Source organism: Bufo gargarizans, chromosome 10 (assembly GCF_014858855.1).
Source record: "Bufo gargarizans isolate SCDJY-AF-19 chromosome 10, ASM1485885v1, whole genome shotgun sequence".
Lineage (NCBI taxonomy): Eukaryota > Metazoa > Chordata > Amphibia > Anura > Bufonidae > Bufo > Bufo gargarizans.
In genome coordinates this window covers 41,060,990-41,182,885 of record NC_058089.1, presented here as the reverse complement: position 1 = coordinate 41,182,885, position 121,896 = coordinate 41,060,990, and the positions used below count along the sequence as shown (strand labels likewise).

Here is a 121,896-nt window from a genome sequence, read left to right as displayed (position 1 = left end):
TACATGGAGCAACCAGAGGGCTTTGTAGACCCACAAAAGCCAGAACAGGTGTGTAAACTTAAGAAGGGGGATCTACGAGCTCAAACAAGCAGCCAGAGCATTGAACATGAAGATTAATGAGGCGCTTTTGAGAGAATCCTTTCATAGAAGCAAGGCCGATCCCTGCCTATACACCAAGAAAATAAATGGTAGGTGGATTTTTGTACTCATTTATGTAGATGATCTGTTAGTATGTTATGAGCAAGAAGGGGATTGCTCCAGACTGCTGGAGGTCTTAAACATGGACTTTGAAACAAAAGATCTAGGGGATGTCAAACACTTCCTAGGCATGCAGATAGAAAGAGAAGAAGATGGTAGTTTTCTTATTAACCAGAGTCACAAAATACAGGAAGTAAATGAAACTTTTGGGCTCAATGATGCCAAACCAGTCAACTCACCTATGGAGACAAATTATCTTAAAGAATTAAACAACTCAATTAACCCCTTGCAAAATGACTCACAATTCATAAGGGCAATGGGGAAGTTACTATACATTGCTACAGTGGCAAGGCCTGACATAGCCATAGCAGTGGGATTCTTATGCAGCAAAGTATCCCAGCCAACCCAGATGGACTGGAACGCAGCAAAAAGGATCATACGCTATTTGAAGGGAACAATAGACTTTAAACTGAAACTTTCATCAACAGGGAAAAGTGGTCTGACTGGATATGTGGATGCAGACTGGGCAGGTGACCCCAGTGATCGGAAATCCACCAGTGGACACCTGTTTCTATTCAAAGACGGGCTGAGCAGCTGGACCACTAGAAAACAGTCCACAGTGACACGGTCATCCACCGAAGCAGAATATGTGGCCACATCACAAGCAGGGCAAGAGGTAATCTGGTTGAGACAATTGCTGGAAGATCTAGATCAGAACCAAACAGAGTCCACGCCAATCTATGAGGACAATCAAGGATGTATAGCACTCGCACAGACAGAGCGGATAAACCTGAGAACCAAACACATAGACGTGAGCTATCACTTCTTAAGAGACTTGCAAGAGCAATGACAGATGGATCTACGATACTGTCCCACTGAGGAAATGTTAGCAGACATCCTTTCTAAGCCTTTGCCTGCAAAGAGACATATGGATCTAACAAGAAGAATCGGTTTGTCTAATTAGGCACTTCACAATGAGAAGGGATGTTGGAGACTGAACATTGTTTCATGCTGTGTTATATATTGCTTGGTTTATTTCACTGTATGCCTATGTATTTGAAGTATTGAGTTTGACCACCAGATGTCACTATACACAAATACTCTATCATAGTGTTCTATGTGTTGACTATCTGTTATAGCATTTTTCCTGCTCTCTATGGTTGTTGTTCTTTTTATGTCTCCTGTGCTAACGTGAGCACCATGCTCTCTGCTGTAAGTCTCTTCAAGACGATTGAACCCTAGTAAACTACAGCCATCCATATATGTCTGATTTTTCTCTGCATCGTCCGCACCAGTCAACATGTATGACATCACTATGCCGGCAAGCATGATGCCATTACGTCACTGTGTAATTTTTTATTTATTTTTACTGGATTAACCCTTGAAAGCCCTCAATGTTAATCTCAGATTCTGCAATCAGCGACCAGCGTGACATCTGAGGGGTTCAATGACTGGGGGACGGCTCGATCGCCGTTCCCTGTCATTGTGCCCTCCGCACACAAAGAAATGCACTTTGTGACAATTTGACTAAGCTGCCAAATCAAGTTTTTGATAACCTTGCTCAATACTATTCACAACACAGAAGTGAACCTGGCCTAACCATGTACTATTGATCACTGTTATCAGGCCTGTTCCCCACACCTCGTGTATAGCACCGTAATCCTTTAATGTGTGTGACTGCCATTAGCTCACTTAGTTACTATGTACAACTGAGCCTATAATCCTGCAAACATGACGCTGACACCATTTCAGTCTACTCCACCTTGGGAGGGATCACATCCACATTATTTGTTTCCATGTGAGTTGGATTTCTTATTCTCTTAAAGAGAACATATGACATTTCTACACAACCACATATAAATAAGTTCTCACCTATGGTTAGATAATTTGTTAAGGCATTCATTGTTGTGCCGTACTTGGGAGGAAATAGGATGGCAGTGTGCATGCCAAAATGTCACCTGTACGGCATACATATTAGGACATCGTCAGACATCATCCACAACTCCATCCTCCGTCAGGCAAAACTCCATCAGCCCTCAGACATCAGACAAAACTCCGTCCTCCGTCAGGCAAAACTCCATCAGACATCAGACAAAACTCCGTCTTCCGTCAGACAAAACTCCATCAGACCTCAGACATCAGACAAAACTCCGTCCTCCATCAGGCAAAACTCCATCAGACCTCAGACATCAGACACAACTCCGTCCTCCGTCACCCAAAACTCCATCAGACCTCAGACATCAGACAAAACTCCGTCCTCCGTCACCCAAAACTCCATCAGACCTCAGACATCAGACAAAACTCCGTCCTCCGTCACCCAAAACTCCATCAGACCTCAGACATCAGACAAAACTCCGTCCTCCGTCAGGCAAAACTCCATCAGACATCAGACAAAACTCCGTCCTCCGTCAGACAAAACTCCATCAGCCCTCAGACATCAGACAAAACTCCGTTCTCCGTCACCCAAAACTCCATCAGACCTCAGACATCAGACAAAACTCCGTCCTCCGTCAGGCAAAACTCCATCAGACCTCAGACATCAGACAAAACTCCGTCCTCCGTCACCCAAAACTCCATCAGACCTCAGACATCAGACAAAACTCCGTCCTCCATCAGGCAAAACTCCATCAGACCTCAGACATCAGACAAAACTCCGTCCTCCGTCACCCAAAACTCCATCAGACCTCAGACATCAGACAAAACTCCGTCCTCCATCAGGCAAAACTCCATCAGACCTCAGACATCAGACAAAACTCCGTCCTCCGTCAGGCAAAACTCCATCAGACCTCAGACATCAGACAAAACTCCGTCCTCCGTCACCCAAAACTCCATCAGACCTCAGACATCAGACAAAACTCCGTCCTCCATCAGGCAAAACTCCATCAGACCTCAGACATCAGACAAAACTCCGTCCTCCGTCACCCAAAACTCCATCAGACCTCAGACATCAGACAAAACTCCGTCCTCCATCAGGCAAAACTCCATCAGACCTCAGACATCAGACAAAACTCCGTCCTCCGTCAGGCAAAACTCCATCAGACCTCAGACATCAGACAAAACTCCGTCCTCCGTCACCCAAAACTCCATCAGACCTCAGACATCAGACAAAACTCCGTCCTCCGTCAGGCAAAACTCCATCAGACCTCAGACATCAGACAAAACTCCGTCCTCCGTCACCCAAAACTCCATCAGACCTCAGACATCAGACAAAACTCCGTCCTCCGTCAGGCAAAACTCCATCAGACCTCAGACATCAGACATCAGACAAAACTCCGTCCTCCGTCAGGCAAAACTCCATCAGACCTCAGACATCAGTTAAAACTTCGTCCTCCGTCAGGCAAAACTCCATCAGACCTCAGACATCAGACAAAACTCCGTCCTCCATCAGGCATCAGCCAAAACTCCGTCCTCCCTAACTCAAAATACGCCCTACTACACACACTATTCACCTGACGGAGCTGCTAGCTGCTGGAGAGGCAAAGGACCTGTGATGACGTCATGACCATGTGACGAGTCACGTGTGTGGGAGGGGTCAGACGTACACAGCAGCTGGTAGAGTGTACAGAACAGTAGCCATCAAATAGAGCTCTGTACTAGAGATGTGTGTGTAACCTGCATGTAGCAGAGCTGTGTACTGTGTTACAGAGATGTATGTGTAACCTGCAGGTAGCAGATCTGTATGTGTAACCTGCAGGTAGCAGAGCTGTGTACTGTGTAGCAGATCTGTATGTGTAACCTGCAGGTAGCAGAGCTGTGTACTGTGTAGTAGATCTGTATGTGTAACCTGCATGTAGCAGAGCTGTGTACTGTGTTACAGAGATGTATGTGTAACCTGCAGGTAGCAGAGCTGTGTACTGTGTTACAGAGATGTATGTGTAACCTGCATGTAGCAGAGTGGTGTACTGTGTTATAGAGATGTATGTGTAACCTGCAGGTAGCAGATCTGTATGTATAACCTGCAGGTAGCAGAGCTGTGTACTGTGTAGCAGATCTGTATGTGTAACCTGCAGGTAGCAGAGCTGTGTACTGTGTAGTAGATCTGTATGTGTAACCTGCATGTAGCAGAGCTGTGTACTGTGTTACAGAGATGTATGTGTAACCTGCAGGTAGCAGAGCTGTGTACTGTGTAGCAGATCTGTATGTGTAACCTGCAGGTAGCAGAGCTGTGTACTGTGTAGCAGATCTGTATGTGTAACCTGCATGTAGCAGAGCTGTGTACTGTGTAGCAGAGCTGTATGTGTAACCTGCATGTAGCAGAGCTGTGTACTGTGTAGCAGTGCTGTATGTGTAACCTGCATGTAGCAGTGCTGTGTACTGTGTAGCAGTGCTGTATGTGTAACCTGCATGTAGCAGTGCTGTGTACTGTGTAGCAGAGCTGTATGTGTAACCTGCATGTAGCAGAGCTGTGTACTGTGTTACAGAGATGTATGTGTAACCTGCAGGTAGCAGAGCTGTGTACTGTGTAGCAGATCTGTATGTGTAACCTGCATGTAGCAGACCTGTGTACTGTGAAGCAGAGCTGTATGTGTAACCTGCATGTAGCAGAGCTGTGTACTGTGTAGCAGTGCTGTATGTGTAATCTGCATGTAGCAGAGCTGTGTACTGTGTAGCAGAGCTGTATGTGTAACCTGCATGTAGCAGAGCTGTGTACTGTGTAGCAGAGCTGTATGTGTAACCTGCATGTAGCAGTGCTGTGTACTGTGTAGCAGAGCTGTATTTGTAACCTGAATGTAGCAGAGCTGTGTACTGTGTAGCAGAGCTGTATGTGTAATCTGCATGTATCAGAGCTGTGTCCTGTGTAGCGGAGCTGTATGTGTAACCTGCATGTAGCAGGCTGTGTACTGTGTTACAGGGATGTATGTGCAACCTGCATGTAGCAGTGCTGTGTACTGTGTTACAGAGATGTGTGTGTAACCGCATGTAGCAGAGCTTTTTACTGTGTAACAGAGATGTGTGTGTAACCTGGGAACTATAAAAAAGTGTAAAATAAAACAAAAAAATTCAGATCACCCCCCTTTTCCCAAAATGAAAATAAAAAAAAAATAAAAAAATACACATCATGGGTGTCGCAATGTGTAAAAACACCCATTGTATAAAAATATATTCCCCATACGGCAAACGGCAAAACAGAAGAAAAAAAAGAGTCCAAATGTCCGATTCGCCGTTTTTGGTCGCTTCATTTGCTACAAAAATGTAAATAAAAAGCGATCAAAAAGTCTTAAACACCCCAGAATGGTATCAGTGAAAAGTTCAGATTGCCCCGCAAAAAATGAGCCCCCACCCAGCGCCGTACACATAATTACAAAAAAGTTATAGAGCTCAAAATATGACGACAAAAAAAAAAAAATCTGATTCTGTAAATCTCCTGTCACTCCAAGTTACTCAGAATTGGTAACCCTAATTAATAAATACATGCAACATGAATGCATATATGCCGCTTCACACAGATCACAAGTGTTAGGCCTCTTGCACATGAACGTTGTTGGTCCATTCCGTGCATTGGGGACAGCAATTTGCAGTCCCCAATGCACGGGCAACGTGCGTGCAGCAGCCGGGACAGATCCAGACCCATTCAACTTGAATAGGTCCGTGAATATGTTCTACTTTTTTGCTGTGCGGAGGCACGGCCAGAAACACCACGGAAGCACTCTGTAGTGCTTCTGTGGGGATCCGATCCGTGTTTCTGTTCCGTTCAAGTGAATGGGTCGACATCACGGATGCGGGATGCACACGGCTGGTGCCCTGTGTATTGCGGAACCGCCGTATGTGGTCCACAATACAACTACAGGCACACAGCGACCATGTGCAAGAGGCCTTACAAAGATGGGATTTAAGGTGCACATCCTCTTGTGCTTCCCATATTCCACAGATTTATATCACACAGCTACTTACAGTTGTGCTGATAAGTTTACATACCCTTGCAGAATTTATGATTTCTTAAAGGGGTATTCTCATCTTCCCTTTTTCATACTTACCTTCCTTGAGCGTGACGTTCACTTCCTGTATTCTTCTCCCGGCCGGGCCGCGCTTGCGCAGAAGACTGAAGATTCTCTCCCGGCCGGGCCGCGCAATGTCCTGAACGCGCACAGCGCCGCGCATGTGCCATGGTGACTTATTCCTGGCCTGTATAGTACAGAGTCGGCGTGCGCATTCGCGGCTCTGTACTATACTGGCCAGGAAGAAGTCATCATGGCGCATGCGCAGCGGCATGCGCGTTCAGGACATTGCGCGGCCCAGCCGGGAGAGAATTTTCCGTCTTCTGCGCAAGCGTGGCCCGGCTGGATTCGACAGGAGAGGTGGCCGTAACCAGGGGAGACCAAAGACAACGATCAGGTAAGAGGGGACTTATTTTCTAAAAAAGGATGGGAATTGGGTAATAAAATGTATTTAGAAAAATGGTCACTGTCAAATCATTAACAGATTTAACAGTGATCATTAAGATGAGAATACCCCTTTAACCATTGTTCAGAGAATATGATTGATACCACAGACACTTCTCTCTCGCTCATGGTTAGTGGTCGGCTGAAGCCATTTATGTCAAACAACGGTGTTTACTCTTTATAAATCATAATCACAACACAAACTCCCCAAATGACCCTGATCAGAAGTTTACACGCCCCAGTTATTAATACCATGTATTGCCCCCTTTAACATCAATGACAGCTTGAAGTCTTTTGTGGTAGTTGTGGATGAGGCTCTTTATTTTCTCAGATGGTAAAACTGCCCATTCTTCCTGTTGAAAAAAAAAAGCAATTCCACCACAGTTTTACGTGATTTTTATTTACGACATTCGATGTGCGATAAAACTGACTGGTTACTTTTATTCTACAGGTCAGATCGAATCCGGCAATACCTTATATGTATAGTTTTTCTTGCGTTTTAATAGTGATAAAAAAAAAAATATATCCGATTTTTTTTGTCGCCATATTTTGAGCCCCATAACTTTTTTGTAATTATGTGTACAGAGCTGGATGGGGGCTCATTTTTTGCGGGGCAATCTAAACTTTTTACTGATACCATTCTGGGGTGTTTAAGACTTTTTGATCACTTTTTATTTACATTTTTGTAGCAAATGAAGTGACCAAAAACGGCGAATCGGACATTTGGACTCTTTTTTTTTTTCTGTTTTGCTGTTTGCCGTATGGGGAATATATTTTTATACAATGGGCGTTTTTACACATTGCGAAACCCATGATGTTTCCTTTTTTTTAATTTTGGGAAAAGGGGGGTGATCTGAATATTTATGTTTTTTTTTACACTTTTTTATAGTTCCCAGGTTACACACACATCTCTGTAACACAGTACACAGCTCTGCTACATGCGGTTAGACAAACTGCTCTATATACACAGTACACAGCTCTGCTACCTGCAGGTTGCACATACATCCCTGTAACACAGTACACAGCTCTGCTACATGCAGGTTACACATACAGCACCGCTACACAGCACACAGCTCTGCTACATGCAGATTACACATACAGCTCTGCTACACAGTACACAGCTCTGCTACATTCAGGTTACACATACAGCTCTGCTACACAGTACACAGCACTGCTACATGCAGGTTACACACACATCTCTGTAACACAGTACACAGCTCTGCTACATGCTGTTACACACACTGCTCTATATACACAGTACACAGCTCTGCTACCTGCAGGTTGCACATACATCCCTGTAACACAGTACACAGCCTGCTACATGCAGGTTACACATACATCTCTGTAACACAGTACACAGCTCTGCTACATGCAGGTTACACATACATCTCTGTAACACAAGACACAGCTCTGCTACATGCAGGTTACACATACAGCTCTGCTACACAGTACACAGCACTTCTACATGCAGGTTACACACACATCTCTGTAACACAGTACACAGCTCTGCTACATGCTGTTACACACACTGCTCTATATACACAGTACACAGCTCTGCTACATGCAGGCTACACACACATCTCTGTAACACAGTACACATCTCTGCTACACAGTACACAACACTGCTACCTGCAGGTTGCACATACATCCCTGTAACACAGTACACAGCTCTGCTACATGCAGGTTACACATACAGATCTGCTACACAGTACACAGCTCTGCTACCTGCAGGTTGCACATACATCTCTATAACACAGTACACAGCTCTGCTACATGCAGGTTACACATACAGCTCTGCTACACAGTACACAGCTCTGCTACATGCAGGTTACACATACAGCTCTGCTACACAGTTCACAGCTCTGCTACATGCAGGTTACGCATACAGCTCTGCTACACAGTACACAGCTCTGCTACATGCAGGTTACACATACAGATCTGCTACACAGTACACAGCTCTGCTACCTGCAGGTTACACGTACATCTCTGTAACACAGTACACAGCTCTGCTACATGCAGGTTACACATACATCTCTGTAACACAGTACACAGCTCTGCTACCTGCAGGTTACACATACAGATCTGCTACCTGCAGTTTACACATACATCTCTGTAACACAGTACACAGCTCTGCTACATGCAGGTTACACATACATCTCTGTAACACAGTACACAGCTCTGCTACATGCAGGTTACACACACATCTCTAGTACAGAGCTCTATTTGATGGCTACTGTTCTGTACACTCTACCAGCTGCTGTGCACATCTGACCCCTCCCACACACGTGACTCGTCACATGGTCATGACGTCATCACAGGTCCTTTGCCTCTCCAGCAGCTAGCAGCTCCGTCAGGTGAAGAGTGTGTGTAGTAGGGCGTATTTTGAGTTAGGGAGGACGGAGTTTTGGCTGATGTCTGAGGTCTGATGGAGTTTTGCCTGACGGAGGACGGAGTTTTGTCTGATGTCTGAGGTCTGATGGAGTTTTGCCTGACGGAGGACGGAGTTTTGTCTGATGTCTGAGGTCTGATGGAGTTTTGTCTGATGGAGGACGGAGTTTTGTCTGATGTCTGAGGTCTGATGGAGTTTTGGGTGACGGAGGACGGAGTTTTGTCTGATGTCTGAGGTCTGATGGAGTTTTGTCTGACGGAGGACGGAGTTTTGTCTGATGTCTGATGGAGTTTTGCCTGACGGAGGACGGAGTTTTGTCTGATGTCTGAGGGCTGATGGAGTTTTGCCTGACGGAGGATGGAGTTGTGGATGATGTCTGACGATGTCCTAATATGTATGCCGTACGCTTTATTCTTCTGGCCCACATTTGGGCTTCTGCGCATCAATTAAAGAAGAATTTCTTAAATTTTATTCCCTGTCACCTATGCAGAGCAGGGGTTTATTCACGTCTAAAATTGTATAATGTCAACCCAAGAATGTAACAGAAAAATTTGTGAAATTTATTAAGCTGTCAACTAGGTAGAGGAGGGGTATATTACACCCATAAATTGGTGAATTTCACCAAAAAATGTAACAGACAAATTATTATTTTGTTTACCTGTCTACTCGGTATAGCAAGTGGTACATCACACCCAAAAATTGGTTAATTTCACCAGAAAATGTAACTGACAATTTTGTTTTTAAACCTGTCTACTAGGAATAGCAGTGGTACTTCACACCCAAAAATTGGTGAATTTCTACAGAAAATGTAACTGACTATTTTTTATTTTTTTTAACCTGTCTACTAGGTATAGCAGTGGTATTTCACACCCAAAAATTGGTGAATTTCAACTGAAAGTGTAACTGACAAGTTTTTTTTTTTTTAACATGTCTACTAGGTATAGCAGTGGTACTTCACACCCAAAAATTAGTGAATTTCCCCAAAAATGTAACTGATAAAGTAGTGAAATGACATAAAATAAAATAACGTACAAATAAAAAAAAAATTGATTTATGAGGTGGAGTTCCATATGGAGTAGAAGTTTAAGGAAGCAGTGAACGTAGCGGTGTAGGTGGAAGCGGTGGTGGAGGAGGACGAGGTAGCCAACTCAGGATTTTGGTTTTAATAGAATTTTTTAAAATTAGGGTACACTCCAAAAGAGTCTGAAATATCAAAAATACAAAAATGAGCAATTGCGCTGCAGTATAACAATGGCTGGTTAGTGCCAGTATACATGTCTATTCTGCACAAGGTATGGACAAGTCCTGTGGGATCCATGCCTGGTTTATTTTAATGAACGTGAGCTTGTCCACATTGGCTGTACTAAACACACGTTCAGATAATACTCTGGCCGCAGGGCAGGCCAGCACCTCCAAGGCGTAAAGGGCAAGATCAGGCCATGTGCCCAATTTGGAGACCAGAAGTTGAAGGGGGCAGACCCAACATTCAGTATGTATAGGTGTGTGCACACATAATGCTCCACCATGTTGGTGAAATGCTGCCTCCCGCTAAGACGTTCTATATCAGCTGGTGGTGCTGGTTGTTGTGGCGTGCTGACAAAGCTTTTCCACATTTCTGCCATGCTAACCCTGCCTTCTGAGGTGCTCGCAGTGCCCTAGCTGCGTTGGCGAACTCTTCCTCGTCCTCTGCCTTCGCCTTGTGCTTCCACTGTGCCCTCGCTGTCAGGTGGGAATGCCACCAGGAGCGCGTCTACCAGCGTGTGCTTGTACTCGTGCATCTTACGATCACGCTCCAGTGACGGAATTAAGGACGGTACGTTGTCCTTGTAACGGGGATCCAGTAGCGTGCCCACCCAGTAATCAGCACAAGTTAGAATGTGGGCAACTCGGCGGTCATGGCGGAGACACTGCAGCATGTAATTGCTCATGTGTGCCAGGATGCCCAGAGGCAACAAAAAGCTGTCCTCTGTGGGAGGTGTATCGTCTGTGTCCTCTGTATCCCCCCAGCCACGCACCAGTGATGGTCATGAGCTGGTCTGGGTGTCACCCTGCTGTAAACATGGTTCCTCCTCCTCCATCTCCTCCTCATTATCCTCCACCTCGTCATCCTCCAGAACTGTGCCCTGGCTGGACAATTGTGTACCTGGCATTTGTGGGTGCAGGAACCCACCCTCGGAGCCACTTGGGAATGACTGGCCGGAAACCCTACAAAATGATCCCTCTTCCTCCTCCTCCTCCTCCTACTCCTGTGCCACATCCTCTTTCATCATCGCCAGCAGCGTCTTTTCAAGGAGGCATACAAGTGGATTAGTTACGCTGAGCACGGCGATATCGGCACTGGCCATGTTGGTGGAGTACTCGAAACAGCGCAACAAGGAACACAGTCTAGCCAGCATGTGCAAGGTGGAGTTCTACCTTGTGGGCACGTCGCATATGAGGCGGTCAGCGGGAAGGCCGAAGTTACGCTCCAGCACTGACAGGCGAGCAGCAGCAGGATGAAAACGCCGAAAGAGCACACAGACAGCCCGCACTTTATGCAGCAGCTCTAAAATATCGGGGTAATTTTTAAGGAACCTCTGCACCACCAAATTCAGCACATGCAAGCAAGGGATGTGCGTCAAACTGGCTAGTCCCAGAGCTGCTACGAGATTTCGCCCATTATCGCACACCAGGCCGGACTTAAGGCTCACTGGCACCAACCACTCATCAGTCTGTTGTTCAAGGCACGTCCACAGCTCCTGCACGGTGTGGGGTTTGTCCCCCAAACAGATACATTTTAAAACTGCCTGCTGTCGTTTACCCCTGGCTGTGCTGAAGTTGGTGGTGAAAGTGTTACGCTGACCGGATGAGGAGCTGGTAGAGAATGTGGAAGCAGTGTAGGAGGAGGAAGCAACAGGAGGCAAACTGAAGCGCCCTGCAATCCTCGGTGGTGGAAGGACATGCGCCAAACTGCTATCCGCCTCAGGCCCAGCCGCCACTGCATTTAACCAGTGTGCTGTTATGGAGATATAACGTCCCTGACCGTGCTTACTTGTCCACGTATCCATAGTAATGTGCACCTTGCCACAGATGGCGTTGCGCAGTGCACACCTGATTTTGTCCCCTACTTGGTTGTGCAGGGAAGGGAGGCTCGACTAGAAAAGTAGTGGCGGCTGGGCACGACGTACTGTGGGACAGCCACCACCATAAGGCCTTTAAAACTATCTGTCTCCACCAGACGGAATGACAGCATTTCAAAGGCCAGTAACTTATAAATACTGGCATTCAGGGCTAGTGATCGCCAGTGGGTAGGTCCAGTGGGTAGGTGGGTACTTCCTCTTCCTCTCCAGAGTTTGGGAGATGGAGAGCTGAACGCTTCAGTAGGAAGTTGTGGAGATGCTTGGTGAAACAGGTGGGTGTGTTGCTGGAAGATCCTCTGTTTGCGGGGTGGTAGGTGGCACTGTCACTCCAGAGGTGGAGAAGCATGAGACCTTTCTTGGTTTTTGAGGTGTCTACTCCACTGCAGCTCGTGTTTTGCTTAGATGCCTGGTCATGCAGGTCGTGCTGAGGATGGCCACTTAGTTTTTGCACCCTGCTCCCTCTTTTGCTGTGCTGGTGGCTCTGTGCGACCGCCGCCTCTTCCTCCTAACTACATAGGTCACTCATATAACCTTGATTCCATGTGGGGTCGAGGACCTCATTGTCCTCCACATCATCTTCCACCCAGTCTTCACCCCTGCCCTCCTTGTCAGTCTGCACACTTTTGAAAGCCCCAGCAGTTGGCACCTGTGTTTCATCATCATCCAAGACGTGCTGCGATGGTCCTCCCATGTACTCATCTTGAAACATAAGTGGTTGCGCATCGGTGCACTCAATCTCTTCCACTTCTGGGACAGGGATAGGTGGATGACCCTGGGAAACCCTGCTAACAGAGTCATCAAAAAGCAGAAGAGACTGCTGCATGACTTGGGACTTAGACTGCTTGGCTGATTTGCAAGGGGGTGAGGTGAAAGACTGATGTACATCGGCTGCAGGTGCCAACTGTGGTCTTTCAGTATGTGACTGGGAGGGAGACAATGTGAAGGAACTGGAGCCACTCTCAGCAACCCAATCTACTATCACCTGTACTTGTTCAGGCTTCACCATTCGTAGAGCCGCATTAGGCCCGACCAAATACCCCTGCAGGTTCTGTCGCCTACTCGCACCTTGGGAAGGGGTTTCACTTGTGCATGTAGCTGGCACAGATCGACCACGTCCTCTCCCTGCAACAGAAGCTCCACCAGCAGCACCACGACCTGGGCAACGTCCCTTATTTGACGCTCTCCTCATATTTCTCGAACTTAGGATCTTGCCCTAAATGGGTGTTTAATTAAGAGTAGAATAGAACGACAGTATGTACACGCCCTGAACCAGACTAGGCCTCAATTAAATTTGTTTGCCAAAAATGGCTGTATTTCAAATACCTGAATAAAACCACTGTATTTAAAGGGTGTATCTCACATGCCCTGAACCAGACTAGGCCTCAATTAAATCTGTTTGCCAAAAATGGCTATATTTCAAATACCTGAATAAAACCACTGTATTTAACCGCCTCCGGACCGCCTAATGCAGATCCGCGGTCCGGAGGCACAAAAAATATGTATTTTAATCAGGGTAATTTTTATGCGTCTTAAAGGGAAACTCTCTCAAAAATTTGCCCTGCTGGAGCCTAGAAAAATGTTACAGGTCCCAAAAATTTGGCATTCACCTGACAGAAAAGAACAAGTGATTATGTGGCTGGAGGTACATTAGGTGGTCACTGCATAACAATTTTACTGTAGGCCAATACAGGCCCCAAAAATTAGGCATTCACCTGACAGAAAAGAACAAGTGATTATGTGGCTGGAGGTATATTAGACTGTCACTGGATAACTATTTTACTGTAGGCCAGTACAGGCCCCAAAAATTAGGCATTCACTTGACAGAAAAGAACAAGTGATTATGTGGCTGAAGGTATATTAGACCGTCACTGGATAACTATTTTACTGTAGGCCAGTACAGGCCCAAAAAATTAGACATTCACCTGACAGAAAAGAACAAGTGATTATGTGGCTGGAGGTACATTAGATCACTGGATAACAATTTTACTGTAGGCCACTGGAATAGAGGCCCCAAAAATTAGGCATTCACCTGACAGAAAAGGCCTTTAATGCCGCTGTATATACATAAGGCAAGGACTATTCTTTGTTCTGAGTGGTGGCGGATATGTGTGGGCTGGCATGAGGAAATTCAATTACATGTGGTCGTCACAGATGTTGAATTCCTCTGAGATCCATGCCTCGTTCATTTTTAGAAATGTGAGGTAGTCCACACTGTCGTGAGCTAGGCGAGTGCACTTATCGGTCACGATCCCCCATGCTGCACTGAACATACTTTCGGACAGGACACTCGACGAGGGGCAAGACAAAATTTCCATGGCAAATTGTGCCAGCTCTGGCCACAGGTCAAGCCTTCACACCCAGTAGTCCATCGGTTCCTCGCTTCTCAGAGTGTCCACATCGGCCATTATCCGATGTAGTCTGACAGTCTAGGCATTCCCTGAGGCTTGATAAGGAGGGCAGCTGTCGATGGGTTGGCTGCAAGAATGATCTCATATCCGAAGTGAACAACACATCTTCAAACCGCCCTCTTCTTGCAGGCACTGTAGAATTGGTACCTGCACCTGTTTTGCTGTGGGTGGAAATTCCTCTGCCAGCGCCCGCAACAGCAGAATGCAGCATCTCTCGCAGCTAGGCATGTAAATGCTGCATTCTTGCCACCCAGTACTGGTCCTTGCCCTTTATGCTTTTTATACGGGGGTCTCTCTTCAAACACTGGAGCATGAAGGCCCCCATTTGCACTAAATTGGAAGCGGTGGAGCACCCTTGCTGCTGCTCATCGCCCAGCAGAATGTCATCCTCGAGCTACGAACAACACCAGGGTTCCCCAAAAAGTTTAAACCCCCCTCAAAGCCTGCTCTTTTTGCTCCTCCTCCCCCCAGCCACCATCCTCCTCTGAATCCTCTTCAGAATCCTGCTGACTTGTCCCCGGGAATTCATTCAGCATTGTGACTTCCTCATCTTCCAGCTCCTGCTCCTCGACGGCTTGATCAATGTCATGCTCCAGAAAGAAGGTGAAGGTACGATGCCACTAATGGTGCCCTGGCTGCGACTAACCAGTTTGGTGATCTCATCAAATGGCCGCAGAAGTCTGCATGCATCGCGCATAAGCATCCACTGGCGCGGTGAAAAGAAACTAAGCTCCCCAGAACCTGTCCTGCCACAGAGTTCGTACAGGTAGTCGTTAACGGCATGTTTCTGCTGGAGCCTATCAAGCATATACAAGGTGGAGTTCCAGCACGTCGGGCTGTCACAAATCAGATGTCTGACGGGGAGGTGGTGTCACCATTGAACGTCAGGAAGGCGAGCCATGGCCGTGTAAGATCTTATAAAATGGCTAGAGATTTTCCTGGCCTGCCGCAAGATGTCCTGGAGCCCGGGGTATTTGGCAATGAGTCGCTGCACAACGAAGTTCAGGACGTGTGCAATGCATGGCACGTGTGTTATTTTCCCCTGTTTCAGCACCCTCAGTACCGTTGTCGCACACCACTTTACCAACTGTCAAATTGAGCAGGGTTAGCCACTGATCGGCCTTTGACCGTAGAACTGAAAGAAGTGCAGGGCCGGTGTGGCTCTTGGCTTCCAGGCACAACAGCCGCAGCACACCATGGCAACGTCTAACCTGGCATGTCGAATAGTTTCTGGGGAGCTTTGGGGGTGCAGCGGAAGAGTCGCTAGCAGTGGAAAAGGAGGAGTCAGCCGAGGAGGAGATGGAGGAGATGGAGGATGGAATAGAAGGAGAAGAAGAGGCAGGTCTGCATGCAATCTGAGGCAGTAACACCAAATCCACACTGGTGCCATGGGTTACATGCTTGACGGCCGCCAGAATGTTCACCCAGTGGGCAGTAAAAGTTATGTACCTTCACTGTGTCATGGAACCATGAACCAGACGTACAACAAGAGATAAGTGGAAATAAGAAGGCTTTATTGAAAATCAAGCTGTAAGCAAAAGTCCAAACGGATGGCTAAACCGAAGCAGGGTCTTGCGTAGACAGAGGTCAGGAACCAGAAGGGTAGTCAGACGAAGCCAGGATCAGGAACCAGCAGGGTAGTCAGACGAAGCCAGGATCAGGAACCAACGGGGTAGTCAGACGAGGCCAGGATCAGGAACCAGAAGCAGCAGCAGTCTTAGAAGCATGTGAACACAGGAGGACCAAGCAAGGAACTGAAGCCACAGACCTCCTATATATATGAGCTAGGCATCCAGCTCCTCCCAGTGGGAAGGAGAAGCCGCAGGGTGGGAGGCTACAAGAAACCCAGAAACCAAGATGGCCGCCAGCACATGTCAAACGAAGGAGAACAGTAAGAAGGTAAGACCATGACAGTACCTCCCCCTCAAGGGCCCCTCCTCCGCGGAGTAAGGAACGGTTTCTGAGGGAAGCCTGCGTGGAAGGCTCGGAGCAAAGCAGGAGCATGGACATCTGCGGAGGGAACCCAGGAACGCTCCTCTGGACCATAACCACGCCAATGGACCAAAAACTGCAACCGACCGCTGACCAGGCGTGAGTCCAGGATATTGCTCACCTCATATTCCTCACGATTGCCCACTTGGACCGGACGGGGCCGAGGAACCGAGGAAGTGAAACGATTACACACCAATGGCTTCAACAGGGAGACATGAAACACGTTGGAGATCCGCATGCCAGGAGGAAGCGCAAGGGCATAGGCTACCGGGTTTACCCTGCGAAGCACTCGGAAGGGACCAACAAAGCGAGGCGCCAGCTTGGGAGTGGGCACTCGAAGGTTGAGGTTGCGGGTGGACAACCATACACGGTCTCCGACCTGGTAGGAAGGAGCGGGCGCTCGTCTGCGATCAGCCTGGAGTCTCTGGCGCTGAGCAGAGACCTCAAGGGACCTCTGGATCTGTACCCAAGAAGCACGTAGGACGGAAAGGTGATCCTCCACAGCCGGAATATCCTGGGGAGAGAATACCTCCGGCAACACGGCAGGTTGGAACCCATAATTGGCCATGAAGGGAGACGTCCCAGAGGAAGAGTTCACCGCCGTGTTCCTGGCAAACTCAGCCCAAGGCAGGAGGTCAACCCAATTGTCTTGGTGATCGGAGACATAGCAACGAAGGAATTGCTCCAAGGCCTGATTGGATCGTTCTGCGGCCCCGTTGGACTGAGGGTGGTAGGCCGAGGAGAAAGAGAGATGAATCCCCAACTGGGAGCAAAAGGCGCGCCAGAACCTGGACACAAACTGACTCCCCCGATCCGACACAATCTCCTTGGGCAAACCGTGCAACCGGAAGACCTCCCTGGCGAAAATCGTGGCCAACTCTTGTGCAGAGGGTAACTTCTTGAGAGGAACACAGTGGCACTTTTTGGAAAACCGATCCACAATCATGAGAATGACCGTATGGCCTCGGGATGCAGGGAGGTCCACAATGAAATCCATCCCCAGGTGTGACCATGGGCGCTCCCCGGTGGCTATGGGTTGCAAAAGGCCCAACGGAAGGTGCCGAGGGGACTTACTCTGGGCACAAACGGAGCATGCCGCTACATATGCGGCGATGTCGGAACGTAGAGAAGGCCACCAGAACAGACGTGAAACAGCCCAGGACAGCTGATTCTTTCCAGGATGCCCCGCGGCCTTGGAGTTATGGTAGGTTCGCAACAACCGAGTGCGCAACTCCTCAGGCACAAAACACCTGCCGTTGGGTCTCCCAGAGGGAGCACCAGATTGAGCCGCCAAAATCTGCTCACCCAGGGGAGAGGTCAGGCTGGTGCGAATGGCGGCCAGGATCTGATTCGGAGGTATGACCGAAGTCGGAATCGACTCCTCCCCGGACAGCTCGGAGTACTGCCGTGATAAGGCATCCGCTCTGATGTTCTTGGAACCGGGTAGGTAGGAGACCACGTAATTAAAACGTGACAAGAACAGAGCCCATCTGGCCTGACGTGGTGTCAATCTCTTGGCCTCAGAAAGGTAGGTCAGATTCTTGTGGTCCGTCAGGATGAGAACCGGAACCACCGAACCCTCGAGCAAGTGCCTCCATTCTTTAAGGGCCTGCACGATGGCCAATAACTCCCTGTCACCAATCTGATAGTTGCACTCCGCGGAAGACAGTTTCCGGGAGTAAAACCCACAAGGAAGCAGAGGACCCTCTGGTGTTCTACGCTGAGACAGAAGGGCGCCTACTCCCGTCTCAGACGCGTCCACCTCGAGGACAAAGGGCAACCCAGGGTTGGGATGCAACAGAATCGGAGCCGACACAAAGGCGGACTTTAGAGCCTCAAAAGCTCGGATGGCCTCGAGCGGCCAGACCTGGAAATTACTGCCCTTCCTGGTCAGATCCGTGAAAGGCTTGGCTAGCATGGAAAAGTCCCTGATGAACTTCCGATAATAATTGGCGAAGCCCAAAAAGCGCTGCAGGGCACGGAGACCACTGGGCTGGGGCCACTGTAAGACAGCCGAAACCTTCTCAGGATCCATGGAGAACCCCTCAGCGGAAATGATGTAACCTAAGAAGGTTACCTGGGATCGGTGAAATTCGCATTTCTCAAGCTTACCGAACAGCCTGTTCTCTCGTAACCATTGCAACACTCGTCTGACATCCATAATGTGGGCCTCCATGGATTCAGAATATACCAAGATGTCATCCAAATAGACCACCACACACTGCTGCAACAGGTCACGGAAAACATCGTTGATGAATTCCTGGAAGACTGCGGGCGCATTGCACAACCCAAAGGGCATAACCAAGGATTCATAATGACCGGTCCTGGTGTTAAACGCGGTCTTCCACTCATCGCCCGCCTTGATCCTTACCAGGTTATATGCCGCCCTCAGGTCGAGTTTGGTAAAGACCGTGGCCCCTTTGAGGCGATCGAACAGCTCGGAAATCAAGGGTATCGGGTAAGCGTTCTTGATCGTGATGCGATTGAGACCCCTGTAATCGATGCAAGGCCTCAACTCACCGCCCTTCTTTTTCACAAAGAAAAATCCAGCCCCTGCCGGGGACGAGGATTTGCGAATGTGTCCGCGTGAAAGCGCCTCCCTCACGTACTCCTCCATGGCCTCATTCTCCGCTACCGACAGTGGATAGACTTTGCCACGAGGAGGAACGGCACCAGATTGTAACTCTATGGCACAATCGTATGGGCGGTGCGGAGGTAGGGCAACCGCGCGCACCTTATCGAATACATCCCGGTACTCTTCGTATTCAGGAGGCAACAGAGAGTCCGAGGAAGTACACAGCAACTTGACAGGCCCATGGATGCAACTAGCCCCACACTGCGGTGACCACGAGAGGATCTCGGCCGATCTCCAATCGAAAGTCGGATTATGCTTCTGGAGCCAGGGGTACCCCAAGACCACAGAGTAGTGTGGAGACGAAATCACCTGGAGACAGACCGACTCTCTGTGAACGGCACCAATGGCTATCCCCACTGGAAGGGTCTCATGAGTCACGTGTGGCGGCAGAAGGGGTCTGCCGTCTATCGCCTCAAGAGCCAGTGGGGAACCTCGAGGCTGCAGAGGAATGGAATTGGCGGCAGCGAACACACTATCAATGAACAAACCACCAGCACCAGAGTCCACCAACGCCTGGGTCGTCACCGAGCCCCCGACCCAGGAGAGGACAACAGTGATCAGTGGTTTGTCAACACGGGAAACCGGGGACGAGAAGACGCCACCCAAGATCTGCCCCCGACAGGATCTCAGGTGCGAGCGTTTCCCGGACGGTTCGGACATGCCAACCGAAAATGCCCACCGAGACCACAGTACATGCATCGGCCCTCGCGTCTCCAGGGTACCCTCTCCCCCTCGGACAGGCGAGCAAACCCCAGCTGCATGGGTTCACCCCCAGACAAGTCATCCCCAGGAGGCGTGGGAGGAGAGGGAGGCACGGGTGGGACAGCAAACGTAGGCGCCGATCTGTTAGAAGACCTCCGCAGGCTCTCCTTAAAGGAAGGTCTCTCCCTGAGTCTGGTGTCAATCAAAATCAGGAAAGAAATAAGAGACTCGAGCTCCACTGGTAGGTCCTTAGCTGCAACCTCATCCTTCAAGGCATCCGAGAGACCATGAGAGAAAGCAGCGACCAGAGCCTCATTATTCCAGCCCACCTCTGCTGCCAGGGTACGAAACTCAATGGCGTATTCAGCTACGGATCGTGAACCCTGTCTGATGGACATAAGGAGCTTCGCAGCAGAGGCAGCACGAGCCGGCACATCGAATACCTTCCGAAGAGAAGCAACAAAACCGGAAAACTCGGCAACCACCGGATTGTTGTTCTCCCATAAAGGGCTGGCCCAGGCCAAGGCCTTGTCCGAGAGCAGCGAGATCAAGAAGCCCACCTTTGATCTCTCAGTAGGAAAGGCATGTGGCAGCAACTCGAAATAAATGCCCACCTGGTTAAGGAAACCTCGGCACTGAGTTGGCTCTCCCCCAAAGCGCTGTGGAAGGGGGGCAGAACCGGTCATACCCCGAGACACCGCAGGCGCAGCAACAGGTGTCGGGGTAGACTCTGGCGCAACAACCGGAGCGGCAGTAGGAGCGGGCCCAGGAGCGACAACCGACCCATCGGCAACGGAAGCGAAATGAGCCGTGCGTTCAAGCAGGGTTTGCAACGCCACAGCGAACCGACCCAACAGGTGATCCTGCTGATCAAGTCTGGCAACCAGCGTAGGTAGCGAGGATGGCCCTGTACCGTCAGAATTCATGGCTTGGTCCTAATGTCATGGAACCATGAACCAGACGTACAACAAGAGATAAGTGGAAATAAGAAGGCTTTATTGAAAATCAAAATGTAAGCAAAAGTCCAAACGGATGGCTAAACCGAAGCAGGGTCTTGCGTAGACAGAGGTCAGGAACCAGAAGGGTAGTCAGACGAAGCCTGGATCAGGAACCAGCAGGGTAGTCAGACGAAGCCAGGATCAGGAACCAACGGGGTAGTCAGACGAGGCCAGGATCAGGAACCAGAAGCAGCAGCAGTCTTAGAAGCATGTGAACACAGGAGGACCAAGCAAGGAACTGAAGCCACAGACCTCCTATATATATGAGCTAGGCATCCAGCTCCTCCCAGTGGGAAGGAGAAGCCGCAGGGTGGGAGGCTACAAGAAACCCAGAAACCAAGATGGCCGCCAGCACATGTCAAACGAAGGAGAACAGTAAGAAGGTAAGACCATGACACACTGCCCATGTTTGCTAGACCACTTGTCTGTGGTCAGATAAATCTGTGCCAGAGACATATTCACTTGCCATTGAATGTGGCCATATAGCTCTGGAATGCTCTTCTGGGAAAAATATTTCCTTCTGGGGACTTCACTGCGTTGTGCCAATGGCCTCAAATTTTCTAAAGGCCTCTGAATCCACCAGTTTATATGGCAGTAGGTGGCGGGCTAGTAGTTTCGACAAGCCATCGGTCAGTCATTGTGCAAGAGGGTTATCCGGCATCATCAACTTTTTATGTTTGAACATTTGGGCCACAGAAGCCTGCCTTTTGCCAGATGAACGCGATAACGACATGGTGGAAGGTGGAGTGGATGAGAAATGGGAGGAGAGAGGAGAAGGAGAAGAGGCAGGACATGGAGTTCCGGGAGTATGGCTTTGTGGGTTCTGACGGTGTTCCTCCCACTGGGCTAGATGATGGCAGGCCTGGTGCCTTCTTAAAGCAGTCGTCCCTAGGTGGGTGTTGGGCTTACCGCGACTTATGCGTTGACAGCACAGGCTGCAGATGGCAACACTATTGTCAGCAGCTGACACGTTAAAAAAAGCCCACACTGCGGAGCCATGTGCCGGCGTCCTGGGAGCGCAAGATGTCACCGTGGATGGCTCGCTCCAGATACATTTGCAGTCTGCTTTTTGCCTCCTGTGCACTGCGAGTTCTGCCTGCTTCTCCTCCTTATCCTCCCTATCTGCTGCTCCATCTCTCCCTCTGAACTCCCCTCCCCTTCCTCTCTTGTGGACACCCACATAACGTCCATCAACACGTCATCATGGTCACTTTCACAACCACTGACATTAGAGATTCAGCGAGGACCACCCTCCTTGAGCTGATCTGGGTACTGTCGTCAGACCGCTGGGTGGCAGCCGTTGCTAGCTCCTCTTCCTCATCCGAAGCCAAGAATGGCTGCGCATCGGTAAGGTCTGGGAATGGATGGTAAAATAATTCCTCTGACTCGAGTGAAAGGGCTATGGTGGTGGTGGTGTCTTTGGGGGTGCACAAAGAAGAGAGTAAGGAGGGTGCAGATACAGAGGATGAGGAGGGTGCAGAAGCGGAAGGCTGAGTGAGCCACTCAACCAAGTCTGGTGCGTCCTTTTACGTAATCGCACGCTTTTCCAACTTCCCACTTAGGCTACAGCCTGGTGCACCTGCCTGACCCCTACCACCCCTGCGGAATGGCCTGCCTCTTCCTCTGCCTATCATTTTCAAAATGACACTGTGCCAAAGTCCCTAAAGAAGAGTAGTATTTGTGGAAGCAGGTATATTGCAGGCCTCAATCAGTATTTGGTGGAAGCTGGTATATCAAACCCCTTAATCAGTATTTGTGGAAGCAGGTGTACTGCAGGCCTCAATCAGTATTTGGTGGAAGCTGGTATATCAAACCCCTTAATCAGTATTTGTGGAAGCAGGTGTATCGCAGGCCTCAATCAGTATTTGGTGGAAGCTGGTATATCAAACCCCTTAATCAGTATTCTGTGCAAGCAGGTGTATCACAGGCCTCAATCAATATTTGGTGGAAGCAGGTATATCAGTCCCCTTAATCAGTATTTTGTGGAAGCAGGTATATAGAACCCATTTAATCAATATTTGGTGGATGCAGGTATATTGCAACCCTCAATCATTATTTTGTGGAAGACTTTCTATCAAAACACTTAATCAGTATTTTGTGGAAGCTGGTATATCGCATCCCTCAATCAGTATTTTGTGGAAACAGGTATATAAAATCCCTTAATCACTATTTTGTGGAAGCTGGTATATCGCAGGCCTCAATCAATATTTTCTGGAAGCATGTATTTCAATCCCTTAATCAGTATTTGGTGGAAGCAGGTATATAGAACCCATTTAATCAATATTTGGTGGATGCAGGTATATCGCAACCCTCAATCAGTATTGTCACGGACGGTGTACAGGAAACAAGGCAAAACAACATGCATAAATGACTCGCTGGATCCAGAAGCTAAGGAACAAAAGGGGGACCCCTGTAGTAGACCTGGGACTTTCCCTGGCTGCTCAGCCTATGCATAGATCCGAATGGTGGAGGTATGCATATCCACGTACCTTGACTATATAACCCCTGAGCACCCTGCAATAGTGAGGGGACACGACCACCGCCTCCCTACACCAGACACGGAGGGAGTCAGGGTCACCTGGGATCCAGCAAACAGAAAATAACAGATAACAGTATAACACTTAACTTTGTAGAGGAGAGGAGAACCAGATGGGCATGCACACATACTCCAGGAAGAAATATAAGCCGCCCAGAAAAGCCTTCTGGGGAAGAATTTAAAGGGAAGCAATTAGTCCAACACATAACAGCTGAGAGAGGCTAATGAGAGGAGGAGCTGAATACCACAACACAGAAACTCAAGGAGGAGGTTCTGAAAGGCCTCTGTCAGAGCTTCTCAGCTGTCTGGTTGTGACTGTACCCCTCCCTCTACGAGTGGACTCCGGACACTCAGAACCCACCTTCTCAGGATGGGACCTATGGAAAGCCCTGATGAGACGAGAGGCTTTAATGTCCGTCACTGAGACCCACATCCTCTCCTCAGGACCATACCCCTCCCAGTGAACAAGGTACTGAAGAGAACCGCGGACAAGACGAGAATCCACAATCCTAGAGACCTGAAATTCAAGATTCCCATCAACCATAATCGGAGGAGGAGGCAAAGGCGAGGGTACAATGGGTTGAACATAAGGTTTCAATAAGGACTTATGAAAAACATTATGGATCTTCCAAGTCTGAGGAAGATCAAGACGGTATGCAACAGGATTGATGACAGACAGGATTTTGTAAGGCCCAATAAACCTAGGACCCAACTTCCAGGAGGGAACCTTCAATTTGATATTCTTGGTAGACAACCACACCAGATCACCAACATTCAGGTCCGGACCAAGCACACGTCTCTTATCAGCCACACGCTTATATCTCTCACTCATGCTCTTTAGATTATCTTGAATCTTTTGCCAAATAGATGACAAAGACGAGGAGAATCTGTCCTCATCAGGTAAACCAGAAGACCCCTCTCCCGAGAAAGTCCCAAACTGTGGATGAAACCCATATGCACCAAAAAATGGTGACTTATCAGAGGACTCCTGACGACGGTTATTTAAAGCAAACTCAGCAAGGGACAAAAAAGAACACCAATCCTCTTGATTCTCCGCCACAAAACAACGCAGATATGTCTCCGGGTTCTGATTGACGCGCTCTGTCTGGCCATTCGACTGCGGGTGGAAAGCAGAAGAGAATGACAACCGAACCCCCAAGCGAGAACAGAAAGCCTTCCAGAATCTGGAAACAAACTGCGTGCCCCTATCAGAGACTATGTCTGAAGGAATACCGTGCAATTTGACAATGTGATCAACAAATGCCTGCGCCAGCGTCTTAGCATTGGGCAAACCAGGAAAAGGGATGAAATGCACCATTTTGCTAAAATGGTCCACCACCACCAGAATCACAGTCTTCCCCGAGGAACGAGGCAGGTCCGTGATAAAGTCCATGGACAGATGTGTCCAAGGACGGGAAGGAATGGGTAAGGGAAGGAGAGGACCTGATGGCCGTGAATGAGGGACTTTGGCACGAGCGCAAGTCTCGCAGGCTGCCACAAAACCCTCAACCGACTTACGAAGCGCAGGCCACCAGAATCTCCGAGCGATGAGATCCAGTGTGGCTCTTACCCCCGGGTGCCCAGCAAGGACCGTATCGTGGTGTTCTTTAAAAATCTTGTGTCTTAAAGCGAGAGGCACAAACAAGCTCCCAGGAGGACAAAGATCAGGAGCCTCTGACTGGGCTGCCTGCACCTCTGCCTCCAATTCAGGAAAAAGAGCAGAGACCACCACACCTTCAGCCAAAATGGGACCCGGGTCTTCAAAATTCCCGCCTCCCGGAAAACAACGTGACAGGGCATCTGCCTTCACATTCTTAACTCCAGGGCGGAACGTGACAACAAAATTAAACCTAGAAAAGAACAACGACCATCTGGCCTGTCTCGGGTTCAGACGCTTGGCTGACTCCAAGTAGGCCAGATTTTTATGGTCAGTAAATACGGTAATAGGGTGTCTGGCTCCCTCTAGCCAATGGCGCCATTCCTCAAAAGCCAACTTGATGGCCAACAATTCCCTATCTCCCACATCGTAATTTCTCTCTGCGGAGGAGAGTTTTCTTGAGAAAAAGGCACACGGTCGCCAATTGGCAGGAGAGGAACCCTGAGACAAGACCGCCCCCCACACCCACCTCAGAAGCATCAACCTCAACTATGAAGGGTAACGAAACATCAGGTTGCACCAAGATGGGAGCGGAAGCAAAACTCTCCTTGATATCAGAAAAAGCCTTACGCGCCTCTACTGACCAAGAAGAAAAATCTACCCCCTTTCTGGTCATATCAGTGAGTGGTTTAACAATAGAAGAATAATTCAAAATGAACTTCCTGTAATAATTGGCAAAGCCCAAAAAACGCATTAGCGCCTTTTGATTCTCAGGAAGCTCCCACTCAAGCACAGCGCGGACCTTCTCGGGGTCCATGCGAAAACCAGAAGCGGAGAGAAGAAACCCCAGAAATTGAATTTCTGGAACCGCAAACACACATTTTTCCAGTTTCGCATATAATTTATTCTCCCGCAGAATGAGCAAGACCTGACGTAAATGTTCCTTATGAGTTTTGAAATCGGGAGAAAAAATCAAAATGTCATCCAAATACACCAATACAAATTTTCCCATCAAATGATAAAAAATGCTGTTCACGAAATGCTGAAAAACGGCTGGGGCATTCATCAAACCAAAAGGCATAACCAAGTTTTCAAAATGGCCCTCAGGGGTATTGAAGGCCGTCTTCCATTCGTCCCCTTCTCTGACCCTGACCAGGTTGTATGCCCCTCTTAAATCTAATTTGGAAAAGACTTTAGCCCCAACAACCTGGTTAAATAAGTCCGGGATCAGAGGAAGCGGATAAGGGTCACGAATAGTGATACTGTTCAGCTCCCTGAAATCCAGACAAGGTCTTAAAGAATCATCTTTTTTCTTAACAAAGAAAAAAACCAGCGGCAACAGGTGACTTCGAGGGTCGTATGTGTCCCTTTCTCAGACTCTCAGAGATATAAGCACGCATAGCGATCCTCTCAGGTTGGGAAAGATTGTATAAACAAGATTTAGGCAGCTTGGCGTCTGGGATGAGATTAATAGGGCAATCGTACTCCCTGTGCGGGGGCAAATCCTGAACTCCACTCTCAGAGAAGGCATCCGAAAATTCAGAGAGAAAAGATGGTATAGTCTTAGTAGCAACCTCAGAAACAGATGTCATGAGGCAATTCTCTCTGCAAAAGTCACTCCAACCATTTATTTGCTTCGCTTGCCAATCAATGGTGGGGTTATGCTTAGTGAGCCAGGGCAGCCCCAACACCAGAGGGGTGGGCAAACCGCTAAGGACGAAACATGACACATCCTCAACATGAGCATCACTCACAATTAAACGGATATTGTGAACTATGCCCTTTAATGATTTCTGAGAAAGTGGAGCGGAATCGATAGCAAAAACAGGAATATCCTTTCTCAAAGCGCACACCTGGAAACCATGAGTTATCGCAAAGTGATTATCAATGAGATTGACCGCTGCTCCACTATCCACAAAAATCTCACAAAAAATGTTCTTGCTCTCTAGCGCCACCCTAGCCGGCAGGACAAAACGGGAACTACAAGCAAACGGAAAATCTTCAATCTCCGCCTCAATCCTGCCAATAGTAACAGACGGAACATTTTTCAAAGATTTTTTCCTCTTTGTTTCTTTATTATATCCAGAGAACTGCCTGAATCTCCTAGAGGGACAAATATTTGCCAAATGATTAATACCTCCACAACAAAAACAAGCCCTCCCATGCGGGCTGAATCTTCTATTGTCAGAAGCAATCAACCCCAGCTGCATGGGCTCCTGCTCAGAAGGGGTTGACAGCGACTGAGACCCCTGCGCAGAGAATGGGACCGCTGCACAGTCCTGGGACCGAGTATGACAGGAAGGAGAGATCTCTCCTCTCTCTTTAAGACGCCTGTCAATACGAACGGCCTGAGACATAGCAGAGTCCAAAGAAATAGGCCTTTCATGAAAGGCAAATGCATCTTTCAATCCCTCTGAAAGACCATGGCAAAATTGACTTCAGAGTGCAGCATCATTCCAACCAGTATCAGCTGCCCATCTCCGAAATTCTGAGCAGTATATTTCTGCGGATTGTTTACCCTGGCATAGGAGACGTAGTCTAGACTCCGCCAGAGCAATACGATCCGGATCATCATATATCTGACCCAGGGCTAAAAAGAATTCATCCACTGAACGGAGGGGCCGTGCCCCCTCCGGCAGCGAAAAGGCCCAGGACTGAGCGTTACCCCTGAGCAGCGATATAATGATCCCCACCCTCCGTTCCTCATCACCAGAAGAATGGGGAAGAAGGCGAAAATGGAGTTTGCAAGCCTCTCTAAAACGCACAAAATTCTCACTACCCCCGGAGAACGTATCCGGGAGCGAGATCTTAGGCTCAGAACAAACTCCATGAACGCCAGCTGAACCGGTCACTTGAAGCTGAGAAAAAGTCCTGCGGAGATCAGCTACCTCCAATGAAAGACCCTGAAGGCGTTCAGCCAAAAGTAAAACCGGATCCATGCTTGAGACGGTTATGGCGGCTTATAATGTCACGGACGGTGTACAGGAAACAAGGCAAAACAACATGCATAAATGACTCGCTGGATCCAGAAGCTAAGGAACAAAAGGGGGACCCCTGTAGAAGACCTGGGACTTTCCCTGGCTGCTCAGCCTATGCATAGATCCGAATGGTGGAGGTATGCATATCCACGTACCTTGACTATATAACCCCTGAGCACCCTACAATAGTGAGGGGACACGACCACCGCCTCCCTACACCAGACACGGAGGGAGTCAGGGTCACCTGGGATCCAGCAAACAGAAAATAACAGATAACAGTATAACACCTAACTTTGTAGAGGAGAGGAGAACCAGATGGGCATGCACACATACTCCAGGAAGAAATATAAGCCGCCCAGAAAAGCCTTCTGGGGAAGAATTTAAAGGGAAGCAATTAGTCCAACACATAACAGCTGAGAGAGGCTAATGAGAGGAGGAGCTGAATACCACAACACAGAAACTCAAGGAGGAGGTTCTGAAAGGCCTCTGTCAGAGCTTCTCAGCTGTCTGGTTGTGACAAGTATTTTGTGGAAGCAGTTATATCAAACCACTTAATTAGTATTTTGTGAAAGCTGATATATCGCACCCCTCAATCAGCATTTTGTGGAAACAGGTATATAAAAACCCTCAATCAGTATTTTGTGGAAGCAGGTATATAAACCCCCTCAATCTGTATTTTGTGGAAGCAGGTATATAGAACCCCTTAATCAATATTTGGTGGAAAACAGGTATGTCGCACTCCTGAATCAGTATTTTGTGGAAGCAGCTTTATCGCAGGCCTCAATCAATATTTGGTGGAAGCAGGTATATCAAACCCCTTAATCAGTATTTTGTGGAGCAGGTATATTGCACCCCTCAATCAGTTTTTTTGGGGCAACAGGTATATCACACCTGTTGCAAATATATGTTCCAATAGCTCTTGTCCCTCTATATTCCTGCGGTATCGCAGCAGAACCACACACAACTGCTGCACAATACAAATGCACTATATACTTTCTATAATAGAAAGTATATTATAGGTATATCACACCCCTCAATCAGTTTTTTGGGGGGCAACAGGTATATCACACCAGTTGCAATTAGTTATTCCAATAGCTTTTGTACCTCTATATAGCTGCTGTATCATAGCAGAATCGCACACAACTGCTGCACAATACAAATGCACTATAAGATATTTTCTATGCTAGAAAGTATATTATAAGTATATCACACCCCTCAGTATAGCACACCAATACTAGTCCTTAAAAGGACTTTTGTGGCCCTATTAGCTAGCGTTTGGTGTCACTAACAGTCTATTTCTGCTCCACACAGCAACCTCTCCCTACACTGGCAAAACACAGAATGTAAAATGGCTGCCAGATTGGGTTCTGTTATAGGGTAGAGGTGTGTCCATGTGCTGAAATGTCTCAATTGGCTGTCCTGTTCCACTTGATGGATGTGCCATGGGTCAAAGTTCGGCGCAATGCAAAAGAATATGGCACATGCGAACATCGCCATATGTTTGCATGTTCGGCGAATCGCGAATGCGCAAAGTTCCCCACAAAACGACCGCTGGACGATCTGCAAGGCCATCTCTACTGTTCAACACAAGAAAAAGCAGCTCCAGGCATGGGTAGACTAACCTATTATATGTGTATTATATGTGCAGGATCTAGGCTGTCATCTGGTGATAGATAACAGCTGTTCAGGGCTGTTCGGCCTGCTTTTAACTAAGTAATAGTGTGCCCTTTCACTTGCAGCCAGGGGAGCAAGCTCGGCACAGGCAAGCTGTGGGCGTGATTACAGCCCGGCCTATGCCATCAATCAAGTAAAGTGTGATTGCCCCCAGAATTATCTGAAAGTGCACAAGTAAAGATCCACGCTGTGCTCAAATTGCAAAGCGAGACAACCCCTTTAAGCCAAGCTTGCTGGTGTAGCTCTTTGGGATTATCTCCAATTATTCTCCCCAGTGCTGGCAGACAAAACTATTGCCATATGTAAGATCTGCAGGTTGAAAATAAGCCATGGGCATTTAAACATAGGCACCATGGTTGAATAGGACCATCACCAGATCCAGTGGAAAAATGGAATTGGCTGCCAGCAATCTGAACAAGGCTGTCCTCCTACTCCAGGTCTTCTTTGTGACAGCCAGGCCACAGCGAAAACCAATGCAGTGTCATTGCCATCATCAGATAGTACTTCTCCAAGTCAGACTCCTCCTCCTCTGCTTTATTGTCAGTCATTGATAACGGAATGTGTAGCCAGAAAACATCTACATCCATCCAGCAATCCGATGGTGTGCACGCTTAATTCCCACCTGCCATACCACTTAGTGGATTCAGATGCCTTTGGGGAACTGATAGCGTTGCACTCAGTATTAATGTAAGACACCTAGCCACCATTATTTCTCCAAGAAAGCTATCCTTGCCCTGTACTCTCACATGATGGAGAATGTGGGCTGCTACTTGAAATTGTGGCTGTGCAGCAAAGTACATGCCACTATGGACAGCTAAGGCAGCTGTTCTGGACAGGGACAGTACGTGTTTTCATGGCCTAGTGGGTTAATGTCTTGCACAGCAGTTGCAACAGAGCACCACAGCAAGAAGGCCAGGTCCTACTGACACCTCACCATTTGTTTCAGTCTGGTTCCTACACCAGGTGCTTATCTGCCTCCTCCATATCCTCCTCAATGGACATCCTCAACAGTGTCACAGCATTGCTTACACTACTCCTCCCTTCTATCAAATGTGTAAACTGAAGTGTTGCAATGTAGTGTTAAAACATATGAGTAGTGTTGATCGAGCAGTAAGGGACGGAGAAGTGGCTGTGCTGATGATGGTGCACGCAGAATCCGTGGCCCTGGGTGCAGTGAAACTGTGCCTGCTGCCAGGGCACAAGAAACACACTCATCCACAATACCTAGCTTTATGTCCCAGTTTGCAGGGCAGCGCAGGACACCACTCTCAATGTCACACCAGTGCGTCCAGGTGGTCGGTTGGATTGCAGCAGATAATGCTTCCAGACGGTTAAGCACCACTCTGTCTTCCACAAAGTTTAGTCTCAGTAGGCAAGAGTCTGGTCAACAGAATCCTTACCCTGATCCTTCTTCCTCCCACCATGAAGAGTCTTGGCAAACAAATGATCCCACATTCAAATATTCCGAGGAGCTCTTTTCAGCGCCATTCCTTGATTTGGCCCTCTCACTAAGGCCGCTTGAAGAAGGACATAAGGAGATCTTGTGCCCTGATTCCCAAACTATTTAGCATCCACAGTCAGAAAAAGATGACGGTAGGGAACGGCAATTAGTGTTTCACGAGGTGGATGATGATGATGAGACACAGCTGTCAATAAGTCTCCTGAATTAGTGTCTCAAGAGGTTCATGATGAGGATGAGACAAATGTATCAATAAGTGAAGTTCTCGTTAGGTCAACAAGTCAGGAGGATGACCAGAGTGAGGAACTGGAAGAGGAGGTGCTAAACTATGAAATCACTGACCCAACCTGGGAAGGTGGCAAGGCAAGCGAGGACAGCAGTACAGAGGGGGAGGGATCTGCAGCACCGCAACAGGCTGGAAGAGGCAGTGGGGTTGCAAAAGGGAGAAGGCGGGCCACACCAAACAAGCCCGCAACTGTTCCCCAGAGCAATCTCCCTTGCCAAGGAGTAGGTGTTCCGCAATCTGGCACTTTTTTTTAGGAAAGTGCAGACGATAAAAGAATCCTGTGCTGTACCAAAATGAGCAGGGATGTGAACACTAGCAACCTCACCACCACCAGCATAATCTGCCACATGGCTTCAAAGCACCCTAATAGGTGGGCCGAACTTCTGGGTCCACAATGAGTGTCTGCGGGTCACACCACTGTCTCCTCTTCCCCTATGTTACGTGCTGGCCAATCCCCTGTCCAAGATGCAGGCTCGGATGCATCCCGCCCTGCACCTGGACGTTCACAAGCACCATCAGCTAGAACATCCACTTCTGTGTCCCAGCGCAGCGTACAGATGTTCATACCCCAGGCATTGGAACGAAAGCGCAAATACCCAGCCACCCACCAACAGGCCATAGCACTAAATGTGCACCTTTCCAAATTGCTGGCCCTGGAAATGTTGCCATTTAGGCTTATGGACACTGAGGCTTTCCGCAGCCTGATGGCGGTAGCCATCCCTCATTACTCAGTACCCAGCCGCCACTATTTTTCCCGCTGTGCCATCCCCGCCTTACACCAGTATGTGTCCCGTATCATCGCCCGTTTCCTGAACAACGCAGTTATTGGGAAGGTCCACTTAACGACTGACACATGGACAAGTGCTTGTGGCCAGAAATGCTCTTTTTCCCTGACAGCACACTGGGTGAATGTTGTGGAGGCCAGGAGCGAGTCATACCCTGGGATGGCACAGGTGCTACCGAAGCAAAGGATTGCGGGCCCTACTTCCATCATGATTTCCGCCACCACCTACATTAGTGGCTGCAACGCCCGATTCTCCTCCTCCACCTACTCCTCCTCTGCCACCTCTGAATTTTCATCTTGCAGCACCAGTCAGCCATCAGTCAATAGCTGAAGGCAGTGTAGCACTGCAGTGGGTAAGCGGCAAAAGGCTGGATGAAACTTATTTGCTTAGGTGACAAACAGCACACCGCCGCAGAGCTATGGTAGGGTATAAAGGACCAGACTGAGCTGTGGGTCTCGCCACTTAACCTAGAACCAGGCATGGTTGTGTTTGATAATGGCCGTAACTTGGTGGCAGCTTTGGAGCTTGGCAAGCTCACGCATACCATGCCTAGCCTATGTGCTAAACTTTGTGGTCCAGCAGTTTCTCAAAACCTACCCCAATTTGCCTGAGCTACTGGTGAGGATGCTTTGAGTGTGTGCCCATTTCCGAAAGTCATCTACAGCTGCCACCGGGCTGGCAATGCTGCAGCACTTGCTTGCAATTGCCAGCTCACCGACTGTTGTGCGTTGTGACCTGCACGTTCCATATGTTGGCCTGGCTTTGTGAGCAGCAGAGGGCAGTAGTGGAATATCATCTGCAACATGGTCATCGCCTTTCCAGTCAGCTTCTGCTCTTTACAAGCGACAAGTGGGCATGGATGTCTGACCTCGGTGAGGTTTTATGCAACTTTGATGAATCAACACAGATGTGAGCGGCGATGCCGCTATTATCAGCATAACCATCCCACTTCTGTGTCTATTTAAACGCTCGCTGCTCACACTGAAGGCATATGCTATGCATGTGGAAGAGATGGAAATGGGGGAAGACAGTACTCAGGGTGATAGCCAGACCACCCTCAGTTCGTCTTCTCAGCGCAAATTGGATGATGATGAGGAGGAGGAGCTGGAGACAGTTGCCTCCGCTATAGAGGGTAGTATCCATAGCAGGTTTATTCCATCTATTCAGCTTGAATGGGCCGAAGAGGAGGAAGAGGATGAAGAGGATGAGGAGATTGAGAGTCATCCTCGTGATGAGGACAGCAAAGTCTTGTCTGTTGGGACTCTGGCACACATGTCTGACTTTATGTTATGCTGCCTTTCCAGTGACAATCATGTTAAACGCATTTTGTCCATTACTAATAACCGAACTTTGGTGCTCGATCAACACTACTGATTAGTCTGGGCAAGAGAAACCACTCAGCAGATCAGTTGCTAATCTGCTTCAAGCAGTAAATATTCTACTGGCTTTTTCCCTAACTACAGCTAGGCAAGGTGGTTAGCGACAATGGCAGGAACTTTGTGGCTGCTCTATATTTGGGGAAAATAACACATGCTAACTGCATGACGCATGTGATAAATTTAGTAGTGCAAGCTTTGTGAAAAAGTATTGTGCCTTGCAGAAGATGCTTGCCATGTCCAGGAGACTGTCTGCGCATTTTAGCCATTCTTATGTGGATAAGAAAGTCTTTCTGGACTTGCAGCAACAGAATGGTCTACAATTGCACCTCTTGATTTGCGATGTTCCAACTCATTGGAATCCCACCTTGAGTATGCTGGAGCATCTGTATCTGCAGCATTAGGCTTCATTCACACGTCCGTGAAACATGGTCCGTGAGATAACGGACTGGCGTCCTGCTTAGTACAGGAGCTCACGCAGTACAGTAATATACTCATATAGATCATACGAGTGTATTACTGTACTGCGGCGGTGGCACAAAGCACACGGCGTCATAGAAACCAATGAGGCCGTGCGCTCCTGCACTAAGCAGGATGCCAGTCCGGTGTCTCACGGACCATGTTCCACGGACATGTGAATGAAGCCTAAAGCAGTGAATTATTACATCATGCACCAGACCACCACAGCAGGGAGCATGTGTTATTGGCAAATCATCAGTGTCACATACTCAGGCCCACCAGACAGTAGGAATTACTGCAGAATAAACAGTGTCATCCACCTGACAATCTCTGCATCTTGTTGACCACCCTGTAGCTGTTGAAGACCCATGTGGACAAAGTTCTATGGAGAAGGAAGTGGAGGAGGATGAGGAGATATCACTGGAGGAGGAGAAGCAGGGGGAGGAGGATTTGGTGGCGGTGATGGATGAAGCTAATGATGATGATGACACTGGTTATGATGACCAATTGTTGCCGTGGGAGGCAAAGTCGGAATAAACTTGGCCCTCGGGCATGCTAGGCGTATCGTTAGAATTAGGGATGAGCGAACTCGAACTGTATAGTTCGGGTTCGTACCGAATTTTGGGGTGTCCGTGACACGGACCCGAACCCGGACATTTTCGTAAAAGTCCGGGTTCGGGTTCGGTGTTCGTCGCTTTCTTCGCGCTTTTGTGACGCTTTCTTGGCGCTTTTTGAAAGGCTGCAAAGCAGCCAATCAACAAGCGTCATACAACTTGCCCCAAGAGGCCATCACAGCCATGCCTACTATTGGCATGGCTGTGATTGGCCAGAGCACCATGTGACCCAGCCTCTATTTAAGCTGGAGTCACATAGCGCCGCCCGTCACTCTGCTCTGATTAGCGTAGGGAGAGGTTGCGGCTGCGACAGTAGGGCGAGATTAGGCAGATTAACTCCTCCAAAGGACTTGATTAACTGATCGATCTGCAGCTGTGGATCATTGAGCTGCTGATCCTCAATTGCTCACTGTTTTTAGGCTGCCCAGACCGTTTGTCAGTCACATTTTTCTGGGGTGATCGGCGGCCATTTTGTGTCTTGTGGTGCGCCAGCACAAGCTGCGACCAAGTGCATTTAACCCTCAATGGTGTGGTTGTTTTTTGGCTAAAGCCTACATCAGGGTGAAGCTGTCACACCAAGTGCATTTAACCAGCAATAGTCTGTTTATTTTTTGGCCATATCCCAGTCTAATTCTGTCACTAAATCCATACCGGTCACCCAGCGCCTAAATACTAGGCCTCAAATTTATATCCCGCTAAATCTGTCCTTAGTGCTGTAGCTGGGCGAGTTATTTAGTGTCCGTTCAAGCACATTTCTTGTTCTGGGTTGAAATACAATTCCCAATTTAGCAATTTCATAATTTAGTGGTTTCTGCTATATCAGAGCTATTTGAAATCTATCCCTAAAAGGGTATATAATATTCAAGGTGCACATTGGGTCATTCAGAATAACTTCACACACACCCGCTACTGTGTATTTCCAAGTCTAATTCTGGCACTAAACCCATACCTGTCACCCAGCGCCTAAATACTAGGCCTCAAATTTATATCCCGCTAAATCTGTCCTTAGTGCTGTAGCTGGGCGAGTTATTTAGTGTCCGTTCAAGCACATTTCTTGTTCTGGGTTGAAATACAATTCCCAATTTAGCAATTTCATAATTTAGTGGTTTCTGCTATATCAGAGCTATTTGAAATCTATCCCTAAAAGGGTATATAATATTCAAGGTGCACATTGGGTCATTCAGAATAACTTCACACACACCCGCTACTGTGTATTTCCAAGTCTAATTCTGGCACTAAACCCATACCTGTCACCCAGCGCCTAAATACTAGGCCTCAAATTTATATCCCGCTAAATCTGTCCCTAGTGCTGTAGCTGGGCGAGTTATTTAGTGTCCGTTCAAGCACATTTCTTGTTCTGGGTTGAAATACAATTCCCAATTTAGCAATTTCATAATTTAGTGGTTTCTGCTATATCAGAGCTATTTGAAATCTATCCCTAAAAGGGTATATAATATTCAAGGTGCACATAGGGTCATTCAGAATAACTTCACACACCCGCTACTGTGCATTTCCAAATCTAATTCTGTCACTAAACCCATACCTGTCACCCAGCGCCTAAATACTAGGCCTCAAATTTATATCCCGCTAAATCTCTCGTTACCGCTGTCCTGTTGTGGCTGGGAAAGTTATTTAGTGTCCGTCAAAGCACATTTTTTGTTCTGGGTTGAAATACAATTCCCAATTTAGCAATTTCATAATTTAGTCGTTTCTGCTATATCAGAGCTATTTGAAATCTATCCCTAAAAGGGTAGATCATATTGAAGGTGCACATAGGGTCATTCAGAATAACTTCACACACACGCTTCTGTGCATTTCCAAGTCTAATTCTGTCACTAAATCCATACCGGTCACCCAGCGCCTAAATACTAGGCCTCAAATTTATATCCTGCTGAATTTGAATACAATACATTGGGCCAAATAATATATTTGTTGTTGTGGTGAACCATAACAATGAGAAAAACATCTAGTAAGGGACGCGGACGTGGACATGGTCGTGGTGGTGTTAGTGGACCCTCTGGTGCTGGGAGAGGACGTGGCCGTTCTGCCACATCCACACGTCCTAGTGTACCAACTACCTCAGGTCCCAGTAGCCGCCAGAATTTACAGCGATATATGGTGGGGCCCAATGCCGTTCTAAGGATGGTAAGGCCTGAGCAGGTACAGGCATTAGTCAATTGGGTGGCCGACAGTGGATCCAGCACGTTCACATTATCTCCCACCCAGTCTTCTGCAGAAAGCGCACAGATGGCGCCTGAAAACCAACCCCATCAGTCTGTCACATCACCCCCATGCATACCAGGGAAACTGTCTCAGCCTCAAGTTATGCAGCAGTCTCTTATGCTGTTTGAAGACTCCGCTGGCAGGGTTTCCCAAGGGCATCCACCTAGCCCTTCCCCAGCGGTGAAAGACATAGAATGCACTGACGCACAACCACTTATGTTTCCTGATGATGAGGACATGGGAATACCACCTCAGCATGTCTCTGATGATGACGAAACACAGGTGCCAACTGCTGCGTCTTTCTGCAGTGTGCAGACTGAACAGGAGGTCAGGGATCAAGACTGGGTGGAAGACGATGCAGGGGACGATGAGGTCCTAGACCCCACATGGAATGAAGGTCGTGCCACTGACTTTCACAGTTCGGAGGAAGAGGCAGTGGTGAGACCGAGCCAACAGCGTAGCAAAAGAGGGAGCAGTGGGCAAAAGCAGAACACCCGCCGCCAAGAGACTCCGCCTGCTACTGACCGCCGCCATCTGGGACCGAGCACCCCAAAGGCAGCTTCAAGGAGTTCCCTGGCATGGCACTTCTTCAAACAATGTGCTGACGACAAGACCCGAGTGGTTTGCACGCTGTGCCATCAGAGCCTGAAGCGAGGCATTAACGTTCTGAACCTGAGCACAACCTGCATGACCAGGCACCTGCATGCAAAGCATGAACTGCAGTGGAGTAAACACCTTAAAACCAAGGAAGTCACTCAGGCTCCCCCTGCTACCTCTTCTGCTGCTGCCGCCTCGGCCTATTCTGCTGCTGCCGCCTCGGCCTCTTCCTCCGCCTCTGGAGGAACGTTGGCACCTGCCGCCCAGCAAACAGGGGATGTACCACCAACACCACCACCACCACCTCCGTCACCAAGCGTCTCAACCATGTCACACGCCAGCGTTCAGCTCTCCATCTCACAAACATTTGATAGAAAGCGTAAATTCCCACCTAGCCACCCTCGATCCCTGGCCCTGAATGCCAGCATTTCTAAACTACTGGCCTATGAAATGCTGTCATTTAGGCTGGTGGACACAGACAGCTTCAAACAGCTCATGTCGCTTGCTGTCCCACAGTATGTTGTTCCCAGCCGGCACTACTTCTCCAAGAGAGCCGTGCCTTCCCTGCACAACCAAGTATCCGATAAAATCAAGTGTGCACTGCGCAACGCCATCTGTGGCAAGGTCCACCTAACCACAGATACGTGGACCAGTAAGCACGGCCAGGGACGCTATATCTCCCTAACTGCACACTGGGTAAATGTAGTGGCAGCTGGGCCCCAGGCGGAGAGCTGTTTGGCGCACGTCCTTCCGCCGCCAAGGATCGCAGGGCAACATTCTTTGCCTCCTGTTGCCACCTCCTCCTTCTCGGCTTCCTCCTCCTCTTCTTCCACCTGCTCATCCAGTCAGCCACACACCTTCACCACCAACTTCAGCACAGCCCGGGGTAAACGTCAGCAGGCCATTCTGAAACTCATATGTTTGGGGGACAGGCCCCACACCGCACAGGAGTTGTGGCGGGGTATAGAACAACAGACCGACGAGTGGTTGCTGCCGGTGAGCCTCAAGCCCGGCCTGGTGGTGTGTGATAATGGGCGAAATCTCGTTGCAGCTCTGGGACTAGCCAATTTGACGCACATCCCTTGCTTGGCGCATGTGCTGAATTTGGTGGTGCAGAAGTTCATTCACAACTACCCCGACATGTCAGAGCTGCTGCATAAAGTGCGGGCCGTCTGTTCGCGCTTCCGGCGTTCACATCCTGCTGCTGCTCGCCTGTCTGCGCTACAGCGTAACTTCGGCCTTCCCGCTCACTGCCTCATATGCGACGTGCCCACCAGGTGGAACTCCACCTTGCACATGCTGGACAGACTGTGCGAGCAGCAGCAGGCCATAGTGGAGTTTCAGCTGCAGCACGCACGGGTCAGTCGCACTACAGAACAGCACCACTTCACCACCAATGACTGGGCCTCCATGCGAGACCTGTGTGCCCTGTTGCGCTGTTTCGAGTACTCCACCAACATGGCCAGTGGCGATGACACCGTTATCAGCGTTACAATACCACTTCTATGTCTCCTTGAGAAAACACTTAGGGCGATGATGGAAGAGGAGGTGGCCCAGGAGGAGGAGGAGGAGGAGGAAGAGGGGTCATTTTTAGCACTTTCAGGCCAGTCTCTTCGAAGTGACTCAGAGGGAGGTTTTTGGCAACAGCAGAGGCCAGGTACAAATGTGGCCAGCCAGGGCCCACTACTGGAGGACGAGGAGGACGAGGATGAGGAGGAGGTGGAGGAGGATGAGGATGAAGCATGGTCACAGCGGGGTGGCACCCAACGCAGCTCGGGTCCATCACTGGTGCGTGGCTGGGGGGAAAGGCAGGACGATGACGATACGCCTCCCACAGAGGACAGCTTGTCCTTACCCCTGGGCAGCCTGGCACACATGAGCGACTACATGCTGCAGTGCCTGCGCAACGACAGCAGAGTTGCCCACATTTTAACCTGTGCGGACTACTGGGTTGCCACCCTGCTGGATCCACGCTACAAAGACAATGTGCCCACCTTACTTCCTGCACTGGAGCGTGATAGGAAGATGCGCGAGTACAAGCGCACGTTGGTAGACGCGCTACTGAGAGCATTCCCAAATGTCACAGGGGAACAAGTGGAAGCCCAAGGCCAAGGCAGAGGAGGAGCAAGAGGTCGCCAAGGCAGCTGTGTCACGGCCAGCTCCTCTGAGGGCAGGGTTAGCATGGCAGAGATGTGGAAAACTTTTGTCAACACGCCACAGCTAACTGCACCACCACCTGATACGCAACGTGTTAGCAGGAGGCAACATTTCACTAACATGGTGGAACAGTACGTGTGCACACCCCTCCACGTACTGACTGATGGTTCGGCCCCATTCAACTTCTGGGTCTCTAAATTGTCCACGTGGCCAGAGCTAGCCTTTTATGCCTTGGAGGTGCTGGCCTGCCCGGCAGCCAGCGTTTTGTCTGAACGTGTATTCAGCACGGCAGGGGGCGTCATTACAGACAAACGCAGCCGCCTGTCTACAGCCAATGTGGACAAGCTGACGTTCATAAAAATGAACCAGGCATGGATCCCACAGGACCTGCCCGTCCCTTGTCCAGATTAGACATTAACTACCTCCCCATAACCATATATTATTGGACTCCAGGGCACTTCCTCATTCAATCCTATTTTTATTTTCATTTTACCATTATATTGCGAGGCTACCCAAAGTTGAATGAACCTCTCCTCTGCCTGTGTGCTAGGCCTAAATATATGCCAATGGACTGTTGCAGTGGTGGGTGACGTGAAGCCTCATTCTCTGCTATGACATGCAGACTAATTCTCTGCTGACATGAAGACAGATTCTCTGTTACGGGACCTCCCTCCTCTGCCTGGGTGCTGGGCCTAAATATATGCCAATGGACTGTTGCAGTGGTGGGTGACGTGAAGCCTCATTCTCTGCTATGACATGCAGACTAATTCTCTGCTGACATGAAGACAGATTCTCTGTTACGGGACCTCTCTCCTCTGCCTGTGTGTGTGCTGGGCCTAAATATATGCCAATGGACTGTTGCAGTGGTGGCTGACGTGAAGCCTCATTCTCTGCTATGACATGCAGACTAATTCTCTGCTGACATGAAGCCAGATTGTCTGTTACGGGACCTCTCTCCTCTGCCTGTGTGTGTGCTGGGCCTAAATATATGCCAATGGACTGTTGCAGTGGTGGCTGACGTGAAGCCTCATTCTCTGCTATGACATGCAGACTAATTCTCTGCTGACATGAAGACAGATTCTCTGTTACGGGACCTCTCTCCTCTGCCTGTGTGTGTGCTGGGCCTAAATATATGCCAATGGACTGTTGCAGTGGTGGCTGACGTGAAGCCTCATTCTCTGCTATGACATGCAGACTGATTCTCTGCTGACATGAAGCCAGATTCTCTGTTACGGGACCTCTCTCCTCTGCCTGTGTGTGTGCTGGGCCTAAATATATGCCAATGGACTGTTGCAGTGGTGGCTGACGTGAAGCCTCATTCTCTGCTATGACATGCAGACTAATTCTCTGCTGACATGAAGACAGATTCTCTGTTACGGGACCTCCCTCCTCTGCCTGGGTGCTGGGCCTAAATATATGCCAATGGACTGTTGCAGTGGTGGCTGACGTGAAGCCTCATTCTCTGCTATGACATGCAGACTAATTCTCTGCTGACATGAAGACAGATTCTCTGTTACGGGACCTCCCTCCTCTGCCTGGGTGCTGGGCCTAAATATATGCCAATGGACTGTTGCAGTGGTGGCTGACGTGAAGCCTCATTCTCTGCTATGACATGCAGACTAATTCTCTGCTGACATGAAGACAGATTCTCTGTTACGGGACCTCCCTCCTCTGCCTGGGTGCTGGGCCTAAATATATGCCAATGGACTGTTGCAGTGGTGGGTGACGTGAAGCCTCATTCTCTGCTATGACATGCAGACTGATTCTCTGCTGACATGAAGCCAGATTGTCTGTTACGGGACCTCCCTCCTCTGCCTGGGTGCTGGGCCTAAATATATGCCAATGGACTGTTGCAGTGGTGGCTGACGTGAAGCCTCATTCTCTGCTATGACATGCAGACTAATTCTCTGCTGACATGAAGACAGATTCTCTGTTACGGGACCTCCCTCCTCTGCCTGGGTGCTGGGCCTAAATATATGCCAATGGACTGTTGCAGTGGTGGGTGACGTGAAGCCTCATTCTCTGCTATGACATGCAGACTGATTCTCTGCTGACATGAAGCCAGATTGTCTGTTACGGGACCTCTCTCCTCTGCCTGTGTGCTAGGCCTAAATATATGCCAATGGACTGTTGCAGTGGTGGCTGACGTGAAGCCTCATTCTCTGCTATGACATGCAGACTGATTCTCTGCTGACATGAAGCCAGATCGTCTGTTACGGGACCTCTCTGCTCTGCCTGTGTGCTAGGCCTAAATATATGCCAATGGACTGTTGCAGTGGTGGGTGACGTGAAGCCTCATTCTCTGCTATGACATGCAGACTGATTCTCTGCTGTCATGAAGCCAGATTGTCTGTTACGGGACCTCTCTGCTCTGCCTGTGTGCTAGGCCTAAATATATGCCAATGGACTGTTGCAGTGGTGGGTGACGTGAAGCCTCATTCTCTGCTATGACATGCAGACTAATTCTCTGCTGACATGAAGCCAGATTGTCTGTTACGGGACCTCTCTCCTCTGCCTGGGTGCTGGGCCTAAATTTATGACAATGGACTGTTGCAGTGGTGGCTGACGTGAAGCCTGATTCTCTGCTATGACATGCAGACTGATTCTCTGCTGACATGAAGCCAGATCCTCTGTTACGGGACCTCTCTCCTCTGCCTGTGTGTGTGCTGGGCCTAAATATATGCCAATGGACTGTTGCAGTGGTGGCTGACGTGAAGCCTCATTCTCTGCTATGACATGCAGACTGATTCTCTGCTGACATGAAGCCAGATTCTCTGTTACGGGACCTCTCTCCTCTGCCTGTGTGTGTGCTGGGCCTAAATATATGCCAATGGACTGTTGCAGTGGTGGCTGACGTGAAGCCTCATTCTCTGCTATGACATGCAGACTAATTCTCTGCTGACATGAAGACAGATTCTCTGTTACGGGACCTCCCTCCTCTGCCTGGGTGCTGGGCCTAAATATATGCCAATGGACTGTTGCAGTGGTGGCTGACGTGAAGCCTCATTCTCTGCTATGACATGCAGACTAATTCTCTGCTGACATGAAGACAGATTCTCTGTTACGGGACCTCTCTCCTCTGCCTGGGTGCCGGGGCCTAAATATCTGAGAATGGACTGTTCCAGTGGTGGGTGACGGGAAGCCAGATTCTCTGCTATGGAACCTCTCTCCAATTGATTTTGGTTAATTTTTATTTATTTAATTTTTATTTTAATTCATTTCCCTATCCACATTTGTTTGCAGGGGATTTACCTACATGTTGCTGCCTTTTGCAGCCCTCTAGCTCTTTCCTGGGCTGTTTTACAGTCTTTTTAGTGCCGAAAAGTTCGGGTCCCCATTGACTTCAATGGGGTTCGGGTTCGGGACGAAGTTCGGATCGGGTTCGGATCCCGAACCCGAACATTTCCGGGATGTTCGGCCGAACTTCTCGAACCCGAACATCCAGGTGTTCGCTCAACTCTAGTTAGAATCAATCAAACTTCTGATTACTGGATAGCTATGCTTTCTCCAGCATTTACCTTTTTCTCTGACATCATGGACTTCTGGGCAGGCAGATTGGAACAGTGGTCAGAGCTAGCCTAGTTTGCTCTCACTGTACTGTCTTGCCCAGCCTCCAGAGTCATCTCAGAGAGGGTTTTCAGAGTGGCAGGTAACATTGTGAGACCTAAACAGTAAAACGTTTCCTCCTCAAGTGTACGAAACATCATAATTATCAAAATGAATGAGGCATGGATCTATAAGGATTTTAACACACCTCTGGCTGAGGCCAATGAATGGATCTGCCATTGCTGATGTTGGCTATTTATAGCAAGCCCCGATCATGCCACTCCTGCTGTCTGCCTGCCATAGTGTTCCATACCATCACCACTACTGCTGCTACTGCACCTACTGCCACTACCATTACCTTCACACAGCTAGACATCTACTGCCTTGCCACTACTACTACCCTTTTACACAGCAGCATCACTAATGTCTTATCTATTAGGATCCATGATGTGCTTCTACTGCTTCCACTGTTATTGCTGCCACTACACAGCTAACCCTTTCCACATCCACACTGTAATGATGCTGATCCCAAAAAAGTATAATTTTTGAATGCTTATTCAAAACAAGCGACTGTATTTTTCAGATAACATGGTGTATGCTGAAACATGTGTATACCCATAGCTGTATATGTTAGTATCACTCTGACATTATTTGCTATTGCTGTCATTGCATCAAAGAGCGGAAGCGGGATTAAAAAATATTGAAAGATTTTCAAGCTACTTGAATCACTTTTGATGTGGGTAGAATGGATTCTGATCCAAATCAAATTTTTGATTCGTTAGAATTAAATCAGAAAAATCTAAATTTAAATCAATTTGCTTATCTCTAACTGTATAACAAAAATTAACTCTATTTTCACACAGCTTTAATCCAATTCTTGAGAGCTGTATGAGAGAAATACATTCATACATTTTCTTTACTTTTCTTATATGTTGCTGTGTTATATAACCCAATTTTTAGTGGAACAGGACCACGTTCCATTTCAGCGCTAAGCACTGAATATTTTTTCAATGCTCACTTTACTATTGTACATGTAGTGGTTTATGGAAATTAATGTAAAACTATGCATTGTCCTTCTAGTTTTTTGCTCAGACCGCTCATGCCTTCCATGCTTAAAGGACAGTTGTAAAGTAATATTTGATCAGTTACTCCATTTCTTCCTCTTAGACAATTAAATATGACATGCAAAGGGAAATAAATGCTTCTCGAGGAAGTAGTTATTCTGTGTTGGATCTGATAAGGACACCTGTGCTGCGTCGGATATCTTTTTGTATATGTTGTACTTGGTAAGTATGAAGATCAATTGTATACTTTTAAATACATATTGTGTGATTCTTAATTTGGTTGTGCAAAGTTTCAAAACTTATCCCATATCTATATGAATGGACTGGTGTTTTTGAAACATGCGCTTCTTTCTTTTCAATGACCACCACTCCATTCACACAGGGGAACATATGACTCGTGGGTGGATGTCCACCATTTTGACACATCCTTTATGCTTTTAAATGGAACTTGGCACAACTTCTTTAAGATGCACCAGTCTTTTACATACTGTATAAAGGTCTTATTCTCTGCTCTTAGGTTCTCCACCAGCTTTGCTTATTATGGTCTAGCAATGGACCTTCAGAAATTTGGACTGAGCATCTATATTGTTCAGATTATCTTTGGAACAGTTGATATACCAGCTAAGTTTTTCTCCTATTTTGTGATAACACACATGGGACGTCGTGTTCTACAAGCTGCTAGTTTGATTTTAGCGGGGATTGCAATTTTAGTGAATGTCTTTGTTCCTGAAGGTAATCTATTTTTTATTATTGTGATTTTTTTGTTTCATTATAGGGAATCAGTCTTCAGCGACCTACCTATCAAATTGTTTGCATATACACATACTGTAGCTGTGGTTCACTTGTTTTTCTTTTGTTGATCTGAGGCTCTGGCCTGCACAAATGTATGAAAAGGAAGCATTCAGACAGTTGGGAGATAAGGATTGCTATAAACGTCTAGAGAGCAACCCCACTGCTAGGTTTAAGGCAGAACTGGATTGTATCCTTGACTCTGGGGTAGAAAATAATATTCTGCCAGCTCGGCTTAAAGAGGGCCTGGTGGTGGATCATCCGGTTACCCCCACCCTGTATTTGCTGCTCAAAATCCACAAACAGTTACAAATTCCCCCGGGGGCCCCATTGAGTCCGGGGTAGGAAGTCTCTGTGAACGAGTCAGTAGATTTGTGGATTTTTATTTGAGGGAAAGCATGGAGACTCTGCCGTCCTATGTCAGGGACACCTCTGATGTATTTAGGAAACTTAATGGGGTGTCGCTGGAGGGGGACATGTGGCTGGTCACCTGTGATGTAGAGGCCCTCTACACGTCGATATGCCATGACCACAGGATCAGGGCCTGCCAATACTTTTTACGTATGGCGGACTTAGCTCCAGATACTATTGGGTTTGTAACGGAGCTTCTGGATTTCATTTTGAGACACAATTACTTTACATTCAAAGACCGCCTCTTCCTACAGCTCCGGGGAACAGCGATGGTGGCGACTTGTGCGCCCTCCTATGCTAATCTGTTCCTCGGACTGTGGGAAAGAGAGATTGTCCAGAATCTCCTGGATTATGGCTCTGTGGTCTCCAGTGGCGGATCCAGAGCCTGGTCTCGGGAGGGGCACTTTCAGATTATTTTCTGTCCGCCGCCACAAAACAATGGTGCTTATAGAACAGACTCCACAGTGTAGGCTATATGTGCATAACAAACATATTTCACATGAAAACTTACAATTACTTGGCTTGGCCCTTGGGGATCTCGGACGCCACTTCCACACTTTGGCCGGGGGCTCGGCGGAGCTGATGTTGTGTTTTATCCTAATGAGAAAGATTTCATATAAAAGGATTTGGAGAAGGGGCAGAGGGATAGCAGAGCAGGGAGAGGCTGTGCTGCTACTAGGGGGTCATACCATGGGGGAGTAAATAAGCCCACCATAATGCCCCCCCCCCAGTAGAAATAATTCTCCTTATAATGTGACAGTGCAAAAAATACCCCCTTGTAATGCCCCCAGTTGAGCTAATGTCCCCACAGTGCCCCCATAATGTGCCAGTATAAAATACCCCTATATAGTGCCCCTAGTAAATGACCCCATAGTGCTCCACACCCTCCTTCCTCCTAGTGCCCTCCATAATGTACCAGTATAAAATGCTCCAGTAGATGACCCCATAGTACTCCTCTCCCCCCCTTCCCCATAGTACCCACCATAATGTGTCCCAGTATACAATTGTACTGTACAGAGAGCCCATATACAATACCCCTTCTTTGTGGCCTCAGTAGATGCCCCTATAGTGCCCCCAATCATGTGCCAGTAATAATAGCCCCCCTGTGCCAGTAATAGCAGCCCCCAGTAATAACAGCCCCCCCTGTGCCAGTAATAACAGCCCCCAGTAATAAGAGCCCCTCTGTGCCAGTAATAACAGCCCCCAGTAATAACAACCCCTCTGTGCCAGTAATAACAGCCCCCAGTAATAAGAGCCCCTCTGTGCCAGTAATAACAGCCCCCAGTAATAAGAGCCCCTCTGCGCCAGTAATAACAGCCCCCAGTAATAACAGCAAAAAACACACATGTCAGCGATGCGATGCAGGCCTCTTCTGGCCTGTGTCCCACGCTGTATGGCTCAGGCGGCGCGATGACGTCATCGCGCCGCCTGCGCCGGCCTCTGATAGGCTGCAGGCACTAGGCCGGCAGCCTATCAGAGGAAGGTAAAGGGACACGCCTCTCCCTTCCCTGCCGCAGCACAGGCAGGCATCTGTATCGCTGTTCTGAGGACGGCGATACAGATGACTGGAGATGAGCGCTTCCACAATGGAAGCGCTCATCTCCCTGTGCCCCGATGCCTTCGCCGCCAGCTCGGAAGGGGCAATTGCCCCGTTGCCCCCCCCCCCCTGGATCCGCCACTGGTGGTCTCGTGGTCGCGGTATGTCGACAATGTTTTGTTCATCTGGCAGGGCACGGAGAGCCGGCTCTTGTCCTTCCTCCAGCAACTGAATAACAACACCCTTAACATTAGGCTCACTTGGCATTACAGCCAGGATAGGATGGAATTCCTGGACATTCTTATCTGTAGGGAGAGGGACGGCTGGGTCTCCACGGACAAATTTAGAAAGCCCACCTCCACTAACACCTTGTTGCATGAAAAATCTGCACACTACCCACAGACAGTGAGGGCCATTTTGGTGGGGCAGTTTCTGCGTCTTTGGTGAATTTGCTCCAGCGACCAGAAATTTGAGGCACAGTCTGGGGAGTTATCTAGGAGGTTTCGCAATAGAGCCTATAACCAGATTGACATCAAGAGGGGCTATATACGGGCCAAGTCTGCAAATAGGGATTCCCTCTTAACCAGTAATAGATCTAAGATCGATAATGCTAGCTGTCGATTTATTACCCCTTTCAACATACAGTGGCGAAAAATAAGTAAAATACTCACAAAACATTGGCCCATACTGCTATCGGATAGTGACTTGCGGGTAACCTTTCAGGATTATCCCCAGGTGACATGGCGACGCTCCAAAAATCTAGGTGACCTGCTTACTAGCAGTCACTATGTATCTCCCTCGCCATCATACATATTTGGCAGTAGGGGGCCAAAATGGGGCTCCTATCCGTGTAACAACTGCCAGGCGTGCAGATACATGGTCCGGTCCTCCACATTTGGGAATTCTGAGGGCAGATGTGAGTATCACATTGTGCAACACATCACATGCAGGACTGCCTCTGTGATATATGTGATCACCTGCCCTTGCAAGCTCCTGTACTCCTGTATGTTGGGATGACCACCAGGGAGCTGCGGGTTAGGATTTTCGAACATACGAGCAACATTCGCCAGGCAGCCACTACTACACAGGATGATGGGACCCAGTTCCAACCCATAGCCCTACATTTTAGGGATTACCACAGGGGGGACCCTTGTGGGTAGGGATGAGCGAACTCGAACTGTATAGTTCGGGTTCGTACCGAATTTTGGGGTGTCCGTGACACGGACCCGAACCCGGACATTTTCGTAAAAGTCCGGGTTCGGGTTCGGTGTTCGTCGCTTTCTTGGCGCTTTTGTGACGCTTTCTTGGCGCTTTTTGAAAGGCTGCAAAGCAGCCAATCAACAAGCTTCATACTACTTGCCCCAAGAGGCCGTCACAGCCATGCCTACTATTGGCATGGCTGTGATTGGCCAGAGCACCATGTGACCCAGCCTCTATTTAAGCTGGAGTCACATAGCGCCGCCCGTCACTCTGCTCTGATTAGCGTAGGGAGAGGTTGCGGCTGCGACAGAAGGGCGAGATTAGGCAGATTAACTCCTCCAAAGGACTTGATTAATCGATCTATCTGCAGCTGTGCATCATTGAGCTGCTGAAATTCAATTGCTCACTGTTTTTAGGCTGCCCAGACCGTTTGTCAGTCACTTTTTTCTGGGGTGATCGGCGGCCATTTTGTGTCTTGTGCGGTGCTGCAACCAAGTGCATCCAAGCTGCGACCAAGTGCATTTAACCCTCAATGGTGTGGTTGTTTTTTGGCTAAAGCCTACATCAGGGTGAAGCTGTCACACCAAGTGCATTTAACCAGCAATAGTCTGTTTATTTTTTGGCCATATACTACATCAGGGGCAAGCTGCGCCTGTCACCAAGTGCATTTAACCCTCAATGGTGTGGTTGTTTTTTGGGTAAAGCCTACATCAGGGTGAAGCTGTCACACCAAGTGCATTTAACCAGCAATAGTCTGTTCATTTTTTGGCCATATACTAAATCAGGGGCAAGCTGCGCCCGTCACCAAGTGCATTTAACCAGCAATAGTCTGTTCATTTTTTGGCCATATACTACATCAGGGGCAAGCTGCGCCCGTCACCAAGTGCATTTAACCCTCAGTAGTGTGGTTGGTCAAGCTGTCACACCAAGTGCATTTAAACAGCAATAGTCTGTTCATTTTTTGGCCATATACTACATCAGGGGCAAGCTGCGCCCATCACCAAGTGCATTTAACCCTCAATGGTGTGGTTGTTTTTTGGCTAAAGCCTACATCAGGGTGAAGCTGTCACACCAAGTGCATTTAACCAGCAATAGTCTGTTCATTTTTTGGCCATATACTACATCAGGGGAGAGCTGCGCCCGTCACCAAGTGCATTTAACCCTCAGTAGTGTGGTTGGTCAAGCTGTCACACCAAGTGCATTTAACCAGCAATAGTCTGTTCATTTTTTGGCCATATACTACATCAGGGGCAAGCTGCGCCTGTCACCAAGTGCATTTAACCCTCAATGGTGTGGTTGTTTTTTGGCTAAAGCCTACATCAGGGTGAAGCTGTCATACCAAGTGCATTTAACCAGCAATAGTCTGTTAATTTTTTGGCCATATACTAAATCAGGGGCAAGCTGCGCCCGTCACCAAGTGCATTTAACCAGCAATAGTCTGTTCATTTTTTGGCCATATACTACATCAGGGGCAAGCTGCGCCTGTCACCAAGTGCATTTAACCCTCAATGATGTGGTTGTTTTTTGGCTAAAGCCTACATCAGGGTGAAGCTGTCACACCAAGTGCATTTAACCAGCAATAGTCTGTTCATTTTTTGGCCATATACTACATCAGGGGCAAGCTGCGCCCGTCACCAAGTGCATTTAACCCTCAGTAGTGTGGTTGGTCAAGCTGTCACACCAAGTGCATTTAACCAGCAATAGTGTGGTTATTTTTTGTGCATATCCCAGTCTAATTCTGTCACTAAATCCATACCGGTCACCCAGCGCCTAAATACTAGGCCTCAAATTTATATCCCGCTAAATCTGTCGTTACCGCTGTACTGTTGTGGCTGGGCAAGTTATTTAGTGTCCGTCAAAGCACATTTTTTGTTCAGGGTTGAAATACAATTCCCAATTTAGCAATTTCATAATTTAGTGGTTTCTGCTATATCAGAGCTATTTGAAATCTATCCCTAAAAGGGTATATAATATTCAAGGTGCACATACGGTCATTCAGAATAACTTCACACACACGCTACTGTGCATTTCCAAGTCTAATTCTGTCACTAAATCCATACCGGTCACCCAGCGCCTAAATACTAGGCCTCAAATTTATATCCCGCTAAATCTCTCGTTACCGCTGTACTGTTGTGGCTGGGCAAGTTATTTAGTGTCCTTTAAAGCACATTTTTTGTTCAGGGTTGAAATACAATTCCCAATTTAGCAATTTCATAATTTAGTGGTTTCTGCTATATCAGAGCTATTTGAAATCTATCCCTAAAAGGGTATATAATATTCAAGGTGCACATAGGGTCATTCAGAATAACTTCACACACGCTACTGTGCATTTCCAAGTCTAATTCTGTCACTAAATCCATACCGGTCCCCCAGCACCTAAATACTAGGCCTCAAATTTATATCCCGCTAAATCAGTCGTTACCGCTGTACTGTTGTGGCTGGGCAAGTTATTTAGTGTCCGTTAAAGCACATTTTTTGTTCAGGGTTGAAATACAATTCCCAATTTAGCAATTTCATAATTTAGTGGTTTCTGCTATATAAGAGCTATTTGAAATCTATCCCTAAAAGGGTATATAATATTCAAGGTGCACATAGGGTCATTCAGAATAACTTCACACACACGCTACTGTGCATTTCCAAGTCTAATTCTGTCACTAAATCCATACCGGTCACCCAGCGCCTAAATACTAGGCCTCAAAATTATATCCCGCTAAATCTGTTGTTACCGCTGTACTGTTGTGGATGGGCAAGTTATTTAGTGTCCGTCAAAGCACATTTTTTGTTCTGGGTTGAAATACAATTCCCAATTTAGCAATTTCATAATTTAGTGGTTTCTGCTATATCAGAGCTATTTGAAATCTATCCCTAAAAGGGTATATAATATTCAAGGTGCACATAGGGTCATTCAGAATAACTTCACACACACGCTACTGTGCATTTCCAAGTCTAATTCTGTCACTAAATCCATACCGGTCACCCAGAGCCTAAATACTAGGCCTCAAATTTATATCCCGCTAAATCTGTCGTTACCGCTGTCCTGTTGTGGATGGGCAAGTTATTTAGTGTCCGCCAAAGCACATTTTTTGTTCTGTGTTGAAATACAATTCCCAATTTAGCAATTTCATAATTTAGTGGTTTCTGCTATATCAGAGCTATTTGAAATCTATCCCTAAAAGGGTATATAATATTCAAGGTGCACATAGGGTCATTCAGAATAACTTCACACACACGCTACTGTGCATTTCCAAGTCTAATTCTGTCACTAAATCCATACCGGTCACCCAGCGCCTAAATACTAGGCCTCAAATTTATATCCCGCTAAATCTGTCGTTACCGCTGTCCTGTTGTGGATGGGCAAGTTATTTAGTGTCCGCCAAAGCACATTTTTTGTTCTGGGTTGTAATACAATTCCCAATTTAGCAATTTCATAATTTAGTGGTTTCTGCTATATTAGAGCTATTTGAAATCTATCCCTAAAAGGGTATATAATATTCAAGGTGCACATAGGGTCATTCAGAATAACTTCACACACACGCTACTGTGCATTTCCAAGTCTAATTCTGTCAGTAAATCCATACCGTTCACCCAGCGCCTAAATACTAGGCCTCAAATTTATATCCCGCTACATCTGCCGTTACTGCTGTACTGTTGTGGCTGGGCAAGTTATTTAGTGTCCGTCAAAGCACATTTTTTGTTCTGGGTTGAAATACAATTCCCAATTTAGCAATTTCATAATTTAGTGGTTTCTGCTATATCAGAGCTATTTGAAATCTATCCCTAAAAGGGTATATAATATTCAAGGTGCACATAGGGTCATTCAGAATAACTTCACACACACGCTACTGTGCATTTCCAAGTCTAATTCTGTCACTAAATCCATACCGGTCACCCAGCACCTAAATACTAGGCCTCAAATTTATATCCCGCTGAATTTGAATACAATACATTGGGCCAAATAATATTTTTGTTGTTGTGGTGAATCATAACAATGAGGAAAACATCTAGTAAGGGACGCGGACGTGGACATGTTCGTGGTGGTGTTAGTGGACCCTCTGGTGCTGGGAGAGGACGTGGCCGTTCTGCCACATCCACACGTCCTAGTGTACCAACTACCTCAGGTCCCAGTAGCCGCCAGAATTTACAGCGATATATGGTGGGGCCCAATGCCGTTCTAAGGATGGTAAGGCCTGAGCAGGTACAGGCATTAGTCAATTGGGTGGCCGACAGTGGATCCAGCACGTTCACATTATCTCCCACCCAGTCTTCTGCAGAAAGCGCACAGATGGCGCCTGAAAACCAACCCCATCAGTCTGTCACATCACCCCCATGCATACCAGGGAAACTGTCTCAGCCTCAAGTTATGCAGCAGTCTCTTATGCTGTTTGAAGACTCCGCTGGCAGGGTTTCCCAAGGGCATCCACCTAGCCCTTCCCCAGCGGTGAAAGACAAAGAATGCACTGACGCACAACCACTTATGTTTCCTGATGATGAGGACATGGGAATACCACCTCAGCATGTCTCTGATGATGACGAAACACAGGTGCCAACTGCTGCGTCTTTCTGCAGTGTGCCGACTGAACAGGAGGTCAGGGATCAAGACTGGGTGGAAGACGATGCAGGGGACGATGAGGTCCTAGAACCCACATAAAATGAAGGTCGTGCCACTGACTTTCATAGTTCGGAGGAAGAGGCAGTGGTGAGACCGAGCCAACAGCATAGCAAAAGAGGGAGCAGTGGGCAAAAGCAGAACAGCCGCCGCCAAGAGACTGCGCCTGCTACTGACCGCCGCCATCTGGGACCGAGCACCCCAAAGGCAGCTTCAAGGAGTTCCCTGGCATGGCACTTCTTCAAACAATGTGCTGACGACAAGACCCGAGTGGTTTGCACGCTGTGCCATCAGAGCCTGAAGCGAGGCATTAACGTTCTGAACCTGAGCACAACCTGCATGACCAGGCACCTGCATGCAAAGCATGAACTGCAGTGGAGTAAACACCTTAAAACCAAGGAAGTCACTCAGGCTTCCCCTGCTACCTCTTCGGCTTCTGCCGCCTCGGCCTCTTCCTCTGCCTCTGGAGGAACGTTGGCACCTGCCGCCCAGCAAACAGGGGATGTACCACCAACACCACCACCACCTCCGTCACCAAGCGTCTCAACCATGTCACACGGCAGCGTTCAGCTCTCCATCTCACAAACATTTGAGAGAAAGCGTAAATTCCCACCTAGCCACCCTCGATCCCTGGCCCTGAATGCCAGCATTTCTAAACTACTGGCCTATGAAATGCTGTCATTTAGGCTGGTGGACACAGACAGCTTCAAACAGCTCATGTCGCTTGCTGTCCCACAGTATGTTGTTCCCAGCCGCCACTACTTCTCCAAGAGAGCCATGCCTTCCCTGCACAACCAAGTATCCGATAAAATCAAGTGTGCACTGCGCAACGCCATCTGTAGCAAGGTCCACCTAACCACAGATACGTGGACCAGTAAGCACGGCCAGGGACGCTATATCTCCCTAACTGCACACTGGGTAAATGTAGTGGCAGCTGGGCCCCAGGCGGAGAGCTGTTTAGCGCACGTCCTTCCGCCGCCAAGGATCGCAGGGCAACATTCTTTGCCTCCTGTTGCCACCTCCTCCTTCTCGGCTTCCTCCTCCTCTTCTTCCACCTGCTCATCCAGTCAGCCACACACCTTCACCACCAACTTCAGCACAGCCCGGGGTAAACGTCAGCAGGCCATTCTGAAACTCATATGTTTGGGGGACAGGCCCCACACCGCACAGGAGTTGTGGCGGGGTATAGAACAACAGACCGACGAGTGGTTGCTGCCGGTGAGCCTCAAGCCCGGCCTGGTGGTGTGTGATAATGGGCGAAATCTCGTTGCAGCTCTGGGACAAGCCAATTTGACGCACATCCCTTGCTTGGCGCATGTGCTGAATTTGGTGGTGCAGAAGTTCATTCACAACTACCCCGACATATCAGAGCTGCTGCATAAAGTGCGGGCCGTCTGTTCGCGCTTCCGGCGTTCACATCCTGCTGCTGCTCGCCTGTCTGCGCTACAGCGTAACTTCGGCCTTCCCGCTCACCGCCTCATATGCGACGTGCCCACCAGGTGGAACTCCACCTTGCACATGCTGGACAGACTGTGCGAGCAGCAGCAGGCCATAGTGGAGTTTCAGCTGCAGCACGCACGGGTCAGTCGCACTACAGAACAGCACCACTTCACCACCAATGACTGGGCCTCCATGCGAGACCTGTGTGCCCTGTTGCGCTGTTTCGAGTACTCCACCAACATGGCCAGTGGCGATGACGCCGTTATCAGCGTTACAATACCACTTCTATATCTCCTTAAGAAAACACTTAGGGCGATGATGGAAGAGGAGGTGTCCCAGGAGGAGGAGGAGGTAGAGGGGTCATTTTTAGCACTTTCAGGCCAGTCTCTTCGAAGTGACTCAGAGGGAGGTTTCTGGCAACAGCAGAGGCCAGGTACAAATGTGGCCAGACAGGGCCCACTACTGGAGGACGAGGAGGACGAGGATGAGGAGGAGGTGGAGGAGGATGAGGATGAAGCATGGTCACAGCTGGGTGGCACCCAACGCAGCTCGGGTCCATCACTGGTGCGTGGCTGGGGGGAAAGGCAGGACAATGACGATACGCCTCCCACAGAGGACAGCTTGTCCTTACCCCTGGGCAGCCTGGCACACATGAGCGACTACATGCTGCAGTGCCTGCGCAACGACAGCAGAGTTGCCCACATTTTAACCTGTGCGGACTACTGGGTTGCCACCCTGCTGGATCCACGCTACAAAGACAATGTGCCCACCTTACTTCCTGCACTGGAGCGTGATAGGAAGATGCGCGAGTACAAGCGCACGTTGGTAGACGCGCTACTGAGAGCATTCCCAAATGTCACAGGGAAACAAGTGGAAGCCCAAGGCCAAGGCAGAGGAGGAGCAAGAGGTCGCCAAGGCAGCTGTGTCACGGCCAGCTCCTCTGAGGGCAGGGTTAGCATGGCAGAGATGTGGAAAACTTTTGTCAACACGCCACAGCTAACTGCACCACCACCTGATACGCAACGTGTTAGCAGGAGGCAACATTTCACTAACATGGTGGAACAGTACGTGTGCACACCCCTCCACGTACTGACTGATGGTTCGGCCCCATTCAACTTCTGGGTCTCTAAATTGTCCACGTGGCCAGAGCTAGCCTTTTATGCCTTGGAGGTGCTGGCCTGCCCGGCGGCCAGCGTTTTGTCTGAACGTGTATTCAGCATGGCAGGGGGCGTCATTACAGACAAACGCAGCCGCCTGTCTACAGCCAATGTGGACAAGCTGACGTTCATAAAAATGAACCAGGTATGGATCCCACAGGACCTGTCCGTCCCTTGTCCAGATTAGACATTAACTACCTCCCCTTAACCATATATTATTGGACTCCAGGGCACTTCCTCATTCAATCCTATTTTTATTTTCATTTTACCATTATATTGCGAGGCTACCCAAAGTTGAATGAACCTCTCCTCTGTCTGGGTGCCGGGGCCTAAATATATGCCAATGGACTGTTCCAATGTTGGGTGACGTGAAGCCTGATTCTCTGCTATGACATGCAGACTAATTCTCTGCTGACATGAAGACAGATTCTCTGTTACGGGACCTCTCTCCTCTGCCTGTGTGCTGGGCCTAAATATATGCCAATGGACTGTTGCAGTGGTGGCTGACGTGAAGCCTCATTCTCTGCTATGACATGCAGACTAATTCTCTGCTGACATGAAGCCAGATTGTCTGTTACGGGACCTCTCTCCTCTGCCTGGGTGCTGGGCCTAAATTTATGAAAATGGACTCTTACAGTGGTGGGTGATGTGAAGCCTGATTCTCTGCTATGACATGAAGACTGATTCTCTGCTATGACATGAAGACTGATTCTCTGCTGACATGAAGCCAGATTGTCTGTTACGGGACCTCTCTCCTCTGCCTGGGTGCTGGGCCTAAATTTATGAAAATGGACTCTTACAGTGGTGGGTGACGTGAAGCCTGATTCTCTGCTATGACATGAAGACTGATTCTCTGCTATGACATGAAGACTGATTCTCTGCTGACATGAAGCCAGATTGTCTGTTACGGGACCTCTCTCCTCTGCCTGGGTGCTGGGCCTAAATATCTGACAATGGACTGTTGCATTGGTGGCTGACATGAAGCCTGATTCTCTGCTATGACATGCAGACTAATTCTCTGCTGACATGAAGCCAGATTGTCTGTTACGGGACCTCTCTCCTCTGCCTGGGTGCTGGGCCTAAATATATGCCAATGGACTGTTGCAATGCTGGCTGACGTGAAGCCTCATTCTCTGCTATGACATGCAGACTAATTCTCTGCTGACATGAAGCCAGATTGTCTGTTACGGGACCTCTCTCCTCTGCCTGGGTGCTGGGCCTAAATTTATGAAAATGGACTCTTACAGTGGTGGGTGACGTGAAGCCTGATTCTCTGCTATGACATGAAGACTGATTCTCTGCTATGACATGAAGACTGATTCTCTGCTGACATGAAGCCAGATTGTCTGTTACGGAACCTTTCTCCTTTGCCTGGGTGCTGGGCCTAAATTTATGAAAATGGACTCTTACAGTGGTAAGTGACGTGAAGCCTGATTCTCTGCTATGACATGAAGACTGATTCTCTGCTATGACATGAAGACTGATTCTCTGCTGACATGAAGCCAGATTGTCTGTTACGGGACCTCTCTCCTCTGCCTGGGTGCTGGGCCTAAATATCTGACAATGGACTGTTGCATTGGTGGCTGACGTGAAGCCTGATTCTCTGCTATGACATGCAGACTAATTCTCTGCTGACATGAAGCCAGATTGTCTGTTACGGGACCTCTCTCCTCTGCCAGGGTGCTGGGCCTAAATTTATGAAAATGGACTGTTGCAGTGGTGGGTGACGTGAAGCCTGATTCTCTGCTATGACATGAAGACTGATTCTCTGCTGACATGAAGCCAGATTGTCTGTTACGGGACCTCTCTCCTCTGCCTGGGTGCTGGGCCTAAATTTATGAAAATGGACTGTTGCAGTGGTGGGTGACGTGAAGCCTGATTCTCTGCTATGACATGAAGACTGATTCTCTGCTGACATGAAGCCAGATTGTCTGTTACGGGACCTCTCTCCTCTGCCTGGGTGCTGGGCCTAAATATCTGACAATGGACTGTTGCATTGGTGGCTGACATGAAGCCTGATTCTCTGCTATGACATGCAGACTAATTCTCTGCTGACATGAAGCCAGATTGTATGTTACGGGACCTCTCTCCTCTGCCTGGGTGCTGGGCCTAAATATATGCCAATGGACTGTTGCAATGGTGGCTGACGTGAAGCCTCATTCTCTGCTATGACATGCAGACTAATTCTCTGCTGACATGAAGCCAGATTGTCTGTTACGGGACCTCTCTCCTCTGCCTGGGTGCTGGGCCTAAATTTATGAAAATGGACTCTTACAGTGGTGGGTGACGTGAAGCCTTATTCTCTGCTATGACATGAAGACTGATTCTCTGCTATGACATGAAGACTGATTCTCTGCTGACATGAAGCCAGATTGTCTGTTACGGAACCTCTCTCCTCTGCCTGGGTGCTGGGCCTAAATTTATGAAAATGGACTCTTACAGTGGTAAGTGACGTGAAGCCTGATTCTCTGCTATGACATGAAGACTGATTCTCTGCTATGACATGAAGACTGATTCTCTGCTGACATGAAGCCAGATTGTCTGTTATGGGACCTCTCTCCTCTGCCTGGGTGCTGGGCCTAAATATCTGACAATGGACTGTTGCATTGGTGGCTGACGTGAAGCCTGATTCTCTGCTATGACATGCAGACTAATTCTCTGCTGACATGAAGCCAGATTGTCTGTTACGGGACCTCTCTCCTCTGCCAGGGTGCTGGGCCTAAATTTATGAAAATGGACTGTTGCAGTGGTGGGTGACGTGAAGCCTGATTCTCTGCTATGACATAAAGACTGATTCTATGCTGACATGAAGCCAGATTGTCTGTTACGGGACCTCTCTCCTCTGCCTGGGTGCTGGGCCTAAATTTATGAAAATGGACTGTTGCAGTGGTGGGTGACGTGAAGCCTGATTCTCTGCTATGCTATGAAGACTGATTCTCTGCTGACATGAAGCCAGATCCTCTGTTACGGGACCTCTCTCCTCTGCCTGGGTGCTGGGCCTAAATATCTGACAATGGACTGTTGCATTGGTGGCTGACGTGAAGCCTGATTCTCTGCTATGACATGCAGACTAATTCTCTGCTGACATGAAGCCAGATTGTCTGTTACGGGACCTCTCTCCTCTGCCAGGGTGCTGGGCCTAAATTTATGAAAATGGACTGTTGCAGTGGTGGGTGACGTGAAGCCTGATTCTCTGCTATGACATGAAGACTGATTCTCTGCTGACATGAAGCCAGATTGTCTGTTACGGGACCTCTCTCCTCTGCCTGGGTGCTGGGCCTAAATTTATGAAAATGGACTGTTGCAGTGGTGGGTGACGTGAAGCCTGATTCTCTGCTATGATATGAAGACTGATTCTCTGCTGACATGAAGCCAGATTGTCTGTTACGGGACCTCTCTCCTCTGCCTGGGTGCTGGGCCTAAATTTATGAAAATGGACTGTTGCAGTGGTGGGTGACGTGAAGCCTGATTCTCTGCTATGACATGAAGACTGATTCTCTGCTGACATGAAGCCAGATTGTCTGTTACGGGACCTCTCTCCTCTGCCTGGGTGCCGGGGCCTAAATATCTGAGAATGGACTGTTCCAGTGGTGGGTGACGGGAAGCCAGATTCTCTGCTTTGGGACCTCTCTCCAATTGATTTTGTTTAATTTTTATTTATTTAATTTTTATTTTAATTCATTTCCCTATCCACATTTGTTTGCAGGGGATTTACCTACATGTTGCTGCCTTTTGCAGCCCTCTAGCCCTTTCCTGGGCTGTTTTACAGCCGTTTTAGTGCCGAAAAGTTCGGGTCCCCATTGACTTCAATGGGGTTCGGGTTCGGGACGAAGTTCGGATCGGGTTCGGATCCCGAACATTTTCGGGAAGTTCGGCCGAACTTCTCGAACCCGAACATCCAGGTGTTCGCTCAACTCTACTTGTGGGCAAAAAAATATATGGGCATTGATAGGGTGTCCTTGGGTTGCCGTGGAGGGGGCATTAAGAAGCGCCTTTTTCAGTTGGAGACCAAGTGGATTGTTTTGCTTGAGAGTGAGATCCCTAAAGTTCTCAATGAGACTGTTAGCTTCAAGCCCTTTCTATAAATTGTGCTTTTTACTTTATTATGTGTTTGTTGTTGTTTTTATCATGTATTCATTGATGTTATTAGTATTTTTATAGTATACTTGATTTCTGCGATGGTGTGGTCCCTTTTGGAGGCTTTCTTTGTGTCATGATGCAGAGCAGAATATGCCCTATGGAGTAACGGATACCAACTGTTTACCAACATTATAATATCCACTTCACAGCATGAGAAACAGCTGCTGTAGTTTGTACTTCGTTTTTTGTATGGGTTGATCGGTGCGGCCTTATCAGTGGGTGGTCAAATGGCTTTATTGTATTTTTTCTTCCATTTTTTCTTTTCTTTCTGGCTATGAGGCTATTCTGCTCAGGGCCTATTGCACTTTATATGGGTTCATAATATTTATGATCATTATACTATTTCACTTATATGAATTATCATTATATTTATAATTAATTATCACTATTTTCTGTACATATGTGTGTATATGAAATATTGTATTAGCACTACGTTTTTACCACATGAATTCACATAATAGGGATTTGGGGGGGGATTATATCTTCCCTTTTGATGCGTTAGCATCCATACCCCTATTTTATAAGTTTGAGTGATATATATTTATTTCTTACCATTATTGTATTCACTTATTTATACATTCTTATTATATTATATCTTACATCCACTGTTGTAAGTTTGCTTATAAGTGTAAAGGCCGATTCATTGGCCTGTATTTGTGGGAGGGGCTTGGCCACCTACTTCAACGGCCGGCGCCCTCCCACAAGCGTACGTAGTGCAGAGTCCTTTGGAAGCGCGCTCGTACCTGGCTGTTCCTTCGGTGGATCGGGTAAGTGCAGGCGTGCGTGCAGTGGTCGGCCCTTTGGTGCGTAGGGGCCGCCATACGCTGAGCCTGATTTCATCCCTCCTGCCCGCTTCACAAGCGGCACCTTGTCATCCTCTGGAAGGGGGGGGGATGGAGCCAACACGGCACCCCCCTCCTCCACTGCCCAGGCTCGCGCCCGGCACCGCTCTCTGGCGGGGGGCGGAGCCAGTGGTCACATGACGGCCAAACCCCCCGCCCGCCTCCCCGCCCGCTTCCGCCCCCTTCTTCTCGGCCGGCACACAGCCTGCGCCTGCCTCGCTCCCTCGCCGGGTCGGCAGCGCAACCAGCTGTGGGCCGGCAACCCTCACTCCCCAAAATTGCCAGGGGGCACATTTTCTCCCCACGCGGTGGAGGTGCCCAGCCGGCGGGGGGCGGCCCCTCGTCGAGTAGGGGGGCACCCCCGCACTGGGCACCCCATCAGGGAGTGGTGGCCCCCCACGTGGCACGTCCTACACAAGGGGGGAGGCATGTCTGATTAGGCCTCCCCCTATGCCAGGGGGCAGCTCCGTTTCCCCACGCGGTGGAGGTGCCCAGCCGGCGGGAGGCGGCCCCCCGTGGAGTAGGGGGGGCACCCCCGCACTGGGCGCCCCATCAGGGACCGGTGAGGCCCCCCACGCGGCACGCTTTAGTCTCGGCAAGATGGGGCCCTCGTCGCCGGGGGCCCCCCTGGGCCGACCTCATGCCAGAGGGCTGCGCTGCTCCCCACGCGGCAGAAGTGCTCAGCCGGCGGACGGCGCCACCCAGGGACAGAGAGGGCCCCGCACTGAGCACCCTGTCAGGGACATGCGTCAGCTCTCCACGTGGCACTCGTCTCATGTTTGCGGGGATTGTCAGCCGTTGCCAATATCCATCCCCACGTGGTTCATGGTACCAGGGAACTCCGCGTTCCCCACGCGGTTACCATGGAGCACGGCGGTGCATGCAACGGCTCGCTCCTCGCCCACATTAAAGTCTGGCATGGGCCGCCGTGCCGCCTAGATAGGTAGGGGTTTCCATCATCAACGTCAGGCACTGGTCAAAAAAAAAACAAAAAAAAAAAACGCCCACTCCCACCAGTCACCGTACCTACCCTCACGAACACGTCCTGGTATTGAGCCTCACGCATTGACTGGTTCTTTTGCATTTGTTCCGTTGTTGTTTTCCAGGTTCTATACAGTGGTTAGTCTGAGAGAAGTTGGTGGGATCTCAATTGATTTTTCCTTGGCTACCAAGGTAGTGAGGTACACGTCGGGGGATGGGAAGTGACTGCCTTCAGGCTGGGGTCTCATGGTTTTTTTTGTCAACGCACAGGTCATTTTTGTTTCATTATACTTCCGTGGAAGTCAGTGCATAGGGATTCTCAGTTGGTAAGTACGTCAGGTCTCCTTGCATGGACTCCCGGGTGGCGGTTCCTGGCCATTCCTTCACGGCTCTTCTGGTTCAGTGTGCATACCTCACGGGAATTGTTCACTTTTTCTGTACGTGGTTAGACAGCTGCACGGGTGCCAGCGACCATCAGGCTAGTCGGTCATGTTACGTTACTCTTTCCACAGCCGCTATGTCACGCGCTTCGGACATTGTCGACGCGTCGGTGGACGAGGTCGTAGCATAGACGTCCGAGAGGGGCAGTACACCGTCCCTACGTGCTTGGACAATTCCTAGGCTGATGGCGGAGTTGACAAAGCGGGGCGTTCCTTTCCCGGCAACCGCTAGGAAAGCAGAGCTATATCGGCTGTGGAGAGACTCCCTGGCACCCAGCGCCAATGATCCCCCTGCAACTATGATGCAAACATCGCTGACTCAGATACACGTCATGCTAAACAGTCTGACGTCGGCCGTCACATCCATGCAGGCGAGGTTGGAGTCCATCGAGGCTCGCAGCAGCTCCCTCGAGGTTCCGGTCGCCTCCACCTCTGCCATAACAGACATTCGTTCTGCCCAGTCCGTCCCTAACGTGACTCCCTCCCACTATGTCCCGCTCAACATCAGGAAGGACATCCTAGAGGGTAGGGATGTCAATCTTGCGTCTCTACTCATAGCCTCCAGGGACCTTTCTGACAACAAGGTTATAGCTTGTGGAGAAGTGTCAGTGGTACTAAGGAGCCGCGACCACCGGCTCAACCGCAAATTGTCCATCCCGGAATTCGTCATGCCAGGCCGGACAGGAGGGAGGAACTAGACCTTTATCTCTTCAGGGTCACAGAGTTGGGTCATAGGTATGGAGGAACCGCGTTCTACGACTACCACTGTTCATTTGCAGCTAAGGCGGCAGCGGCTCTCTCCCAGTTTCAACACGTTACTGACTGGTCCAACCTGGACACTGAGCTTTTCTGCAGACACTTTGCAGGTCTGAAGGCTCCCTCCTGTTCCGCCTGTCAATCTATCTTCCACTCGGTTGAGTGGTGCGATAAGTCCGCCGTCAGCACGGCGTCCTACCCCTCCAGCTCGGCAGCTGGTCCTCTTGAGGTCTTCAGGCCCCCCAGCTCAGTAGACAAGCTGGGCCGGCCCATCATTCAGCTAGGAAGGGCACAGATATGCAACAACTTTAATTACGCCTCTTGTAATTTTGGGCAGTGCCGGTTGTTGCATATCTGTACCAATTGTTTTAGGGCCCACCCCCGAGTAGCATGCTCATTAAAATCTGTAAAAAGCTACATGAGTGTGGTCAATATCAGCCGTCTACAAGAATTCTTGCAAGGCCACCACAACCCTGGGTTTGTTCAGTTCCTGGTGACAGGATTTCACGAGGGCTTCCACACGGGACTGATCACGACTCCAGAGTCCACACACGAGTGCAAAAACCTTCAGTCAGCCGAAAGAAATCCCGCCTCGGTAGACGCACTAATAGAAGCCGAGTTGAGCAAGGGGTTCCTAATCGGTCCCTTTGGTGTGCCCCCTTTTCAACGCTGGAGAGTCAGTCCCGTGGGGGTAGTCACAGGCAAGTTCAGCGGGAAGGAGAGACTCATTATCGACTTGTCGGCCCCACACGGCTCCCAGGTCCCCAGCCTCAACTCCCTCATTCCTTCGGAGGAAGTGGGCATGAGATATACTTCGATAGACCAGGCTATCGCCATAATCATGAAAACGGGCCCAGGGTCCTGGTTATCCAAAGCCGACATATCGGATGCCTTCAAGCTGCTTCCCATCATGCCAGCCCTCTGGCAGTGGCACGGCATCAAGTGGAAAGGCCTGTACTATTTCTCCACTAAGCTCACCTTCGGTTCCAAGAGTAGCCCCTGGCTCTTCGATCAGTTGGCTCAGGCACTCCACTGGATCTTGGAACACGTAGTCCTCTGTGAGTTTGTCATCCACTACCTGGATGACTTCCTGCTGATTGAGAGGCCAGGGGCACTCCCCCTAGGGCTGGGCAAGTTACTCAGGTGCTTTTCCCAGTTAGATGTCCCGGTGTCCCCCAAGAAAGTAGAAGGCCCGGCCACAGTCATCACCTTTCTAGGCATCGAGTTAGACTCCCAGCGCATGCTAGCTAGATTGCCGGCGGACAAGTTAACAAGGATCAGAGGAGTCATTCACAGGTTCACAGTCACGACCGTGGTCACTAAGGCGGACCTTCAGTCTCTACTGGGCATGTTGAACTTCGCCATGCGCATCATTCCACAGGGCAGAGCATTCATATCCCGCCTACTCGCGCTCTTGAGTTCCGCCCCAGAACAGGACAGCCCAGTGTGCTTGGACAGTCAAGCCCTAGCGGACCTCCACATGTGGGATCATTTCCTGAGCCAGTGGAACGGGGTCTCCTTATTTGTACCCGAGCTGTCGTGTCAGTCGCCTACAGTCTTTTCAGATGCAGCTGCGGGCTCAGGATTTGCCGCCATTTTCGGCACCCACTGGGTGGCAGACGCATGGCCTGCCGAGGTGGGACAAATCCCGGGCTTCCTCCAGACCTCGGCGCTGTTCGAGCTGTACCCCATTGTGGTGGCCGCCCACATTTGGGGCAAGTTTTGGGCACGTCAGTCTGTTCTGTTCGTAACTGACAACACAGCCGTAGTGGACATTCTCAATAGTGGGCTGTCGAAATCTAGCCAAGTCATGTGTTTTCTCAGACGGTTAGTGCAGCTCTCCCTACAACACCACTTTCATGTTTTAGTGCGCATGTGCCAGGTGCGCAAAACGGGGCTGCTGACGCCTTGTCGAGGGCTAACTTCTCCCGTTTCTTCCAGATCATGCCAGAGGCAGATGCGACAGGCGCCACCATCCCTCCTCTCGAGTCCTTAAGGCTAGTGTAACCGACCACCTTGAGACGGCCCACGCTCTAATACGCCATTCCCTCTCGCCTAACACGACCAGGGCGTACAACACCGGGTGGAAGACGTTCTGCAGGTTTCGAGGAGAATGTCCTCAGGAGGACTCCAGTTTTCCAGAGTACATCCTGGCGTTCATCGGGTATTGCCACTCTGTACGCAAGCTCTCCCACGCTACAGTGAGGTCATACCTGGCGGGAGTGCAACACTTCCTCTCTCTTAGCCACCCCAAGCTAGCATCAGTGTTCACCTTACACGCTGTCAAAGCCGCCCTCAAGGGTTTGAGCAAGTGCGGGCCTCAAAGCCAAGTACGCAGGCAGCCGGTCACCGGCCCTCTTTTCCGCAAACTGTCCGACGCCTTGGACGGTAATCCTTTCGGGGTTTTGGCCAGCCTGGTACTTAAATCCGCCATCTATTTAGCCTTCTACGGCTTCCTGAGACCTGGGGAGTTTACCTGTTCACCAGGCAGCAACAGTTTCCTCACGGTCAGCCAACTGGTCCAAAACTCCGACGGGTTCACATTGCTGCTCAAGACGTCTAAGACCTCCCAGTTGGGACCCCCTGTCCAGATATCCTACTTTCCCACAGCACATCAATGGTGTCCCGTCACGGTGCTTCGTCGGTTACGGTCCGCCTTGTCCGGGGCCGGACCGAACAGTCCTCTGTTACCCTTCGGGGTGGTTCCGCTCACCACCCAGCAGTTCATATCCCACGTTAGGTCACTAGTGGCCAGCACGGGCGGCGACCCTGCCACCATTTCGGGCCATTCGTTCCGCATAGGCGCGGCATCCGGTGCCTCCAAGAACCGAGTACCTGTCATTCAGAAACTGGGGCGTTGGCACTCGTCTTGTTTCAGTCGTTACATACCACACCCCGAAACCGAGATGTCGGCAGCCTTTCAAACTTTAGCTTTGTAACGACTTTGCAATAAATTACTTCTGCCTACCCGTATGTCTTTTGCCCTCTTTCAGGCGTCCCTCCACGACACGGTCACGGCACAACTCTGACCGCTTAGGGGTAGGGTAGCCCAGGTAGGACAGACACGTACTTGGTTGCCACGACCACAAGTGTAAAGGCCGATTCATTGGCCTGTATTTGTGGGAGGGGCTTGGCCACCTACTTCAACGGCCGGCGCCCTCCCACAAGCGTACGTAGTGCAGAGTCCTCCCTCCCACCCACCCCTTTCTCCTGTTACTCTCAAAGGGGATGCCCTCTTTCAGGCGTCCCTCCACGACACGGTCACGGCACAACTCTGACCGCTTAGGGGTAGGGTAGCCCAGGTAGGACAGACACGTACTTGGTTGCCACGACCACAACTATAATTCTAAATTTTCTGGTTTAGGGCCAATATTCCACTCACGGTATAGGTTACTGTAATCATTATGATTTATGTTCAGTATGGGATTACCGCATGGGTCCATCTACCTGCTAACATGCCTCTACAGCATATGTAGTTATATTATAATATCATATTGTATTGCCTTCTATGCTATGCTTAAAGGGGATATTTATAGGGTTGTTTGTATATATTCCCAATAGAGAAGGACATGGGTGGCATTAATTTGCTTTCTATATATTACCCTGATATGCTGTACCATTGAGTTGATTACCATTATTCTGATCTCGGTGCTCTCTATATATTGTCTCCACCTGGCATATGCGCATCGCTCTGGTGCGCTGTTCGGGCGGCATTGTGGGTGACGTTCCTATACCTGGCTGTCTGTGGGCCGGCTGATGTGCGCCCGCGTGTCATGTGATTGGACCTGGGGTGGGGGGGTGTGGCTGCGTGATGTCAGATGTGGCTCCCCCCCTACTCCTGGTCTAGTCATGTGACGCGGTGGGCGTGTCTCGCCCGGCTCTGAGCTGGGTGGCGCGTCTTCTATGATGTCACGCCCTGCAACACTGGGCACATGCGCTAATCATCTGCCGGCTGTGGACCACACCATTTAAGGACGAACTCAGTTTGTTACTTTACCTCCTGACGAAGCCTCTCCAGGTGAAACGTACGTCAAGGTGCAGCTTTTGGTCGCGTGCTCCGGGTCCAGCATATCATGGGTAATATATGTTTCGGTGTTATGCTCTGTTAGCCTGTTATGCTCCTTACACCATCTGCACTTAGCACACTTGCCCTGTCTTTAATTACAGCTTAGTGGCTACTGTAGAAAGGAAGATGTCTCACCAATAATCCACATTCATTAGATCCCAGATTAGATTGTGTTATGGAGTAAACAGTTCTTTTTCTGTGAGTGGGAAGGGTCATATTTTTCCAGTACCTAGTTTGTGTGCTACAGAGTGGTTCTATTTATTGCAACAATTAGTTACTGCCTCCCGGCATGAAACATGTCTTGACCAAATAATCAGATGATTATGCAGTATTGAGCCATGAATGGGTAGTATTAACTTTATTTACATAGTTTATACGGCTGAAAAAAGACATCTGTCCATCCAGTTCAGCCTGTTATCCTGCAAGTTGTTCCAGAGGAAGGCAAAAAATCCTTCATGACTCCAATCAGAATAACTCCCTGGATCAACGACCCATCTCTAATAGCTATAACAAGTACTATTATTACACTCCATAAACACATCCAGGCCCCTCTTGAACTCTTTTAGTGAATTCACCATCACACCTCCTCAGGCAGAGAGTTCCATAGTCTCACTGCTTTTACCGTAAAGAATCCTCTTCTATGTTTGTGTACAAACCTTATTTCCTCCAGATGCAGAGGATGTCCCCTCGTCACAGTCCTGGGGATAAATAGATGATGGGAGAGATCTCTGTACTGACCCCTGATATATTTATACATAGTTATTAGATCGCTTTTTTCTAAAGTGAATAACCCTAATTTTGATAATCTTTCAGGGTACTGTAGTCCCCCCATTCTAGTTATAACTTTAGTTGCCCTCTACCCAAACCTTCTCCAGCTCTGCTATGTCTGCTAGTGTTGATCGAGCACCAAGGTGCTCATGTAGAATACTTTGTGATGCTCAGGTGTTCTACCAAGCACAATGGAAGAACCTGAGGCACCCCCTGCTCTGAAGAGGGGAGGGTGTCAGGACTCTAGTTCAGCTTAGGAGTCCTGCTCTGACTCCATATATAGCTATATCCACATATGGAGCAGGGCTTAGGGACACCCCAGTTTATTTGAACTCCCAACATTGTACATTAGAGGCAATGATCTTATCCACTCAGCTATAAAGCTAAATGATGAACTGTGTCAGAAAAAAACTCATAGTAATTTCTATTCAGAAGAAGACTTATATTATATTTCTCGGCAGGTTAACATGTAGCCGTATAGTGTAGTGGTTAACATCCTTGCTTCTAATGAACCAGGTAGAGAGTTTGAATCCCTGCAGAAACATTTATATATACAGTACAGACCAAAAGTTTGGACACACCTTCTCATTCAAAGAGTTTTCTTTATTTGCATGACTATGAAAATTGTAGATTCACACTGAAGGCATCAAAACTATGAATTAACACATGTGGAATTATATACATAAAAAAAAAGTGTGAAACAACTGAAAATATGTCATATTCTAGGTTCTTCAAAGTGGCCACCTTTTGCTTTGATTACTGCTTTGCACACTCTTGGCATTCTCTTGTTGAGCTTCAAGAGGTAGTCACCTGAAATGGTTTTCACTTCACAGGTGTGCCCTGTCAGGTTTAATAAGTGGGATTTATTGCCTTATAAATGGGGTTGGGACCATCAGTTGCGTTGTGTCAAGGAACCATGAACCAGACGTACAACAAGAGATACGTGGAAATAAGAAGGCTTTATTGCAAATCAAGCTGTAAGCAAAAGTCCAAACGGATGGCTAAACCGGAGCAGGGTCTTGCGAAGCCAGAGGTCAGGAGCCAGAAGGGTAGTCAGACGAAGCCAGGATCAGGAACCAGAAGGGTAGTCAGACGAAGCCAGGATCAGGAACCAGCGGGGTAGTCAGACGAGGCCAGGATCAGGAACCAGAAGCAGCAGCAGTCTTAGAAGCATGTGCACACAGGAGGACCAAGCAAGGAACTGAAGCCACAGACCTCCTATATATATGAGCTAGGCATCCAGCTCCTCCCAGTGGGAAGGAGAAGCCGCAGGGTGGGAGGCTACAAGAAACCCAGAAACCAAGATGGCCGCCAGCACATGTCAAACGAAGGAGAACAGCAAGAAGGTAAGACCATGACAGTACCTCCCCCTCAAGGGCCCCTCCTCCGCGGAGTAAGGAACGGTTTCTGAGGGAAGCGTGCGTGGAAGGCTCGGAGCAAGGCAGGAGCATGGACATCTGCGGAGGGAACCCAGGAACGCTCCTCTGGACCATAACCACGCCAATGGACCAAAAACTGCAACCGACCGCGGACCAGGCGTGAGTCCAGGATATTGCTCACCTCATACTCCTCACGATTGCCCACTTGGACCGGACGAGGCCGAGGAACCGAGGAAGTGAAACGATTACACACCAGTGGCTTCAACAGGGAGACATGAAACACGTTGGAGATCCGCATGCCAGGAGGAAGCGCAAGGGCATAGGCTACCGGGTTTACCCTGCGAAGCACTCGGAAGGGACCAACAAAGCGAGGTGCCAGCTTGGGAGTGGGCACTCGAAGGTTGAGGTTGCGGGTGGACAACCATACACGGTCTCCGACCTGGTAGGAAGGAGCGGGCGCTCGTCTGCGATCAGCCTGGAGTCTCTGGCGCTGCGCAGAGACCTCAAGGGACCTCTGGATCTGTACCCAAGAAGCACGTAGGACGGAAAGGTGATCCTCCACAGCCGGAATATCCTGGGGAGAGAATACCTCCGGTAACACGGCAGGTTGGAACCCATAATTGGCCATGAAGGGAGACGTCCCAGAGGAAGAGTTCACCGCCGTGTTCCTGGCAAACTCAGCCCAAGGCAGGAGGTCAACCCAATTGTCTTCGTGATCGGAGACATAGCAACGAAGGAATTGCTCCAAGGCCTGATTGGATCGTTCTGCGGCCCCATTGGACTGAGGGTGGTAGGCCGAGGAGAAAGAGAGATGAATCCCCAACTGGGAGCAAAAGGCGCGCCAGAACCTGGACACAAACTGACTCCCCCGATCCGACACAATCTCCTTGGGCAAACCGTGCAACCGGAAGACCTCCCTGGCGAAAATCGTGGCCAACTCTTGTGCAGAGGGTAACTTCTTGAGAGGAACACAGTGGCACATTTTGGAAAACCGATCCACAATCATGAGAATGACCGTATGGCCTCGGGATGCAGGGAGGTCCACAATGAAATCCATCCCCAGGTGTGACCATGGGCGCTCCCCGGTGGCTATGGGTTGCAAAAGGCCCAACGGAAGGTGCCGAGGGGACTTACTCTGGGCACAAACGGAGCATGCCGCTACATATGCGGCGATGTCGGAACGTAGAGAAGGCCACCAGAACAGACGTGAAACAGCCCAGGACAGCTGATTCTTTCCAGGATGCCCCGCGGCCTTGGAGTTATGGTAGGTTCGCAACAACCGAGTGCGCAACTCCTCAGGCACAAAACATCTGCTGTTGGGTCTCCCAGAGGGAGCACCAGATTGAGCCGCCAAAATCTGCTTGTGGCGAAAGCCACTTCGCCACGGTGTTTTGGAGCGGGCTGTTTGCCCGCCTCCTGCCCCAGGATTATGGCCCACATTAACTTTGAAGGAGAAGATAGACCGGCCGCACAGCTTAAATCTGTGGAACTGTTTTGGGCAGAAAAGCCATGCTTGCGGCCGGCCAAATGTGACTTCCATGGAATTCGGGAACCCCTGCTCAGATCTGGGTGATTTTTGGATATGTTGTTCACCCAGATCAGAGCTATCCATGAATGTATAAATTATGGGGATATGTGGGGTTTTGGGGCATTTTCTGTGTTTGGGGGAAAAATGTGTGTTTTCTGCATGTGAGTGATTAAGTTAGCCCATTACGTTTGGTAATTGTATTTTGTGGATTGCGTCTCTGTGTTAGTTAATTACGTCTCAGACAAGGCTCATTTGGTTTTGTGTATTGTGTTACAGACAGAGGGGAGGGGAGTTTGTGTACAATGGCTGGGGAACTGTATAAATATACAAGCTTGTGAATAAAGCGGGTAGTTGACTCCCAGACTGTGTTTCGTCCGGTTATTGGGAGGATTGGGAATATTGCCGCACTGTTCAGCGCTGACTGTGGATTTACCTGTTATACCAGCGGAGATCGTGGATTCTAATATTGCACTCCGCTACACTGCTCACCCAGGGGAGAGGTCAGGCTGGTGCGAATGGCGGCCAGGATCTGATTCGGAGGTATGACCGAAGTCGGAATCGACTCCTCCCCGGACAGCTCGGAGTACTGCCGTGATAAGGCATCCGCTCTGATGTTCTTGGAACCGGGTAGGTAGGAGACCACGTAATTAAAACGTGACAAGAACAGAGCCCATCTGGCCTGACGTGGTGTCAATCTCTTGGCCTCAGAAAGGTAGGTCAGATTCTTGTGGTCCGTCAGGATGAGAACCGGAACCACCGAACCCTCGAGCAAGTGCCTCCATTCTTTAAGGGCCTGCACGATGGCCAATAACTCCCTGTCACCAATCTGATAGTTGCACTCCGCGGAAGACAGTTTCCGGGAGTAAAACCCACAAGGAAGCAGAGGACCCTCTGGTGTTCTACGCTGAGACAGAAGGTTGCCTACTCCCGTCTCAGACGCGTCCACCTCGAGGACAAAGGGCAACCCAGGGTTGGGATGCGACAGAATCGGAGCCGACACAAAGGCGGACTTTAGAGCCTCAAAAGCTCGGATGGCCTCGAGCGGCCAGACCTGGAAATTACTGCCCTTCCTGGTCAGATCCGTGAGAGGCTTGGCTAGCATAGAAAAGTCCCTGATGAACTTCCGATAATAATTGGCGAAGCCCAAAAAGCGCTGCAGGGCACGAAGACCACTGGGCTGGGGCCACTGTAAGACAGCCGAAACCTTCTCAGGATCCATGGAGAACCCCTCAGCGGAAATGATGTAACCTAAGAAGGTTACCTGGGATCGGTGAAATTCGCATTTCTCAAGCTTACCGAACAGCCTGTTCTCTCGTAACCGTTGCAACACTCGTCTGACATCCATAATGTGGGCCTCCATGGATTCAGAATATACCAAGATGTCATCCAAATAGACCACCACACACTGCTGCAACAGGTCACGGAAAACATCGTTGATGAATTCCTGGAAGACTGCGGGCGCATTGCACAACCCAAAGGGCATAACCAAGGATTCATAATGACCGGTCCTGGTGTTAAACGCGGTCTTCCACTCATCGCCCGCCTTGATCCTTACCAGGTTATATGCCGCCCTCAGGTCGAGTTTGGTAAAGACCGTGGCCCCTTTGAGGCGATCGAACAGCTCGGAAATCAAGGGTATCGGGTAAGCGTTCTTGATCGTGATGCGATTGAGACCCCTGTAATCGATGCAAGGCCTCAACTCACCGCCCTTCTTTTTCACAAAGAAAAATCCAGCCCCTGCCGGGGACGAGGATTTGCGGATGTGTCCGCGTGAAAGCGCCTCCCTCACGTACTCCTCCATGGCCTCATTCTCCGCTACCGACAGTGGATAGACCTTGCCACGAGGAGGAACGGCACCAGATTGTAACTCTATGGCACAATCGTATGGGCGGTGCGGAGGTAGGGCAACCGCAGCGCACCTTATCGAATACATCCCGGTACTCTTCGTATTCAGGAGGCAACAGAGAGTCCGAGGAAGTACACAGCAACTTGACAGGCCCATGGATGCAACTAGCCCCACACTGCGGTGACCACGAGAGGATCTCGGCCGATCTCCAATCGAAAGTCGGATTATGCTTCTGGAGCCAGGGGTACCCCAAGACCACCGAGTAGTGTGGAGACGAAATAACCTGGAGACAGACCGACTCTCTGTGAACGGCACCAATGGCTATCCCCACTGGAAGGGTCTCATGAGTCACGTGTGGCGGCAGAAGGGGTCTGCCGTCTATCGCCTCAAGAGCCAGTGGGGAACCTCGAGGCTGCAGAGGAATGGAATTGGCGGCAGCGAACACACTATCAATGAACAAACCACCAGCACCAGAGTCCACCAACGCCTGGGTCGTCACCGAGCCCCCGACCCAGGAGAGGACAACAGTGATCAGTGGTTTGTCAACACGGGAAACCGGGGACGAGGAGACTCCACCCAAGATCTGCCCCCGACAGGATCTCAGGTGCGAGCGTTTCCCGGACGGTTCGGACATGCCAACCGAAAATGCCCACCGAGACCACAGTACATGCATCGGCCCTCGCGTCTCCGGAGTACCCTCTGCCCCTCGGACAGGCGAGCAAACCCCAGCTGCATGGGTTCACCCCCAGACAAGTCATCCCCAGGAGGCGTGGGAGGAGAGGGAGGCACGGGTGGGACAGCAAACGTAGGCGCCAATCTGTTAGAAGACCTCCGCAGGCTCTCCTTAAAGGAAGGTCTCTCCCTGAGTCTGGTGTCAATCAAAATCAGGAAAGAAATAAGAGACTCGAGCTCCACTGGTAGGTCCTTAGCTGCAACCTCATCCTTCAAGGCATCCGAGAGACCATGAGAGAAAGCAGCGACCAGAGCCTCATTATTCCAGCCCACCTCTGCTGCCAGGGTACGAAACTCAATGGCGTATTCAGCTACGGATCGTGAACCCTGTCTGATGGACATAAGGAGCTTCGCAGCAGAGGCAGCACGAGCCGGCACATCGAATACCTTCCGAAGAGAAGCAACAAAACCGGAAAACTCGGCAACCACCGGATTGTTGTTCTCCCATAAAGGGCTGGCCCAGGCCAAGGCCTTGTCCGAGAGCAGCGAGATCAAGAAGCCCACCTTTGATCTCTCAGTAGGAAAGGCATGTGGCAGCAACTCGAAATAAATGCCCACCTGGTTAAGGAAACCTCGGCACTGAGTTGGCTCTCCCCCAAAGCGCTGTGGAAGGGGGGCAGAACCGGTCATACCCCGAGACACCGCAGGCGCAGCAACAGGTGTCGGGGTAGACTCTGGCGCAACAACCGGAGCGGCAGTAGGAGCGGGCCCAGGAGCGACAACCGACCCATCGGCAACGGAAGCGAAATGAGCCGTGCGTTCAAGCAGGGTTTGCAACGCCACAGCGAACCGACCCAACAGGTGATCCTGCTGATCAAGTCTGGCAACCAGCGTAGGTAGCGAGGATGGCCCTGTACCGTCAGAATTCATGGCTTGGTCCTAATGTCAAGGAACCATGAACCAGACGTACAACAAGAGATACGTGGAAATAAGAAGGCTTTATTGCAAATCAAGCTGTAAGCAAAAGTCCAAACGGATGGCTAAACCGGAGCAGGGTCTTGCGAAGCCAGAGGTCAGGAGCCAGAAGGGTAGTCAGACGAAGCCAGGATCAGGAACCAGAAGGGTAGTCAGACGAAGCCAGGATCAGGAACCAGCGGGGTAGTCAGACGAGGCCAGGATCAGGAACCAGAAGCAGCAGCAGTCTTAGAAGCATGTGCACACAGGAGGACCAAGCAAGGAACTGAAGCCTCAGACCTCCTATATATATGAGCTAGGCATCCAGCTCCTCCCAGTGGGAAGGAGAAGCCGCAGGGTGGAAGGCTACAAGAAACCCAGAAACCAAGATGGCCGCCAGCACATGTCAAACGAAGGAGAACAGCAAGAAGGTAAGACCATGACACGTTGTGAACAAGTCAGGTAGATACACAGCTGATAGTCCTACTGAATAGACTGTTAGAATTTGTATTATGGCAAGAAAAAAGCAGCTAAGTAAAGAAAAACGAGTGGCCATCATTACTTTAAGAAATTAAGGTCAGTCAGTTCGAAAAATTGGGAAAACTTTGAAAGTGTCCCCAAGTGCAGTCACAAAAACCATCAAGCGCTACAAAGAAACTGGCTCACATGCAGACCGCCCCAGGAAAAGAAGACCAAGAGTCACCACTGCTACGGAGAATAAGTTCATCCGAGTCACCAGCCTCAGAAATCGCAGGTTAACAGCAGCTCAGATTAGAGACCAGGTCAATGCCACACAGAGTTCTAGCAGCAGACACATCTCTAGAACAACTGTTCATGGTAGAATATCTGCTAGGAAACCACTGCTAAGGACAGGCAACAAGCAGAAGAGACCTATTTGGGCTAAAGAACACAAGGAATAGACATTAGACCAGTGGAAATCTGTGCTTTGGTCTGATGAGACCAAATTTGAGATCTTTGGTTCCAACCACCGTGTCTTTGTGCGACGCAGAAAAGGTGAACGCATGGACTCTACATGCCTGGTTCCCACCGTGAAGCATGGAGGAGGAGGTGTGATGGTGTGGGGGTGCTTTGCTGGTGACACTATTGGGGATTTATTCAAAATTGAAGGCATACTGAACCAGCATGGCTACCACAGCATCTTGCAGCGGCATGCTATTCCATCCGGTTTGCGTTTATTTGGACCATCATTTATTTTTCAACAGGACAATGACCCCAAACACACCTCCAGGCTGTGTAAGGGCTATTTGACCATGAAGGAGAGTGATGGGGTGCTGCGCCAGATGACCTGGCCTCCACAGTCACTGGTCCTGAACCCAATCGAGATGGTTTGGGGTGAGCTGGACTGCAGAGTGAAGGCAAAAGGGCCAACAAGTGTTAAGCATCTCTGGGAACTCCTTCAAGACTGTTGGAAGACTATTTCAGGTGACTACCTCTTGAAGCTCATCAAGAGAATGCCAAGAGTGTGCAAAGCAGTAATCAAAGCAAAAGGTGTCTACTTTGAACCTAGAATATGACATATTTTCAGTTATTCCACACTTTTTTGGAATGTATATAATTCCACATGTGTTAATTCATAGTTTTGATGCCTTCAGTGTGAATCTACAATTTTCATAGTCATGAAAATAAAGAAAACTCTTTGAATGAGAAGGTGTGTCCAAACTTTTGGTCTGTACTGTATTTATAAGTTTTTTAGCCAACATATATTAATATATATTTAGAATATATAATATATTATAATATATGTAAATATATTATGGCTATAAACATCAGTAGTAGTTTTTCCACATATTATGCATTCATATATATCAGAAGTATGATTATATATATATATATATATATATATATATATATATATATATATATAATATAATATTATTATTATTATTATTATTATTATTATTTGTAATTACACATTTATTTTGTGCAATACATTTTTTACAATTACAAAAAAATGTAATGTCTATTTCTGAAATGTTTCTGCCAGGATTCGAATTCCTAACCTTGTACAGTAGAGGCAAGGACCTTATACACTCAGCTATAAAGCTGAATTCTAAACTGTATCAGAAAAACCTCATAGTAGTTTCTGATCTAGTGAGTATTCCTATTCAGCAGAATATTTTATATTTCTGTGCAGGTTAACATGTAGCTGTATAGTGTAGTGGTTAACATTAGAGTTGAGCGAACACCTGGATGTTCGGGTTCGAGAAGTTCGGCCGAACATCCCGGAAATGTTCGGGTTCGGGATCCGAACCCGATCCGAACTTCGTCCCGAACCCGAACCCCATTGAAGTCAATGGGGACCCGAACTTTTCGGCACTAAAACGGCTGTAAAACAGCCCAGGAAAGGGCTAGAGGGCTGCAAAAGGCAGCAACATGTAGGTAAATCCCCTGCAAACAAATGTGGATAGGGAAATGAATTAAAATAAAAATTAAATAAATAAAAATTAACCAAAATCAATTGGAGAGAGGTTCCATAGCAGAGAATCTGGCTTCCCGTCACCCACCACTGGAACAGTCCATTCTCAGATATTTAGGCCCCGGCACCCAGGCAGAGGAGAGAGGTCCCGTAACAGACAATCTGGCTTCATGTCAGCAGAGAATCAGTCTTCATGTCATAGCAGAGAATCAGGCTTCACGTCAGCCACCACTGCAACAGTCCATTGTCATAAATTTAGGCCCAGCACCCAGGCAGAGGAGAGAGGTCCCGTAACAGACAATCTGGCTTCATGTCAGCAGAGAATCAGTCTGCATGTCATAGCAGAGAATGAGGCTTCACGTCACCCACCACTGCAACAGTCCATTGGCATATATTTAGGCCTAGCACACAGGCAGAGCAGAGAGGTCCCGTAACAGACAATCTGGCTTCATGTCAGCAGAGAATCAGTCTGCATGTCATAGCAGAGAATGAGGCTTCACGTCACCCACCACTGCAACAGTCCATTGGCATATATTTAGGCCTAGCACACAGGCAGAGCAGAGAGGTCCCGTAACAGACAATCTGGCTTCATGTCAGCAGAGAATCAGTCTGCATGTCATAGCAGAGAATGAGGCTTCACGTCACCCACCACTGCAACAGTCCATTGGCATATATTTAGGCCTAGCACACAGGCAGAGCAGAGAGGTCCCGTAACAGACAATCTGGCTTCATGTCAGCAGAGAATCAGTCTGCATGTCATAGCAGAGAATGAGGCTTCACGTCACCCACCACTGCAACAGTCCATTTTCATAAATTTAGGCCCAGCACCCAGGCAGAGGAGAGAGGTCCCGTAACAGAGGATCTGGCTTCATGTCAGCAGAGAATCAGTCTGCATGTCATAGCAGAGAATCAGGCTTCACGTCAGCCACCACTGCAACAGTCCATTGTCATAAATTTAGGCCCAGCACCCAGGCAGAGGAGAGAGGTCCCGTAACAGACAATCTGGCTTCATGTCAGCAGAGAATTAGTCTGCATGTCATAGCAGAGAATGAGGCTTCACGTCAGCCACCACTGCAACAGTCCATTGGCATATATTTAGGCCTAGCACACAGGCAGAGGAGAGGTTCATTCAACTTTGGGTAGCCTCGCAATATAATGGTAAAATGAAAATAAAAATAGGATTGAATGAGGAAGTGCCCTGGAGTCCAATAATATATGGTTATGGGGAGGTAGTTAATGTCTAATCTGGACAAGGGACGGACAGGTCCTGTGGGATCCATGCCTGGTTCATTTTTATGAACGTCAGCTTGTCCACATTGGCTGTAGACAGGCGGCTGCGTTTGTCTGTAATGACGCCCCCTGCCGTGCTGAATACACGTTCAGACAAAACGCTGGCTGCCGGGCAGGCCAGCACCTCCAAGGCATAAAAGGCTAGCTCTGGCCACGTGGACAATTTAGAGACCCAGAAGTTGAATGGGGCCGAACCATCAGTCAGTACGTGGAGGGGTGTGCACACGTACTGTTCCACCATGTTAGTGAAATGTTGCCTCCTGCTAACACGTTGCGTATCAGGTGGTGGTGCAGTTAGCTGTGGCGTGTTGACAAAAGTTTTCCACATCTCTGCCATGCTAACCCTGCCCTCAGAGGAGCTGGCCGTGACACAGCTGCCTTGGCGACCTCTTGCTCCTCCTCTGCCTTGGCCTTGGGCTTCCACTTGTTCCCCTGTGACATTTGGGAATGCTCTCAGTAGCGCGTCTACCAACGTGCGCTTGTACTCACGCATCTTCCTATCACGCTCCAGTGCAGGAAGTAAGGTGGGCACATTGTCTTTGTAGCATGGATCCAGCAGGGTGGCAACCCAGTAGTCCGCACAGGTTAAAATGTGGGCAACTCTGCTGTCGTTGCGCAGGCACTGCAGCATGTAGTCGCTCATGTGTGCCAGGCTGCCCAGGGGTAAGGACAAGCTGTCCTCTGTGGGAGGCGTATCGTCATCGTCCTGCCTTTCCCCCCAGCCACGCACCAGCAGTGGCGACTCTAGGAACAATATATAGGGGGGGCACAAAGATACCACAGTCAAAAATGGGGGGGCACAAACAAAATAAGTATATATCAATAAGATTACAAAATACGAGAGAATTGCGATATGCAGGGATACAGTTATAATAAAGCAATTTACTTACAAAAGAAGCTATTCAGTCGTCTGCAGTGCCGTCCTCTGCTTGCTTCCACGGATTCTTTCCCCTTCTTTCTGTCTCTCGTCAGTGCACAGGCGCACTGTTATGGTGGATCTGTGGAAGACACACTGTTATGGGGGCATCTGTGGATGACACATTATGCCTCTCATTAGCCCTCATTATGCCTCTCATATCAGCCCCCATATCAGCCCTTATGCCTCATTAGCCCCCATATCAGCCCTTATGCCTCATTAGCCCCCATATCAGCCCTTATGCCTCATTAGCCCCCATATCAGCCCTTATGCCTCATTAGCCCCCATTATGCCTCTTATTAGCCCCATATGCCTCCTATTAGCCCCCATATGCCTCCTATTAGCCCCCATATGCCTCCAATTAGCCCCCATATGCCTCCAATTAGCCCCCATATGCCTCCAATTAGCCCCCATATGCCTCCTATTAGCCCCCATATGCCTCCTATTAGCCCCATATGCCTCCTATTAGCCCCATATGCCTCCAATTAGACCCCATATGCCTCCAATTAGCCCCCATATGCCTCCAATTAGCCCCCATATGCCTCCTATTAGCCCCCATATGCCTCCTATTAGCCCCATATGCCTCCTATTAGCCCCATATGCCTCCTATTAGCCCCCATATGCCTCCTATTAGCCCCCATATACCTCCTATTAGCCCCATATGCCTCCTATTAGCCCCATATGCCTCCTATTAGCCCCATATGCCTCCTATTAGCCCCCATATGCCTCCAATTAGCCCCATATGCCTCCAATTAACCCCCATATGCCTCCTATTAGCCCCCATATGCCTCCAATTAGCCCCAATATGCCTCCAATTAGCCCCCATATGCCTCCTATTAGCCCCCATATGCCTCCTATTAGCCCCCATATGCCTCCTATTAGCCCCCATATGCCTCCTATTAGCCCCCATATGCCTCCTATTAGCCCCCATATGCCTCATATTAGCCCCATATGCCTCCTATTAGCCCCATATGCCTCCTATTAGCCCCATATGCCTCCAATTAGCCCCATATGCCTCCAATTAGCCCCCATATGCCTCCAATTAGCCCCCATATGCCTCCTATTAGCCCCCATATGCCTCCTATTAGCCCCCATATGCCTCCAATTAGCCCCATATGCCTCCAATTAGCCCCATATGCCTCCAATTAGCCCCCATATGCCTCCTATTAGCCCCATTATGCCTCATATTAGCCCCCATATGCCTCCTATTAGCCCCATATGCCTCCTATTAGCCCCATATGCCTCCTATTAGCCCCATATGCCTCCTATTAGCCCCAAATATGCCTCCAATTATCCCCCAAATATGCCACCAATTATCCCCCAAATATGCCACCAATTAGCCCCCATATGCCTCCAAATGCCCCCATATGCCTCCAATTAGCCCCCAAATATGCCTCCAATTAGCCCCCATATGCCTCCAAATGCCCCATATGCCTCCAATTAGCCCCCATAATGCCCCCAGCAGCCACATTTTCTATAAAATAAAAAATAAAAACACTTACCTCTCCTGCTCCTGGACGGACGCCGCCTGCCATTTTCTCCTCAGTCGACTGTGCTCTAAACTGGCGCGCACAGCGTGAGGTCACAGAGCGACCTTACGCTGTGCGCAGCCCTGCACAGCCGACAGCCGAGGACCAGGAAGTGGTGAGTACAGAGCGTTCACCACTTCCTGGTCCTTCGGTACTAATGAGCGCTTCCATAATGGAAGCGCTCATTAGTATTCACTCTGCGGAATCAGCGGGGGGGCACCCGGGGGGGCAAGGGACAACATAGGGGGGGCAATTGCCCCCCCTCGCCCCCCTCTAGTGACGCCACTACGCACCAGTGATGGACCCGAGCTGCGTTGGGTGCCACCCCGCTGTGACCATGCTTCATCCTCATCCTCCTCCACCTCCTCCTCATCCTCGTCCTCCTCGTCCTCCAGTAGTGGGCCCTGGCTGGCCACATTTGTACCTGGCCTCTGCTGTTGCCAAAAACCTCCCTCTGAGTCACTTCGAAGAGACTGGCCTGAAAGTGCTAAAAATGACCCCTCTTCCTCCTCCTCCTCCTCCTCCTCCTGGGCCACCTCCTCTTCCATCATCGCCCTAAGTGTTTTCTCAAGGAGACATAGAAGTGGTATTGTAACGCTGATAACGGTGTCATCGCCACTGGCCATGTTGGTGGAGTACTCGAAACAGCGCAACAGGGCACACAGGTCTCGCATGGAGGCCCAGTCATTGGTGGTGAAGTGGTGCTGTTCTGTAGTGCGACTGACCCGTGCGTGCTGCAGCTGAAACTCCACTATGGCCTGCTGCTGCTCGCACAGTCTGTCCAGCATGTGCAAGGTGGAGTTCCACCTGGTGGGCACGTCGCATATGAGGCGGTGAGCGGGAAGGCCGAAGTTACGCTGTAGCGCAGACAGGCGAGCAGCAGCAGGATGTGAACGCCGGAAGCGCGAACAGACGGCCCGCACTTTATGCAGCAGCTCTGACATGTCGGGGTAGTTGTGAATGAACTTCTGCACCACCAAATTCAGCACATGCGCCAAGCAAGGGATGTGCGTCAAATTGGCTAGTCCCAGAGCTGCAACGAGATTTCGCCCATTATCACACACCACCAGGCCGGGCTTGAGGCTCACCGGCAGCAACCACTCGTCGGTCTGTTGTTCAATACCCCGCCACAACTCCTGTGCGGTGTGGGGCCTGTCCCCCAAACATATGAGTTTCAGAATGGCCTGCTGACGTTTACCCCGGGCTGTGCTGAAGTTGGTGGTGAAGGTGTGTGGCTGACTGGATGAGCAGGTGGAAGAAGAGGAGGAGGAAGCCGAGAAGGAGGAGGTGGCAACAGGAGGCAAAGAATGTTGTCCTGCGATCCTTGGCGGCGGAAGGACGTGCGCCAAACAGCTCTCCGCCTGGGGCCCAGCTGCCACTCCATTTACCCAGTGTGCAGTTAGGGAGATATAGCGTCCCTGGCCGTGCTTACTGGTCCACGTATCTGTGGTTAGGTGGACCTTGCTACAGATGGCGTTGCGCAGTGCACACTTGATTTTATCGGATACTTGGTTGTGCAGGGAAGGCACGGCTCTCTTGGAGAAGTAGTGCCGGCTGGGAACAACATACTGTGGGACAGCAAGCGACATGAGCTGTTTGAAGCTGTCTGTGTCCACCAGCCTAAATGACAGCATTTCATAGGCCAGTAGTTTAGAAATGCTGGCATTCAGGGCCAGGGATCGAGGGTGGCTAGGTGGGAATTTACGCTTTCTATCAAATGTTTGTGAGATGGAGAGCTGAACGCTGGCGTGTGACATGGTTGAGACGCTTGGTGACGGAGGTGGTGGTGGTGGTGTTGGTGGTACATCCCCTGTTTGCTGGGCGGCAGGTGCCAACGTTCCTCCAGAGGCGGAGGAAGAGGCCGAGGCGGCAGCAGCAGAATAGGCCGAGGCGGCAGCAGCAGAAGAGGTAGCAGGGGGAGCCTGAGTGACTTCCTTGGTTTTAAGGTGTTTACTCCACTGCAGTTCATGCTTTGCATGCAGGTGCCTGGTCATGCAGGTTGTGCTCAGGTTCAGAACGTTAATGCCTCGCTTCAGGCTCTGATGGCACAGCGTGCAAACCACTCGGGTCTTGTCGTCAGCACATTGTTTGAAGAAGTGCCATGCCAGGGAACTCCTTGAAGCTGCCTTTGGGGTGCTCGGTCCCAGATGGCGGCGGTCAGTAGCAGGCGGAGTCTCTTGGCGGCGGGTGTTCTGCTTTTGCCCACTGCTCCCTCTTTTGCTACGCTGTTGGCTCGGTCTCACCACTGCCTCTTCCTCCGAACTGTGAAAGTCAGTGGCACGACCTTCATTCCATGTGGGGTCTAGGACCTCATCGTCCCCTGCATCGTCTTCCACCCAGTCTTGATCCCTGACCTCCTGTTCAGTCTGCACACTGCAGAAAGACGCAGCAGTTGGCACCTGTGTTTCGTCATCATCAGAGACATGCTGAGGTGGTATTCCCATGTCCTCATCATCAGGAAACATAAGTGGTTGTGCGTCAGTGCATTCTATGTCTTTCACCGCTGGGGAAGGGCTAGGTGGATGCCCTTAGGAAACCCTGCCAGCGGAGTCTTCAAACAGCATAAGAGACTGCTGCATAACTTGAGGCTGAGACAGTTTCCCTGGTATGCATGGGGGTGATGTGACAGACTGATGGGGTTGGTTTTCAGGCGCCATCTGTGCGCTTTCTGCAGAAGACTGGGTGGGAGATAATGTGAACGTGCTGGATCCACTGTCGGCCACCCAATTGACTAATGCCTGTACCTGCTCAGGCCTTACCATCCTTAGAACGGCATTGGGCCCCACCATATATCGCTGTAAATTCTGGCGGCTACTGGGACCTGAGGTAGTTGGTACACTAGGACGTGTGGATGTGGCAGAACGGCCACGTCCTCTCCCAGCACCAGAGGGTCCACTAACACCACCACGACCATGTCCACGTCCGCGTCCCTTACTAGATGTTTTTCTCATTGTTATGGTTCACCACAACAACAAATATATTATTTGGCCCAATGTATTGTATTCAAATTCAGCGGAATATAAATTTGAGGCCTAGTATTTAGGCGCTGGGTGACCGGTATGGATTTAGTGACAGAATTAGACTTGGAAATGCACAGAAGCGTGTGTGTGAAGTTATTCTGAATGACCCTATGTGCACCTTGAATATTATATACCCTTTTAGGGATAGATTTCAAATAGCTCTGATATAGCAGGAACCACTAAATTATGAAATTGCTAAATTGGGAATTGTACTTCAACCCAGAACAAAAAATGTGCTTTGACGGACACTAAATAACTTTCCCAGCTACAACAGGACAGCGGTAACGAGAGATTTAGCGGGATATAAATTTGAGGCCTAGTATTTAGGCGCTGGGTGACCGGTATGGATTTAGTGACAGAATTAGACTTGGAAATGCACAGAAGCGTGTGTGTGAAGTTATTCTGAATGACCCTATGTGCACCTTGAATATTATATACCCTTTTAGGGATAGATTTCAAATAGCTCTGATATAGCAGGAACCACTAAATTATGAAATTGCTAAATTGGGAATTGTACTTCAACCCAGAACAAAAAATGTGCTTTGACGGACACTAAATAACTTTCCCAGCTACAACAGGACAGCGGTAACGAGAGATTTAGCGGGATATAAATTTGAGGCCTAGTATTTAGGCGCTGGGTGACCGGTATGGATTTAGTGACAGAATTAGACTTGGAAATGCACAGAAGCGTGTGTGTGAAGTTATTCTGAATGACCCTATGTGCACCTTGAATATTATATACCCTTTTAGGGATAGATTTCAAATAGCTCTGATATAGCAGGAACCACTAAATTATGAAATTGCTAAATTGGGAATTGTACTTCAACCCAGAACAAAAAATGTGCTTTGACGGACACTAAATAACTTTCCCAGCTACAACAGGACAGCGGTAACGAGAGATTTAGCGGGATATAAATTTGAGGCCTAGTATTTAGGCGCTGGGTGACCGGTATGGATTTAGTGACAGAATTAGACTTGGAAATGCACAGAAGCGTGTGTGTGAAGTTATTCTGAATGACCCTATGTGCACCTTGAATATTATATACCCTTTTAGGGATAGATTTCAAATAGCTCTGATATAGCAGGAACCACTAAATTATGAAATTGCTAAATTGGGAATTGTACTTCAACCCAGAACAAAAAATGTGCTTTGACGGACACTAAATAACTTTCCCAGCTACAACAGGACAGCGGTAACGAGAGATTTAGCGGGATATAAATTTGAGGCCTAGTATTTAGGCGCTGGGTGACCGGTATGGATTTAGTGACAGAATTAGACTTGGAAATGCACAGAAGCGTGTGTGTGAAGTTATTCTGAATGACCCTATGTGCACCTTGAATATTATATACCCTTTTAGGGATAGATTTCAAATAGCTCTGATATAGCAGGAACCACTAAATTATGAAATTGCTAAATTGGGAATTGTACTTCAACCCAGAACAAAAAATGTGCTTTGACGGACACTAAATAACTTTCCCAGCTACAACAGGACAGCGGTAACGAGAGATTTAGCGGGATATAAATTTGAGGCCTAGTATTTAGGCGCTGGGTGACCGGTATGGATTTAGTGACAGAATTAGACTTGGAAATGCACAGTAGCGTGTGTGTGAAGTTATTCTGAATGACCCTATGTGCACCTTGAATATTATATACCCTTTTAGGGATAGATTTCAAATAGCTCTGATATAGCAGGAACCACTAAATTATGAAATTGCTAAATTGGGAATTGTACTTCAACCCAGAACAAAAAATGTGCTTTGACGGACACTAAATAACTTTCCCAGCTACAACAGGACAGCGGTAACGAGAGATTTAGCGGGATATAAATTTGAGGCCTAGTATTTAGGCGCTGCGTGACCGGTATGGATTTAGTGACAGAATTAGACTTGGAAATGCACAGAAGCGTGTGTGTGAAGTTATTCTGAATGACCCTATGTGCACCTTGAATATTATATACCCTTTTAGGGATAGATTTCAAATAGCTCTGATATAGCAGGAACCACTAAATTATGAAATTGCTAAATTGGGAATTGTACTTCAACCCAGAACAAAAAATGTGCTTTGACGGACACTAAATAACTTTCCCAGCTACAACAGGACAGCGGTAACGAGAGATTTAGCGGGATATAAATTTGAGGCCTAGTATTTAGGCGCTGGGTGACCGGTATGGATTTAGTGACAGAATTAGACTTGGAAATGCACAGTAGCGTGTGTGTGAAGTTATTCTGAATGACCCTATGTGCACCTTGAATATTATATACCCTTTTAGGGATAGATTTCAAATAGCTCTGATATAGCAGGAACCACTAAATTATGAAATTGCTAAATTGGGAATTGTACTTCAACCCAGAACAAAAAATGTGCTTTGACGGACACTAAATAACTTTCCCAGCTACAACAGGACAGCGGTAACGAGAGATTTAGCGGGATATAAATTTGAGGCCTAGTATTTAGGCGCTGGGTGACCGGTATGGATTTAGTGACAGAATTAGACTTGGAAATGCACAGAAGCGTGTGTGTGAAGTTATTCTGAATGACCCTATGTGCACCTTGAATATTATATACCCTTTTAGGGATAGATTTCAAATAGCTCTGATATAGCAGGAACCACTAAATTATGAAATTGCTAAATTGGGAATTGTACTTCAACCCAGAACAAAAAATGTGCTTTGACGGACACTAAATAACTTTCCCAGCTACAACAGGACAGCGGTAACGAGAGATTTAGCGGGATATAAATTTGAGGCCTAGTATTTAGGCGCTGGGTGACCGGTATGGATTTAGTGACAGAATTAGACTTGGAAATGCACAGTAGCGTGTGTGTGAAGTTATTCTGAATGACCCTATGTGCACCTTGAATATTATATACCCTTTTAGGGATAGATTTCAAATAGCTCTGATATAGCAGGAACCACTAAATTATGAAATTGCTAAATTGGGAATTGTACTTCAACCCAGAACAAAAAATGTGCTTTGACGGACACTAAATAACTTTCCCAGCTACAACAGGACAGCGGTAACGAGAGATTTAGCGGGATATAAATTTGAGGCCTAGTATTTAGGCGCTGGGTGACCGGTATGGATTTAGTGACAGAATTAGACTTGGAAATGCACAGAAGCGTGTGTGTGAAGTTATTCTGAATGACCCTATGTGCACCTTGAATATTATATACCCTTTTAGGGATAGATTTCAAATAGCTCTGATATAGCAGGAACCACTAAATTATGAAATTGCTAAATTGGGAATTGTACTTCAACCCAGAACAAAAAATGTGCTTTGACGGACACTAAATAACTTTCCCAGCCACAACAGGACAGCGGTAACGAGAGATTTAGCGGGATATAAATTTGAGGCCTAGTATTTAGGCGCTGGGTGACCGGTATGGATTTAGTGACAGAATTAGACTGGGATATGGCCAAAAAATAACCACACTATTGCTGGTTAAATGCACTTGGTGACGGGCGCAGCTTGCCCCTGATGTAGTATATGGCCAAAAAATGAACAGACTATTGCTGGTTAAATGCACTTGGTGTCACAGCTTGACCAACCACACTACTGAGGGTTAAATGCACTTGGTGACGGGCGCAGCTTGCCCCTGATGTAGTATATGGCCAAAAAATGAACAGAATATTGCTGGTTAAATGCACTTGGTGTGACAGCTTCACCCTGATGTAGGCTTTAGCCAAAAAACAACCACACCATTGAGGGTTAAATGCACTTGGTGACAGGCGCAGCTTGCCCCTGATTTAGTATATGGCCAAAAAATGAACAGACTATTGCTGGTTAAATGCACTTGGTGTGACAGCTTCACCCTGATGTAGGCTTTAGCCAAAAAACAACCACACCATTGAGGGTTAAATGCACTTGGTGACAGGCGCAGCTTGCCCCTGATTTAGTATATGGCCAAAAAATGAACAGACTATTGCTGGTTAAATGCACTTGGTGTGACAGCTTCACCCTGATGTAGGCTTTAGCCAAAAAACAACCACACCATTGAGGGTTAAATGCACTTGGTCGCAGCTTGGATGCACTTGGTCGCAGCACCGCACAAGACACAAAATGGCCGCCGATCACCCCATAAAAAAGTGACTGACAAACGGTCTGGGCAGCCTAAAAACAGTGAGTGAGCATTTGAGTATCAGCAGCTCAATGATGCACAGCTGCAGATCGATCGATTAATCAAGTGAAGTCCTTTGGAGGAGTTAATCTGCCTAATCTCGCCCTACTGTCGCATCCGCAACCTCTCCCTACGCTAATCAGAGCAGAGTGACGGGCGGCGCTATGTGACTCCAGCTTAAATAGAGGCTGGGTCACATGGTGCTCTGGCCAATCACAGCCATGCCAATAGTAGGCATGGCTGTGACGGCCTCTTGGGGCAAGTAGTATGACGCTTGTTGATTGGCTGCTTTGCAGCCTTTCAAAAAGCGCCAAGAAAGCGTCACAAAAGCGCCAAGAAAGCGACGAACACCGAACCCGAACCCGGACTTTTACGAAAATGTCCGGGTTCGGGTCCGTGTCACGGACACCCCAAAATTCGGTACGAACCCGAACTATACAGTTCGAGTTCGCTCATCCCTAGTTAACATCCTTGCCTCTAATGTGCAAGTTTGGGAGTTTGAATCCTGCCAGAAATAGAGATTACGTTTATGTTTTTTTTTGCAATTGTAAAAAATGTATGGCACAAAATAAATGTATAATTACAAAGAAAAAAAAAAAAAATTCATATATATATATACAGACGTGGACAAAATTGTTGGTACCCTTTGGTCAATGAAAGAAAAAGTCACAATGGTCACAGAAATAACTTTAATCTGACAAAAGTAATAATAAATTAAAATTCTATAAATGTTAACCAATGAAAGTCAGACATTGTTTTTCAACCATGCTTCAACAGAATTATGTAAAAAAATAAACTCATGAAACAGGCATGGACAAAAATGATGGTACCCCTAGAAAACACAGAACATAATGTGACCAAAGGGACATGTTAATTCAAGGTGTGTCCACTAATTAGCATCACAGGTGTCTACAACCTTGTAATCAGCCATTGGGCCTATATATATGGCTCCAGGTAATCACTGTGTTGTTTGGTGATATGGTGTGTACCACACTCGACATGGACCAGAGGAAGCAAAGGAAAGAGCTGTCTCAAGAGATCAGAAAGAAAATTATAGACAAGCATGTTAAAGGTAAAGGCTATAAGACCATCTCCAAGCAACTAGATGTTCCTGTGAGTACAGTTGCACATATTATTCATAAGTTTAAGATCCATGGGACTGTAGCCAACCTCCCTGGACGTGGCCGCAGGAGGAAAATTGATGACAAATCTAAGAGACGGATAATCCGAATGGTAACAAAAGAGCCTAGAAAGACTTCTAAAGAGATTCAAGGTGAACTTCATGCTCAAGGAACATCAGTGTCAGATCGCACCATCCGTCGTTGTTTGAGCCAAAGTGGACTACATGGGAGACGACCAAGGAGGACACCATTGTTGAAAACGAATCATAAAAAAGCAAGACTGGAATATGCCAAACTACATGTTGACAAGCCACAAAGCTTCTGGGAGAATGTCCTGTGGACAGATGAGACAAAAATCGAAGTTTTTGCCAAGGCACATCAGCTGTATGTTCACAGACGAAAAAATGAAGCATATCAAGAAAAGAACACTGTCCCTACTGTGAAACATGGAGGAGGCTCTGTTATGTTCTGGGGCTGCTTTGCTGCGTCTGGCACAGGGTGTCTTGAATCTGTGCAGGGTACAATGAAATCTCAAGACTATCAAGGAATTCTAGAGAGAAATGTACTAGCCAGTGTCAGAAAGCTTGGTCTCAGTCGCAGGTCATGGGTCTTGCAACAGGACAATGACCCAAAACACACCGCTAAAAACACCCAAGAATGGCTAAGAGGAAAAAATTGGACTATTCTAAAGTGGCCTTCTATGAGCCCTGACCTCAATCCTATTGAGCATCTTTGGAAGGAGCTGAAACATGCAGTCTGGAAAAGGCACCCTTCAAACCGGACACAACTGGAGCAGTTTGCTCATGAGGAGTGGGCCAAAATACCTGCTGAGAGGTGCAGATGTCTCATTGACAGTTACAGGAAGCGTTTGATTGCAGTGATTGCCTCAAAAGGTTGCGCAACAAAATATTAAGTTAGGGGTACCATCATTTTTGTCCATGCCTGTTTCATGAGTTTATTTTTTTACATAATTCTGTTGAAGCATGGTTGAAAAACAATGTCTGACTTTCATTGGTTAACATTTATAGAATTTTAATTTATTATTACTTTTGTCAGATTAAAGTTATTTCTGTGACCATTGTGACTTTTTCTTTCATTGACCAAAGGGTACCAACAATTTTGTCCACGTCTGTATATATATATATATACATACATACAGTCCTGATCAAAAGTTTAAGACCACTTGAAAAATGGCAAAAAATCATATTTAGCATGGCTGGATCCTAACAAGGTTGCAAGTAGAGCTTCAACATGCAACAAGAAGAAATGGGAGTGAGACAAAAAAATGTTTGCGCATTCAGTTTAGTGAAAACAACGAATAAACTGGAACAGGCTGTTTTCCAGCTGATCAAAAGTTTAGGACCACACCTCCAAAAAAAAAATAAACCTCCCCAAAACAGAAATCCAACTTCCAAACATGAACTCAGTAATGAGTAGCTCTGCCGTTATTGTTTATCACTTCAAAAATTCGTTTCAGCATGCTTGATGCAAGCGTTTCCATGAGGTGAGTGGGAACATTTCTCCAAGTGGTGAAGACGGCCACACGAAGGCCATCTACTGTCTGGAACTGTTGTCCATTTTTGTAAACTTCCCTTGCCATCCATACCCAAAGGTTCTCAATTGGATTTAGATCAGGGGAACACGCAGGATGGGCCAAAAGAGTGATGTTATTTTCCTGGAAAGAAGTCCATTTTCCTGCGGGCATTGTGTACTGTAGCGTTGTCCGGTTGAAAAACCCAGTCGTTACCACACAGACGAGGGCCCTCAGTCATGAGGAATGCTCTCTGCAACATCTGGACATAGCCAGAGGCCGTTTGACGCCCCTGCACTTCCTGAAGCTCCATTGTTCAACTGAAGGAAAAAGCACCCCAGACCATTCACTGTGGCGCATAGAAAACATCTCAGGTGGGATCTGCTTGTCATGCCAGTAACGTTGGAAACCATCCGGAAATCAAGGTAACATTTTTTCTAATCAGAGAATAAAGCTTTCTTCCACCTTTGAATGTCCCATGTTTGGTGCTCTCTTGCAAAGTCCAAACGAGCAGTTCTGTGTCGTTCTAGGAGACAAGGTCTTTCAAGACGTTTTTTGGTTTTGAAGCCCTTTAGTCTCAGATGCCGTCTGATGGTTATGGGGCTCCAGTCAGCACCAGTAAGGGCCTTAATTTGGGTCGAGGATCGTCCAGTGTCTTGACGGACAGCCAATTGGATCCTCTGGCTCAGTGCTGATGAAATTTTTTTGGTTCTTCCACTTTACTTTTTTGTTCCATAACCCCCAGGATCATTAAAAAATTTAAGAAATTCCAAATGACTGTCCTACTGCGTCCCACCTCAGCAGTGATGGCGTGCTGTGAGAGACCCTGCTTATGCAGTTCAACTACACAACCAAGTTCAAAAAGGGAGAGTTTTTTTGCCTTTGCCATCACAACGTGTGACTACCTGACAGAAAATGACAATGAATCCACATCTTTGCACAGATTTGGCCTTTTAAAGGCATGTGGTCCTAAACTTTTTATCAGCTGTAAAACAGCCTGTTTCAGTTTATATGTTGTTTTCATTAAATTTAATGCTCAAAAAATGTTTTGTCTCACTCCCATTTCTTCTTGTTGCATGTTGAAGCTCTACTTGGAACCTTGTTAAGATCCAGCCATGCTAAATATGATATTTTGCAATTTTTTCAAGTGGTCTTAAACTTTGGATCAGGACTGTATATATATATATATATATATATATATATATACATATATATAATCATACTTCTGATATATATATATATATATATATATATATATATATATATATGCATAACATTTAGGAAACTACTACTGATGTTTTTAGCCATAATATATTTACATATATTATAATATATCATATATTCTAAATATATAATAATATATGTAAATATATTATGGCTAAAAACATATCTATATGTTTGAACTCCGTACCTTGTACATTAGAGGTAAGAACATTAACCACTACACTATACAACTAAATGTTAACCTTCACAGAAATATAAATTAAGTCTTCTTCTGAATAGGAATTTTCACTATATCAGAAACTACTATGAGGTTTTTCTGATATGGTTTAGCATTCAGCTTTGTAGCTAAGCGCATAAGGTTGTTGCCTCTAATGTACAAAGGGTTGGGAGTTTAAATCCTGGCAGAAGCTTTTCAGAAATAGATGCTAAATTACATTTAAATGCACTGACTTGAGCATAGCGCTCGAGCACACAAGGTGTTCGGCTGAGCATAGCGATGCTCGATCAACACTAATGTCTGCTTTGTTCACAGGAGCCCAGAACTGTACACAGTTTTCCATGTGTGGTCTGACTAGTGATTTGTAAAGTGGCAGGACTATGTCCTCATCATGGGCATCTTTTGATACAAACCATTATCGTATTGGCCTTGGCAGCAGCTGCCTGACACTGGTTTCTACAGCTTAGTTTACTGTTCACTAAAATTCCTAGGTCCTTTTCCAAGTCAGTGTTACCCAGTGTTTTACCATTTAGTATGTACTGGTGACTTGCATTATTCCTTCCCATGTGCATAACCTTAAATTTGTCAGTGTTTAACCTCAACTGCCCCTTCTCTACCTAAGCTTCCAATCTATCCAGATCCCTCTGTAGCAGTATACTGTCCTCTTCCGTGTTAATTACTTTACACAGTTTAGTGTCATCTACAAAAATTTATATTTTACTGTGCAAGCCTTCTACAAGATCATTCATAAATATATTGAAGAGATTAGGGCCCAATACTGACCCCTGTGGTACTCCACTGGTGACGGTGACCCAATCTGAGTGTGTACCATTAATAACCACCCTCTGTTTTCTATCACTGAGCCAGTTACTTACCCACATACAGACGTTTTCTCCCAGTCCGAGCATTCTCATTTTATATACTAACCTTTTATGTGGTACAGTGTCAAATGCTTTGAAGAAGTTCAAATACAGGTCCTTCTAAAAAAATTAGCATATTGTGATAAAGTTCATTATTTTCTGTTATGTACTGATAAACATTAGACTTTCATATATTTTAGATGCATTACACACCAACTGAAGTAGTTCAAGCCTTTTATTGTTTTAATATTGATGATTTTGGCATCCAGCTCATGAAAACCCAAATTTCCAATCTCAAAAAATTAGCATATTTCATCCGACCAATAAAAGAAAAGTGTTTTTAATACAAAAAAGTCAACCTTCAAATAATTATGTTCAGTTATGCACTCAATACTTGGTCGGGAATCCTTTTGCAGAAATCACTGCTTCAATGCGGCGTGGCATGGAGGCCCAGGATGCTTCAATAGCGGCCTTAAGCTCATCCAGAGTGTTGGGTCTTGCGTCTCTCAACTTTCTTTTCCCAATATCCCACAGATTCTCTATGGGGTTCAGGTCAGGAGAGTTGGCAGGCCAATTGAGCACAGTAATACCATGGTCAGTAAACCATTTACCAGTGGTTTTGGCACTGTGAGCAGGTGCCAGGTCGTGCTGAAAAATGAAATCTTCATCTCCATAAAGATTTTCAGCAGATGGAAGCATGAAGTGCTCCAAAATCTCCTGATAGCTAGCTGCATTGACCCTGCCCTTGATAAAACACAGTGGACCAACACCAGCAGCTGACATGGCACCCCAGACCATCACTGACTGTGGGTACTTGACACTGGACTTCAGGCATTTTGGCATTTCCCTCTTCCCAGTCTTCCTCCAGACTCTGGCACCTTGATTTCCGAATGACATGCAAAATTTGCTTTCATCCGAAAAAAGTACTTTGGACCACTGAGCAACAGTCCAGTGCTGCTTCTCTGTAGCCCAGGTCAGGCGCTTCTGCCGCTGTTTCTGGTTCAAAAGTGGCTTGACCTGGGGAATGCGGCACCTGTAGCCCATTTCCTGCACACGCCTGTACACAGTGGCTCTGGATGTTTCTACTCCAGACTCAGTCCACTGCTTCCGCAGGTCCCCCAAGGTCTGGAATCGGTCCTTCTCCACAATCTTCCTCAGGGTCCGGTCACCTCTTCTCGTTGTGCAGCGTTTTCTGCCACACTTTTTCCTTCCCACAGACTTCCCACTGAGGTGCCTTGATACAGCACTCTGGGAACAGCCTATTCGTTCAGAAATTTCTTTCTGTGTCTTACCCTCTTGCTTGAGGGTGTCAATGATGGCCTTCTGGACAGCAGTCAGGTCGGCAGTCTTACCCATGATTGCGGTTTTGAGTAATGAACCAGGCTGGGAGTTTTTAAAAGCCTCAGGAATCTTTTGCAGGTGTTTAGAGTTAATTAGTTGATTCAGATGATTAGGTTAATAGCTCGTTTAGAGAACCTTTTCATGATATGCTAATTTTTTTAGATAGGAATTTTGGGTTTTCATGAGCTGTATGCCAAAATCATCAATATTAAAACAATAAAAGGCTTGAACTACTTCAGTTGGTGTGTAATGCATCTAAAATATATGAAAGTCTAATGTTTATCAGTACATTACAGAAAATAATGAACTTTATCACAATATGCTCATTTTTTTTGAAGGACCTGTATACGACATCCATTGATTCGCCTTGGTCAAGTCTAGAATTTACCTCCTCATAGAAACTGATTAAATTCGTTTGACATTAACCCACATGAAGCCATGCTGATATGGCGCTATTTGCTTAATTTTCATTGGGGTACTGCAAGATAGCATCTCTTACCCACGACAGATGTTACTTATCGGCCTATAGTTTCCGGGCTCTGTTCTTGGCCCCTTTTTTGAATATTGGCACCACATTTGCAATGTGCCAATCCTGTGGAACACTCCCTGTCAGTATAGAGTCCTTAAATATCAGAAATAATGGTCTGGCTATGACATTACTTACTGTATTTGTTGCTTTATAAGGTTTTTGAGGAGGAAAATAAGAAAAATATTTTGGGTGTGCTTTTGGTGGGTTTTGAAGTAATGGTGGTCTGTGGATGACACTGTTATGGAGGAGATCTGTGGATGATGCACTGTTATGGGGGCATCTGTAGATTATGCATTGTTATGGGGGTCCTGTGTATGACACTGTTATGGGGAAGCTGTGGATGACACACTGATATGGGGGGAGCTGTGGATGACACACTGATATGAGGGGAGCTGTGGATGACACTTTTTTGAGGGATCTGTGGATGACGCTGTTATGGGAGATCTGTGGATGACACACTGTTATGGGGGGATCTGTGAATGATGCACTGCTATGGGGATATCGGTGGATGACACTGTTATGGGGGAGATCTGTGGATGACACTGTTATGGGTGATCTGTGGATGACACATACAGGTGAAACTCAAAAAATTTGAATATTGTGCAAAGTTCATTTATTTCAGTAATCCAACTTAAAAGGTGAAACTAGTATATGAGATAGACTCATTACACGCAAAGCGAGATAATTCAAGCCTTTATTTGTTATAATTTGGATGATTATGGTTTACAGCTTATGAAACCCCAAAGTCACAATTTTGAAGTACCCTTTGCTCAGGGGGTACGGATTAATTAGCCGACTAGAGTGTGACACTTTGAGCCTAGAATATTGAACCTTTTCACAAAATTCTAATTTTAAGCTGCATTAATGCAATTCCTTTTAATTTGCATTACTGAAATAAATGGACTTTTGCACGATATTCAAATTTCTTGAGTTTCACTTGTATATAGTATCTTATGCTGGCCCCCTCTGTGTCTTCTCATGTCCCTGTGTGACTAGTGACCCCATTACACCAGGCCCCGCTCACGGCAGTCTTTACATGTAATGTCTGTTTATTTAAAGGAGTATCCCCATCAACCACTTTAGCATTATCTTCAACTGTCTTTGTGCTCTTGCTTCACCTACTTTGGGCGGAGCTATGTTATCACATGATTATAGGCAGAGCTCTGGATGGGTGTTCCCAATGCTGCCATACATTAAAGTGTACAGGGACTAAACAGGGAGAAACTGAGTGATTTGCTGAGTATATATAGTATATAGGCTGTATTCATACCTTACACTTCTGAACCACAGGGGATCTTTCACATCCATATAACACTATACTTTCTGCGCTCTCATTCTCCCCAGCTCATCCTTTGCCTGCTGCCTAACACTGCTTGCTTACGTCCAGGCACATAACCCAGCAGCTGTACACTACTATGTCAGCTGCCTGGCGAGCACTGAAGTAGAAGTCTAGTGTAGAGAGCTGGAAGTCAAAGGCTCCCTTCCCCCGGCTATAGCCCGCTCCTTGTATAAGCTTCCCCTCTGCACTCCATGCACACTGTAATCTGTTTACATACAGAAGTGTGATAACATCAAAACACACTGACAGCCCTGACAGGGGCTCTACTGTTCTTATTTCTGCTATGAGCTGTGAGCGTGGCCCAGTGTAATGGAGTACAGTGACTGCACCTAGCCCCGCTGCGAGTGCAATAGCAGTTTCTGGCCTCCAGCCCATCCTCCCACCCCGCGTGATAGAGGTAAACTGTAACTGATATATCGCAGGCCGCGCTGTGCAGCAAAGAGGCTGGCGATGTATCAGTGTCAGCAATGTAAACATTGCACCATTCATTTTATAAGACGCACTGCCATTTCCTCCCCACTTTTGGGGGGAAAAAGTGTGTCTTATTAAGCGAAAAATACGGTAATACTCTCAGGCAGGGGCGTAGCTATAGGGGGTGCAGAGGTAGCAGTCGCTACCGGGCCCAGGAGCCTGAGGGGGCCCCAAAGACCCTTGTGCTGCATAAGAAGACACACAAAGCACTGAGGGAAGGGGGCCCCATGCCTAACTCTTGCACCAGGGCCCATGAGCCTTTAGCTACGCCCCTGCTCTCAGGATACGTGGGTGTACGCCATCTGGTCCCGGCGATAAGACAATGGGCTGGTCCCCAAGTTGGTTTATTGATTGATTCCCTGGGGAGTAACCAGAAACAATATACAGTAAGTAAATTCAGTACAGTTTCTATGGGCAAAGACAACATGGAAAGTAGCTAGAAATGTCCAGGAAATGCACGAAGGAGACAGGGGTTCCAGTTGTCAGTAGCAGTGGTCAAGAAAGATCAGGTCTGTGGTGCCGTAGAGGAGACATGAATGTACTGTAGGTGAACCAAGGATAACATGACGGTAGTCAAGCAGAATCAGGTTTTAGTACAGTGAAAATCCCAAAGTATAGTCAAGATACACTCATAACTGGCACCACTTTATCATCATCTTAAATACACCACACCTCAATTTGATGTCCCATGTGCATCTACCTACCGTAAATCCCTGCCAGAACCCACAACGGCAGCAGGAGCATGGACAGGGGGGTATGTTACAAGATATTCATTTTGTATATTTCATAAAAGCTGTGCTTAAGCTATTGTCGTTGAGCATGATTGGTTTGAATCAAAACAAAATATCCTCTGCAAGTGGTTCTCATTGCTTTTATCTTTTTGTCTGCACAAAGAATTTATTTGGATAACTACTTGTACCTTATGTGGCATTCTGTTCCGAGTATCTTCAAAGGTATTGTCTTTTTTCAGAGTTTCAGACAGTGAGAACCTCAATGGCTGTTTTTGGGAAAGGATGTCTAGCAGCATCTTTTAACTGTGTGTTTCTATACACTGGTGAATTGTACCCAACTGTCATCAGGTGAGCATCCATGTGAAGTGGAGAAAGTGTGAAATCTATAGATCCCATCTGAATGTTAATTACCTATAATATTTTTTGCAGGCAGTCTGGTATGGGGCTAGGCACCATGATGGCTCGTCTTGGAGGAATAGTTGCTCCACTGGTTCAGATGACGGCTGATTTTTATATTCATCTACCACTCATCATTTATAGCCTTTGTCCTATATTTTCTGGCATTGCTTCATGCTTTCTTCCTGAGACACTAGGTGTGCCTCTGCCAGAGACCATACAAGAAGTAGAAAGGTTTGTACACTATTACTGTTTTATGTTATAATTTTCTTTTATTTTCATACCGATCTTTATTACATAGCTTTATATATTTTGTTGTTTTAAATGAAGATGGGTCCTTATTGTTTAACATACCGTATATAACATTTATCTTTTTAAACTTCTTTAAAATTCCTGAATTCCAAAGTATGCCAGTGTGTAGAAAAATGGCATGTATCTCACAACCACATGCTATGCATTGATCTATTGCTTCTCAGCATAATTCATAAACATGTACACAAAGCACATAGTATACGTTTTAAACAAAATCCATAGGCCTGCTCACCTCTTCAAGGTGGACTCTTTTGAATGGGTCCATACTCTAATTTGGTGTAGCACCGCATGGTGACTACCATGACCGCAGCACAGCACCTGCAGGGAGCTATACCCAGCAGCCCAACAACACCCCTGCTTATCAGGTTAAGGGCCCTTGCACATGACTGTATGCCCTCCAAGACATACGGTCTGTTAGCGGGCCATATGTCCCGGCCTGACGTGCACAGTATCACAGTAATCTATGATGCTGTGTGCTCCTGTGCACACGATCAATGCCACTTCGGGACATATGGCCTGCTCACGGACCGTATGTCTTGGAGGGCATACGGTCTTGTGCAAGGGCCCTAAGACCTCTTGGCACTGGATCCCACCAACCCACAGGAACATCACCTCAGAAGCAACAGCCACATTCAGCACCGCCTCATGTGAACAATTCTTAAAAACTAACCTGTCCATATGGTCTCAGAAACAAGCACTATTCTAAAGAGACATTTAAATAGCTACATGCAAGTAGGTTAGGCCTTAGGCAGAATCCTTTGGTCCTGAGTGGTATGCATGTCTCTTCACTTAGGATGGTGAAAGGATGGGACACAGTTGTAATTTAAGCAAGATAAACTTCTCAGTTCAGGTAACAAAATTGGTGATTACAGATTCTCGATGAGGGCATAGGCTTATTTAGAGGCAACAGACTTTAAGTGGCAACAGGTGGCAAATATAACTCAATGCCTTTAAGAAGTAACAATTCATTCTTCCTCTGCATTGCGCCCAACTTTTGGGCAATGATGCTCTGGCTCTGTTCACCTCAGAGATGCAGCAATAAAGATGGTTGTATCTGGAGTTACCACAACCGCTTCTTCTGTACAGGGAGCAGTACCACTGCATAGTCCCAATCAGTCACGGTATGCTCCATTTCTCAACATGCAGTATTGCACACAGTGTTTTATACAGGGTTGCTTATAGGCAGCAGGCTAGCTGGTCTTGGTCACAGGCCTGACTATTATATAGGACTTTGTTGCACTCAGCATGCATACTAGGATTCAAGGAAAAAAATAAAAAGAATTAGTGGAGCGCCAGGGTATGGAAAGGAGGAAGTCAGAAGATGATAGCCCCCAGAGATATATCGTCTCCCTAAGTGGTGTAAAGGCAAAGAGACCCCAAAGTCCAATGTGAGGAACCAGGGAAAAAGGAAGGATCACAATAAAAAGTGATCGGCAGTTGCACAAAATGCCCGACTGATCACGGGTAATGGATGAAGAGAGGGGCTCTTAATAAAAACAGAAGATAAAATAAATATATTATTATTATTATTAAAAGCAATTACATCAGACTGATGAGGTATATCTGAGAATAGAACCCAGTAGGGTGTATATACACACTCTGTGTGTTACTCACTTCACCAGGTGGCGCAAGATAATCTCAAGACACTTGACGCCAAACCCTCCCTCGCCGAGGTCACCTCTAGTGTATTGGTCCCCTTGGTGTCCTTCAGATGGATAACCCGGTGGACTCTCAGTAGGATACAAGGTTGTTTATTTTAAAAAAGCTTGACTCGTTTGGGGGTATTCAAAACCCCTCCATCAGGAGCACAACATATCACATACCACATGGACGCTTAGAAGTGTCCATCTACAAAAAAAAAAGCAGCAGTGGTTCTACGTGATGGAGTACTCTCCTCCGGTCCCATGACTCCAGAACCGGAAGTTCTCTCCAATCGAGGAGCATATATATAATATAATCAATTCATAATATTAGAAATATGTAAACAACTAGTACAGGACCAATAATTAATCATGGAAAGAAAGAAGGTTGATTGGGCGAGCACTCTAACATAAAGCACACATTTAATCAAGATAAAATATAAAACAAGATAAAAAACACATAAATACAATAGATAAAAATGCGTCGATGAATAACCACAATAGGGCTGATGTATATTAAAGTGACATTCGTAGTGCCCATAAAGGGCTATACTGCCCTCTAGCACTTGTGGCACTTAGGGTTCCTTATAGGGCCTTCTGGTGTGTCATTAGTTTTTCCACAGAGGTCCACTAAAAACCACAATTGTTGTTATAGGTGCCTGTATGGCACTGGAGAGGTTAATCTGTAGTCCACAAATGACACTCTCAGTCAACTTGTAAGGAAATGTTATTTGTATCACGTCCAAATTCAGTCCCAAGGATTTTATTCAGCCGCTTACCTCCTCCTTCCAGGGGTAGTCCACGTGTGTCCGCGGTGTTTGTCGGAGAGCAGGTAGTGCGAGAGACTATGGTGTCTCACCTCGCTCTCCTCCATGGCCGCACTTGCCAATTCTCGCGGGATCACACTTACGTGACTTCCTGTTTTGTCCGGTGATGACGTATCTGCTATGTCGATTCAAAGATTCGAAGTTCGATCTTCCAAGTATTATAATAATGTCTGCATGGCCATGCGACTAGAAGAATTTCGACAGGTGTATGGCGTTTACCAAGTAAACGGTAAATGCCATACACCTGTCGAAATTCTTCTAGTCGCATGGCCATGCAGACATTATTATAATACTTGGAAGATCGAACTTCGAATCTTTGAATCGACATAGCGGATACATCATCACCGGACGAAACAGGAAGTCACGTAAGTGTGATCCTGCGAGAATTGGCAAGTGCGGCCATGGAGAGCGACGTGAGACGCCATAGTCTCTCGCACTACCCGCTCTCCGACAAACAGCGCGGACAGACGTGGACTACCCCTGGAAGGAGGAGGTAAGCGGCTGAATAGCCGAGAATATCGTTATTCTTTTTCACCCTGACTAAAAACCTTGGGACTGAATTTGGACGTGATACAAATAACATTTCCTTACAAGTTGACTGAGAGTGTCATTTGTGGACTACAGATTAACCTCTCCAGCGCCATATAGGCACCTATAACAATAATTGTGGTTTTTAGTGGACCTCTGTGGAAAAACTAAGGACACACCAGAAGGCCCTATAAGGAACCCTAAGTGCCACAAGTGCTAGAGGGCAGTATAGCCCTTTATGGGCACTACGAATGTCACTTTAGTATACATCAGCCCTATTGTGGTTATTCATCGACGCATTTTTATCTATTGTATTTATGTGTTTTTTATCTTGTTTTATATTTTATCTTGATTAAATGTGTGCTTTATGTTAGAGTGCTCGCCCAATCAACTTTCTTTCTTTTCATTTCACTTCTGAGAGGTAGGGTGTCCTCTCCCTTAGGTTGGTAGCACCATACTATAGGTTATATAGCAGTGAGCCACCACCACTACTGTTTTTTATTTGCATCAATAATTAATCATACCTGGTGAAGTAACACACAGAGTCTGTATATACACCCTACTGAGTTCTATTCTCATATATACCTCATCAGTCTGATATAATTACTTTTAATAATAATAATAATAATAATAAAAAATGTATTTTATCTGCTGTTTTTATTAAGAACCCCTCTCTTTATCCATTACCTGTGATCAGTCGGGCATTTTGTGCAACTGCCGATCACTTTTTATTGTGATCCTTCCTTTTTCCTTGGTTTCTCACATTGGACTTTGGAGGCTCTTTGCCTTTACACCACTAAGGGAGACTATAGATTTCTGGGGGCTATCATCTTCTGCCTTCCTCCTTTTCATACCTTGGTGCTCCACTAGTTCTTATTCATTTTTTTCCTTGAATCCTTGTCCACTGCGGCCTGGGGGTCAGTCTGCTGTATGAACCTTTGGTTCAATTGAGTGTGAGCAGCCTACTCATCCACGTCTCTTTTCTTGTTCATCAATTTGTCATCCTTTGTCGCCCCTCTTACCCTATATCCCATTCCTTACTCCATTTCCATCTCCCTTCCTATTCCATCCGTTCCCCTTGTCCCTGTTTTCCTCATCCCCATTTATGCTCCCTTTTTCTTTTCTCTTTTAGCATGCATGCATACTAGACAACTTCTCTCTACCCTCTGCTCTGGCCTCAACTCCACCATAGTGTGTATTTAGGCCCAGAAATTATACATTAATGGCTAGTGTTACCTCCAGTGCTAGCTAGCTGCACCCAGGACTCTACAGCATACCTCATCTCACACTCAGTTTTAGGGACTCCTGTGTCTCTAATCCTGAGGCTTGTCTGCATGTCGACAACAGTGCGAAATTAAAAGGATACACATTTCTTGTCGGTGGTAGTGTACGTCATTTCAATCCTCACAAACAAGTCATCCTTCCCATATGAATAAGGGCTTTTTCACACGACCATATTTTTCTTACCACATCAATTCCATATTTTTGTGCGTTGGATGGGGACTAGGGATGAGCGAACTCGAACTGTATAGTTCGGGTTCGTACCGAATTTTGGGGTGTCCGTGACACGGACCCGAACCCGGACATTTTCGTAAAAGTCCGGGTTCGGGTTCGGTGTTCGTCGCTTTCTTCGCGCTTTTGTGACGCTTTCTTGGCGCTTTTTGAAAGGCTGCAAAGCAGCCAATCAACAAGCGTCATACTACTTGCCCCAAGAGGCCATCACAGCCATGCCTACTATTGGCATGGCTGTGATTGGCCAGAGCACCATGTGACCCAGCCTCTATTTAAGCTGGAGTCACATAGCGCCGCCCGTCACTCTGCTCTGATTAGCGTAGGGAGAGGTTGCGGCTGCGACAGTAGGGCGAGATTAGGCAGATTAACTCCTCCAAAGGACTTGATTAACTGATCGATCTGCAGCTGTGGATCATTGAGCTGCTGATCCTCAATTGCTCACTGTTTTTAGGCTGCACAGACCGTTTGTCAGTCACATTTTTCTGGGGTGATCGGCGGCCATTTTGTGTCTTGTGGTGCGCCAGCACAAGCTGCGACCAAGTGCATTTAACCCTCAATGGTGTGGTTGTTTTTTGGCTAAAGCCTACATCAGGGTGAAGCTGTCACACCAAGTGCATTTAACCAGCAATAGTCTGTTCATTTTTTGGCCATATACAAAATCAGGGGCAAGCTGCTCCTGTCACCAAGTGCATTTAACCCTCAATGGTGTGGTTGTTTTTTGGCTAAAGCCTACATCAGGGTGAAGCTGTCACACCAAGTGCATTTAACCAGCAATAGTCTGTTCATTTTTTGGCCATATACAAAATCAGGGGCAAGCTGCGCCTGTCACCAAGTGCATTTAACCCTCAATGGTGTGGTTGTTTTTTGGCTAAAGCCTACATCAGGGTGAAGCTGTCACACCAAGTGCATTTAACCAGCAATAGTCTGTTCATTTTTTGGCCATATACTAAATCAGGGGCAAGCTGCGCCTGTCACCAAGTGCATTTAACCCTCAATGGTGTGGTTGTTTTTTGGCTAAAGCCTACATCAGGGTGAAGCTGTCACACCAAGTGCATTTAACCAGCAATAGTCTGTTTATTTTTTGGCCATATCCCAGTCTAATTCTGTCACTAAATCCATACCGGTCACCCAGCGCCTAAATACTAGGCCTCAAATTTATATCCCGCTAAATCTGTCCCTAGTGCTGTAGCTGGGCGAGTTATTTAGTGTCCGTTCAAGCACATTTCTTGTTCTGGGTTGAAATACAATTCCCAATTTAGCAATTTCATAATTTAGTGGTTTCTGCTATATCAGAGCTATTTGAAATCTATCCCTAAAAGGGTATATAATATTCAAGGTGCACATTGGGTCATTCAGAATAACTTCACACACACCCGCTACTGTGTATTTCCAAGTCTAATTCTGGCACTAAACCCATACCTGTCACGCAGCGCCTAAATACTAGGCCTCAAATTTATATCCAGCTAAATCTGTCCCTAGTACTGTAGCTGGGCGAGTTATTTAGTGTCCGTTCAAGCACATTTCTTGTTCTGGGTTGAAATACAATTCCCAATTTAGCAATTTCATAATTTAGTGGTTTCTGCTATATCAGAGCTATTTGAAATCTATCCCTAAAAGGGTATATAATATTCAAGGTGCACATTGGGTCATTCAGAATAACTTCACACACACCCGCTACTGTGTATTTCCAAGTCTAATTCTGGCACTAAACCCATACCTGTCACCCAGCGCCTAAATACTAGGTCTCAAATTTATATCCCGCTAAATCTGTCCTTAGTGCTGTAGCTGGGCGAGTTATTTAGTGTCCGTTCAAGCACATTTCTTGTTCTGGGTTGAAATACAATTCCCAATTTAGCAATTTCATAATTTAGTGGTTTCTGCTATATCAGAGCTATTTGAAATCTATCCCTAAAAGGGTATATAATATTCAAGGTGCACATTGGGTCATTCAGAATAACTTCACACACACCCGCTACTGTGTATTTCCAAGTCTAATTCTGGCACTAAACCCATACCTGTCACCCAGCGCCTAAATACTAGGCCTCAAATTTATATCCCGCTAAATCTGTCCTTAGTGCTGTAGCTGGGCGAGTTATTTAGTGTCCGTTCAAGCACATTTCTTGTTCTGGGTTGAAATACAATTCCCAATTTAGCAATTTCATAATTTAGTGGTTTCTGCTATATCAGAGCTATTTGAAATCTATCCCTAAAAGGGTATATAATATTCAAGGTGCACATTGGGTCATTCAGAATAACTTCACACACACCCGCTACTGTGTATTTCCAAGTCTAATTCTGGCACTAAACCCATACCTGTCACCCAGCGCCTAAATACTAGGCCTCAAATTTATATCCCGCTAAATCTGTCCTTAGTGCTGTAGCTGGGCGAGTTATTTAGTGTCCGTTCAAGCACATTTCTTGTTCTGGGTTGAAATACAATTCCCAATTTAGCAATTTCATAATTTAGTGGTTTCTGCTATATCAGAGCTATTTGAAATCTATCCCTAAAAGGGTATATAATATTCAAGGTGCACATTGGGTCATTCAGAATAACTTCACACACACCCGCTACTGTGTATTTCCAAGTCTAATTCTGGCACTAAACCCATACCTGTCACCCAGCGCCTAAATACTAGGCCTCAAATTTATATCCCGCTAAATCTGTCCTTAGTGCTGTAGCTGGGCGAGTTATTTAGTGTCCGTTCAAGCACATTTCTTGTTCTGGGTTGAAATACAATTCCCAATTTAGCAATTTCATAATTTAGTGGTTTCTGCTATATCAGAGCTATTTGAAATCTATCCCTAAAAGGGTATATAATATTCAAGGTGCACATTGGGTCATTCAGAATAACTTCACACACACACGCTACTGTGTATTTCCAAGTCTAATTCTGGCACTAAACCCATACCTGTCACCCAGCGCCTAAATACTAGGTCTCAAATTTATATCCCGCTAAATCTGTCCTTAGTGCTGTAGCTGGGCGAGTTATTTAGTGTCCGTTCAAGCACATTTCTTGTTCTGGGTTGAAATACAATTCCCAATTTAGCAATTTCATAATTTAGTGGTTTCTGCTATATCAGAGCTATTTGAAATCTATCCCTAAAAGGGTATATAATATTCAAGGTGCACATTGGGTCATTCAGAATAACTTCACACACACCCGCTACTGTGTATTTCTAAGTCTAATTCTGTCACTAAACCCATACCTGTCACCCAGCGCCTAAATACTAGGCCTCAAATTTATATCCTGCTAAATCTCTCGTTAACGCTGTCCTGTTGTGGCTGGGAAAGTTATTTAGTGTCCGTCAAAGCACATTTTTTGTTCTGGGTTTAAATACAATTCCCAATTTAACAATTTCATAATTTAGTGGTTTCTGCTATATCAGAGCTATTTGAAATCTATCCCTAAAAGGGTATATAATATTCAAGGTGCACATTGGGTCATTCAGAATAACTTCACACACACCCGCTACTGTGTATTTCCAAGTCTAATTCTGGCACTAAACCCATACCTGTCACCCAGCGCCTAAATACTAGGCCTCAAATTTATATCCTGCTAAATCTCTCGTTAACGCTGTCCTGTTGTGGCTGGGAAAGTTATTTAGTGTCCGTCAAAGCACATTTTTTGTTCTGGGTTGAAATACAATTCCCAATTTAGCAATTTCATAATTTAGTGGTTTCTGCTATATCAGAGCTATTTGAAATCTATCCCTAAAAGGGTATATAATATTCAAGGTGCACATAGGGTCATTCAGAATAACTTCACACACACGCTTCTGTGCATTTCCAAGTCTAATTCTGTCACTAAATCCATACCGGTCACCCAGCGCCTAAATACTAGGCCTCAAATTTATATCCAGCTAAATCTGTCCCTAGTGCTGTAGCTGGGCGAGTTATTTAGTGTCCGTTCAAGCACATTTCTTGTTCTGGGTTGAAATACAATTCCCAATTTAGCAATTTCATAATTTAGTGGTTTCTGCTATATCAGAGCTATTTGAAATCTATCCCTAAAAGGGTATATAATATTCAAGGTGCACATAGGGTCATTCAGAATAACTTCACACACCCGCTACTGTGCATTTCCAAATCTAATTCTGTCACTAAACCCATACCTGTCACCCAGCGCCTAAATACTAGGCCTCAAATTTATATCCCGCTAAATCTCTCGTTACCGCTGTCCTGTTGTGGCTGGGAAAGTTATTTAGTGTCCGTCAAAGCACATTTTTTGTTCTGGGTTGAAATACAATTCCCAATTTAGCAATTTCATAATTTAGTCGTTTCTGCTATATCAGAGCTATTTGAAATCTATCCCTAAAAGGGTAGATCATATTGAAGGTGCACATAGGGTCATTCAGAATAACTTCACACACACGCTTCTGTGCATTTCCAAGTCTAATTCTGTCACTAAATCCATACCGGTCACCCAGCGCCTAAATACTAGGCCTCAAATTTATATCCCGCTGAATTTGAATACAATACATTGGGCCAAATAATATATTTGTTGTTGTGGTGAACCATAACAATGAGAAAAACATCTAGTAAGGGACGCGGACGTGGACATGGTCGTGGTGGTGTTAGTGGACCCTCTGGTGCTGGGAGAGGACGTGGCCGTTCTGCCACATCCACACGTCCTAGTGTACCAACTACCTCAGGTCCCAGTAGCCGCCAGAATTTACAGCGATATATGGTGGGGCCCAATGCCGTTCTAAGGATGGTAAGGCCTGAGCAGGTACAGGCATTAGTCAATTGGGTGGCCGACAGTGGATCCAGCACGTTCACATTATCTCCCACCCAGTCTTCTGCAGAAAGCGCACAGATGGCGCCTGAAAACCAACCCCATCAGTCTGTCACATCACCCCCATGCATACCAGGGAAACTGTCTCAGCCTCAAGTTATGCAGCAGTCTCTTATGCTGTTTGAAGACTCCGCTGGCAGGGTTTCCCAAGGGCATCCACCTAGCCCTTCCCCAGCGGTGAAAGACATAGAATGCACTGACGCACAACCACTTATGTTTCCTGATGATGAGGACATGGGAATACCACCTCAGCATGTCTCTGATGATGACGAAACACAGGTGCCAACTGCTGCGTCTTTCTGCAGTGTGCAGACTGAACAGGAGGTCAGGGATCAAGACTGGGTGGAAGACGATGCAGGGGACGATGAGGTCCTAGACCCCACATGGAATGAAGGTCGTGCCACTGACTTTCACAGTTCGGAGGAAGAGGCAGTGGTGAGACCGAGCCAACAGCGTAGCAAAAGAGGGAGCAGTGGGCAAAAGCAGAACACCCGCCGCCAAGAGACTCCGCCTGCTACTGACCGCCGCCATCTGGGACCGAGCACCCCAAAGGCAGCTTCAAGGAGTTCCCTGGCATGGCACTTCTTCAAACAATGTGCTGACGACAAGACCCGAGTGGTTTGCACGCTGTGCCATCAGAGCCTGAAGCGAGGCATTAACGTTCTGAACCTGAGCACAACCTGCATGACCAGGCACCTGCATGCAAAGCATGAACTGCAGTGGAGTAAACACCTTAAAACCAAGGAAGTCACTCAGGCTCCCCCTGCTACCTCTTCTGCTGCTGCCGCCTCGGCCTATTCTGCTGCTGCCGCCTCGGCCTCTTCCTCCGCCTCTGGAGGAACGTTGGCACCTGCCGCCCAGCAAACAGGGGATGTACCACCAACACCACCACCACCACCTCCGTCACCAAGCGTCTCAACCATGTCACACGCCAGCGTTCAGCTCTCCATCTCACAAACATTTGATAGAAAGCGTAAATTCCCACCTAGCCACCCTCGATCCCTGGCCCTGAATGCCAGCATTTCTAAACTACTGGCCTATGAAATGCTGTCATTTAGGCTGGTGGACACAGACAGCTTCAAACAGCTCATGTCGCTTGCTGTCCCACAGTATGTTGTTCCCAGCCGGCACTACTTCTCCAAGAGAGCCGTGCCTTCCCTGCACAACCAAGTATCCGATAAAATCAAGTGTGCACTGCGCAACGCCATCTGTGGCAAGGTCCACCTAACCACAGATACGTGGACCAGTAAGCACGGCCAGGGACGCTATATCTCCCTAACTGCACACTGGGTAAATGTAGTGGCAGCTGGGCCCCAGGCGGAGAGCTGTTTGGCGCACGTCCTTCCGCCGCCAAGGATCGCAGGGCAACATTCTTTGCCTCCTGTTGCCACCTCCTCCTTCTCGGCTTCCTCCTCCTCTTCTTCCACCTGCTCATCCAGTCAGCCACACACCTTCACCACCAACTTCAGCACAGCCCGGGGTAAACGTCAGCAGGCCATTCTGAAACTCATATGTTTGGGGGACAGGCCCCACACCGCACAGGAGTTGTGGCGGGGTATAGAACAACAGACCGACGAGTGGTTGCTGCCGGTGAGCCTCAAGCCCGGCCTGGTGGTGTGTGATAATGGGCGAAATCTCGTTGCAGCTCTGGGACTAGCCAATTTGACGCACATCCCTTGCTTGGCGCATGTGCTGAATTTGGTGGTGCAGAAGTTCATTCACAACTACCCCGACATGTCAGAGCTGCTGCATAAAGTGCGGGCCGTCTGTTCGCGCTTCCGGCGTTCACATCCTGCTGCTGCTCGCCTGTCTGCGCTACAGCGTAACTTCGGCCTTCCCGCTCACCGCCTCATATGCGACGTGCCCACCAGGTGGAACTCCACCTTGCACATGCTGGACAGACTGTGCGAGCAGCAGCAGGCCATAGTGGAGTTTCAGCTGCAGCACGCACGGGTCAGTCGCACTACAGAACAGCACCACTTCACCACCAATGACTGGGCCTCCATGCGAGACCTGTGTGCCCTGTTGCGCTGTTTCGAGTACTCCACCAACATGGCCAGTGGCGATGACACCGTTATCAGCGTTACAATACCACTTCTATGTCTCCTTGAGAAAACACTTAGGGCGATGATGGAAGAGGAGGTGGCCCAGGAGGAGGAGGAGGAGGAGGAGGAAGAGGGGTCATTTTTAGCACTTTCAGGCCAGTCTCTTCGAAGTGACTCAGAGGGAGGTTTTTGGCAACAGCAGAGGCCAGGTACAAATGTGGCCAGCCAGGGCCCACTACTGGAGGACGAGGAGGACGAGGATGAGGAGGAGGTGGAGGAGGATGAGGATGAAGCATGGTCACAGCGGGGTGGCACCCAACGCAGCTCGGGTCCATCACTGGTGCGTGGCTGGGGGGAAAGGCAGGACGATGACGATACGCCTCCCACAGAGGACAGCTTGTCCTTATCCCTGGGCAGCCTGGCACACATGAGCGACTACATGCTGCAGTGCCTGCGCAACGACAGCAGAGTTGCCCACATTTTAACCTGTGCGGACTACTGGGTTGCCACCCTGCTGGATCCACGCTACAAAGACAATGTGCCCACCTTACTTCCTGCACTGGAGCGTGATAGGAAGATGCGCGAGTACAAGCGCACGTTGGTAGACGCGCTACTGAGAGCATTCCCAAATGTCACAGGGGAACAAGTGGAAGCCCAAGGCCAAGGCAGAGGAGGAGCAAGAGGTCGCCAAGGCAGCTGTGTCACGGCCAGCTCCTCTGAGGGCAGGGTTAGCATGGCAGAGATGTGGAAAACTTTTGTCAACACGCCACAGCTAACTGCACCACCACCTGATACGCAACGTGTTAGCAGGAGGCAACATTTCACTAACATGGTGGAACAGTACGTGTGCACACCCCTCCACGTACTGACTGATGGTTCGGCCCCATTCAACTTCTGGGTCTCTAAATTGTCCACGTGGCCAGAGCTAGCCTTTTATGCCTTGGAGGTGCTGGCCTGCCCGGCAGCCAGCGTTTTGTCTGAACGTGTATTCAGCACGGCAGGGGGCGTCATTACAGACAAACGCAGCCGCCTGTCTACAGCCAATGTGGACAAGCTGACGTTCATAAAAATGAACCAGGCATGGATCCCACAGGACCTGTCCGTCCCTTGTCCAGATTAGACATTAACTACCTCCCCATAACCATATATTATTGGACTCCAGGGCACTTCCTCATTCAATCCTATTTTTATTTTCATTTTACCATTATATTGCGATGCTACCCAAAGTTGAATGAACCTCTCCTCTGCCTGTGTGCTAGGCCTAAATATATGCCAATGGACTGTTGCAGTGGTGGCTGACATGAAGCCTGATTCTCTGCTATGACATGCAGACTAATTCTCTGCTGACATGAAGCCAGATTGTCTGTTACGGGACCTCCCTCCTCTGCCTGGGTGCTGGGCCTAAATTTATGACAATGGACTGTTGCAGTGGTGGCTGACGTGAAGCCTCATTCTCTGCTATGACATGCAGACTGATTCTCTGCTGACATGAAGCCAGATTGTCTGTTACGGGACCTCTCTCCTCTGCCTGTGTGCTAGGCCTAAATATATGCCAATGGACTGTTGCAGTGGTGGCTGACGTGAAGCCTGATTCTCTGCTATGACATGCAGACTGATTCTCTGCTGACATGAAGCCAGATCCTCTGTTACGGGACCTCTCTCCTCTGCCTGTGTGTGTGCTGGGCCTAAATATATGCCAATGGACTGTTGCAGTGGTGGCTGACGTGAAGCCTCATTCTCTGCTATGACATGCAGACTAATTCTCTGCTGACATGAAGACAGATTCTCTGTTACGGGACCTCCCTCCTCTGCCTGGGTGCTGGGCCTAAATATATGCCAATGGACTGTTGCAGTGGTGGGTGACGTGAAGCCTCATTCTCTGCTATGACATGCAGACTAATTCTCTGCTGACATGAAGCCAGATTGTCTGTTACGGGACCTCTCTCCTCTGCCTGTGTGTGTGCTGGGCCTAAATATATGCCAATGGACTGTTGCAGTGGTGGCTGACGTGAAGCCTCATTCTCTGCTATGACATGCAGACTAATTCTCTGCTGACATGAAGACAGATTCTCTGTTACGGGACCTCTCTCCTCTGCCTGTGTGTGTGCTGGGCCTAAATATATGCCAATGGACTGTTGCAGTGGTGGCTGACGTGAAGCCTCATTCTCTGCTATGACATGCAGACTAATTCTCTGCTGACATGAAGACAGATTCTCTGTTACGGGACCTCCCTCCTCTGCCTGGGTGCTGGGCCTAAATATATGCCAATGGACTGTTGCAGTGGTGGGTGACGTGAAGCCTGATTCTCTGCTATGACATGCAGACTAATTCTCTGCTGACATGAAGACAGATTCTCTGTTACGGGACCTCTCTCCTCTGCCTGTGTGTGTGCTGGGCCTAAATATATGCCAATGGACTGTTGCAGTGGTGGCTGACGTGAAGCCTCATTCTCTGCTATGACATGCAGACTAATTCTCTGCTGACATGAAGACAGATTCTCTGTTACGGGACCTCCCTCCTCTGCCTGGGTGCTGGGCCTAAATATATGCCAATGGACTGTTGCAGTGGTGGCTGACGTGAAGCCTCATTCTCTGCTATGACATGCAGACTGATTCTCTGCTGACATGAAGCCAGATCGTCTGTTACGGGACCTCTCTGCTCTGCCTGTGTGCTAGGCCTAAATATATGCCAATGGACTGTTGCAGTGGTGGGTGACGTGAAGCCTCATTCTCTGCTATGACATGCAGACTGATTCTCTGCTGTCATGAAGCCAGATTGTCTGTTACGGGACCTCTCTGCTCTGCCTGTGTGCTAGGCCTAAATATATGCCAATGGACTGTTGCAGTGGTGGGTGACGTGAAGCCTCATTCTCTGCTATGACATGCAGACTGATTCTCTGCTGTCATGAAGCCAGATTGTCTGTTACGGGACCTCTCTGCTCTGCCTGTGTGCTAGGCCTAAATATATGCCAATGGACTGTTGCAGTGGTGGGTGACGTGAAGCCTCATTCTCTGCTATGACATGCAGACTGATTCTCTGCTGACATGAAGCCAGATTGTCTGTTACGGGACCTCTCTCCTCTGCCTGTGTGCTAGGCCTAAATATATGCCAATGGACTGTTGCAGTGGTGGCTGACGTGAAGCCTCATTCTCTGCTATGACATGCAGACTAATTCTCTGCTGACATGAAGCCAGATTGTCTGTTACGGGACCTCTCTCCTCTGCCTGGGTGCTGGGCCTAAATTTATGACAATGGACTGTTGCAGTGGTGGCTGACGTGAAGCCTGATTCTCTGCTATGACATGCAGACTGATTCTCTGCTGACATGAAGCCAGATCCTCTGTTACGGGACCTCTCTCCTCTGCCTGTGTGTGTGCTGGGCCTAAATATATGCCAATGGACTGTTGCAGTGGTGGCTGACGTGAAGCCTCATTCTCTGCTATGACATGCAGACTGATTCTCTGCTGACATGAAGCCAGATTCTCTGTTACGGGACCTCTCTCCTCTGCCTGTGTGTGTGCTGGGCCTAAATATATGCCAATGGACTGTTGCAGTGGTGGCTGACGTGAAGCCTCATTCTCTGCTATGACATGCAGACTAATTCTCTGCTGACATGAAGACAGATTCTCTGTTACGGGACCTCCCTCCTCTGCCTGGGTGCTGGGCCTAAATATATGCCAATGGACTGTTGCAGTGGTGGCTGACGTGAAGCCTCATTCTCTGCTATGACATGCAGACTAATTCTCTGCTGACATGAAGACAGATTCTCTGTTACGGGACCTCTCTCCTCTGCCTGGGTGCCGGGGCCTAAATATCTGAGAATGGACTGTTCCAGTGGTGGGTGACGGGAAGCCAGATTCTCTGCTATGGAACCTCTCTCCAATTGATTTTGGTTAATTTTTATTTATTTAATTTTTAATTTAATTCATTTCCCTATCCACATTTGTTTGCAGGGGATTTACCTACATGTTGCTGCCTTTTGCAGCCCTCTAGCTCTTTCCTGGGCTGTTTTACAGCCTTTTTAGTGCCGAAAAGTTCGGGTCCCCATTGACTTCAATGGGGTTCGGGTTCGGGACGAAGTTCGGATCGGGTTCGGATCCCGTACCCGAACATTTCTGGGATGTTCGGCCGAACTTCTCGAACCCGAACATCCAGGTGTTCGCTCAACTCTAATGGGGACCCATTCATTTCAATGGGGCCACACGTATGTCTGTTCCGTGACCCCGCAAAAAAGATAGGACATTTCAATAATAATAATGATCTTTTTTTATCTAGAGCCAACATATTCCACAGCACTTTACAGTTCAGGGGTTCATGTACAAACAGTCATAAATAACATACCGTGGGGTTTCCCTCCGGTAGATAGGGTAAGCGGGCGCAGTACAGAGGCAAAATACAAGTACTTAACTCAAAACGTCAGTGTTTATTCACGCTTGAGGCAATTGCACAAAACAGCACGTAACTTTGCAGTCTTGGTGTTAGTTCACACACAATGGAACGTTCATACAACACAAGTCACCTTGCTGGCAGTTTTGCCTCCAGTAGTCCACAGCAGAGTTTAGGGGATCTGTTTTCCCCAGCATGCGGCTCTTAGCCCTCCAGCACGGCACAAAGTCTCAGATCCCAAAAACAGAAACATCTCTGCTGAGCCCAGCTGCCAATTTAAGGACAGCCAGGTGCTGCCAAAACCTGGACTGGCACTTATACTCTGGTCCGGTATTTGACCACACCTTGCTGGAAACCAGCCCAGCCGCACATGCTGGGAGGGAAAAACCTGCCTTGCCAGACACAACCCCTCACTGTTATAATAGCAACAAACAAATCAATAATTACAGCAAGAGGAATGAGGACCCTGCTCTCAAGAGCTTACATTCTATGAGGAAATAGGGGTGACACAAAAGGTGCTTGTTTTGTACAATGGTCCAGCCATCTTATAAGAATAGGAGAATAGGGGAGCAGATATAAAGCTGTATGAGCCAATATATGGGCTATATGGAAAGGAGTTAGATCAGGGGATGTGATTGGCCACCCTAAAAAGATGTGCTATTAGGGAGCTATTAAAACTGTGTATGTTGTGTTTTAACCTGATTTCTTGGGGAAGGGCATTCCAGAGAATCGGTGTAGCTTAGGAAAAGTCTTGGAGCCAGGAGTGAGAAGTTTGGATTATGGTGGAAGTCAGTCATAAGTCATTGGCTGAACGGAAAGCATGGGTAGGGTAATAGACAGAAATGAGGGAAGAGATGTAGTGGGGTGCAGCACTGTGAGCTTTGTGGGTGAGGACAAGCAGTTTATATTGGATTCTATAGTATACGGGCAACCAGTGCAATGACTTGACTGACACACAGTGGAGGCATCGGAGTAGTGGTTTGACAGATAGGTGACCCAAGCTTCTGCATTAAGAATATATTGGAGAGGGGAAAGTCTGGTGAGGGGGTACCAATTAATAGTTAGGTACAGTAATCGAGGCGGGAATGGATCAGGGCAACAATGAGAGTTTTTGTTGTTTCCATAGTGAGAAAGGGGCAGATTCTAGAGATGTTTTTGAGGTACAGGCGACATGAGCGGGAGAGAGATTAGATGTAGGGGGTGAAGGAAAGATCAGTGTCAAGGAGAATGAGCAGAGAGTAGTTACCATTGCATTTTGCTGTCAGGAGGTCATCTGTCACTTTGGTAAGGGCGGATTCTGTCTAATGTAGGGTGCGGAAACCAGATTGTAATGGATCAAGGAGAGAGTGAGCAGAGAGATAGCGGATGAGTCTAGAGTAGACCAGACGCTCCAGGAGTTTAGAGATGAAGTGAAGATTGGAGACTGGTCTGTAGTTAGTTGTGCAGGATGGTTCGAGAGACGTTTTTTTAAATAATTGAGTAATGATAGTGTGTTTGAAAGAGGAGGGGAAGATACCAGAAGAGAGAGAGAGGTTAAAGATTTTTTTTAGGTATGTAGTGACTGCCAGAGAGGGAGACTGGAGTAGGTGTGAGAGAATGGGGTCAGAGGTGCATGTGGTAGGACGAGAAGAAGAGAGGAGCCTGGAGACTTCTTCTTCTGTGACTGGGTCAAACATGAACAGTGAGCTAAGGGAGAGGCGGGAGGGGGGAATCAATAGCACTTAGTGGCTGGGCGCTGATTTCATGCCAGATGTGTTCTATATTCTTTGTGAAGTAGGAGGCTAGGTCTTCAGCAGAGAGGTCTGTGATGGGGGCCTAAACTTTAGGACTGAGGAGGGAGTGGAAAGTGTCAAAGAGTTTTTTGGGGTTGTTGGACAGTGAGGGTATTAGGGTGGTGAAATAAGTCTGTTTAGCGAGGTGGAAGGCAGAGTTATAGGTCCATAGCATGAATTTGTAATGGAGGAAATTCTCTGTTGTGTAAGTTTTCCTCCATAGGCGTTCAGCACTCCTGGAGCAGCTCTGGAGGAAGCAAATTTGCAATGTAAGGCAGGGCTGCTTTGGTCTGTTTTTGGAGGTTCTGAGGGTAAGGGATGCTACTTTGTCCAGGGTGCTTCTGAGGGTGTCATTGTAGTGATTTACGGCCTGATTATGGCAGAAGAGAGAAGACATTGGGGACAGTGATGCGTGTAGAGTGTCTATAAGTGTATGAGGGTCAATGGCCGTAGATTTCTGAGCTAAGATGGGTGCAGATTTGTGAGAGTGAAGGAGAGGATGTTGTAGTTAGAAAGCAGAAGAGGTGAGTTATTAAAGTTGGAGATTGAGCAGAGCAGGAAGAAAACCAAGTCAAGTGTGTTACCGTCTTTGTGTGTCTGAGAGCTAGAAACTTGAGAAAGGCGAAGAGAGGAGGTTAGAGAGAGAGAAGCTGGGAGGAAAACGTGGAGATGAGGCAGGAAGTGTGGCAGCAAGGCAGCAAAGTAATCCAGGAACTGGGTGGGTGAGCCAGGGGGATGGTATACTACTGCTACTCTGAGAGAGAGGGGATGGAAGAGCCTGAGGGTGTGAACCTCAAAAGAAAGAAATTAGAGTGATGAAACTGGGGGAATGACCTGGAAAGTGCTTTGTGGGGACAGGAGTATGCCGACTCCACGATTTACTATTGTTGCCCTGATTTGCGGACAAGAATAATAATTTCTATCATGGAGAAGTATGTTTTGTTCTGTAAAATGCGGAAGGCACATGGCTGGTATCCGTGTTTCTCAGATCCGCAATTTATTTTCAACAGATACAGTTGTGTGGATGAACCCTCACTCACTGATGTTGCTTTCTGTTTGCAGTGTGTGTTTTGCTAAGCAAATCGCTCAGTGACAGACCCTTTCTATTAAACAACGGATCACTTGGGGTTCAGGAATTACTTCTCTCTTTTATTTTCTGGGTGGGGGGGAGGGAGGGACACTCATCAAAAATATACACAAGTGTATATATATATATATACATATATATATATATATATATATATATATATATATATATATATAGATATATAGATATATATATATATATATATGGAAAATCTTGTATTTACTTAGATTTTTGGCCTTGCTGTCAGCTTGTTGTGACATTTTTCTGTTTTCACAGTTAAGATTAATGAAGAACCACAAAAAGGGATAGAATATTTACTAGAACATAAAATATTAATAAATAGTTAATAAAACTGAATGTTAGTTAATTATTAAGATAATTGAAGATATTGCACCGTTATTTGCAGCACAAACCCTTTGTATTACACAATGTTCGTGTCATATTGTGTAGCAGTATTGTGACAGTTTTCTGTGCCTTGCTCTGGTGACTGCATGCTGATATTTGATTTCTTTACAGCCCTACATATAGGAAGAAGGTTTCAAAATACAAGGAAGAGATATCTTTAAAAGATGGAATTTAATCTCAAGAAAAAAAAAGTCTTCATATTATTGCATTTTCCATCAATTCCGAAACTTCGAGAAAAAAATTCAGAAGAAACTGGGAACTTAACCTAGAGGCCTGATCTCATTACTTATGTGTAGAGATGAGCGAATTTTATATTTTGAAATTCGTTCACGCTTTGTTTGTTGGTAAAAGCAGAATTAAGATATGAATTCCATTACCACGGACCAGAACGCAATTCTATGACAGAATGCATAACCGAATGCCTTTAGAGGCATTCCGTTATTCATTCCGTCATAATAGAAGTCAATGGCCTGCATAACGCATCCGTTTCTCTACTTTCTCTACATAATAAATAATACATAATAAATGTCACTGAAGTGACACAAACCCTTTTAATTCTTGTGAGTATGAAGCAGTGAATTGTGTCATTAATTTACAATGGAAGCAAGTTATGCTCCACCACATTACATAGGATCTGGTTATCAGCACCAAGAGTTTTTTTTCTCCGAAAAATAATCAAAAATAAAATTTTGTCTTTTTAACCCGTTGTTTACTTCACTTAGAGTTAGCTACAGTCATCACGCTATCTATAACAGTTGCAGTTTGTGCATGTATAGCCAGCAGTGGAACCAGAAAAATATGGCACAACAGACGCTTTATATTACACACTGGCTGAAGGACCCCCCACAGTGTCCTTTCCCTTTAAAATTGGACCTTCATAGCAGTCCACCCCCTTAACTATGACCTTTACAGCAGCCTTCCCTCCCCTTTTGGCTACTTTCATTTTGTATCTGCACAGATGGATCCGCACCTATAATGCAAACGCTTGTATCCATTCAGAACGGATACATTTGCATTATTCTTTTAAAAAAAAGTCTAAGTCAAAACGGATCCGTCTTGACTTACATTGAAAGTTAATAGGGGACGGATCCGTTTTCAATTGCATAATATTGTGTCAGTGAAAACGGATCCGTCCCTTTTCACTTACATTGTAAGCAGCGTTTTGGTGTCCGCATCCAGAGCGGAAAGGAGGAGGAACAGAGCCAAACTGATGTATTATGAATGGATCTTTATCCATTCAGAATGCATTGGGGCTGAACTGATCTGTTGTGAACCGTTTGTGAGATCCCTGAAACGGATTTCACAAACAGAATTCAAAACACCAGTGTGAAAGTAGCCTTAACAGTGAGTTTCACAGCACACCTACCCTTGACAGTGACCTCCCTTAACAGTGGCCTTTTCAGCAATCTGCCCCTTATCGGCCCATCCCCTTAACTGTGACCTCCACAGCAGCCTGCCCTTAGTGTGGCCAGAGGTCCAGTTTAAGGCCGGACAGTCTGGCTTTCAGACTCCCTGTCCTCCGTTTAGCGCAAGGCCTGGACGGACACAAGGATGTCCTTTTGAACAGCTCACTCTCAGACAGCAGCACTGTGCTGTCTGAGTGTGAGCTGCAGGAAGAAAGTCACCGTCCCACCCACCCCTGCAGCTGGCAGAAGTTGATTTTTAACTTCATTTTTTTAAATCCCTGTCGGCTGAGGAGTAAGAAGGGGCATGGCTTAGTGGGACCTGGGGGAGGGGTTTTAACTTTGTCTTTTGAGGGTGGAAACATTGTTGCAGGGGGTGTGTCTGGGCTCCTTTCTGCAAACACCTTACTTTTGCATAACAAATAAACTGGATTTTTCAGAGGATAAAAACTTCTATCGCTGGAACAAAGGCAAATCTGGAAATAAGGTTCTAAGTGCTATTAGGCCATGGCTTTACTTCGATAGCGATTATCCTGGTGACAGATTTCCTTTAAAGCTCACCTACAGCAGTGAAGAAAAATGTCTGGGTTGTTATGGAAACCTGGTGTAAAGCTGTGCGTGTGTGGAGACTGGCCTGCGAGCTTCAATTGGCTGATAAGGGTCACGTGACCAAGCTTCTATTGGCTAATGCATTTTTGGGGAATATCACAGGAACGGTACGTCCTAGAGAGCTGAGACCTGGTCTAAAACTTTCCCGGACATCTGATGTACTTGTGTGCCAAATTTTGTGATTGTAAATGCGATGGTGCGGATTCATTTAGCAGACATACATACATACACACACACACACACATACACTCAGCTTTATATATTAGATTAAGGGGCACATTTATTAAGACCGGTGTTTTAGACAAAGGCCCACAGCTGGTGGTGATTCTGCCGGAGTTATGAAGGGGCCCCCATTTGTGCCTGAAATATGCCTACTTCAGCTCAGTAAATGACCCCCCCAAGACCCAGTTTAAATGGACAATAGAATATGGGTTATAGTGAAATGGCCAATGATTTGGAACATTCATTTCCTATCACTGCTGGCTTGTTAGTTGCATTTACATGCTGCAGTCATAGCATCACCCAGCAAATGAACAGTTGCTCATTTGTACTCTGATCAATCGCATTTTACTGTCCAGTTAATTAGCTCAATCATCTTAACCAGTAAATGGTCCTTAAGGTGGGCATACACATTAGTCTACAGTTGATCAAAACAAACTACTTCAATCAAAATTAAAGTTCTTCAGTTGAAATTTAACAACAAACAATGGCTTTAGCCAACGGATAACAGGCCATTATTGTCTGATAAGAAGTCTGCCATGTTTAATATTTTGTTCAATAGTTAGACGAAAGATCTTGAAATCAAAGAACGATCTTTTTGAACAAAGGATTTTAATTTGAACCCAGAAAGGTCTTTTGTCCTTCGCCCAGTTTCATGAATGTGTATGGGCAGTTTGAACAACTGTAACCATTACGGTCTAAAATGTGTATGCCCGTGTGTGTGAAACGAATTCTAACCAGATGTTTGCTAGTTTAACTGCTGTTCCACCATCAACCAACTTCTATTTAATGTTTTTGGCCATGCTATACCTGAAAACTGGTAATTGGTTTAACACATTTTTTATGCTACATTCACACAACAGTGAAAAAATGGCTATTAACACCAGCCCATCAAATGGCCCTTTTTTTTTTTTACAGTGTACCCATTTTTAATGGTCGTTAACCAGTTAGAATAGTCTCTGCCTGGCTGTGAAAATGGACAAAAATAGAACATGTATTATTTGGTGGCTACTATTCACTCTTGTGGGGTTGTTTGTCACTGTTGTATGAATGAAGGCATACATCAAGACTTTCTTAAAGAAAAAATCTAGTTTCTTGGATTATTTGATCCTGGAGCACTGTTCCTGGCTCCAAAAGTATACAGCAGTGGTGGCCAGATAGTATTCTGTGATCTACTGGTGGATTTCAAATAGAAGAGCAGTAGATCCTCAGTCTCTCATTCTAGAGGACCTGTTATTTCCTATGTTACAGAGACAGCCCATTGCTTTGAATGTGTACTGTTTAATTCTTAGTTTCTTCTGTGGTGACACTGCAGGGAAATTTAACATTTACTGGCAGTTTTCTGGACAGATGATTGCTGGGGGGCTGACCAGGTGAAAACTTTGTGACTAGTTTATTGCCAAGAAACTCTTTTAATAAATAAGGATTGTGCAAAGCAAACAACCACTTTACCACCCAATTCTGTAACCAGTCGTCTTAGATAATTGTATGCCTTGACACTTGGAACACAAATAGCTGAACAATTTCTGATTTTCATTAACCAGGAGAATTTGTTGTGCCTCATGACATAATCTAGCTATAACGTATTGTACCCACCTACTGGCACCATTAGTGAAGAGTAGGGTTGAGCGAACCTGAACTGTAAAGTTCGGGTTCGTACCGAACTTTAAGTTTTTTGGACCCCGAAACCGAACATATCTGTAAAAGTTTGGGTTCGGGTTCGGTGTTCGCAGTTTTCTTAGCGCTTTTTGAAAGGCTGCAGAGCATCCAATCAACAAGCGTTTAACTGTGTGACCTTAGAAGCCATCACAGCCATGACTACTAATGGCATGGCTGTGATTGGCCAGTGTAGCATGTGACCCAGCCTCTATATAAGCTGGAGTCACGTAGCGCTGCACGTCACTCTGCTGTGCTTAGTGTAGGGAGAGGATGCTGCTGTTGTGAGGGTGAGAATCTTTACTCAGAACTCCAATTGAACTCAGCGATCTACATAGATTTAGTTGTGTGGGTGCAGTGCACAATTTTTTTACCCTGCCCTGAGCCCAGTGACAGAGAAAAATAACTTTTATCCGTCTGTTAGTTAGGTGGGCGGGGGTGGACATTTTATGCAAGCTCAGTGCGACAGCACTGCATCTGTGCTTTTGTGACATTTAAATCCAAGCTTGAAATACTGCAATAATAATCTGGTTTAAAAAAATATATATATTTTGGCAATATCCTACATCTGGTTCCTTTGCAGCATTAGTCAGTGTGCAATTTAAGCTAGAAATACAGCAATAATTTTCTGGGCTTTAAAAAACACAGTTTTTGGCAAAAATACATAATTTTACAGTCCTTGCTGCATCTGCACGTGGGAAATTCAAGCGTTATATACTGCTGTCATATTCTGATAATTAAAAAAAACACCCATTTTGGGCAAAAATCTTTAATTGCGGCCTAGTTTGCATCTGTACGTGTGAGATACACACTTTAGATACTGTGATTCTATTCTGCTATTAATAAAACACCCTTTTTAGGCAAAATACACAATTTTACAGCCCTTGCTGCATCTGCACGTGTGAAATTCAAGCGTTATATACTGCTGTCATATTCTGTTATTAAAAAAACACCCATTTTGGGTACAAAAACTTAATTTTGCAGCCCTTGCTGCATCTGTGATTGTTAAAAACAAGTTTGAAATACTTCAATAATTTTCTGGCTTTGAAAAAACACCCATTTTTGGCAATAAACTTCATTTTGGGCCTCTGCCGCATTAGTCAGTGTGCAATTTAAAGGGAACCTGTCACCTCTACTATGCTACTCTCACTGAGCGTGTCTAAATGTTCATTGTATTAACCTAAACATATAAATTACACTTTTAATTTCATTTGCAGACAAATTCAATAAGTATTATGCATTTTTGTACTTCCCGCCTTTTATGCAAATTAACATATCTTACTTGTGTGACCAGAGAAGAGTCATATTTTTAAGCTCTGATTCATCTCAGGTTAATGTGCATATGTATCAAATCGTTTTTTTTTTTACACAATAAAAGCACACATAGCTATGGGGACTGGGTATTGCGAATGTGCTAGCGGCCATCTAGCAACCCATATCCTCAGCTAGAAATACAGCTATAATTTTCTAGGTTTTCAAAAACACCCTGTTGGTCAAAATACACAATTTTACATCCCTTGCTGCATCTGCACATGTAAAATTCAAGCGTTATATACAGATGTCATATTCTGTTAGTAAAAAAACACCCTTTTTTTTTAGCAAAATACTTAATATTGCAGCCCTTGCTGCATCCGTGATGGTTAAAAACAAGTTTGAAATACTTCAATAATTTTCAGGCTTTGAAAAAACACCCATTTCTGGCAATTAACTTCATTTTGGGCCTCTGTCGCATTAGTTAAGTTAGTGTGCAATTTAAGCTAGAAATACAGCTATAATTTTCTGGGTTTTAAAAAACACCCTTTTCGGGAAAAATACACAACTTTACGGCTCTTGCTGCATCTGTATGTGTGAAATTCAAACGTTATATACTGCTATCATTAACTTAATGTCATTGTGAAATACACCCTTTACATACTGTGGTTCTATTCTGCTATAAATAAAACAC

At 47.3% G+C, this 121,896-nt stretch overlaps 1 protein-coding gene across 1 annotated transcript; it reads left to right on the top strand.

Annotated features, from left to right (window-relative positions):
* Nucleotides 1-280: 280 nt before the first annotated feature.
* On the top strand, nt 281-116,286 carry LOC122920048 (solute carrier family 22 member 6-B-like). The gene is made up of 6 exons (XM_044269258.1): nt 281-1,009; nt 44,276-44,394; nt 44,690-44,904; nt 96,599-96,707; nt 96,789-96,989; nt 116,176-116,286. The coding sequence occupies exons 1-6, from the start codon at nt 281-283 to the stop codon at nt 116,237-116,239; spliced, it is 1,437 nt and encodes a 478-aa protein (XP_044125193.1). The 3' UTR covers nt 116,240-116,286.
* The last annotated feature ends 5,610 nt before the right edge of the window (nt 116,287-121,896 follow it).

Excerpts from the sequence above, each read along its gene's own strand:
- LOC122920048 (XM_044269258.1), top strand. The coding sequence starts at position 281 with ATGGACTTTGAAACAAAAGATCTAGGGGATGTCAAACACTTCCTAGGC. Across the intron at positions 44,905-96,598 it reads GAATGTCTTTGTTCCTGAAG|AGTTTCAGACAGTGAGAACC; the intron begins GTAATCTATTTT and ends GTCTTTTTTCAG. Across the intron at positions 96,990-116,175 it reads ACCATACAAGAAGTAGAAAG|CCCTACATATAGGAAGAAGG; the intron begins GTTTGTACACTA and ends ATTTCTTTACAG.